The sequence below is a fragment of the Erythrolamprus reginae genome, chromosome 3 (genome assembly GCF_031021105.1).
Source record: "Erythrolamprus reginae isolate rEryReg1 chromosome 3, rEryReg1.hap1, whole genome shotgun sequence".
NCBI classification, from domain to species: domain Eukaryota; kingdom Metazoa; phylum Chordata; class Lepidosauria; order Squamata; family Dipsadidae; genus Erythrolamprus; species Erythrolamprus reginae.
In genome coordinates, this window is record NC_091952.1 from 144538071 (window position 1) to 144682249 (window position 144179).

Below are 144179 nucleotides of genomic sequence, written 5' to 3' on the forward strand. Positions count from 1 at the left end.
TTGGCCATTCTCCAAAAGAGGGGTTGAAAAGGGATTTGATATATGCATGTATCACGCCTTTTTCTCCAGTCTTTGCTTTAACCTTAATTACTTTCAGTTCTGATTTTTGACTCTGAGTTTTATTTCTCTTAAATACTGACTGTAGCAGCTCACAGGTAGATTGATTGATTGAGGGAGTGTAGATTACTACTATAGTCGGTTTTTTTACTCCTATTATAATTTGTATTATGAGTATTCATTCATTTTCATTGGCATAGATTAATTTTAGTTTAAGTATTAATTTGGCATAGATGACAATATCTCTTTTTTTAACTGGTGTGAGAGATGAAAAGGATTCACCCAGCCTGGGAAAATGTAAATTGGCAGTGTCTTCTTTTTTAAATATGTGTTTCCTTTGTTACATTGGATTTTTGTGTTACATTGGATTTTTGTTGTAATAGTTTATGAAAAATCTTTTTTCTTTTGAGGGGAGAGTTTAAACCCTTTATTATCTACACTCAGTGATTTGCATTTGATTCCTGTGGGACTCAGTGCTACAATATAACAACACCATTCTATACCACAATGATGAGGCCATATTTGGACTGCTTCCAGTTCTGCTCAGCACTATACAAAAAAAGATGCTGAAGCCCTGGAAGAAACAACAAAGACAATAAGATGTACGAAGGCTTTGAATTGTTTAGTTGACCTTTTTTTGTTTTCTTGCATATTGAAATACACTTTTAAAAATTATTTTTGGCATTTGTAGCAAGATTAAGTTCATTCTGAACTTTAGCTTTCCTAGCTTGCAGATTCAGGCTATTCACTGGTATTCTGTTTTTCTTATGTGCCCTCTTTCCATTTTTATATTTCTCAGTTTATCAGAAAGTTCTTTATGCAACCATGCTAGTTTCAATTTAGGTCTCTTGTTCATTTGTTTTTCCTCTGTAACCTAATGTTTTTATAATCTCATTTTTCAAAATTTCCCAAGTATCTTGGATTGTTTTTCCTTCTAAGATTTCTATCCATGAAATAAATTTCCATCCATTATTCCTTGTCTGGCCTTCAGGTACCTCGGAAAGCAAGTTGACATCCTGTTCCCTTTGGCAGCCCTGCAAATATTGAACATTAGCTATCATGTTTGTTGTGTTTTAAAAGTTTTAAAAGGGGCAGCACAGCCGCGAGCCGGCATTCCTGCTTTCTACTTGTATTTGTTCACTCCTGGTTACTTTGTTATTGTCCCTGCCTGATTCCTAATAAAACAAATCGGATCAGACTCAGTCCTGTGCATTCCTTACGATCTAACAACTGGTGACACGAGAAGTGAGATGATACCTGAATACAAGAAGAAATGGAAGCCTCAGCAGTCGCAAAAGTGCCCGAGTTCTTTGACCCAGAAAAAGGTACATGGCAACAATACCTGGCGAAATTTGATATATTTTTAGAAGCACTCAGCCTCCAAGATGCTGAAGGAAATAGAAAAAGAGCCATATTTCTAAATCACTGTGGCTCATACATGTACGATGTGGTGGAAACCTTCACCGACCCAGATCTCCGGATCTCAGTTTCATGGACCATACTAATTACAAAACTTTATGTCTTTCTTTATGTCTTCAATTCTTTCATCTAGATCATTTATAAATATGTTAAATAGCCCTGGGCCTAGGACAGACCCTTGTGGTACTCCACTTGAAACATTCTTCCAATTGGATGTGCAACCGTTTTTTACCACTCTTTGATACGATCACTAAACCAGTTTTCAATCTATCTACGTGACCATTTTTTCAATAAAGATGGAATGAGATACTTTGTCAAATGCTTTACTGAAGTCAAGATATACCACATCCACTGCATTTCCCTGAACAACCCATTTGGTAATTCTATCATAGAAAGAAATTAGATTAGTCTGGCATGACTTGTTTGCTACAAATCCATGTTGGTTCTGGTTAATTACTGCATTCCTATCCAAGGTCTGGCATACATGCTGCTTTATAACTTGTTCCAGGAGCTTTCTTGGTATTGAAGTCAGACTCATAGGCCTGTAGTTTCCTGGTTCCACCTTTTTACCCTTTTTGAAGATAGGGACAACATTTTCCCTTCTCCATTCTACAGGGACGTCTCCTGTTGTCCATGAATTTTATTTATTTATTGTTAGAGTTGAAAGGGGCCATGCAAGTCATCAAGTCCAATCCCCTGCTTGAGCAGGAAATCCTATAGCACCCCAGCCAAATGGCAGTCCAATCTTCTCTTGAAAGTATCCAGAGCTGGGGAGGTCACAACCTCCGCAGGCAGGCTGTTCCACTGGTTGATTGCTCTGACCATCAGGAAGTTCTTTCTTATTTCCAGGTTGAATCTCTCCTTGGCCAGCTTCCAGCCATTGTTCCTCATCCGGCCCTCTGGTGCCCTGGAGAATAGAGTGACCCCCTCCTCATTGTGGCAATCCCTTGTATACCTGTATACTGCTATCATGTCCCCTCTGGCCCTCCTTTTCTCTAGGCTATCCATGTCCAGTTCCCGCAATCTCTCTTCGTAAGTCTTGGTTTTAAGTCCCCTAATCATTTTGGTTGCTCTTTTCTGCACCTTCTCCAGAGTTTCAATGTCTCTTTTGAGGTGAGGTGACCAGAACTGGATGCAGTACTTCAGATGTGGGTGTAGTAGAGTGGCATTAATACTTCCATGGTCTTGGAGTGTATCCCCCTATTGATGCAGTTTAGGATTATGTTGGCTTCTTTGGCCACTGCTACACATTGCTGGCTCATGTTTAGTTGATTATCCACCAAGACTCCAAGATCTCTTTCACAGTCGCTACTGCTAAGAGGGGTTTCTCCCAGGCTGTATGTGTGTCTAGGGTCTTTTTTACCTAGGTGAAGGACTTTGCTTTTTTTGATGTTGAACATCATTTTGTTAGTATGGGCCCACAGTGTTAATCTGTCTAGGTCTTTCTGAATTTTGAGCCTGTCCTCTAGGGTGATGGCTACCTCCGCCAGCTTGGTGTCATCTGCAAATTTGATTAGTTCCCCTTCTATTCCCTCATCTAGGTCATTGATGAAAATGTTGAAGAGCACAGGGCCCAGGACAGAACCCTGTGGTACCCCACTGCCTACCTTCTTCCATGTGGATTTGGAGCCATTGAGGACAACTCGTTGGGTACGGTTGGTCAGCCAACTGTTTATCCATCTGCATGTGTTGAAATCTACCCCAATTTTTCTAGTTTGTGGATTAGGAGATTGTGGTCAACTTTATCGAAGGCTTTGCTGAAGTCCAAGTATATGAGGTCTACTACATTGCATTGGTCTACTGATTTGGTTATGGTCTTGAAAAATGATATGAGATTGGTTTGGCATGATTTGTTTCTGACAAACCCATGTTGACTGTTGGATATTATCTTGTTGGTTTCTAGGTAGTCGCAAAGTTGTTTTTTTAATTATTTTTCCAGTATTTTTCCAGGTCAGACTGATAGGTCTATAGTTGCCTGGGTCAGTCTTTTTACCTTTTTTGTGGATGGGGACTACGTCAGCTCGTTTCCAGTCTTCCGGTAGGTCTCCAGTGGTCCAGGATTTTTGGTAGATGAGGAGAAGTGGTTCCGCTATGTTGTCTGCCAGTTCTTTTAGGACTCTGGGATGAAGTCCGTCTGGTCCTGGTGATTTATACTCATTTAGCTCCCACAAGTAGTCCCTTATTGTGTCAATGACTATATTGAGTTCAGTTCCAGGGCTGTTTGTTGCAGTTAAGTTGCAGGTTTGTTGGTGGTTCCTTTTTGTGTGAAAACTGCTGCAAAGTAGGCATTGAGCAGCTGTGCTTTATCTCTGTTGTCTGTGATTTCATTACCATCTTCATTTTTCAGTGTAGCGACTGTTTCCTTGATTTTCTTCTTGTTGTTAATGTGCTGGAAGAAACTTTTTTTGTTGTCATTGACTTTCATTGCAAGGTATTGTTCGTGTTGGACCTTTGCTGTTTTTATTTTTTGTTTGCAGGTTCTTGTTAAAGTCCACTTTTCTAAAGTCTGGGACTATAGTGGTGTTGGGTACAGCAGTTGGTGATTGCATTATGTTGAATTTTAGGATGACATGGTCACTCTTACCCAATGTCCCTTCTTCTTCTATTCCCTCTATCATTTCTTCCCTGTTTGTTAACATTAGGTCTAGTATTGCAGCCCCTCTGGTTCCTGTTTCCACTTTTTGGGTTAGAAAGTTATCAGCGAGACTGGTGAGAAATTTATCAGACTTTCCACTTGGTGCTGAGTTTATTTTCCAGTTAATGTCAGGGTAGTTAAAGTCCCCCATTATTCTTGTTCTGTGCTTATTGCATATTTCTGTCAGTTGGCTTGTAAAGAGGTTGTCCATTGTATCTGTTAGGTTTGGTGGTCTGTAGTATACTCCAATTGTAGTGTTGCACTTCTTTTGTTTTATACTAACCCATATAATTTCAAGGGGGTTATCTTCTTTGGTTGGATGTACCTCTGTGGCAGTGTAGTGGTCTTTTATGTATAGTGCAACTCCACCTCCTTTCTTGTTTGACCTGCTTTTCTTTAACAGGTTGTAACCCTTCATCTGTGTGTTCCAGTCGTGTGATTCGTTCCACCAGGTTTCTGTAATTCCAATTAGATCGTATTGACCCTCGTGCATTAGTAATTCCAATTCATCCTGTTTGTTCCCCAGGCTTTGTGCATTTGTGTACAGGCATTTTAGGTGTTTGTGTCTGATTCTGGGTGGGCATTTTTTATCCTCTGATTTATTTGTAGGCTTGACTTGTTCCCCTTCCTTATTTTGTTCGTTGTTCAGTCTGTTAGTTTGGTCACCCTCCCCTCTCGGATCTAGTTTAAAGCCTTCCTGATAAGTTGGGCTAGTCGATTTCCTAGGAGGATCTTCCCAGCTCTAGTGAGGTGCAGCCTGTCTCTTGCTAGAAGCCCTTCTTGGAAATATTGTATGCCATGGTCAAGGAAACCAAAGTTCTTTTAGTGACACTATCTCCTTAGCCAATGGTGTATTTGTGGGATTTTGTGTTCTCTGGCCGGGTGTTGTCCTCTTGTGGGTAGAATGGAAGAAAAAACAACCTGTGCACCTATCCTATCGGCTGTGTTGCCCAAATGGTCATAGTCTTTCATTATTTGATTCATGTCTTTCCCTGTGCCGTTTGTTCCCACATGTATCACCAGTAGAGGGTAGTAGTCAGAGGGCTTTAATATTTTGGTAAGGTTTTGCATTATGTCAGAAATTTTGGCTCCAGGGAGGCCACACACCTCTCTGGATTGATTGTCTGGTCTGCAGATGACAGGTTTAGTTCCCCTGAGGATTGACTCTCCGATTACCAGGACTCTCCTTTTCTTTTTGGTTGGGTTGGGGGGGTGGTTAGCTTTTGTTGTGGAGGCATTTGGTGATGTTGTGTTGTGCTTTGTTCTTGGTGGCTCCTTGTCAGATGTTTTCTTGTGCCAGAAGTACTGAATATTTGTTGCTTGTAGGCAGTGGGGTTGGGAGGAAGTGGATTGGAATTGGTAGAGGTTTTGTATTTGGTTTGTTTTTTCTTCTTTGGGTTATGTGTGTCCAGCCATTTACTGTCTCGGGGAATTGATTCAGCTTTGCTCTTCTGAGGTGTTGGTTTTGTTGGGTGCATGTTGGTCTTTCTCATTTTGATGTTGGTGTTTTAGGGTTTTTAGCTTTTTCTCTAAGTTTTCAATTTTTTCTTCAAGTAATTGGATTAATTTGCACTTGTTGCAAGTAAACCTTTGGAGGTTTGAGGGGAGGAGTGTACATAGAGCAGTCTACAGCTCACCATGGAGTCAGTTCCATCTTCATCTTTGCTTATGGGGGTATGTCTTCCATGTGCATAGTTGGTACGTCTTCTCTCTCTGTGTGTGGATCATTCTTCATGTGTGTGGTAAGTTGCAGGGTGGGTGTGGGAGAGTGGAGTGATGGCAGTTCTGCTTTTAGTGTACTAGGCATGATTTCAGAGTGTGTGCAGGTATTTTGTGAGAGGTGTAGGAGAATGGGAGTGTGGTTGAGAGTTGTGTTTTGGTTAGCTGGGGTTCAGTGTCCAGTTGTGTCTGGTGGTGTTCAGATGGGTGCTGTTTATGGTCTTTTTGTTGTGCTTTTGTTGTGTTTGTTTTTGTTGACGTATTTGCTGTTAGTTATTTTTGAGTTAGTTGTTGTTTGTTGCTTGTTTCTTTCTTCTCACGCTTTCCTCTAGGGGGACGTGGTATATGTGTAGCTTGGTTGGGGGGGGGGTGCTGGTGAGTTCAGGACAAGTTTTGCAGGGGTTGGGGGTTTCTGGTTGGCTCTACTGGGTTCTGGTCATGAGATCTCTTTTGTCCTTGGTCAGCCGCATGGTCTGTTTGCCCCTAATGGCAACCAGCCAGCTCCCTGGAGTCCATAGAAGTCACATTGGGACTGGAGGGGAATCCCTTGGTGCTTTGAGGGGGGTAATTGGCTGGGCGTTGGGGCTCTGAGGAGGTAGCTGAAGGGCTCCAATGGGATCCAACTGGCCTCGCTACACTTGGGAGGGATCAGCTGGGCGTCGGGGACTCTGAAGGCCTCCGAATGGCTGCGGAGGTTATTGGAGGACTCTGAAGCTTCCGGGGGAATCCGTCTGGCCTCGCCACTCTTGGGAGGGATCAGCTGGGCGTCGGGGCTCTGGAGAGAAATATCACTACAAGTGGTTCCACTATTACTTCTGCTAGTTCTTTCAGTACCCTGTGATGTAGTTCATCTGGGCCTGGGGATTTGAATTCATTTAAATTAGCTAAGAGTTCCCTCACCTTTTCTCTGTCTATTAAGTGTTTTGGTTCTTTTGTTCCATCAATAGCAGAATGAAGGCCAGCTGTTGTTGTATGTCCTTTTTCAGAAAAAAACCAGATGCAAAATAAGAATTTAGAAGTTCAGCTTTCTCAGTATTATTTTTCATCAATTCACCATTTTCCCTTTGTAGAACTCCTATAGCATCTTTAGCTTTTCTTTTGATGTACCCCCAAAACCTTTTATTATTGCTTTTTACATTACTTGCGAGACTCAGTTCATATTTAGCTTTAGCTTTTCTGACACTTGCCCTACAGTTGCTGCAGTCTGCCTTATATTCTTCCTTAGAAATGTCCCCCTTCTTCCATTTCATAAACATTATTGTCTGAATCATATTTATAATTTTTTCAACAAAGTTCAAAAATTTTAATTGTTGTAGCATAAATTGACAATTTAAATTATCAAATGTTTCTTGTGCATCTAAAAAATCAACACTATTTGTTTTTCTGAGTGCACTTCACAGTATTCTAATGTATCTAAAATGATTCTCACATTATTTTTAATTTTTCAGTAAGAATCCATTTTGATCTGAATGTATAAATTCATTTAAATGCCTTTTAAGTTTTTCCGCTATTATTGAAGCAAATATAATCCAGATCTTCTTTTAGAATTAGCATATTTTATTTATTTATTTACTTATTTGACTTCTATGCCGCCCAATCCTGAAAGACTCAGAATTAGCATACTATTTGCTTCCCTTCAAGTCTTTGGTATCTTAGCTTCTAACAATGCTTCATTGTAAATCTCTAAGATTGATGTATTTAATACATCTTGTCTTTTAATCACCTTGGTCAATTCCATCATTGACCAGAGAAATGCAGTGGACATAATATACTTAGACTTTAGCAAAGCATTCGACAAGGTGGACCACAACCTTCTACTCTCCAAAGTAAAGAAGAGTGGAATCGACAGTAACAGAACAAGATGGATTGAAAACTGGCTGACCAATTGCACCCAACGAGTAGCCCTCAACGGGACTAAGTCCACATGGAAAGAGGTAGGCAGCGGGGTACCACAGGGATCAGTCCTAGGCCCAGTACTCTTCAACATATTTATCAACGACCTAGACAAGGGAATAGAGGGGGAAATAATTAAATTCGCAGATGACACCATGCTGGCAGGAGTGGCCAACACCCCAGAGGATAGACACAGAATTCAGAAAGATCTAGACAGACTTGTACAGTGGGCCGAAACGAACAAAATGAAGTTCAATGTAGAGAAGAGTAAAATCATGCACCTAGGTAAAAAAAAACCAAAACATGCATACAAATTAGGCGAAACCACACTCACCATGAGTGACTGTGAAAGGGATCTTGGAGTCTTAGTGGATAACCAGCTAAACATGGGCCAGCAATGTGCAGCAGCAGCTAAAAAAGCCAACACAATCCTAAGCTGCATGAACAGGGGGATACACTCCAAGACCAGAGAGGTAATAATACCACTCTATAAGGCCCTGGTCAGACCGCACCTGGAGTATTGCATCCAGTTCTGGTCACCACACTTCAAAAAAGATATAAAGACTCTAGAGAGGGTGCAGAAAAGAGCAACTAAAATGATAAGGGGACTAGAGACCAGGTCATACGAGGAAAGGTTGCTGGAACTGGGCATGGATAGTCTAGTAAAAAGAAGGGCTAGGGGGGACATGATAGCTGTATACAGGTACTTAAGGGGTTGCCACGGAGAGGAGGGGGACACACTGTTTCCAGGGCACCAGAGGGCCAGACAAGGAACAACGGTTGGAAACTGACCAAGGAAAGATTCAACCTGGAGATAAGAAAGAATTTCCTGACAGTGAGAGCGATCAACCAGTGGAACGGCCTCCCAGCGGACTCCCCAACTTTGGACATTTTCAAGAGGAGATTGGACTGCCATTTGGCTGGGGTGCTGTAGGATTTCCTGCTCAGGCAGGGGGTTGAACTTGATGACCTGTAAGGTCCCTTTCAACTCTAATAATAAATAAATAAAATAAATAAATTGTTATTTTTTAATTTAACATAGTTTTCACCATTTCAGGTACTTTTGGTAATTCTGCTTTTTCTAAATATTGCAATATTTTTTCCTCACACTTTTTTTGGGTCATATAATTTTCTGTAAAACTCCTGAATTGTTTTCATTTGCAATTTGCTCATGAGTTTCTTCTCTTTTTTCTTTTTTAACTTGTATGCTAACCACCTTCCCGTTTGATTTCCATTTTCAAAACAAATTCCTTTGATCTATTAATTTGTTGTGCCAAACTTTCCTTATCCATTAGATTTACATTTTATTGTTTCCATTTGTAGTTGTAAATTTCTTTTCTGCAGATCAGTTTCCAGTTTTATACTTTTCTAGAATTGTTGATGTTGTTTCTTATTCTTATTGTTTCTTAATGTATAGATTATAACTGACCCCCTTAACATATGCTTTGACTGTATCCCATACATTTTATAAAGAGGTCTCTTCTTTTTTATTCACTTTGAAGAAAAATTGTATTTCTTGTATTGTTTTCTTTATTTTTTAATATCTACTGATTCAGCATCCATTTCAACTTTTATCAAAGTTGTCTTTTTTTAAGAAACATAGAAACATAGAAGTCTGACGGCAGAAAAAGACCTCATGGTCCATCTAGTCTGCCCTTATACTATTTTCTGTATTTTATCTTAGGATGGATATATGTTTTTTATTCACTTTGAATAAAGTGAATAAGGTGCTTTAAGGTGCTATAATTTGAACTAATCCAAAGGCCTAAGTATTTAATTTTTTTCACTATTTTTAAACTAATGGTTTCTTCCAGCAGGGCATTTTGTTTTGGTGTCATGTTTTTAGTTAAGATTTGGGTTTTTTCATTGTTGATTTTCAATCCTGTTATTTCTCTGAATTTATAAATTTCTTTCAATAGAATCGGTGCTGTTTCTATAGGATCCTGTAATATGAAAACAATATCGTCTCCAAAGGCCTGTAACTTGAATTGTTCCCTTTTTATTTTCATTCCTTGAATTTGTGTATTATTTCTTATGTTATTCAATAATGTTTCAATAGCAAGAATGAAAATCAGGGGAGATAAGGGGCAGCCTTGACCAGGGCCACCATCAGGAATTTTGGGGCCCCATACAGCCTAAGTGTCTGCCCCCCCCCCCCCCGCCATTTTAAAACTATTTTAAGTCGCCAAGCCACTCCATCCCCCGAGGATCATTTCCCGCTTCACGCCAAGCGAGGCGGTTCCATAGGCCAGTGTTTCCCAACCTTGGCAACTTGAAGATATCTGGACTTCAACTCCCAGAATTCCCCAGCCAGCAAACACGAGGAGCTGGAAAGGACGAGGGGAGAGAAAAAGCAGGGTACCAGCAGTCAGGCGGGTGTCTTGAGGGGGCACTCCCATCTGGAAGGAAGGGAAGAAAGGCGAGGGCGAGCTATGAAGGAAGGAGGGAGGGAGGGAGGGAGAGAGGAAGGAAGGAATGGTAAAAGGGGCGATCAAGAGAGGAATGGGTGAATGAATGGACGGAGGGTGGGAAGGAAGGAAGGAAAGAGGGAAGGGACAGGAACAGAGGAAGGGTGCAAAGAAAGCAAGGAAAGGTGTGAAAGGGGAGAGTAAGAGAGGAAGGAGTGAAAGAAGGGAATGAGGGAGGAAAGAAGGGAGGAAGGAGAAGGAAAGCAAGAAATGGAGGGAGGGAGGGAAGGAAAGAAAGAAAGAAAGAAAGAAAGAAAGGGGGAAGGGACAGGAACAGAGGAAGGAAGCAAGGAAACTTATGAAAGGGGAGAGTAAGAGAGGAAGGACTGAAGGAAGGGAGGGAGGGAAGAAGGTAGGAAGGAGAAATAAAAGAAGAAATAGAGGAAGGGAAGGTAAAAGAGAGAAAGAAAAAGAGCAAGAAAGAAAGAAAGAAAGAGAGAAAGAAAGAAAGAAAGAAAGAATGAAAGAGAAATAAAAATAGAGAGGGGGAATGAAAGAAATGGAAGTAGGGAAGGAAGGAGAGAAAGCAAGAGAAAAAAGAAAGCAAGAGAAAGAAAAAAGAATGAAAAAGCAAGAGAGAAACAGAGAAAGAGAAAGAGAAAGAAAGAGAGAAAGAAAGAAAGGCAACTTCAAAGAAAGGCTCACTGAGCATCTCTCACTCTCTCTCTCTCTCTTTCTATCCCTCTTTCTTTCTCTCTCTTCCTTTCTATCTCTCCTCTTCCTTTCTCTCTCCTCTCTCTCTCCCTCTCTTTCTACCCTCCTTTCTCTTCCTTCCTTCTCTCCCTCCCTCCCTTCCCTCCTTCCCTCCTCTCCATTTCTCTTTCCCTCCCTCTCTTTCCCTTTTCTTTCTTTTGGTCCACTTCTCTCTCTCTCCGCTTCTCCACTTGCCTCCCCCTCGAAGATTTGTTCTCTTATACGGCTTATACAAAATTACGTTTCAGATTATTTTTAAAAAATCTTCCTTACTGGTGGTGGTATTAAAAAGGGACGTTTAAAGGCGCCCCGCGGAATGCACGGTGCCAAGATGACATCACAGGAATGAAGCTCAATTCTGTAGCCTCCCAACACCCCCCCCCCGCAGGACGGGACTTTTTTAGGGGGGGCGCCGCGCAGGCTCTCTATTCAGCGCCGCCTCCCCACCTCCGCACTTCGGACATACAACCACCTTTTGGAAGGGAACGAGCCCTCCCTCCCTCCCGTCTTTCCTGCAAAGATGGCAGAGATGTCTCCTGGTTAAAGCTGGCAAACAAACCGCGGAGATCTGGCCTGGCACCGGCAGCCGCCTCCGAGGGCTGACCTCGCACCACACCACACACACACACACGTGTCTCGGTTGCACCTTTGGAGGAGGAGCAGCTTTTTCAACCCAATGGTGATTCTTACTCAGCCTTCTCCTCGATCTACATGGACTCCTTCTTTCCATCCATCTCTGGTGCTTGCCTTTCCCGTCCTCCTTCCCGCGGTTTGATATTTTTCAACCCTGTTATTTGTTTTTTTAAATCCTAATTAAGATCAGGAGTAACAGCGGGGTGGGACCCAAGGTGACTGGCAGGCTCGGGAGCCAATGTCGGGAGAAGAACAAGGGGGCAAATCTGGGGTACTGTGTGGGCTCGCCGCTGCTACAGAGCGCCCCCCTCTCCTTCCTTCCCCCCCTTTTCCCACCCAGTGCCACATCGCTTTTGTCTCTTTCTGCTGCGACAGGCAGAAAAGAGAAGGAAGCTTTTTTGCCCCCCCTTCACCTCCTACATATCCTTTGCTGCGTCCTTCCTTATACTAAACGTACTATTATGGCCATTTCGTGAACAGAGAGTTTTTGGTGGGTGCCGCCCCCCCCCCCCCATTTTCCAATTTGGCCGGGCCCGTGACGGGACTCCCAGTAATACCGGTCTATCGGCGGCCCTGGCCTTGACAAACACTCTTTGTTATTCCTATTTTCTCAGTGCTATCATTGTTGAGAAGTATTTTAGCAGATTGTTGAGAGTATATGGCTTTAATTAGATTGACAAAGTTATCCCTAAATTTCTTATGAGTGATTTGACTTGTAAAATATTGCCAATGCAGGCTATCAAAGACTTTCCTTAAGTCTATAAATATTAAAGCTACTGGTTTATCGCTGTTTTTCTCATAATATTCAAGAGTGTTGAGTATTGTTCTTGTATTGTTACCAATATTTCTTAAAGGTAAAAATCCATTTTGATCCAGATGTATTATGACATTTATAATTTTTTAAAGACGTTCTGCGATTATTGAGGTAAAAATTTTATAGTCTGAATTTAGTAATGAGACGGGTCTGTAATTTTCAAGATATTTTCTATCCTTATTTTCTTTTGGGATTAATGTTATATAGGCCTCTCTCCACGATTTGGGAAGTTTTCCTAGCAACAGTGCTTTGTGATAGATGTCAAGCATTATAGGTTCTAATAATTCCTGGTGGTATTTATAAAATTCTGCAGGGATTCCGTCTGGTCCAGGGGTTTTAATACTTTTTTTGTTTTGCAATTGCTGGCTTTAATTCTGTTGTAGAAATTATATTATTTAACGTATGTCTATCTTCATCATTTATTGGTGTTTTTTCGTGTTGTTATAAGTATTTTGAAATCAGTTCCTCATTTATTATTTCTATATTGTATAGTTCCTGGTAGAATTGTTGAATTATTAGTTTCTTGTCATTGGGGTTTGATTTTAACTGTCCAGAATTGTCATATAAAGCCTCAATGTTTTTATCTGATTTTTGATGTGCTAGTTTAAAGGCCAACCATCGACCAGACTTATTTGCGGATTCAAAGTATTTGGATATCTGTTGTCTCATTTAAGATTTCTGAACTGGACCAAGCCATGTCTATACGTGACCAAGATTTGTGTGGAGGGGAAAAGAAAGTATACTGTTTACAGTCAGGATAATAAACTCTCCATATATTCTTTAGGGTGAATTCCTGTACTAATTGATCAAAGGAGATTGGAAGTAGCTTTCTGAAATTATGTTTAGAGCTGCCTTTGTAATCTTTTGTTTTATTTACGATGGCATTAAAGTCTCCCAGTATAATAAATTTTCTAGATTTAATTCTAGTATTTTTTCATGTAACTTCGTGAAAAATATGTGTTGCTTTATAGAGGGAGCATATATTCCTATTATTGTGATTTTTTTTGTGTTATATTTACTTGAACCATTAATGTTTGGCCATTTTGATCAGCATAGATAAGTTTCGGGGAAAATTTAGGTTTAACGTATTCCTTTTTAAACATATTCCTCTTTTCTTAACTGGTGCTGACGAAATAAAAAGTTCTCCAAGATTGGGAGAATGTAATATGTTAACATCGTCTTTCGAAATATGAGTCTCTTGCAAGCATATTATGCCATAAACGTATTTGGTTAATTTATGAAAGATTTTCTTCCTCTTATTGTTTGAATATAAGCCGTTGATATTAGTTGAAAATATTTTAGTTCCATATTGTTGATAGTTAAGATGTAAGTTCTCGTCTTCTCTTTCGCGCCTCAGTTTTTGCTCTGGTAATTGGACCTCCCTTTCCATAGTCATTGTTGGATTGTTTAATTTTGGTGTTTTTGTTTAAAAGATTGTCTTCAGAACTAAGTTCTTTGGTACTAAGCTTATCTTTACTGTCGTCTTCTATCTTCCACTGGCTTGAGTATTTGATCGTAGAAATCTTTTGCATCATCTGGTGAAATGAGTTTGTATTTTTTATTGATCAACGTCACCAACATGCCCTCAGGGATCAACCATCTGAAAGGAATTCTATTCTTATTTAGTTTATTGGCTAATTTTGGTATGGTTTTCTTTTATCTCTTACCCGTCTGTGGATTTGGTGGAGCACAACTCCCTCGCAAATGTAGGTTGCTACATTTTCCTTTGACATATACCTTGTCTCTGATTGTTCTTCTAATGAATCGAATGTGGACTTCTCTCGGGAGTCGGTGACATCTTATTTATTTATTTTATTTATTTATTTATTAGATTTATATGCCGCCCCTCTCCGTAGACTCGGGGCGGCTAACAACAGTAATAAAAACAGCATATAACAATCCAATATTAAAACAGTTAAAACCCTTATTATAAAACCAAACATACATACAGACATACCATGCATAAAATTGTAAAGACCTAGGGGGAAAGAGTATCTCAGTTCCCCCATGCCTGGCGGCAGAGGTGGGTTTTAAGAAGCTTATGAAAGGCAAGGAGGGTGGGAGCAATTCTAATCTCTGGGGGGAGTTGGTTCCAGAGGGCCAGGGCTGCCACAGAGAAGGCTCTTCCCCTGGGTCCCGCCAAGTGACATTGTTTAGTTGACGGGACCCGGAGAATACCCACTCTGTGGGACCTAACTGGTCGCTGGGATTCGTGCAGCAGAAGGCAGTCCCTGAGATAATCTGGTCCGGTGCCATGAAGGGCTTTATAGGTCATAACCAACACTTTGAATTGTGACTAGAAACCAATGCAGACTACGGAGTGTTGGTGTAATATGGGCATATTTGGGAAAGCCCATGATTGCTCTCGCAGCTGCATTCTGCACAACCTGATGTTTCCAAACACTTTTCAAAGGTAGCCCCATGTAGAGAGTGAAAGGAGAAGACAAGAGAACATACGTCTTGCATAGCTAGTCGAGATTCAGTATATTTCGTCAGTTGGTTGGATCATTTCTTAGGGTGATTTTCCCATTATATTAGCAAGTATTTCTGCCATTATATGTGGTAAGTCCTGTTCTTCTGATTCTGTTACGTTTTGAAATCAGAGGAAAAACACTGATTTTTCTAGTTTCAGATTGATTATTGCTTATTCCAGATTTTTATCAATATATTCAATCCTCCCCTCGTCAAATTGTAGGCGTGTTTCCATCCTTTTGTTTGTCTCTTCAATCTTTTTCATTTTTTGTTCCTTGTGTGTGAGAATTCCATGGACATTCTTTCATCTAATTTTCCCATCCGCTCATCCAAATGGCCTACATGGTCTTCTATTTTTTTTATATCTTCTTTCATCACTCCCATATTTCCCGTCAGGGCTTCATAATTCCGGTCAATCGATTCTTGCATTCTGGTCATCATATCAAATAATGAAGTTAATGTAATAGTCGATGATGGTTGGGAGGATTGTGAAGAAGATGTTTTCTCTGGAGAGGTCATTTCCGTTGTACGTTGCGAGGAAGGTGTTGATGGTTGTGTAGCTATCTTCTTCCAAGTCTTTGTTATTGTGGTTTGGTTTGAAGAAGAGATTTTCAATAGGTTCCAAATGGACTCTATTTTACTCATACACCTTTAGGTAGAAGATTTAAGATTGCACAATTATATAATTACGTTGGTATTCAGTTTTAGTAGAAAATACGGATTTTAAGAATTGATAAATTAAGAAAGGAAGGAAGTATGATGTTGTAAATAGGTGGAAGATGAGATTTAATAAGAATAAATATAGGTATCAACCAAAGTATCAGGATATAAAAAAAGAAGACAGTATGTCAAACATACCAATCAATTCCAAATTAATTCAATAATTTAAACCGATCACTATAATATTATACCTACGTTGTAGTAAGTAAATATATATAAACAATTAATAGTCAATCAATCAATCTGTCTAAATATCAAAATATTAGCAATTCATTCAATTTATTGTATTAGCCATTATAATGTATAAATAAATTAATCAGTAAATCAGTTCAGTTTTATATATTGGCTTGAAATTATAAGTATAAATAGATATATATTTATTAAATATAAAGTTAATTTATCCAGGGGTTAATCTACTATCTATGTACTTAATATTGACTATTTCTCTATATGAAATTTGTATTTATGAAATTTATAAAATTTAATATGGTTAAAGATGAGAGGTTAGAAAGACAATATAAGCAAAAGTAAAGATAAAAAAGACAGAAAAATTAGAATTGGAAAGATGAGAAATGGAAGTACAGAAAGGAGAAAATGGTAAATCTAAATACGACTAATAAAACAATTGCAACTAGTAATTTTCAAATTCTAAATTTAAATTCACGAATACAAGTATAGCAACAAATATATCAAAAGTTAAGTATGTAATATATAAAATGTATTATGTTCTAGTAATTATATTTTAGTGTTCGTATTTTAGTATAAGTATAATGAATAAATATCTAATGATAAATAGAATAGAAAAAAGTTCATTAAATTTCCTCTTGTATACTTATGGAGTTCAAGTAGTTCAAGTAGTATCCGTGTATCTTGTATTTTGAAATATTGAATTGTTTCAAAGTGTTTTAGCAGTCGTAATTTATAAAGTCAAATATATGGGAGGAAACATCAATTAAGTTCAGTCTATGTTCGGTCGGTCTCATGTTGTTGTTATTATTGGATACACCACATCCAGGAAACAATGGAGATAGTGAGTTCTAGTTATTCCAATTGTCCGAAGAGGTAAGTCCACAAAAGTCTGCAAAGGGAGTAAATCCTCAAAAACAGAGGGAGGGTAAACCCACCAGGTAAATCCACCAGCAAAAATAAAATCCACAGATTCCAGGAACGAAGAGAAAAAAAAAAGAAAAAGGAAAATGCAGGTTAGAAGTTTAGGGATTGAGGAGAAGAAGAGAAGGGAGGAACTATAAAGGAACTTCCGGTTTTATTAAATTCAGCAAAGTCCGACTCAATCCACTCACTTCAATTTGAGTTATAATCCAAACAACATAAGCACTCTTAATCTTCTCTTAAACCCTTCTCTTGCCTTCAACAAGTTCCAAATTTCTTTTCACCCTTTGTAGTTAATATTTTATTCCTTCTCTTCTGATGTTATCGGTTCTAAAGCCAGAATCTGGCGGAAATTGGTTTACACTGTTGTAATATAATACTTTTGCCTATCCCGGCTGATTAGTGCTTAGTCACTGCCGCCATTTTGCCAGTAAAAACATAGCAGTTGCTGTTTTTTTAAAAGTGCTGGCACAATCCAATCCCCCCCAAAAAGTCGTTAATCCACACTACAAAGGGAACACGTTCTATTACAGTCCAAAATATAGAAATCGCTCACAATCTTTCACATTCTCAGTCCCAAAATGCTTTCGTCAGCTTCCATGAATGAGTCAGGAAAATCGTGCTTCCGGATCTGTCAAAAGACCAATCTCTTTGAGTGTCGACCAAGAGGGTTTCCCCACTGCCTGGGGGCCTGCCGGCTACCCCTTGGTGCGCTAAAGATTCCTCTTCAAAACCACACTCTACGGGTCCGCGGTCGCTCACATCAGCAGTCGAAACACTCAAAAGGCCAAAGCAATACCGGAGTAACTGGGAATTGCCCGACACCAGCACAACGTCACAGCAGGAAGTCTCATTTTTCATCTCAGTGTGATTTTGTGTCATAGCATCATTTGTAATTGAGAAGTATTCATTTTCTCCTGCTGTAACATGGTATCTACAGATCTTTTATTTGATGGGCTGGAGATCCCATATGTCTAGAAGAGCATGTAGGGATTTAGGGTTCACTAAGGGAATAGTTGGTGGACAGATCTAGTTTTAGATCCGAAAACCAATGCACATTACTGTTACAATGGTTTTACATAATCACTGGATACTGTACTTTTTGGAGTATAAGATGCACTTCCCCCTAAAAGTGGGTGAAAATTGTAGTGCGTCTTGTACACCAAATGTTTCCAAAGCCCCTCCTCATCAGCTGGCCCCCACCGTTCATCTGTTTTCGGCCTCCACACATTACGTTTTGCAGTCTCCATACCAGCTGAAAATGCAATGTATGGAGACCAAAAATGAATTATGGGAGGCCAAAAATAAAACATGTGGAGGCCAAAAATGTAATGTGTGGAGGTGATGATGGGCTTTGGTGATCCTGGCAGCCTGGAATGGGACAAAATAGAGCATGCAGAGGCCTGAAATGCAATGCATGGAGGTAAAAAATGTAGCGCAGAGGCAGCAATGGATTATGGCGATCCCCAGAGCTTGCAATAGCTTATTGGTGGTATTGCAGAAGGCCCATGCAACCCCCAATCAGATGTTCATGCTCAATTAGGCTGCAATAATGCACTGAAGCTGACTAAGTTAGTTAGATGAATACTCATAGATGGTAGTAGGCAGAGGCAGATTTTTTGTTTTTGTTTTCCTCCCCAAAAACTCTGGAGCATCTTATACTCTGAAAAATACAGTATATCAGATTGGTTTCCTGAATGCTGCTGGGATACCGTATATACTCGAGTATAAGCCGACCCGAGTATAAGCCGAGGCACCAATTTTTGCCACAAAAACTGGGAAAACGTATTGACCCGAGTATAAGCCGAGGTTAGAAAATGCAGTGGCTACTGGTAACTTATAAAAATGGAAAACAATAAAATTACATTGAGACATGTTTTAGAATACTATTTATTTTAAAGAAAATCAGTAAACTAGCTCTGTAAATTTAAAAGAGGGTAAACAAATTAACAATATTAACAATAAATTAAAAAGTAAAAAAAGTAGCTCGATCAGCAACAAAGCTAAAACCTAAGAGTTAAAATCCTTCAAAACTGGATTCCTTCTCATCATTAATTGGATTTACATTATTGTTCTTTTTTTATATATGCTGTGAGCCACCCTGAGTCCTTGGAGAGGGATGGCATACAAATCCAATTAAATAAACAAACAAACAAACAAGTGTATCCAAAGAAGAGCTTCAGCATTAGCTGCTGTGAGGTTATCAGCTCACAGATAGATAGATAGATAGATAGATAGATAGATAGATAGATAGATAGATAGATACAGACAGATAGAGACAGACAGACAGACAGAAAAATAGACAGACAGACAGAAAAATAGATAGATAGATAGAAATAGATACAGACAGATAGATAGATAGATAGATAGAAAAATAGATAGATAGAAAAATAGATAGATAGAAAGATAGATAGAAAGAAAGATAGATAGAGATAGATAGATAGAAAGATAGACAGACAGACAGATAGAAAAATAGATAGATAGATAGACAGACAGACAGACAGAAAAATAGATAGACAGACAGACAGACAGACAGAAAGATAGATAGATAGAAATAGATACAGATAGAAAGAAAAATAGATAGATAGAAAAATAGATAGAAAGATAGATAGAAAAATAGATAGAAAGATAGATAGAAAGATAGATAGAAAGATAGATAGAAAGAAAGAAAGAAAGATAGATAGAGATAGATAGAAAGATAGATAGACAGACAGACAGACAGACAGACAGATAGAAAAATAGATAGATAGATAGATAGATAGATAGATAGATAGATAGATAGATAGATAGGGAGACAGACAGACTAGCGAGACAAGCAAAACTTGCTAAACACAGACAGTTCTTGTGGTTTTGTATCCTAAATATGCAGGTCCTATTTAGAATCAAACTCATTTTTAAAATATGTAAAATGCTTCCCCTCATACTTGTTAATTGAAACTTATTATTAATTATTATTTGGATTTGTATGCCGCCCCTCTCCGAAGACTCGCTCTCAAACCCACTTTATAAAAGGCAACTTTTAAAGATCCACAAACACACTTTAGGAATTCCTGTCTAGCTCTGCCTCATAAACACATTATTAGATCCTATCCAAGCAAGGACAGCAACTACCACAAAATACCATTTTTTAAACAGTTTAAATCCTTTCAAAGGATTTAATTCAACTAAGAGAGCAAGGAATAGTTAAACCTGTTGATACTCACACTGAGGGAGTAAAAAAAACCTCCTGGTTTCAACGAGGAGAAAAAGAGGCATTTTGGCTACACAACCATTCCTTCAAAGAGGTAGCTGGCATTTTTCACGGGGTGGGGGGGAGAGGGGGCATACACACACACACACACACACACACACTCGCCCTCTAAAATTCATCCTCCCCCTTTTTCTTTGTTGCCTTGGCTTCCCTTTCATTCACACGCCCCACCCCCACATCCTGCCGACACACACGGAGGGAGAGAGGAGTAAAAAAAAACACCTCCCGGTTTCAGCAAGGGAAAAAGGAGGCTACACACCCGCTCCTTCAAAGTAGCAGGCATTCTTCGCAGGATGGACGGGCGCACACACAAACACACACACACACACACACACACACAACCTCACCAGCTTTGCATTGTCTGTTCCTCTCTCGCACGCCGTCGGAGCAGTTGGCTGGCAACTTTGCTGGACCCGGAGAAGCGAAGGCAGCTGCAAGATGCCGACAGGAGCTCCAAGAGGGAAGTAAAAGAGGGCTCCGAGTGACGCGGCTGTGGGAAGGGTGGGGCAGTTGCCTTCCCTTCCCCGGGTCCAGGAAAGTTGCCAGCCAACTGCTCCGACGGCGTGCGAGAGGGGAAAAGACAATGGGAAGTCGGGGGGGATTCCTGCTTCATGAGTCCCCCCCCCTGACCTCACCAGCTTCGCATTGTCTGTTCCTCTCTCGCACGCCGTCGGAGCAGTTGGCTGGCAACTTTGCTGGACCCGGAGAAGGGAAGGCAGCTGCAAGACGCCGACAGGAGCTCCAAGAGGGAAGTAAAAGAGGGCTCCGACTGACGCGGCTGTGGGAAGGGTGGGGCAGTTGCCTTCCCTTCCCCCGGGTCCAGGAAAGTTGCCAGCCAACTGCTCCGACGGCGTGCGAGAGGGGAAAAGACGATGAGGTGGGGGGGGATTCCTGCTTCACGAGTCCCCCCGCCCCGACCTCACCAGCTTCCCATCGTCTTTTCCCCTCTTGCAGTTGGCTGGCATCTTTGCTAGAGCCGGGGAGAGGAGGCAACTTCCCCACTCTTGCCACAGCCGCTTCGGTTGGAGCGCCCTTTGCCGCCGCACTTTGCCCTTTCCCACACCCGCCCAAGCCAGCAATGTCTGCCGGGCTCCCGCGGTGCACCCTCTTGTGGTGATTCGGCGCCCTCTTGTGGTGACCCGAGTATAAGCCGAGGTCGGGTTTTTCAGCCCATTTTTGGGGCTGAAAAACTCGGCTTATACTCGAGTATATACGGTATTTATTATCTCAGCAATATTTTTGAATATGTTTCATTGGCAAAGACATCATTTGGTATTTTCAACTATACAAATTATAAATCAGAAAGATACTTTGAACACCCCTCATCTATTACAACAAAGAATCAATCATTTATTGCAGCTGAACGTACACACCCCCAGCAATGTTTTCCAACAGACTTTGAATCTGAGTTTTATGGAGGAAACTTGTTTCAAATCAATCCTGCCATTAGTTTGTTGAATTTAATGCTGTTATTTACCTTAATAGCTATTGTTTCAACATTCCTCCATCCATAGGTGGGCTGGTAAAGTGGAATGGTGAGGCAGATGCAGCTGTGTTTCAGTGCGGTTTTTTGCGTGCCGAAAAAAACGGAAGGAAAAAAACATGCCAGAACACAGTTGCACCTGTGTGCCCGCATGCCATTTTGCTACCTGCCCAGGTGCAGAAGCATAATTGTGCTGGACTCCACTAGCACTCAGAGCCATAGGGGTGAGCACACATCACCATTCCACCTTAGCAGCTCTCCTCTGCCTCTATCCCCACCCACCATGTTTTATTTATTTTCTGAATCAGTAAAACTAATGAATTTAGCCAATTATAGATTGATTGGAGAAGAGATTTATTCCTTGATTCTCATCAACATTGTTCAATATATTTCATTGGCAAAAACATCATTTGGTATTTTCAACTAGGTAAATTATAATTAATCAGAAAGATATTTTGAACACCCCCCTTCTACTACCACAAATAATTGATTGTTTATTGCAGCTGAACATGCACGTCTCTAGCAAAGTTTTCCAACCTCTTAGACTTTAAATCTGAGTTTTATGGAAGAAGCTTGTTCAAATCAATCCTGCCATTAGGTTTGTTGTATTCAGTGTTATTATTTACCTTAATAGCTACTGTTTCAACATTCCTTCACATGCACACCCTCGTCATTGTTTAATTTTCTTTCTGGATCAGTAAAACAAATGAATTTAGAAAATCATAGGTTGATTGGAGAAAATAATAATCACATGATACATATTTTCCAATACATGTTTAAAATGTCCTTTATCTGGTATCAATATTAATATTAATATTTAAGCCTCAGTACTGTGTGATCTCTCCACTGCTCTGTTCTGACTATATCAATGACTGCATCTCAAGGAAATCCTCTGTTAAAGTTCCGAAGTTTGCAGATGATACAATAGTAACTGGCCTCATTTGAGATGGTGAAGAAACTGCACAAGACAAAAAGAGGGCGGTGAAAATATTTACTGATCCATCAGATCCTGGACACAAATTGTTTCAACTCCTACCCTCAAGGCGTCGTTACAGAGCACTACACACCAAGACAACTAGATACAAGAACAGTTTTTCCCGAACACCATCACTCTGCTAAACAAATAATTCCTTCAACACTGTCAAACTTTTTACTAAATCTGCACTTCTATTTCTACTAGGTTTTTTTCTCATTATTCCTATCATCCTTTTCCTCCCACTTAGGACTATATGACTGTAACTTGTTGCTGGTATCCTAAGATTTTTATTACGGTAATATTGATTGCTTCTTCATTGCTTATTTTACCCCCATGACAATCATTAAGTGTTGTACCACATGATTATTTTTTTCTTGACAAATATATCTTTCTTGACAAATATATCTTTTTCTTTTATGTACACTGAGAGCATATGCACCAAGACAAATTCCTTGTGTGCCAAATCAAACTTGGCCAATAAAGAATTCTATTCTATTCTATTCTATTCTATTCTATTCTATTCTTATAAGCAGGGAGGTTGAACAACAGCCCCAGTGATGCAGCTGCAACAATCTGGAGCAGAAAATATAGAGATTAGAATGGAGGGGGAATTTAGGAGAGCTCTTCTATTCTACCAACTCTTGCAGTATTAGACAGCATTCTATCAACAATAGAATCCTTCAAATTTTGGGGTTCTATAATCTCCCAGAATATGAAATGGACACAATATTAAAACCATCATTAAAAAGGCAGAACAAAAAATGTTCTTCCTGCATCAACTCAAGAAGTTCAGCTTGCCCCAGAAGCTACTGATACAGTTTTGCAGATTAACAGATATTTGTACTTCTACTGTTTGGTTTGGTATAGTAACCAAAGAGGACAGGTATAGACTGCAAAAGTTAGACTGTAGAAAAAGCAACAGTAACCAGCCTGCCTTCCATAAAAGGCAGGCTGGTCCTGTTTGGTATATTGCACAGGCCAGAAGGAGGGCTGAGAAGATATCTGCAGACCTGTTGCATCCTGGAGATAAGCTGTTTCAACTCTTTGGGATAGCCTATAAGGCATTATAGGCCAAAATATTTAAACACAGGAATAGATTTTCCCCTCATGCCATCACTCTGCTGAAAACATAATTTCACAGTGTTTTCTAATGCCTATGTGTAGTAGTACCCATGTAGTACGACTGTAGTATTACTGTATATACTTGAGTATAAGTCGACCCGATTATAAACCAAGGCACCTACTTTTCCCACAATAACTCGGAAAACTTATTGACTCGAGTATAAGCAGTGGCTACTGGCCTGCAGTGGCTACTGGCAACGTATAAAAATGGAAACCAATAAAATTACATTAATTGAGGCATCAGTAGATTAAATGTTCTACAATATTTAGGAGAAGCAATGGATGGAAACTAAACAAGGAGAGAAGCAATTTATAACTAAGGAGAAAATTATTGACAGTTAGAAGAGTGAATCAGTGGAACAGCCTGCCACCAGAAGTTGTGAGTGCTCCAACATTGGAAGTTTTAAAGAAGATGTTGGATACCCATTTGTCTGAAGTAGTATAGGGTTTCCTGCCTAAGCAGGAGGTTGTACTAGAAGATCTCCAAGGTCCCTTCCAACTCTGTTGTTATTATTATTATGTAACTTTTCCTTCCAAAATGGTTTTTATTATTTGCACATTTCCATTTTTGGGCCTACTACTTCCTTCCCTTCCTAAATCTCTTTTTAAAAATTCCTTCTTTTATCATAACCAAAAAACTCTTAAAATATCTTTAGGAATGTAATCAAACCTGTTATCTTCATTACAATATCATTATAATTTTTTTAATAATCGGGATTTCATATATTATTTCAAAACATCAAACTTTCATATGATAAATATTCAGATTTTCCATTTAAAATGTATTTCATAAGTTAAAATCATTACTATCTCAATAGGTCAGTAAATAACAATTCAGGGTTACTCAATCATTAATTGTAAAATATTTATTCTACAAGATGATATTTATCTTGCATAAGGAGAAACCACACTCTCCAAAAAAGGTAAATCTATTCATATTAATTATGTAGAACAAATGATTAATGCCAAAATTCATGCTATTATAATATTATCCTAACCTTTTGTTTTAAACAAGGCAGCATTAACAATCCTCTTGGGTATGATGATAAGTATAGTTGGAAGAAAAAGTTTAATTGCAGAGTTATCCCCACTTGAAGTAACATTTTACAGTGTTCCCTCACTTTTCGCGGGGGATGCGTTCCAAGACCGCCCGCGAAAGTTGAATTTCCGCGAAGTAGAGATGCGGAAGTAAATACACTATTTTTGGCTATGAACAGTATCACAAGCCTCCCCTTAACACTTTAAACCCCTAAATTGCAATTTTCCATTCCCTTAGCAACCATTCAGATTATTACTGACCATGTTTATTTATTAAAGTTTATTAAAAAAATATTTATTAAAGGCAGACGAAAGTTTGGCGATGACATATGACATCATCAGGTGGGAAAAACCATGGTATAGGGAAAAAACCCGCAAAGTATTTTTTAATTAATATTTTTGAAAAACCGTGGTATAGACTTTCCGCGAAGTTCGAACCCGCGAAAATCGAGGGAACACTGTATTACAAAATTACCGCTTCTGTTACTAGAAATGAATCAAATTTAAATAGGTAAAATATGTTGCTGGCTTGCTGGAAGGGACTTCTATTTCTGAGCAGGAGAGAAAGCCATGGTCACCTGAAGCTGCTCCCCTTGGAGAAAGATCGTGTTTTCATCCACTTTTCCTGCCTTCTGAATGTCTCTTCAACACTCCCGCCCCTTCTCCCAGTATCTCCTTTCTGCGTAGAGGAGGAGCTGTGATTGGTTCAGCTTGCTGCCAATCAGGCAGCTGAGGGATGTTGCCGGCTGGGCTGTAGCAAGAGCAGAAGCAGCCATACAAGGAAAAGTCTCGTGTTGCCATCACCTTTCCTTTTGCATCCGGAATGTGCATCTTTGGAAAATGCTGCACGGGAGTTTCCTGGTGGGTGTGCGGCCGTCAGTGACTTGAGTATAAGCCAAGGTTGGATTTTCAGCACATTTTTTGTGCTGAAAAACTCAGCTTATACTCGAGTATATACAGTATTGTTTTTCTCATATTTCTTACTCACCACTTATTGGTGGTATGATTATGATCGTGATTGTGATTACGATTATGATTATTATTATATTCTTTGCATATACACTGAGAGCTTCTGCTTTCAACATTCCTTGTGTGTCTAATCACACTTGGCCCGTATTAAATTCAATTCAGCATAACTAAGAAGTTTTAAGATTATGATACGATTTCCATGAATTTTAAAAATATCAACAGAATCTTTGAACCCCAGGTGACAAGCTACTTTGACAATATACAATGAACCATTGCAAAGTATATATTTTTGTGAATTTCAGTCTTTTCCTAAACAATTCTACAGGATAGGAATAAAAAAATAACCATAATGTGAATGCACCAACTTTTCTGGGGGTAGTTAATACAAACTCCATGACTTCCATTATTGCTTCTCCTAGGTTGATATAAGAAGCTACAGTGTTGTCTATGGAGATTCCCAGTTCATTCATGCTATAGTTGACCCAAAGGTGCTTTTGCAAAAGGCAACTGGATGTTCTGTTTTTTTTCTCTTGAAAATTTTTCTCTTCTCATCCAGAACTGAAGATGCTTCTTGGATGAGAAGTGAGATGTCTTCAAGACAAAAACCACAGAAAGGCCTTTTGAAAAAGCACCTTTGGAACAAGATGGAGTATTATCCCTGGCTTGGTATCATGCTATACAGTTTATGTAACCTTTGCTTCCACCTAGAGTAATAACTTGCTTTATATAGTGTGTTAGGACATGGTTTTCTTTTCAAAGATACATTGAATCACATACAACTTGAAATAGGAGAGGGAGTGGGGAGGGAAAGTGTCTTTGATCAGTTTTTGGCTTCTGTCAACTGCCTATGCAAGTCCCTTCACTTTTCTTGTGAACTTTTTCATAAGTCTCCTGCCATTGCACCCTTCCTAGGTATCAAAGACAGACAGACAGACAGACAGACAGACAGACAGACAGACAGACAGACAGGGAGAGATTGGCCCAAGATCATCTTTCTACCTTACTGTGTCAGAAAAACAATAGTTTGTTACATTCAGTAAATATTCCAGTATATATGCATTATAGCCCCACATCTTTCCCTGTTGGAAAAAGATAATAAAAAATAATTAAAAAGAAAAGATAATTTAAAAAAACAGAAAGAGATTTTTAAACAATGCAAAAATTATAGAAGGAATCTCTACTTTAAACTATATATTTAAGCACGTTTGTGCTTCTTCAACAAATAACAAGAAAGTTGCTCAGGAATAACCAAAAGAGAAAAACCTCAAAAAATGCAAATAAATAGAAATATGCTAGATGAATTGCATGTTTTCCTCACCTCTTTCTTTGCACCATTAACTGCAACCTGCTCAGAAGAATCTTGGACGCCTGCAGAAATATTATTGTTCCCTGGGACATTAACATCTCCCACCGAAAAGACAGGAAAAAAGGGCCTGAGAAATCGGAATTCGCTACTTAAGGATCCACCAGTCAAACAAACATCATAGCGGTAAGTCCTGGAAAGCGACCCATTCTGTGAATCAGCACAGTTCTCTGGAGGATCAGCACTGGCAGGTGGGAAGTGAGGAACAGCTGCAGTAAAATGGCTTTGGGGGTCCTTCTTGAACACTTTGACCACAATAAACACAACAATACAGACCAGGAACACAAAGGAGACTGCAGCCAAGCAGATCACCAAATATTTGGTCAAGGTTTTATCTTCTTCCGGTTCTTGCACACTGACATCCACCCTCCTCAGGAAGGGATCTGAAAAGCCATCCACAAGAAGAACATTAAGCAACACTGTGCTGGTCTGTGGAGGAAGACCATTGTCTCTGACCAGGATCACCAGCCTCTGCTTGTTTGTGTCTCGCTCATTCAGGGCCCTCCTGGTTTTCACTTCCCCATTCTGCACTCCTATGCTGAAAAGGGCTGGGTCCGTGGCCTTCAGCAATTCATAGGAAAGCCAAGAGTTTTGGCCAGAATCTGCATCCACTGCCACCACCTTGGTGACCAGATAACCAGCCTCGGCTGACTTGGGAAGCAGCTCATTGCATGGGGATGTGTTGTTCTGGAGGGGATACAGGAAGAAGGGAGCATTGTCATTCTCATCTACGATGTGGATTCGGACAATTACTTCGGAACTCAAGGAAGGAGAACCTCCATCAGATGCCCTCACAGTGACTCTGAAGCCTCTTATCTGCTCATAGTCCAGGGATCGCAGGGTGTACATGTTTCCGGTTTCAGAGTTGACTGAGATGTAAGAGGTCACCAGGCCATCACCCTTCCCGGGCAGAACTAAGTAACTCACTTTAGCATTCAGCTTTGTGTCCAGATCCAGAGCGTGGATGAGCCGATGAGCAAGCCTGGAATATTATTCTCCCGGATCTGCATGTCGTATGAAGACTTTTCAAAAAGGGGAGAGTTATCATTGACATCGGAGATCTGAACATTAATCAGTCTTGTTGAAGTGAGCCTAGGAGATCCCCAGTCAATGGCAGTGATGGTGATGTTGTATTCAGTGACTGTCTCTCTGTCTAGGGGACTTTGGAGCACAAGCTGATAAAAGTTGTTGTTGGTGGCTTTCAGCACAAAAGGGAGATTCATCTCAACGGAGCAGACTGTTTTGCTGTTGTCTCCAGAGTCTGGGTCTCTCACACTGAAGAGGGCCACCATTGTGTCCAGGGGAGAGTCCTCCTTTAAAGTGCTGATCAGAGATATGATTGACACTTCGGGGGGGGTTGTCATTCTCATCTTCAACCTCTATCAGTATCTTGCACTGACCTGGAAGACCCCCTCCATCTGTGGCTCTGATGCTCATGCTATAACTCTTTTCTTTTTCATAATCAATCTGTCCCCAAACAGTTATTTCACCAGTAATTTCATTTAAATAAAATAAACTGTTTATTCTTTCAGGCACCTGATGGAATGAGTAGAGGATCTGTGCATTTGAACCCAAATCCAGATCTGTAGCTTCCACCTTAATCACAAGAGTTCCCTTAGGGAGGTTCTCCTTTATTCTTGCCTGATATTCAGACTTACTAAACAAAGGAAAGTTATCATTATGATCCAGAACATTAATATTAACTTGAACTGTGCCGGTTTTCTTTGGAACTCCTCCATCAATAGCCATTAGAATCAATTCAAAGTATGGCATCATTTCCCTATCTAACATTTTCTTCACAACAAGGTATATATTGTCATTTCCATCTTTGTTCTTTTGTACTTCAAGCTGGAAATGCTCATTGGGACTGAGATAGTAATTTTGGATACTATTATTTCCCAAGTCATCATCCTGAGCTAATTCTAAGGGAAATATCATATTTATTGGAATATTTTCAGGAATCTCCACCTTAACTTCATTTTTCCAAAATTTAGGCGCATTGTCATTCACATCTTCTATCTTGATTTCAATATTAAAGATATCTAAGGGGTTTTCCAAAACAAGCTGAGAAAGAAGTAGGCAAGGATCATTCTGGCCACATAAAGTTTCTCTGTCTATTTTATCATTAATCAACAGATTCCCAGTATGAATATCAAGGAGGAAGTATTCATGGGTGCCCTCAGCAACTAAATGTGCTTTGCGTGTGGAGAGCTCCCCTGTCTTCAGTTTCAATTCCTTGAGCACATTAGCCACCAGAAACCCCTTTTTCTTTTCTTCAGGGACAGAAAAGCGAATTGAAGCACACATTACTCTAAGGAATGAGAAAGAGAGAAGGACATACAGACCTTGTATTTTCCAAAAGCAGTTCTCCATGATTCCAGGCTCCTCCTTGTAGGCTCAAATTCTGCCCCAAAAATCAGTCTTTCTTTCCTTCCTTTATGATTTAATTGTTCAAATCATATTTAATTGTTCGGTCTTTTGCCATCTTGTAATCTGCACGTTTTCGCTGCTAAAGAGTCAGATTCCTTTTGTTCAATTTTGTAATAAGGTTTGTCCTAATTTTGAGTAAGCAGAAAAGAACTAAATTTCTTTGCTAATATCGCCACCATGTGGTGAACTAGGCAAACATTTTATTTGTACTGTTTAGACACTGAATCTGTTTTTATCTAACAACTAGGGGGAAAAAACAGATTACTGTATTTTATTAACTATTTGATTATATAGAAAAACAAAAAGAATGGCAATCTCCCGAAAAGAATTTCAAAATTATTGATAAATCAAGTCCTTTCACTTGAGTTCTGGATTACTGGGCATATCCAGTTACTTTTTAGGTGCATAGAATAGAATAGAATAGAATAGAATGGAATATAGACTAGAATAGACTAGAATAGAATAGAATAGCTGTTGGAATTTTTCTAGCCAGGAGATCCGTTATCATTCGAGACAAGGCCCAGCCCAGCACCTTTCCTCCTCCCCTACAGGTGGCACCAGAGCTGCTGCAATTTCTGCACCTGAGTGAGGCTGCCCTTCTGTCCTGCTAAGGCCATGAGGATGCACTCTATGTGGTAGGGGTGAGGCTCAGCAGCCTTGGGGTCCAGCACCTGGCCTGGGCACACAGCCCTCCATGACAGAGCCCTTTTCAAGGAGAAAAGCCTTTTGATGATCTGATCTGTCTCGAACACCTCGAGGGACTCCAGAGATTCCACGTGCCTCCACCAGCCTGAACATCCTACCCTTCAGATCCCAATGGGACCAGCACCCAGCAAGGGCCTTTTGGCAGGTGGGTGGGGCTGCACATCTGCATCTTGCCATGTAGCAATGGCTTCCATCCCAGCACAGCGCTCTCCCCATCAGGTCAGCTTCCTACCCACCTGCTCGCCTATCCACATGCTGGCCAGACTGGCCTGGAAGTGGCCCATTGCAGACCGGATGCGGGAGCCAAAGCAGAGGGAAGGGCAAGTGGGCATGAGTCACCTGGAGAACCTGTGGAAGCCAAATGCGTCAGGTGTTGTGGTCCACCAGTGGCCTGTGCATCTGGAAGCAGATTCGAACAGTCAGATGGCTCGTGTTGTGATTCGACAGTGGCCTGTGTAGCTGGTACCAGAGTCAGACAGTGAGGAGGCTGAAGAAAGCTCGGTGGCAGAGATAGAGATTCAGCCAGGGCCTTCAGAACTTCCAAAGGCTGTCATGAGAGAAGAAGAAGAAGAAGAAGAAGAAGAAGAAGAAGAAGAAGAAGAAGAAGAAGAAGAAGAAGAAGAAGAAGAAGAAGAAGAGGAGGAGGAGGCTGTTTTCAGTGTGCAGGAAAGGAATGGTTCCTGAGGAGAAGGACTAGTAGGGAGTAAGTCTTGGGGATAATTGACCACACTCATAGCCTATTTAAGTGATGAAAATGACTGAGGAATTTGCAGGAAGCAGCTTGGTTCATTTCAAATACTGGTCTTTGAATTCAAGCATCTGTTTCCACTCCCGTTTGACATCCTCAAGGTTGCATGCAAATTATTCCTGGGCATTTATCTGCTGTTATCTGCAAGACTCTTCATCAGACTTGTGTTATTTTGCTTGGACTATTGTTGACTGTTAAAGAGACTAATTAACAGCCATTTCACAGAAAAGATTAGTTTATACTTTACTGAATTTAGGATGGCTGTTAAGTAAGACAATTAGTAACCCTTACTATTAAAACAAGGTTTGGCGGATGCTGTTTGTGTTGTGTTCCTTTGCCAGGAAGCAGGGTCAGAACACTAGGCCCAAAAGGCAAGTGAGCATCGCTGTGTCCCCCTGAAGTGGCTCTTTGGCTGAGCACAGTGGGTCTCCCCCCCCCCCACTGTCAGTGTTAACTTCCAGAGCTTTCACGCACCTCCGGCGGCCTGAATGCCCTTCCCTTCAGATCCCAAAAGGACCAGTGTGTCCATGAAGGTAAGGCTGATGGTGGGGGGAAGATCCAAATTTAACACCCCTGCTCTGATTGGTCAAGATTATTCAGTAGAAGGAAGACTTCTTTCAAACTGCACTAAGAAAATGTGCCTGAAAGTCAAGTTTGCAATGGGAGGGAGAAAAACAAAGGCTAAAATATTCTGTTCCTGTTTTCCAAGAGTGACAAGGCAATTAGGTGGTGTAAATCAACCCTCTATGACCATCCCTTTGGGATGAGTTGCATAGACAAAATATACTGGCTACCCTTGGAAACTGATATTATCCAGTAAATATCCCAATCTGTTGGCATTTTTTTTTTTGCATTCATATTGCAAAAATAGCTGACATTTGTTGTATTGTTTTCCTCTTTTTGAGCATTTGTTTTTTATGTTTCTGGAAGTCTTCACCTCATAATTCCCCAAATCCTGACCAGATTAAGCATGACATTACTTGTATCACTCTCCACCAATCAAAGTTGAGCCTTGATTATAAGCTGCATTACAAAACCTTCTTTTTCTAATCAATGCATTGACATCTTATTTAAACAGTTTTTAATTCACTTCACAATCCTTCTTCCAAACTCCCATTCAACAATCTGCAACATTTTAAACACTGTCAAATTGCTTTCTTTCAGGGAAATTGTAGTTTTATTTTAAGGCAGCATCTATTTCAGAAACTTCTAACCCCATCACTACCAAATTTCATGGAGAATAAAACCAATACAAATCTGTCAATATATCCCTTAGTACCTTAGTGCACAGCTCTGATGGCATAGTGATTGGAAGTTGCAGGCCAAATTAATCAATAGGCAGGAGTTTGATCCTGACTGGCTCAAAGTTGACACAGCCTTCCATCCTTCCAAGGTCAGTAAAATGATGATCCAAATTGTTAGGGGCAATATCCTGACTGTAAACCTCTTAGAGAAACATGTAAAACACTTTAAGTAACCAAAGTAACCTACTCTCTTTTGTTTGGAAAGATCAGGGAAGAGCCTGCAACATCATACATCTCCATCAACTCTGAAACTGGGAGCTTGTATGCTATTCGATCTATAGACCATAACTGCTAATAGACAATACTTCATTTTACTTAATTCTTTCTGAGTCATTCAAACTATATAGATTTATAACTTAATTATATAAATAATTATTCTCACCTGTGATATATGCTCTCTTTCCTCCAATTGATTAGCAATCATTACAAATCTATGGATTCAACAGAGTTTTTTGATGCTCCATAGTAAACACAGGAAAGAAAGGCCTAAGGAATTTAAACTCACTGCTCAGAGACCCATCAGCTAAGCACACTTCATAGCTGTAGGCCTTGGAAGATATCCCAGTATTAGGGTCCACACACTTCTCTTTCAAAATTTGGTCCCTCAGGGAAATTCAGTGCAGAATGAAAACTTCCTATGAACTTTCTTCGCTTCTGAAACTTGGTTGCAATAAACACAGTGACTGAAAGGAGAAAAATGGATGATATGGCAAATCAAATCAAATACAATGTTAGAGTATGATCTTCTTCTGGCTGGAGTTCACCCTTAGGATCAGAGAAGCCGTCCACTAGAATAATTCTTAGGGTCGCAGAGGCAGACTGAGGGGGATGCCCATTATCCCTAACTGCCACAATAAGAGTGTGTTTGAAGCTCTCTCCGATGTTCACCGGCCTCATGGTTTTCACCTCCCCATTCTGAGTCCCAACAGCAAAGAGTCTTGGATCTGTGGCCTTCAGCAACTGATAAGAAAGCCAAGAATTCTGCCCTGAATTTCTGTCCACAACTTTGGTGACTAGGTAGCCTGTCTCTGCTCCTATGGGAACAAGACCATTTGATGGAAAAGGGCTGTTCTGAAGGGGGCAGAAGATGAAGGGGGCATTGTGTACAGCCCTCACCATCACTTGGAAATCCTGCATATCCTCATAATCTATAGATCGAATAGCATACAAGTTCCCAGTTTCAGAGTTGATGGAGATGTAAGATGATGCAGGCTCTTCCCTGATCTTTCCAAACAAAAGAGAGTAGGTTACTTTGGCATTCTGTTCTGTGTCCAAATCCACAGCATGGACCGATCCAATGAGCAGTCCTGGAATAGTTTTCTCGTAAGTGCAAATTGTAGAAACCTCTTTCAAATATTGGAGCATTATCATTGACATCTGAAAGTTGAATGCTAATAACTGTCATTGAAGTGAGTCTGGGAGAACCTTGGTCGCTGACTATGATGGTGATGTTATAATGTGACATCTGTTCTCTGTCCAATGGCTGTTGAGTCACATAGTCATTGTTGGTAGTAAGTGTGTTTCAGTTGAAAAGGTAGATTTCCATTGATGCTGCAAGTAGTTCTGGCATTATCTTCAGAATCTTCATCCTTCACACTGAATACAGGCAATGGTGTTTCAGGGGGAGAGTTTTCAGGTAAAGGATTAATGATGGATGATATAATTATTTCTGGAGCATTGTCATTCTCATCCTCAACATCAATAAGGACTTTGCAATATGCAGACAGTCCTCCTCCATCTGTAGCTTTGATGTTGAGTTCATAATATTTTTTTTTCATAATCAGTTTTCTCTACAAGCCTAATTTCCCTGGTTTGATTGTTTAACCTGAAGGATTGGAGTACATCTGCTGGTGCTTGGCTAAAAGTGTAAATGATGTGAGCGTTGGAACCAATGTCTCTGTCAGTGGCTTTAACTTTAGCAACCAATGAACCTGGATGGCTATTTTCCATTAGTTGCACTTTATACACAGTTTGTTCAAATTGGGGCACGTTATCATTGTTATCCAGAATATCAATAATTATCTGTGCTGTTCCTGTTCTCCTTGGGATCCCTCCATCCACAGCTTCTAGAATGAGGATAAATTGAAGGATCACCTCATGGTCTAATGGTTTTGTCAAAAGCAGTTCTGCATATTTGCTGCCATCGTTTTGATTTTGTACATTCGCTTGTGCTAAGTATGTAGTTCTAAATAGCATTTTCCCCTTTGTCTAAATCATGGGCTGCCTCCAAAGGAAAACGTACATTTATGGGAGTCTGTTCAGGTATTTCAAAAAGGAATTGATTCTTAGAGAACGTAGGGGAATTATCATTGACATCTTCTACCTGAACTTCAATTCTGAACACTTGCAAAGGATTTTCCAATACAATTTCAAAGAACAGAATGCAAGGATCATTCAGATCACACAAAGCTTCTCGGTCAATTTTATCCCTCAATATTATATTCCCAGAATAGGGATCCAGCTGGAAATCCTGGTTGGAACTCTTGGAAATCAACTATGATCGATGAGCAGAGAGTTCCTTCACATCTACTTTCAAATCTTTTAGCACATTTGCTACTATTGATCCAGCTTTCTTCTCCTCAGGCATTGAATAGCGGAATTGTTCACACAACGTACATGAGCTGCATAGAGAAATAAAGAACAAGACTACTTGCCTGCTATGAGAAGATGCTTCCAGCCTCTTTTTGCAAATACGATTCTTTGTAAAGCAGCTACAATTTTTAAAATACTTTTTTATCAGCTGGGAGGCAGGTACGTGAGAAATAAGCCCACCTGAACCCCTAAGTCCAACTTCATCAAGAGAGACTCGCAACCTGCAATTTCCGGAGCAATGAGTCTACGTAGGCAAAGGCTCTCCCTGGCTATAATAGCCACTCCTCCCCCCCTTCCCTGGGGTCGAGGTTGATGCTATATCTGAAACCCGGCTGGGCAAATTTCACAGAGAGGAACACCTCCCTCTGGGCCCAGCCAGGTTTCAGTAATACATGCCAGGTCGGCCTCCTCATCCAGGATCAAATCCCGGATGAGGAGAGCTTTATTTACCACCGACCTGGCATTGAGTATGTATGTATGTATGTATGTATGTATGTATGTATGTATGTATGTATGTATTTATTTATTTATTGAGTTGAAAGGGACCGTTAGGTCATCGAGTCCAACCCCCTGCCTGAGCAGGAAACCCTACAGCACCCGAGCCAAATGGAAGTCCAATCTCCTCTTGAAGGTGTCCAGAGTTGGGGAGTTCACCACCTCCCCTGGCAGGCAGTTCCATTGGTTGATCGCAGCAACCTGAGCCCAGGGCCAGAGTTACACTCATCACCAGTACCCAAGATTGGGCTCACGGAGCCAGAACAAGGGATCGTTATTAAGCAACGATCCCTTGTTCCCCTGGAACGGCTAACTCCATGGCCCCCGCCATATCTGCCTCTCCCCAGCAACACTGGAATATTCCGACCCTCTGCCACCCCAGAGATCGGTGCCCCTTCCTCTCCTGCCTCTCGAGCGTCAGGTGGGCCGGCATTCACACTATTCACATTGTTCATATACCTATCATCCCATCCACCCCACTCATTAATTTCATACATAGTAGCCATCCCACCCCAATCTTCCAACCTTGACCCTCCCCCCTCATTCCATTCATATATACCATTCCCACCATTCCACCCTTGCCATTCATCCATCCTTAAAATCCCCACAATAATTCAATTAAAAATTAATTAATTAATATAAAACTAGTATTAAAATATATATAATTATAAAAATATAGGTAAAAAATATTCCAACTGGTCAATTAATTAATCAATTCAGCCAAGTTCATATAGATAACATCTGATCTAAAAAGTGAGTTCAAAGGATGTAAAATAGGACAAAGTCTGAATCCTGGGTATAAGCTCTGTCCTCCCAGGCTTTTTGGTAATGGCCGTTATCATTGGCCAAATCTGTCTTTGCTGCTGTCATTGTTGTCATCTTCTCAGTGCTGGACATATCCACAGACCAGCACTTTAAAAGTTCTGTCTCTTTACCTCGGTTGGAATTGTCTCCTGTTCTTCTTTCTCTGTGGGAACTCCAATTCACACAGCAACCTTCAGTCCCGCCCGCCCTTCGTATCCCCGCACAGACTGTACAACTGCAAGTCGCCCCTAGATAGTCCTCACACGATCCCAGTAACTCTTCATCCTCCCCTTTTTTATGGCAGCAAAAGTCATTGGCTCGATTCCAACAGTGATTTAATGGTCCCTCCGAAACCAGTTACCCCCCACCATTTGGCATCCCGGTGTCCTAGGTCCGTGCAGATCAGCCTCAGTCCCCATCCAGCACGCCCCCCCTGGAAGCCTATCCAGCACAGCCCACTTCACAGCAGCTCTCACCTGCTGCTTGTTGGGGATCAATTAGGTCCCACAGAGTGGGCCTTCTCCGGGTCCCTTCAACTAAACAATGTCGGTTGGCGGGCCCCAGGGGAAGAGCCTTCTCTGTGGCGGCCCCGACTCTCTGGAACCAACTCCCCCCAGAGATTAGAACTGCCCCTACTCTCCCCGCCTTCCGTAAACTCCTTAAAACCCACCTTTGTCGTCAGGCATGGGGGAACTGAAACACCTCCCCTGGGCATGTCTAATTTATGCATGGTATGTTTGTGTGTGTGTATGTTAGTAAATGGGGTTCTTTTTAAATATTTTTAAATATTTTAAATTTATTTGGATTTGTCATGATTTGTTGTATTTTGCTGTGAGCCGCCCCAAGTCTGCGGAGAGGGGCGGCATACCAATCTAAATAATAAATAAAATAAATAAATAAATAAAATCAAACAGTTTTGATTACAATCAGCATGTTTGTGAGCACTTCTCCATCAAATTAGTAGATCAAGGAAATGTTGTGGATAGAGTATACTTAGTGGTCTTTACTTTGTTAAATTAGACCATAGCTTATCTCATTGTAAGTTAGAACAATGTGGGATAGATAGACAGTAGCACTCTACATGGATTTGCAGTTATCTGACCAACCACATTCAATATATGGTCCTCAATGGAAGTACTACATCTAAGGGGAGGAAAACATGCAGTGGGGACAATGGACAGCCATCTGTCTGAAATGGTATAGGGTCTTCTGCTCGAGCAGGGGGTTGGACTAGAAGACCTTGGAGACCCCTTCAAACTCTGTTATTTTATATTCTAAATTTGCAAATGACCAAAAACTGCCTTTTAAGTCTTTCTGTTATTATTGAAGCAAATATTTCGTAGTCTACATTTAATAGTGAAATTGGCCTATAAGCTAAATCCAAATCCTCTTTCAGAATTAGCGTAATATTAATTCCCCTCCAAGTCTTTGATATCTTAGCTTCTAACAGTGCTTCGTTGTAAACCTCTAACATTGATGTACTTAATACATCTTGTAAATATTTATAAAAATTCTTCCAGTAGTCCATCTGGCCCAGAGGTTTTATCATTTTTTTTGTCTTTTAATCTCATCTGTCAATTCCAGCATTGTTATTTTTAAATTTAACATAGTTTTCATCATTTCAGGTAATTTTGGTAATTATGCTTTTTCTAAATGTTGCAATGTTTTTTTCCTCTGGCACCTTTTTTCATATAATTTTCTGTAAAACTCCTGAATTCTTTTTTTTTAAATTCTCCTTTGGGTACTGTAGGTCTCCCTTCTCATTTACTATTTGCTTATCAATTTCTTCTCTTTTTCCTTTTTCAACTTGTATGCTAACCATCTTCCAGTTTATTCCCTTTTTTTAAAATCTTTTAATTTGTTGTGCCAAAATTTCCTTTTCCATTAGAGTCCTCCGAGAGGGGCGGCATACAAATCCAATTAAACTTTTAACTTTAAACATTTATGTTTTATTGTTTCCATTTGCGTTCTTTTCTGCAAATCAGTTTCCAGTCTTTTATACTCTTCTTCTAGTATCTACTGATGTTTCTTCCTATTTTTTCTCACTGTATAGGTTATAGCTAACCTTCTGACATATGCTTTGGCTGTATCCCATACATTTTGTAATGAGGTTTCTTTTTTATTAACTTTGAAGAAGAATTCTATTTCTTTTTCTATTGTTTCAATATATTTTTTATCTTTTAATTTTGACTGATTCAGCATCCATCTCACCTTTTTCTTACAACTTACAACTCACTTTTATTGGCCAATGGTCAGCCCATAAGTTCATTTCTATCTCTCTCTTGCAGATTTGTGCTCAATTCCTGGGACATCCATATTATATCAATTCTGGACCAAGATTGATGTCTAGTTGAGTAAAATGTATAGTGATTTTTCTCTAGGTTTATTTCTCTCCATGTATCCTGTCTACTTATTTCTTCTGCCATTTTGAAGAAAATCCCAGGAAGAATCCTCCTTAAATTTTTGTTTATTTTACTACTTTTATAGTCCAATTCTATATCTACAATTGCATTAAAGTCTCCTATCATACATATATTTCCATAGCCCATATCAATTATCTTCTTAGGCAATTTTATATAAACTTGTTTGTTATTTGGTGCATAAATTGTTACCAAAAGTATCTTTCTTTGATTTATTACTAACTCTACCATCAGAATTCCCCCTTCTTCATCTGTATAAATTTGTTTGGCATTTATTGTTTCCTCAATGTATAAAAACACCCCGGTTTGGTTTGGTTTTGCTAATAAAGAATAAACTTTCCTAATCTTGAGGTATTCCAATAGTTTACTATGTTGGGTTTTAGGTAACATATACTTAAAACTTCTTGGAGAAAAATTATATCTAATTTTAATTTTTGTTGGTGTGTAAAACATTTTCCACTTTTCATAGGATATTTCAAACCATTTATATTAACTGAGAACAGTTTTCCATCTCCATCACTTATATATAAGTCTTATTCTCCTAGTTGTTTTTATTTCTCTTTGGTTTTTTGCTCTCACTCCTTCTCATTCTACTCACTCTATTTCAGCAGTCTCACTTTCTTCTTGTTGTATGTTTATTTCTTCTCTTGTTAGTTCCTCTTGTTTTTCTATTCTATTTCTTCTCTTGTTTCCTGTTCCTCATTTGCAATGAAATGGTAGTCATAAAATTTTAATATCTTGTCTAATGTATACAATCTGCATCTTTTTTTCATTCCAAACTACTAATATCCCCTCAGGTACCAACTGTTGTACATACTCCTGGTCAGTTGGAGGATGATGAAGAGCTTGAGGACTCTGATACAGATAGTGTTTATGAATTAGTGATGGGCCCTGGGTTACAGGTATTAGAACAGGTGGGAGACCAGTCCCAGGATGTTGCTATGAGTCCAGAATCTAGTGAGGAAGAGACAGACATTCGCTGGGTTAATCCTCAATTCAGAAGGGTCCAAAAACGCAAGGAACAGGTGTTAGGAAAAAGATATAAAGGGGAGGAATGGGTTAAATACTGGAGTGATGTATTGATTACATCAGGAGGGCAGTGGGGAAGAAGGGTGGAGTTTCAATGTTGTAGTTCTAAGATGAAACGTGTTTCAGTTTGGCTCCGGAGCGAGTAAGTTTATTCTGTGTTATATTGTAGTCATTCCTGCTGTTTTTGAATCATGCTGTAAATACATGCATTTCAGGAGACGGGAGGAAGCATGAAAGAATGTATGTGGAATGTAATTAAGAGAGATAACGGAAGAAAGGAATGTACCAGTCTGTATTGCATTTTTGAATACGGAAGTGAAGAGAATAAAAATTGAGCTTCTTTGTTTATGAAATACTGCATTCAGTAAGCATTATTTTTAATAACTGAAGTTCTACCAGAAACCAGAACACCAACCATCTAAAATTTATATTGTATTTAATTTCCCAGTCCAAAATTGGTATTCTTTCCTAATTAAACCTCTAACACTTCGGAACCTGTTTCCGAACTACAATTTCTTTTCCTTTGTATTGCAAAGCTTCATACCTTGCCTTTTAAAGTACATCTTTACTTGTTCATTTTTTAATAAATCTCACATGAATCTCTCTTGGAAACTGATGTCTTTTTGCATATCTCATGTACATTCTGAATATTTCATCTACCTCATTATCTATTAGCTATTTATTTAAATTTAAAGCCTATGCTAATAGCTCTATCATCATATCTTGAAGATCTCATTTTCTTCAATATTTTAAAATTGCAAATAATAAGCTGCCTTCTCCATTTCAAGCCTTATTACTGAGTCTGTAAGCTGTTTATTTTCTTGTGTCAGTCTTTGATTTATATTTCATCTACCTTTTTTCCATCTTGTTCTGATTTCTACTCTATTTCTCATTATCCATCTCCTATTTATTTAATAGGATTTAAGGTTAAGTAAGGGAATAGATGGCGGACAGACCAAGGTCAGTTTTAGGTTGGAAAACCAATTTACATTACTGTTATAATGGATTGACAGAATCACTGATACCATACTTTTTGGAGTATAAGCCACACTGTCCCCTAAAAGTGCGTCAAAATTGTGGTGCTCCTTATACACTGAAAGCTTCTGAAACCATGCCACCTGCCAACACCCACCCTTCATCTATTTTCGGCCTTCATACATTGTATTTTCAGCCTCAACACCAGCCGAAAATGTGATGCATGGAGGCCAAAAATAGGATGTGAGGAGCCTGAAAATAAAACATGTGGAGGCCAAAAATGAGATGTGCGAAAGTGGCGATAGGTTCTAGCAATCCTGGCAGCCTGGAAAGTGTAAAATGGAGCATGCAGAGGTCAAAAATGCATTGCATGAAGGCCAAAAATGTAGCGCACAGAGGCAGTAATGGAGTCTGGTTATCCCCATAGCTTATAATAGGTAATTAGTGGTATTAGGTCCATCCAACTGTCAATCAGCTGTTTATGCTAAATAAGACTGCAATAATGTGCTGAAGTTGACCAGGCTGTTTGCTGTAAAGATGTTAACCAGATGAATACTGATAAATCTTGTTTTCCTCCCCAAAAACTCTGCAGAATCTTATACTCTGAAAATTACAGTATATTATATTGGTTTCCTGAATGCTGCTGGGAGATTTATTCCTTGAATCTCAGTAACATTGTTGAATATATTTCATGGGCAATGACATCATTTGGTATTTTCAAGTATGCAAATTATAATTAATCAGAAAGATACCTTGAACACCCCCCTTCTACTACAACAAAAAATTGATCCTGCACAGCCCCAGAAAATTTTCCAACTTCTTACACTTTGGATCTGAGAGTTTTATGGAGGAAGTTTGTTTCAAATCAATCCTGCTGTTAGTTTTTTTGTATTCAATGCCATTATTTACCTCAATAGCCATTGCTTCAAAATTTCTCCCCCCCATCCTTCCCCATTGTTTAATTTTATTTCTGGATCAGGAAAAAAAAAGTGAATTTAGCCAATCATAGATTAATTGATTGATTGATTGATTGATTGACTGGAGAGGATAATAATATCATTATCACATGATACATATTTTTGAATACATGTTTCAAATGTTCCTTATGATGTGCTATCAATATTAATATTTAAGCCTCAGGACTGATTACTCTCTCCGTTGCTCTGTAGGTATTTAATGCAAACTCCCAGTCCATGATCCATTCCTATAGAATTTATGTAACTTTTGCTTGAAACTCTGTAGAGTGATAGCTTGCTTTATACAGTATGTTTAGACGTGGTCTTCTTTTCAAAAATACATTGAAACACATACAACTTGAAATAGGGGAGGGAGGGAGGGAGGGAGAGAGTCTTTGATCAGTTTTTGGCTTCTGTCAGCTGCCTATGCAAGTCCCTGCATTTTTCTTCTGAACTTTTTCAAGTTATTTGCCACTGTATTCTTCCTAGATATCACACACACACACACAAATACACATACACACAAAGAGAGAGAGAGAGAGACTGGGCCAAAGTCACCTTTCTACCTTACTGTCTCATAAAATCAATTGTTTGTTATATTCAGTAAATATCCCTGTATATTTACATTCTGTCCCCACATGTTTCCATGTTGCAAAAAGATAATAAAAGATGACAAAAAAAGAAAATATAATTAAAAAAAACAGAGATTATGAAAGCAATGCAAAAATTATAAAAGGAATAGTGATCTCTAAACTGAATCTTTAAGCGCATCTGCGGTTCTTCAACAAATAACAACATTGCTCAGGAATAACCAAAACAGCAAAAAAAAAAAAGTGGCAATAAATAGAAATATGCTAGATGAATTACATGGTTTCCTCACCTCTTTCTTTGCGCCATTAACTGCAACCTGCTCAGAAGTGTCTTGGATGCCTGCAGAAATACTATTGTTCCCTGGGGCATTAACATCTCCCATGGAAAAGACAGGAAAAAAGGGCCTGAGAAATCGGAATTCGCTACTTAAAACCCTGCTGTTCTGTTCGGGTCGTATGCGACCCGAAGCCAAGTTTGAGTCCCTGTAAAAAATTTTCCCTGCATATCTGAAACTTGAAATTTCATGACTTTTCATCATTTCAGGGGTTCTCTCTATGAGAATTTTTTTGGGGGGGTGGGGGGCTTAGTTTTTGCTGAGCAAAAAAAGTTCCTAATGTTATGTTCGGGTCACATACGACCCGGACCGAAAACACTTCATTTGAAGTGCTTATGTTTGGTCAATTTGAAAACTTTTTTCACTTGGAAAGTAGTCTGAACATTTCTGCACACAATGATATGAAAATTGAAATGAAAAAATTAATCCTTATTGGTTTATTTTGCACATAAATGTGCCGCCCCCCCCGTTTTTGTGATTTTTTTTCAATTTATGGATAGTTTTGCTTGCAAAATCCATTCTATTTTACTGGAGTTGGTGTGGGATTGGTAGCTTGAACATTTCTGAATATAAGAAAAATATAAAGGAACTGAAAAAAATGATTCTTACTGGTTTTTTAACATCAGAAATAAGGCCTCCCCCCCCCCTCGGCTGCTTGCAATCATTTTCACTTTTTATTTTTTTATGCTCCAAATCCGAAATATTCTTTAAAATCTTAGGCATTCATTTACTCAATTTAACAATGCTGGTCATCAAAAAATATTTTTGGGGTGGTGGCTAATTGTTTTCTGGGCAAAAAAAAATCATAACTTCAAATCTGTTTCTGTTCGTATATGACAGGACCAAAAATATTTTTTTTAGGTACTTGAATTTAATCTTTTTGAAAACTTTTTCAACTGGAAAACTAGTTTGAACATTTATGAACATAATGATATGAAAATTGAACTGGAAAAATTGAGACTTATATTTTTATTTTGATCAAAAAGCCCCTCCCCCCATCCTTTCTGAATTTCGTGTCAATTTATATTTTTTAAGGCTACAAATCCCTAAGGAATTTTCCCCCAAAAGGTTTGATATACTAAATTGAACATTTCTGAACATGAGAAAAATATAAATGAACTGAAAAAAATGGTTCTTATTGGTTTATTTTTGCCACAAAAGGGCCACCCCCCCCCGGCCTTGCTGTGTGCCATTATTGTCACTGTTTATACATATTTGTCTATAAATATTTGGAATATCCTTTTGAAAATCAACCACATTGTAGCCAGATAACTAATTTTATGAAAGAAATCCATTTTACTAAAAAAAAGTATGTAAGTTTGAAATTAACAGCATAATTTTTATATAAATTGAAATAAATTTATATGCAAAATAAACCAATATGCATCAATTTTTCCAGTTCAATTTTCATATCATTATGTTCAGAAATGTTCAAGCTACAAATCCCACACCAACTTTAGCAAAATAGAATGCATTCTGCTAGCAAAACTATCCATAAAGTAAAGACTATTTCACAAAAACGGGGGGAGGCACATTTATGTGCAAAATAAACCAATAAGGATTAATTTTTTCAGTTCAATTTTCATATCATTGTGTGCAGTAATGTTCAAGCTACCAATCCCACACCAACTTTAGTAAAATAGAATGCATTTTGCAAGCAAAACTATCCATAAATTGAAAAAAAATCACAAAAACGGGGGGGGCAGCACATTTATGTGCAAAATAAACCAATAAGGATTAATTTTTTCATTTCAATTTTCATATCATTGTGTGCAGAAATGTTCAGACTACTTTCCAAGTGAAAAAAGTTTTCAAATTGACCAAACATAAGCACTTCAAATGAAGTGTTTTCTGTCCGGGTCGTATGTGACCCGAACATATCACTAGGAACTTTTTTCGAACAGCATACAAGGGTTAAGGATCCACCAGTCAAACAAACATCATAACGGTAAGTCCTGGAAAGCGACCCATTCTGTGAATCAGCACAGTTCTCTGGAGGATCAGCACTGGCAGGTGGGAAGTGAGGATGAGTAACAGGAAATTGGCTTTGGGGGTCTTTCTTGAATACTTTGACCACAATAAAAACAACAATACAGACCAGGAACACAAAGGAGATTGCAGCCAAGCAGATCACCAAATATTTGGTCAAGGTTTTATCTTCTTCTGGTTCTTGCACACTGACATCCACCCTCCTCAGGAAGGGATCTGAAAAGCCATCCACAAGAAGAACATTAAGCAACACTGTGCTGGTCTGTGGAGGAAGACCCTTGTCTTTGACCAGAATCACCAGCCTCTGCTTGTTTGTGTCTCGCTCATTCAGGGCTCTCCTGGTTTTCACTTCCCCATTTTGCACTCCTATGCTAAAAAGAGCTGGATCCGTGGCTTTCAGCAATTCATAGGAAAGCCAAGAGTTTTGGCCAGAATCTGCATCAACTGCCACAACCTTGGTGACCAGATAACCAGCGTCAGATGACTTGGGAAGCAGCTCATTGCATGGGGATGTGTTGTTCTGGAGGGGATACAGGAAGAAAGGAGCATTGTCGTTCTCATCTATGATGTGGATTTGGACAATCACTTCTGAGCTCAAGGAAGGAGAACCTCCATCAGATGCCCTCACAGTAACTTTGAAGCTTCTTATCTGCTCATAGTCCAGGGATCGGAGGGCGTACATGTTTCCGGTTTCAGAGTTTACTGAGATGTAAGAGGTCACCAGGCCATCACCCTTCCCGGGCAGAACTAAGTAACTCACTTTAGCATTCAGCTTTGTGTCCAGATCCAGAGCGTGGACTGAGCCGATGAGCAAGCCTGGAATATTATTCTCCCGGATCTGCATGTCGTATGAAGACTTTTCAAAATGGGGAGAGTTATCATTGACATCGGAAATCTGAACATTAATCAGTCTTGTTGAAGTGAGCCTAGGAGATCCCCAGTCAATGGCAGTGATGGTGATGTTGTATTCAGTGACTGTCTCTCTGTCTAGGGGACTTTGGAGCACAAGTTGATAAAAGTTGTTGTTGGTGGCTTTCAGCATGAAAGGGAGATTCATCTCAATGGAGCAGACTGTTTTGCTGTTGTCTCCAGAGTCTGGGTCTCTAACACTGAAGAGGGCCACCATTGTGTCCAGGGGAGAGTCCTCCTTTAAAGTGCTGATCAGAGATATGATTGACACTTCGGGGGGGTTGTCATTCTCATCTTCAACCTCTATCAGTACATTGCAGAGCCCTGAAAGACCCCCTCCATCTGTGGCTCTGATGCTCATGCTATAACGCCTTTCTTTTTCATAATCAATCTGTCCCCAAACAGTTATTTCACCAGTAATTTCATTTAAATAAAATAAATTGTTTATTCTTTCAGGCACCTGATGGAATGAGTAGAGGATCTGTGCATTTGAACCCAAATCCAGATCTGTAGCTTCCACCTTAATCACAAGAGTTCCCTTAGGGAGGTTCTCCTTTATTCTTGCCTGATATTCAGACTTACGAAACAAAGGAAAGTTATCATTAATATCCAGAACGTTAATATTAATCTGAACTGTGCCAGTTTTCTTTGGAACTCCTCCATCAATAGCCATTAGAATCAATTCAAGGAATGGCACCCTCTCCCTATCTAACATTTTATTCACAACAAGGTATATATTGTCATTTCCGTCTTCATTCTTTTGTACTTCAAGCTGAAAATGCTCATTGGGACTAAGAATATAATTTTGGATGCTATTATTTTCCAAGTCATCATCCTGAGCTGATTCTAAGGGAAATATCATATTTATTGGAATATTTTCAGGAACGTCCACCTTAATTTCTTTTTTCCAAAATTTGGGCACATGGTCATTCACATCTTCTATCTTGATTTCAATATTAAAGATATCTAAAGGATTTTCCAAAACAAGCTGAGAAAGAAGTAGACAAGGATCATTCTGGCCACATAAAGTTTCTCTGTCTATTTTATCATTAATCAACAGATTCCCAGTATGAATATCAAGGAGGAAGTATTCATGGGTGCCCTCAGCAACTAAATGTGCTTTGCGTGTGGAGAGCTCCCCTGTCTTCAGTTTCAATTCCTTGAGCACATTAGCCACCAGAAACCCCTTTTTCTTTTCTTCAGGGACAGAAAAGCGAATTGAAGCACACATTACTCTAAGGAATGAGAAAGAGAGAAGGACATACAGACCTTGTCTTTTCCAAAAGCAGTTCTCCATTATTCCAGGCTCCTCCTTGTAGGCTCAAATTCTGCCCCAAAATTCAGTCTTTCTTTTCTTCTATGATTTTATTGTTCAAATTATATTTAAATGTTCAGTCTTTTGCCATCTTATAATCTGCAAACGTTTTGCTGCCAAAGAGTCAGATTTCTTTTGTTCAATTTCGCAATAAGGTTTGTCCTAATTCTGAGCAAGCAGAAGAGAACTAAATTTCTTTGCTAATATCGCCACCATGTGGTGAACTAGGCAAACATTTTATTTGTACTGTTTAGACACATTGAATCTATTTTTATTTAAGAACCAGGGTGAAACAGATTATTTTATTAACTATTTAGTTATGTGGAAAAACATAAAGTGTGACAATCTCCCAAAAAAGAATTTCAAAATTATTGATAAATCAAATGCTTTCACTTGAGTTCTAAATGACTGGGCATATCCAGTTACTCTTTAGGTGCCTAGAATAGAATAGAATAGAATAGAATAGAACAGAATAGAACAGAATAGAACAGAATAGGTTGGAAGGGCTGTTGGAAATTTTCTAGTCAGGAGACCCTCCATCATTCGAGACAAACCTCTGTCTAATAATTTTTTATATACCTTTAGTGATTGAGCACCGACAATTTCTGAAGGCAAGCTGTTCTACTGATTGATTGTCAGGAAATTTGTGCTTATTTCTAAGAAAATTTCTTCTTGTCCTGCATTAAAATACTTTGGATAATAGATTATCCGCTTTTCCTTATGGCAGCTCCAGAGGTTGGATTCAGTGGGTTTGGCCTAGTTCGACCGAACCAGTCTTGGCAAACTGATTGATTCCACTAGTGGCTGGCCCTGCCCCTTCCCTCCCAGGCACTCCTCGCCTGGGTCAGCTTCTCCTGATGCCATTTTGGAATTTTGGCACTCCTCTAACCTACCCCCACCCCCTCCAACCAAGTGATGTCCACTGAGGCAAAACCCCAAGGCAGCTCTGAGAAGGCACTTGGAGCGAGGGTTAAGCTAAGTGCCTGAGGGACCCCATCTTGTTACCAGAAGTCCAAGCGCCTCAGTGGGCAGTAGGCAAGGCCTTGGCTGGGCTCCTCAGCAGACAACGATCTTTGCAGAGGGTCAATCTAGCACCTGGAGATGGCTCTGCTCTAAGGAGGCTGGGGGCATTGTTTGGGCTCCTGCGAAGACGGGCTCAGGCCCAGTCCCCAAAATGCCATGATCCACAAGCTGCAGCTACTGCTGCATGGCTACCTGGGCAGCCTATTCATGGGTGGTGGCCTGCAGGTAGGTGCGGAAGCAGGGCAGTCCTCCATCCCTCCCTCTGTAAGCCCAGCCCAGTGCCTTTCCTCCTCCCCCACAGGTGGCCCTAGAGCTGCTGACATTCCTGCACTTGAGTGAGGCTGTGTTGTGGCCTGCCAGCAGCCTATGTAGCCAGAGCCTTTGGAACCTCCAGCACCTCTTGGCAGTGATGAGAAAGGAGGGGCTACTCCTTGCCTGAGTGCAAGAGCATGTAGGACTGCCAAGAAGCAAGTAGGTTTATTCCAGATGAGAACTTCTCAAGAGTATAGCTGCAGGCTAATTGGCCACTCCCTTGGACTACTTAAGTCCTAACCATGCTGAGCATTGTTTCAGGGAACAATGTCACTTCTGAATCTTGACTTCTGTGTTTCCAGTTTTGGAATCTGGTAATCCAAACCCCCCATTGTTTTTAGATTCTTGCAGCATTTTCAATCTTATTCTTGCTCTTAATTTTAAAATGTATTTTAAAATTAATATGTTCAATTTGCTGAATTTTTTGGTCTAATTTTATAGGAATTGTTTGAAACAAAAAGTAATTTTGGCAATATATTCATTTTTATAGTAGCTATTCTTTGTACCATTGATAATTGCAAGTTCTTTCATTCTCCCAGATCTCATTTAATTTGTTGTATTAATTTTATATAATAATCTCCTTTAATTGTTGTACATCTTGCTGTTAAGAAGATTCCTAAATATTTCACTTTCTTCACTACCTGAATATTAATTTTTAGCCAATTCATTCAATGCCTTTTAAGTCTTTCCATTATTATTGAAGCAAATATTTAGTAGTCTAGATTTAATAGTGAAATTGGCCTATAATTTTTTATTTGAGCTAAATCCAGATCTTCTTTTGGAATTAGCATAATATTTGCTTTCCTCCAAGTCCTTAGTATCTTAGCTTCTAACAATGCTTCATTGCAAACCTCTAACATTGATATAATATATCTTGGAAATATTTATAAAAAATTTCCGACAGTCCATCTTGCCCTTATTTTTAAATTTAACGTAGTTCCTCTAGCACTTATAATTTTCCTGAATTGTTTTCTTTTAACTCTCATTTGGGTACTGTAGGTCTCCCTTCTCATTTGCAATTTGCTTATTGATTTCTTCTCTTTTGCAGCTGTAAATTTCTTTTCTGCAGATCAGTTTCTAGTCTTTTATACTCTTCTTCTAGTATCTACCGATGTTATTTCTTCTTATTTTTTCTTACGGTATAGGTTATGTCTAAACTCCTGACATATGCTTTGGCTGTATCCCATTCATTTTGTAATGAGTTTTCTTTTTATTCACTTTGAAGAAGAATTCTATTTCTTTTTCTATTGTTTTAATATATTCTTTATCTTTTAATTTTGACTGATTCAGCATCCATCTCACCTTTTTCTTTCTTCCCATTCAAACTAACTTTTATTGGATTATGGTCAGCCTACAAGTTCATTTCTATCTGTATCTCTTGCAGATTTATACTCAATTCTGGAGGCATCCATATTATATCAATTTCTGGACCATGATTGATGGCTATTTGAATAAAATGTATACTGATTTTTTCCTAGGTTTATTTCTCTCCATGTGTCCTGTATATTTATTTCTTCTGCCATTTTGAAGAAAGTCCCAGGAAGAATCCTCCCTATCTTTTAACCTATTCTACTACATTTATGGTCCAATTTTATATCTACAATTGCATTAGTTTTCCCAGTCAGGAATTCATAATGTTTCCTTAAATTTCTAACTCTTCTCAGAACCTGTTTCAGAACTTCAATTTTTTTACTTTGTATTGCAAATGGTTCATCTCTTGCCTTTTAAAGTACTCCTTCATATTGGTTTTTTTAAATAAATCTCATATGGACCTCTCTTGGAAGCGTATATCTTTTTGCATAGCTTGTTTGTATTCTGAATATTTCCTCTACCTCTATTACCTCCCAGAGACTTATAACATCTCACAGGGTTGCCTTCTCTGGGTCCTGTCAACTAAGGAATGCAGGTTGGCAGGGGTTGATGGGGAGGGCCTTCTCTGTGGCTGCCCTGGTTCTATGGAACCAACTCCCCCCGATGTCCATACTGCTCCCACCCTACTGGCCTTTCGAAAGGCAGTGAAGACCTGGCTTTGCTGGCAGACCTGAGGGCCGTGAATACTAGCAGCTATCACGGGCTGAATTGTGTTGATAGGTTAGGTATGTATGTTGATTGATTGGATTGTTATGGGTTTTTAATAGGATTTTATTGTTTTATTATTTTAATGTTTACTTTTAATATTAATATTGACTTCTTCTATTATTGTATCACATAGTGTTTTATATTGTTGTACATGTGATTGGGTGGCATTGAAGTCAAATTAATTAGTAAATAAATGATAAATAAATAAATAATAATACTGTAAATAAATTTAAAGCCTACGCTAATAGCTCTATCATCATACCTAGAAGATATTATCATTTTTCTTCTTCAATATTTTGGAATTGTAAATAATAAGCCGCCTTCTCCATTTCAAGCATTATTACTGAGTCTGTAAGCTGCTTATTTTCTTGTGGCAGTCTTTGATTTAGATTTCATCTACCTTTTTTCCTTCTTGTTCTGATTTCTCCTTTATTTTCTGAATCCTTTGTTCAGTCTTTGTTATCATTTGCTGAAAATTCCCTATTCTTTTGTCCAAATTGTGCATTTTTTCTTCATCTCTCCCATACCCATTTTTCATTTCTCCCAGCTCATTTTTCATCTCAGTGTGATTTTGTGTCATAGCATCATTTGCAATTGAGAGGTATTCATTTTCTCTTGTTGCAGCATGGTATCTATAGATCTTTGACTTGATGGGCTGGAGAGCCCATGCATCCTGAAGAGCATTACTGTTACAATGGATTGACAGAATCACTGGATACCATACTTTTTGGAGTATAGGACGCACTCCCTCCTAAAAGTGGGTGAAAGTTTAAAATTGTGGAGTGTCTTATAAACCAAATGTTTCCTAAGCCCCTCCCACATGCCGCTCTCCCTTCATCTGTTTTCGTCCTCCGCGCATCACATTTTCAGTCTTCACACCAGCTGAAATGTGCTGCACAGAGGTAAAAAATGGGGTGTGCAAAGGTTGAAAATAAGACATGTGAAAGACAAAAAACACAATGTGCAGATGTGGGTGATGGGCTCTGGGTGATCCTGGCAGCTTGGAATGGGTCTAAAATGGAGTGTGTGGATGCCGAAAATGCAATGTACAGGGGTAAAAATGCAACATGCACAGGCAGCAATGGACTCTGGCAAACCCCACAGCTTGGAATAGCTGATTGGCGGCATTCTGGCAGGCCCATCCAACTGCCAATCAGCTGTCCATATTAAATCAGGCTGCAATAACATGCTGGAGCTGACCTAGCTGTTTGCTGCAAGGACATCTGATGAAGTGGACAAGGCCATGGGACTTATGACCTCCTCCACCTGTTTATTCGATCAGTGTCCCTCCTGGCTGGTTTCGAGGCTGGATCCAGGCAGTGATTAATGCTTTGTTGATGGAGGGGTCCCTTCTCGTCTCTGTTGAAAGAGGCAGTGGTGTGTCCCCTGCTCAAGAAGCCTTCCCTTTAGCTATTCTTAACAACTATCACTTTGCCTCCAACCTTCCCTTTTTGGGGAAGGTTGTTAAGAAGGTGGCAGTGCTGCAGCTCCTATGGTCCTTGGATGTAGCCTGATTATCCTGATCCTACCAGTTCGGTTTCAGGTCCGGTTCTATCACTGAAACTTCTGGGTGATCTCTGACAGGCCTGGGATAGGGGTCACTCCTCTATCCTGGTGCTTCTTTACCTCTCAGTGGCTTTTCGATACTATCGACCATGGTATCCTTCTGTACCAGCTGGAGAGGTTGGGAGTGGGAGGCACCGTCTTACAGTGGTTCTCCTCCTACCTCTTCAGTTGGTCTCAGTCAGTGTTAGTGGGGGGTCAGAGATTGGCTCCTAGGCCCTTCCTTTCTGCAGTGCCTCAGGGGACAGTTCTCCCCCCCCCCTACTTTTTAACATATAAATGAAACTGCTAGGAGAGATCATCCAACAACACAGGGTGAGTTTCCATCAGTATGCTGATGAAACTCAACTGTACATCTCCACCCAGTGTCAGTTCAGTGAACCAGTGGAGGTGATGTGCCAGCACCTGGAGGCTGAGGGTCTGGATGGGTGTCAAGAGGCTCAAACTCAATCCTGACAAGACAGAGTGACTGTGGGGTTTGCTTCTCAAGGACAACACCATCTGTCCTTCCATCACTCTGGGGAGGGAATTTCTGACTTCCTCAGAGGAGGCCAGCAACTTGGGAGTCCTGCTTGATGCACAGCTGAGGTTAGAACAATATCTCTCAGCTGTGGCGAGGGGGACATTTTCACAGGTTCGCCTGGTGCACCTGTTGTGGGCCTATTTGGACAGGAGTCTCTCTTCGCAGTCACTCATGCCCGCATCACCTCAAGGCTCTATTACTGCAATGCACTCTACATAGGGCTAACCTTAAAGAACGTTTGGAGACTGCAAGTAGTCCAAAAAGCAGCCGTATGGGCTGTCATGGGTTTACCAAAGTATACCCATGTATCACCATCACTCTGCAAGCTGCATTGGCTGCTGGTTGGTCTCTAGATGCAATTTAAAATGTTGGTAATTACCCTACATGGATTAGAACCAGAGTACTTACAGGACCATCTCCTGCCTCATACATCCCAACAGCCAGTGAGATCCCACAGAGTTGGCCTTCTCCAGGTCCCGTCAGCCAAGCAATACTGACTGGCAGGGCCAGGGAAGGACCTTCTCTGTGGTGGCTCTGGTCCTCTGGAACCAGCTTCCCCTGGATATCTGCACTGCCCCCACCCTCCTGGCCTTCCGAAAAGCCTTAAAACCATGTCTTTGCTGGGATCGTTGAGTATTCTGGCCAATGGTATGTTTGAGGTATGATTTCTGATTGAATGATTATTTAAAAATTTGGGGTTTTTAAATTATATATGTTTTAATACTTCTTTTTTACATTTGGGTTTTTAAACTGTATCGTTTGTATCTTGTACACTGTCCTGAATCCACTGGAGAAGGGCGAGTTATAAATCTAAATAATAAAATAAATAAATAAATTAGCCAGATGAATGCCAATGGATGCTAGTAGGCAGAAGCAGATTTTTTTTCTTGTTTTTGTTAGTACTGTGTGTATAACTAGTTGGATTGTACAATATATAATTTAAGTCAGCAATGTATGGTTAAAGGAATTAGGGCTAGTGTTGCAATTAGCTATAAGAGGAAGCCAGATACATCTCTCTCTCCTCCCCCTGACCTCACTCTCTGTTAGTTTTTGTCTGTGTGACTATACTGTACACTTGCTTTGTGCTAAACGTTGGTCTATGTATTGTTTGTGTAGTAATACTTATGATATTATATATGTATGGGGGAAATTATTATAGAATTGCAATGTGTATAGAATTGTGTGTTCTGATCTCGGTTTGTATATGATTGATTGATGTATATATGTATGACCTGGACTGTTTACTGACTACTCTATTGAATATATGTAAATAATTAATGTTTATACTCAAATTGTATTGGTTATTGACTGGATATCTGCCACTACCACATCTCCTCTGTATAGGTTTGTTTTAGGAATATTACAAATAATTCCTTACATTCTAATAGTTTGCCTCCCAAAAAAACTCTGGAGCATTTTATACTCTGAAAAATATAGTATATCAAATTGGTTTCCTGAATGTTGCTGGGAGATTTATTCCTTGATTCTCATCAACATTGTTGAATATGTTTCATTGGCAAAAACATTGTTTGGTATTTTCAACTAGGTAAATTATAATTAATCAGAAAGATACTTTGAATACTCCCCTTCTACTACAACAAATAACTGAATGTTTATTACAGCTAAACATGCATATCCCCAGCAAAGTTTTCCAACCTCTTAGACTTTAAATCTGAGAGTCTTATGGGGAAACTTGTTTCAAATCAATTCTGCCATTAGGTTTGTTGCATTCAGTGTCATTATTTACCTTAATAGCTACTGCTTCAACATTCCTTAACCATCACCACCCATTGTTTAATTTTCTTTCTGGATCAGTAAAACAAATAAATTTAGCCAATCATAGTTTGATCGGAGAAAATTATAATCACATGATACATATTTTCCAATGCATGTTTTAAATGTCACTTATCTGGTATGAATACCGGTATTAATATTTAAGCCGCAGGACTGTGTGATCTCTCCACTGCTCTGTTCTGACTATATCAATGACTGCATCTCAAGGAAATCCTCTGTTAAAGTTCTGAAGTTTGCAGATGATACAATAGTAACTGGCCTCATTTGAGATGGTGAAGAAACTACATATAAGGAGGGAGGTTGAACAACTGGCCCAGTGATACAGCTATAACAATCTGGAGCAGAACATGTTTCAAACTATGGAAATTAGAATGGAGAAGGAATTTAGGAGGAGCTCTTCTATTCTACCAACTTTTTCAGTATTAGACAGCATGGTATCAACAATACAATCCTTCAAATTTTTGGGTTCTATAATCTCTCAGAATATGAAATGGATACAACATTAAAACTATCATTAAAAAGGCAAAACAAGAATATTCTTCCTGCATCAACTCAAGAAGTTCAGCCTGCCCCAGGAGCTGCTGATAACAGTTTTGCAGATTAACAGACATTTATACTTTTACTGTCTAATTTCACAGTGTTTTCTAATACCTATGTGATACAGCTGTAGCATTATTAATTATTCTTCTTATATTTCTTTCTCCCCACTTATTGTTGTTGTTGTTGTTGTTATTATTATTATTATTATTATTATTATTATTATTATTATTATTATTATTATTATTATCATCATCTTTATTCTGTTCTTTGCATGTGCAATGAGAGCAATCCTTATGTGTCTAATATACTTGGCCACTATTAAATTCAATTCAGCATAATTTAAAAGGTTTAGAGATTATAATAGAGTTTCCATGAATTTAAAAAATATCAACAAAATCTTTAAACCCCAGTTGACAAATTATTTTGACAATATATAATAAATACAGTAGTTGCAAACTATGTATTTTTGTGAAATTCAGTCTGTTCCTAAACAATTCTAAGAATAGGAATAAAAAATAGCCATAATTTTACTGAACCTATTCTTCTGGGGTTATTTAATACAAACTCCATGTCAGGCCAAAGTCTTCATGTGGAGTTAGAGAGTTCAGCCTGACACAACACAAGGGGGGATGGGAGGGGTAGTGAGTAGTCAGAGGGGAAAGTTACTAGACACAACCAAAGATTCCTTTCTCAAAGCCAAGGTCACCATTTGTTCTGCCTCAACTGAAGAGAAGAAGAAGTTGATAAGCCCCTGAACACAGACTGGCTCTCGTGATGAACTTGTGGGGTGTGGGGGATGTAAGATGAACCTTAACCTAGGTGGGATTCTGGGAATTATTCAGAATCGGAATGACAATGGCGTAGCCAACATGGTTCTGTTAATAAATTGAGCTCTGATTGAGAGAATTGGATTGGGACTTGGTTTATTTCTCATGTACTATTTGGAACGCTGACACTCCAGTCCATGACTTCCATGATTGCTTCTCCTAGACTGATATGAAGCTGCGGTATATGGAATTTCCAGTTCATCCAGGCCATAGTTGTCCCAAAGCTGCAAAAGGCAATTGTTCTGTGTTTTTTTCTCTTGAAAATGGTTTGCTTCTCATCCAGAACTGAAGATCTTCTTGGATGAGAACTGAAATGTCTTTAAAAGAAAAAATACACGAAGTCTGTTTGCCTTTTGAAAAAGTACATTTGGAATAAGTTGCATTATTATCCCTGGCTTGGTATCATGCTATAGAGTTTATGTAACTTTTGCTTGTGCCTCTGTAAAGTGATAGATTGCTTTATACAGTGTGTTAGGACATGGTCTTCTTTTCAAAAATACACTGAATCACATACAACTTGAAATAGGAGAGGAGAGGGGGAAGAGAGAGACAGAGAGTCTTTGATCAGTATTTGGCTTCTGTCAACTAGCTATCCGGGACCGCCTTCTGCCGCACGAATCCCAGTGACCGGTTAGGTCCCAGAGAGTTGGCCTTCTCCGGATCCCGTCGACTAAGCAATGCTGTTTGGCAGGACCCAGGGGAAGAGCCTTCTCTGTGGCTGCCCCGACCCTCTGGAATCAGCTCCCCCCAGATATCAGAGTTGCCCCCACCTTCCTTGCCTTTCACAAGCTCCTTAAAACCCACCTCTGTCATCAGGCATGGGGAAATTGAAATTTCCCTTCCCCCTAGGCTCATAGAATTTATACATGGTATGCTTGTATGTATGAGTGGTTCTTTAAATTGGGGTTTTTTAGATTGTTTTTAATATTAGATTTGTTTACATTGTCTTTTTATATTGTTGTTAGCCGCCCCGAGTCTTCGGAGAGGGGCAGCATACAAATCTAATAAATACAAATACAAATATGCAAGTCCCTGCATTTTTCTTGTGAACTTTTTCATAAATTACTTGCCATTGCATCCTTCCTAGGAATCAGAGACACACAAAAAGAGAGACTGGCCCAAGATCACCTTACTGTCTCAGAAAAGCAATTGTTTGTTACATTCCTTTCTGGGTGTGCAATCACATCTTCTCTGTCTTTCCGTCTTTCTAAGTGGTCTATGCATTATCTGTCCAAAGAAGGATAATTTAAGACTGGTAATTTGTGCCTTCAATGAAAACTGTGCATTAGTTTTTTGAAGCATGAAAAAGCATCTATATTCAGAACTTGCAAACTGATTTAAAACAAAAATACCGATTCTTATTAGTCCATTGTCAAAACCGTATAAACCATCCTTTACTATCATGTTTAAAATACTTTGGAGATTTGCCTTGTATGATACAAGTTTGTACCTAAGAAAATTGGGATGGGGGGAAGGAGGAGGGGGAGGAAAAAGACTACTTTTCCTAATACAAAAGGAAAATGAACCTGGAAGTCAAGTTTGCAAACATCCAGTAAATATTCCAGTAAGCTGGCATACTGTCCCCAAATCTTTCCATGTTACAAAAAGTGATACTGGACAAGATAATAAAAAACAAGAAGCAGATTTTTAAAACAATGCAAAAATTATAGAAGGAATTGTGATGTCTACTCTAAACTAAATATTAAAGGCCCTCTGTGGTTCTTCAACAAATAACAACAAAGTTACTCAAGAAAAACCAAAAGAGCAAAACCACAAAAAGTGGGAATAAATAGAAATACACAATATTTTCCTCACCTCTTTCTTTCCGCCATTAACTGCAACCTGCTCAGAAGTATCTTGGATGCCTGCAGAAATACTATTGTTCCCTGGAATGCTAGCATCTCCCACCGAAAAGACAGGAAAGAAGGGCCTGAGAAATCGGAACTCGCTACTTAAGGATCCACCAGTCAAACAAACATCATAACGGTAATTTCTGGAAAGCGACCCATTCTGTGAATCTGCACAGTTCTCTGGAGGATCAGCACTGGCAGGTGGGAAGTGAGGAACAGCTGCAGTAAAATGGCTTTGGGTGTCCTTCTTGAACACTTTGACCACAATAAACACAACAATGCACACCAGGAACACAAAGGAGACTGCAGCCAAGCAGATAACCAAATATTTGGTCAAGGTTTTATCTTCTTCTGGTTCTTGCACACTGACATCCACCCTCCTCAGGAAGGGATCTGAAAAGCCATCCACAAGAAGAACATTAAGTAACACTGTGCTGGTCTGTGGAGGAAGACCATTGTCTCTGACCAGGATCACCAGCCTCTGCTTGTTTGTGTCTCGCTCATTCAGGGCCCTCCTGGTTTTCACTTCCCCATTCTGCGCTCCTATGCTGAAAAGGGCTGGGTCCGTGGCCTTCAGCAATTCGTAGGAAAGCCAAGAATTTTGGCCAGAATCTACATCCACTGCCACCACCTTGGTGACCAGATAACCAGCGTCGGCTGACTTGGGAAGCAGCTCATTGCATGGGGATGTGTTGTTCTGGAGGGGATACAGGAAGAAGGGAGCATTGTCATTCTCATCTACGATGTGTATTCGGATAATCACTTCTGAGCTCAAGGAAGGAGAACCTCCATCAGATGCCCTCACAGTGACTCTGAAGTCTCTTATCTGCTCATAGTCCAGGGATCGGAGGGCGTACATATTTCCGGTTTCGGAGTTGACTGAGATGTAAGAGGTCACCAGGCCATCACCCTTCCCAGGCAGAACTAAGTAACTCACTTTAGCATTCAGCTTTGTGTCCATATCCAGAGCATGGACTGAGCCGATGAGGAAGCCTGGAATATTATTCTCCCGAATCTGCATGTCGTATGAAGACTTTTCAAAATGGGGAGAGTTATCATTAACATCGGAGATCTGAACATTAATCAGTCTTGTTGAAGTGAGCCTAGGAGATCCCCAGTCAATGGCAGTGATGGTGATGTTGTATTCAGTGACTGTCTCTCTGTCTAGGGGACTTTGGAGCACAAGCTGATAAAAGTTGTTGTTGGTGGCTTTCAGCACAAAAGGGAGATTCATCTCAACGGAGCAGACCGTTTTGCTGTTGTCTCCGGAGTCTGGGTCTCTCACACTGAAGAGGGCCACCATTGTGTCCAGGGGAGAGTCCTCCTTTAAAGTGCTGATCAGAGATATGATTGACACTTCTGGGGGGTTGTCATTCTCATCTTCAACCTCTATCAGTACATTGCAGTGCCCTGAAAGACCCCCTCCATCTGTGGCTCTGATGCTCATGCTATAACTCTTTTCTTTTTCATAATCAATCTGTCCCCAAACAGTTATTTCACCAGTAATTTCATTTAAATAAAATAAATTGTTTATTCTTTCAGGCACCTGATGGAAGGAGTAGAGGATCTGTGCATTTGAACCCAAATCCAGATCTGTAGCTTCCACCTTAATCACAAGAGTTCCCTTAGGGAGGTTCTCCTTTATTCTTGCCTGATATTCAGACTTACTAAACAGAGGAAAATTATCATTACTATCTAGAACATTAATATTAATTTGAACTGTGCCAGTTTTCTTTGGAACTCCTCCATCAATAGCCATTATAATTAATCCAAGGTGTGGCATTTTCTCCCGATCTAATGTTTTCTTCAAAACAAGGTATATATTATCTTTTCTATTTTCATTCTTTTGTACTTCAAGCTGGAAATGCTCATTGGGACTAAGAGTATAGTTTTGGATGCTATTATTTCCCAAGTCATCATCTTGGGCAGGTTCCAAGGGGAATGTCGTACTTTTAGGAACAGTCTCAAGAATCTCCATCTCCACATTGTTCTTCCAAAATTTGGGTGCATTGTCATTCACATCTTCTATCTTGATTTCAATATTAAAGATATCTAAGGGATTTTCCAAAACAAGCTGAGAAAGAAGTAGACAAGGACCATTCTGGCCACATAAAGTTTCTCTGTCTATTTTATCATTAATCAACAGATTCCCAGTATGAATATCAAGGAGGAAGTATTCATGGGTGCCCTCAGCAACTAAATGTGCTTTGCGTGTGGAGAGCTCCCCTGTCTTCAGTTTCAATTCCTTGAGCACATTAGCCACCAGAAACCCCTTTTTCTTTTCTTCAGGGACAGAAAAGCGAATTGAAGCACACATTACTCTAAGGAATGAGAAAGAGAGAAGGACATACAGACCTTGTCTTTTCCAAAAGCAGTTCTCCATGATTCCAGGCTCCTCCTTGTAGGCTCAAATTCTGCCCCAAAAATCAGTCTTTCTTTCCTTCCTTTATGATTTAATTGTTCAAATCGTATTTAATCATTCAGTCTTTTCCCATCTTGTAATCTGCACATGTTTCCGCTGCTGAAGAGTCAGATTCCTTTTGTTCAATTTTGTATTACTGTTTGTCCTAATTCTGAGCAAGCAGAACAGAAGTAGATTTCTTTGCTAATATCGCCACCATGTGGAGAACAAGGAAACATTCTATTGCCAATTTTATGGTGTGTGAACTTCAGTTCCCAGAGTTCTTTAGCCAGCATGTCTGTCTGAAGAATTATGGTAGTTTAAGTTCACAATTTGTAGAGTTGCCAAGGTTGGAGACCTCTGGTTTAGACTAAGTGATCAGACTGTTACATTCCTTTCTTGGTGTGCTTTAAATCTTTTTGTTGCACTTTAAAACAAAAATGTCCATTTTTCTTATCCTTTTACAGTATAATAACTTACATTTTCCTCTACTATCATGGTTAAAATACCTTAGAGATTTGCATTGTATGACACACATTTATATCTATGGAAATGAGGGTGGCTGGAAGATGGAAGAAGAGGAGGGGAGAGAGGTTTTACTCTTTCATAATTTCTCTAGGAAAGAGAAGTAGCCCATTGCCTACTGAGGTTAGCCTGCAGGGAAATCAAATAATGCAGCCAAAATGATCAAGATTATGCAGTAGGAGGAAGATTACTGTCAGAGCTGACATCCTTCGCTCACACCTATGCTTCCCTAAATGTCAATTGGTCAATGGACATAGTGGGATGGAGCTGTGGGGAGATGGAGGAAACTGAAAGAAGTCTTCATGCCATCCTGACATATCCCAAGGCTGCGGACCTGGGAATGGAATGCAACACCTAGCCAGCTACCTAACCGTTGCAAGGAAAGTTACCAAAGAATCTTCTCAGAATATGACTGGACAATGGAGAGATAACAGGTGTGGATGAGAGAAGGGAAAATTAACTAGGGAATCTTCACTTGAAAACTCTTAGTTCTGCCTTTGCTTACTATAACCACTTGGCTTTTAGCCCAAGTAACCTTTTCACTACCAACAGAGTCAAGAGTGTTTCTTTCCCCAAGGGAAAAGGAAGCAGGACCAGGTCTGACAATTACTTTCAACCTACACTAGGAAAATGTGCCTGGTAGTCATGTTTATGACCATCTCTTTGAAATTAATTGCTTATACTAAATATATGTTAGCAGCAAGAAGCCTGGCCAGCTGAAGGCCAAGAAGGAACCGAGGAAGGGAAAGGAGAAGAAGTGGGTGACATAGCAGGTTGTGGAGGTGTCTTTCCCCTCTAGCCAGGAGGTGGGAACTCCAAAACCAGAAACCCAAACCTGGTCTTCTACAAAAGTGACAGTGAGGGGGAGGACAATCTGATGGCAAGTGCAACCATCACCCATTTGACTGCCCAGGTGGAGGTCCTAGTGCCTCACTCAGGAGCAAGTGGGCTCTGGTAGACTCAGGTTGAAACTGCTGCTTGGTCAGCCTGAGAACTGTGGAAAAAATGGGACCAAGATTTTAAAAAATTGACACAACTATGAATGGTTCCCTTACTGCCACCCACTTGCTTAACCAAACCAGTAATCCTGAGATCAGGAAGCCACATGGAAACTATATATTTCATAGACACCCCCAAAATGGCAGAGAATGATATTGGGGTGGGCATGGCTAAAAAAAAATGGAATGTTGAATGGAAACAGAACTGGTGCTGGAGGAGTAGAGCAGGTGGACTATAACATGTAGGAGTAAAACTCAGAAGCAGCGAAGACCCATTGATGGGGTGGGGAAAGATAGAGTCCATCAACTCATTAACTGAGAATGGTCAATGGGGGGGGGGGGGAGGGCAACCATGTCTAAGGAAAACCAAGACCTAGCAGAAGCATTCAGAGAGTGGGAATTAGACATACTCTCTCCGCATCACCTCACTTCCTGTGCCATTGAGATACTATAGGAGGCAAAATTACTCAAGCCAAAGATGTACTCAATGACCCCAAGAGAGATGGAGGAGCTTAGGAATTTCATGGATAAATATCTAGCCTGGGGTTTCATCCAACATGCAAAAGCTAGGATGGCAGTCCCAGTGCTCTTCCAAGAGAGGTAATATGGGTCTTTGAGTTTGTTTGTTTGTTTTATATACCACCCCTCTCTGAGGATAATGTGTGGGTTTGGGGGGAATCAATGCTGTTTGTGCAAAAAACATATACCCCCTCCCCCTCATGAAGGACATTCTGGGATAGCTGGACAAGGGGAAGATATTCACCCAGCTGGGCTTGAAAGAAGAGTATTATTGAGTAAGAATCATGCAGCTAATCAGCATTTGTCAAGGCTGAATTTGATTCGGATGTGGGATTGTTTGTATCCTTGGGCATTCTGACATGCATTCAGATTGATACACTTTGGAGCTGAAGGGGATATGTAGATTTCAGTCAAAACAGCATTCCTAAGGAATGAGTTCTGTAGGGACCAGCCTCTCCCCCTTAATCAAGGAAGTGAAAGTTTGCATTTCAAAAGGAAGCTTTTATTGAGAAAGAGCTGAAAGCCAGGCAAAAGCAAAGTATAGTCTGGGGTCCCTACAGCAATACAATAGGAATAAAAGAGGTTGGAATCCCACCCCAACCATCCAATGTAGATTTTGCTCCTCTTGCCATCTTATCTGATTTCCAGCTCTGTCTCCCTAACCCTAACCAGAAGAAATGGGGGGGGGGGGGGTAAACCAGCTGTGCATGCATTTAATTAGTTTTGTTGGACTTATTTTTGGGAAGGGGACTTCTTTTGTGGGGGACTTATTTTGGGGGATGCTCTCAAAAGCATGATTTGGCTTATTATCAGGGGATGTCTTATTTTTGGGAAAACACGGTATATGGTGTATGATAGATAGGAAAGAAAAGGGAAAAGTCTAAAGGCAGTATGGGGGGGCTCTTCCCTTGAAGAATGAAAGATTCACAGATCTGACATATCACCCTCCTTAGAAAAAAGGATAGTCCACCTGGAAAATAAAAAAAAAATATAATGAGTAATTAAGAGGGTTTAGTTGGGTATTTCAGGTAGAATTGCCTTAACAGCAATAGGGGTCTTAATCTATAAATCCAAATAAAAAAATAAAAAAATGTCTTTTGGCCACCCATTCATTTTTGGAGGTTGGGAGATGTTTCCATGCCATTAGGTACTGGGTGGATCCATGGTGTGTGTGTGAATCAAGAATTTCTTTGATTTCAAAGGTTTGTTCACCTTCAATCAAAATGGGGATTGGGGATATGGGTACAGGTGGGCTGAGGGTGGAGATCACCTCCGGTTTCAATAGGCTGAAAAACAGGGTGAACTTGTCTAAGGGTTTTGGGTAAGATTAGTTCCACAATGACTAGATTTATAATCCTTGTGATGGGGAAAGGGGCTATGAACTTTGGCCCCAGTTTCTTTAAGGATTCCAGTGACTGCAAAATTATTGTAGAGAGATGGACTTAAACGGTTTTGATTCAATCCTCTTTTTTGTCTACTTAGGCCTTGAAGCTGCCATAGCCTCTTTAGGGCCAATCTGACAACTGGCCATGCCTCTTATAGATTGTCAATCCATTCCTTAAGATAATTTTTGAGTCCTCTGAGGGCAATTCTGGCATGGGGTTGAATTGCTGGCACGCAGCCACTTGAAAAAGGATAAATCCTGTGCTGGTATATACTGAGTTGTTGTATGTTACTTCAGTGAATGACAGATCTGTCCAGTTGTACTGTTGATAATTAATTAAGCATCTGAAATTATTATTATTATTATCTTCGGAGAGGGGCGGCATACAAATCGAATAAATAATAATAATAATAATTTCCCCCACTTTGGGGGAGTTACACAATAAAACCCATAGAGATCTCTGTCCATGGTGCTGAAGGCTCTGCTATGGTTTGTACTAGACTGGGGCATTTCCCCTATTGACCTTTGGCTACAATGCATGAAGGGCAGCTGGCCCTGTAGCCTTCAATGTCCTTTTTTGAGTGATGGCCACCAACACTGTCCCTTGATAAGGTGCAGGGTTTTTACAAAACCAAAATGCCCTGCATTGGGATGCAGGTACATATAGTTTTCTTCCCACTGAAACCAGATTGTCCTTAATCAAGTAGTTTGTTTTATTTGACTGGAACCATTTGTCACTTGCTAGCACTTTTTTGAAAGCTTGGGGGGGGGGCATTTTCTGCATTTAGGTCTTGCTTGGCTTGTGCCTTGGTGTTCACTTTAGCTGCCAGTTGTGGGGTTTGGAGGAGAGGTTTTATTACTTCTGACCTTGCGCTGTTGCATTGTGGCTTTCTAGAGAGTGCATCTGCTCAAAAGACTTTTCACCCTAGGAGATATTTCAGTGTGAAGTCAAAGTGTTTAAAGTACTGTACTTGTTTGGGGGAAACTTGGCATTCGATAGTCCAATTTAGTGACTGACATGGTTTTATTTTTGTTTCACCCTTTGTTTCCAGCAAGTTAGTAATTGAAAGGACAATCTTTGCAAAACTTGAGATGAATAGTTGACAAAATCTGGCAAAACCTTAAAAAAAGAGCAGTTGTTTGTGGGTGCAGGGCATTTCCCAGTCAATGATCCCCTACACTATTTGTGGGTCCATTTCTATGACCTCATGAAAGAAGCAGTACCCTAGAAAGTCAATTTTTTCCTGGTGAAATTCACATTTGTATACAGTTTTGCAAAGCGGAATTTGTTTAGGACTGCTAGGACCAGTTTTACATGCTCCACTTTTGTTTCTCTGTATATCAAAATCTTATCCAGGTTGACAAGGATTCCATTTATTAATTGCATGAAACCTGTTGGGCCTCTTGTAGTCCGAATGGCAGTACTTTAAATTGGAAACAGCCTAATGGGGTGAGTTTTTAACTCATCTCCTTCCCTTATTCTGATGTATACCTCTCATAAGTCCAGTTTAGAAAAGGTCCTTTGAATAGGTGATTTAGCATATCCTTAAAGGGAGGGGGTACATGTTTTCTACGCTCACAATGTGGATGTGTCTAAAATCCACATAGAGGCACAAAGAACCATCTTTTTTCTTGCAAAATAAGAACCGGGGCTGCAATCTTTGATTGGGCTGATTTAATAAAACCCCATGGTACCCAGTCTGTAGCATGGTGTGGGTCTAGATATTTCATCTCTGTGCTCTTCACTGAAAACCTTTGCTAAGTCCCAATATTCTTTTGGGATGCCTGGAGTTACCACCACTCCACCAGGCATTGCCATTTTGTTCCTCTCTCCCTTTTTCCCCCCTGCCTTTGAGATTTCTGAGAACGATATGTGCTTTTGGAAGTTGATGGATCCCTGTCTCCAATTCACTTTAGGGTTCCATTTCTTCAGCACGTGAATCCTAACACTAGTTGGCCATTCCATTCTGGGGCTACTATGAAGGTTAAAGTTTCATCGTGGTATCCTAGGTTTATTTGTAAGGGTTCGGTGATCGAGTCGGCAGAATACAACAGGGATTTTTAGTTTCCTCAGGTGGAGTGGTTGCTTACCAATTGTTGTGGTTGGCTCTGGGCCAGCTCCTGCCCCAAGGACTGTGGGGGTGGATGTGGGTGAATCCTCCCAGTGTCAGAGGCCAGTTTTACTGCCGACTGCTTCTGACAGCGAAGCATGTGTAGCAGATAGTGAAATTGAAGTGGGATCCTCAGAGGAGGTAATGGCAGACAGCCCATTAGATAGATAGGGGAGCATCATCGTTATCATCACTAGATTCAGAAGGAGAGACATTTATTGATGTGCGCAGACGCTGGGCAATGTCTAGGAAAGAGCAACTGTGTAAATACTACAGGAAATAAGGGAGATCACCTGTGGCTGGGTGTAATTAGACTAATTGGGGCTGCTGTTAAATTGTCAGCATTCTGGCCTCTGGGCATGGAAGTTTATCCATTCGGTAAAGGAGGATGTGTATTTTGAATCAGGATTCTACAAGGACTCTCTTTGAACTGTTTCCAGGACTTTTGGACTAAATCATAGTCAAGTTTGTGACTTTGAGAACTCTTGAAGTGTATATTTGTAAATAAAATATTTTAAATTTTTTAAAAAAGAGAACTCTTGAAGGAGAGTGGCTGTGATGTCTTCACAGCTGCTTGTTATCTGCTTTGTGTTTGTTTGTTTATTGTTCTTCACAGCATTCAAGGCTGTTGCTTTGAAGGTGAGCACTTTGCCTGACTAAAAGTGTGTTTGGCTCCTATTTTATTTTTGATAAAAACAGTGTTACTGACTTTACAACTGTGTGTGTCTGAATTCCTACCTTTGAACTTAATTGAGGGCTCATGCCGAGAAGCCTGGCAGAACAGAATCAACTTCCACCCGTTCCAGTTTGGTGGTTTGTTACTGTGTACTTTTGTTTTTTCTGCAATTGGTTTACCATGGCTGCTAGGGTGGCTGAGATGCAGGCTGTGTTTGAGGCTCTGCGTCTGGAAATAAAAGCCTTGACGCAGCCAGCCCCTCTTCCAGTGCAGCCAGCGGCTCCTGCTCCACAGCCCCCACCATGGAGGAAATGTTTTGTGCCCATGCCTGAAAAGTTTTGGGGCAACTGTCGCATGTTTTCTGCCTTCCTCAGCCAGGTGCAGCTGTTTATTAATGCACAAATGATACATTTTCCAAGGGATGCAGAGAACGTGGCATTCCTCTGCAGCTTATTGGCCGGCCCTGCTGCCTCATGGGTGTCTCCATTGCTGGACCAAGATGATCCGATACGGCAGGATTATACTGCTTTTTGCACCCAGTTGCAACGGCAGTTTTCGGATCCAGTGCAGGAGCAGACGGCCACAAGGGCATTGAAGCAGTTGAAACAAGGCTCACGCCCATTAGCGGAATATATGAGTGTCTTTCGCAGTCTCATGGTGCAGGTGCAGTGGAATGAGGCCGCATTGATGGAGGCATTCCAGGACAGCTTACAATGTTGGATGAGCTGATGCATGAGGCCTTGCCGGGCACCCTGGATGGGCTGGAGCAGCACTGCTTGGCCATTGAGGCCTGGCTGCTGGCTCGAAAGGTCTGTCGGGCTGGGTGGTCCTCCCCTGAGTTTCTGGCATCATGCCTGTGCCTGCTCCACATCGGGGGGTGTCCACTGCGCCAGTTCAGATTCCAGTTCCTGAGCCCTGTCGCTTCATGCCAGCCCTGCCTCCTTGCATGGCGGATCATGCCCCTGCGGGGAAGCATATGGATGTGAACTTTGTTTGATCCTGCATGACCCCAGAGGAGAGGGCTCATTGATGTGCGTCAGGTCTGTGCTATTATTGTGGGGGGGGGCAGGTCATTTTGCAAATGCCTGCCCTTGCAAATGGTGGAGCACGGCTGCTGCCGCAGTCTCGATTCCTCCCGGCCCGACTGATGCCACCCCGACTCCTCCAGGACAGCTTCCAGAATCTGCACCCCGTGTTTCCACCACAGTACCTGATTCCCCGATGTCGTTTCCCATGCCCCTGGTTTCTAGGTCATCATCGGGATCACTTTTGAATGTGACTGGATTGTCCTGGAGGGGAGGGACAGAATGGATTTTCTACTCTCAGGATTGAGGGAGGAGGAGCTTCCACAGTTTCTTGGCTTCTCATTGCCATCTCCCCTCTTCGAGGGTTCAATTTTGTAGTTTTCCTCCAGATTGGCATTCTGTAGTTTTCCTTCAGATTGGGGTCTCTTGAGTGACATTCAACAGCACTGTGCCCCACTCTCCTGCATTTGAAGCATAGGCAAAGACTGTTATCATGGTTTAAATGGCTTCCTTTTCCCTTGGGTGGGGGGAGTGATATTCTCCACATCCTTCTGACCAGGTATTGGTTTCTGGACATATCTATTTCAGATTTCTTGGCCACGAGGTACCACTTGTGAAAGCGGTGTGGAGTCCCTCAGAAAAGGCAGGCAGTGTACAAGTTTAATTCAGCCCATCTTTGAATCAGCTCAGCAAGATGTCCTATGGCCAAGCCACTTGACATGTGAAATCTCAGAATTCCTCAGTGTATTCAGCTACGAGCTTATGACATTGGTTCACCACTCTGGTGCGATCCTGGGCTCTGTGGTCAGCCAAATGGTCTTCAAAACTATGGCGCAGGGCCATCGTGAAACAATCAAAATTTTGCAGCTTGAGAGTGTTGGCATTGTGGACGGTTACCATCCACTGAGCAGCTGCACCTTCTAATGCTAGGGTCACTACATGAAAGTGTGTCTCTGGTTGGGAACTGTTGTCCATACTCCTGCATGTACGTGAGGACTTGAGCTAGGAAAATGCCCAACTTCTGGGGCCTTCATCCTATTTGACACCCGGGAGGGGGAGAATCTCACTTTCTAGCCTGGGCTGGCCAGGGACAATTTCCTGGGATGTACAATGAATGGCAGGTTCACTGGTCTAGTATCTGGTCCCATTGCCACATTGGCTCAGTTGGTGCCTCCGGTGTCTGGGGTGATGACTCCCCCCCTTCTCTGGCTGGCGCATCTTCCACCTCCCCATTTTGTTGGCAATTTCACTCACCTCAGATATTTAGGTTCTCCAACACTTCCATTATGAGCTGATTAATGTGTCTTTTAAGTTTACTCTCCACCAGTGGTTCCTTGATTGCAATCTCTTGATTGGATAGGGCCTCCAGCTCCAGTTTCCAACCTGACTTTCAGTTGCCGCAAGTAGGGTGACCCCTTGGTTCTATCATCCCAGCTGTCCTTTCCCACGGTCCGATTGACCACAGCAGTTTGGTGGAGTTTTCCAGGACTGCTTCAGTGTTTTCAATGTGGCAAGCAGCTCTGGTTTCCAGTTGGGTGGTAGTTGATGCATCCCCCAACACTCAGTTTCTCCCTGCTCGCTGCTTGGTTCAGTCATGTCTGAACCAAAGAGATGTCTAAGGAGATTTGCAAGATCTCCTCAGTAGAAAAGTAAATTCATCTCTCCAGGTTGATCACTTTTTCAGATCCTGCTTTATGTAAGGACCAGACTCTCCCCCTTAATCAAGGAAGTGAAGACTTTTGAAACTTTGCATTTCAAAAGGAAACTTTAGAAAGAGGTGAAAGCTGGGCAAAAGCAAAGCATGGTTTGGAGTCTTTAGGGCAATACAATAGGAGTAAAAGAAGTTGGAATCCCACCCCAACTATCCAATGTGGATTCTGTCAATCCACAGGTGTGATAGAGACAAGCAAACTTTCTCAGGCTCCCTTCTTAAACAAGGTTTTCTCTCTCTATCCATTCCCCGAAAGGTAAAAAAGTCCCTGTCTACTAGTTATAAAACATGTGAAAAATGTGCATAATTATGCAAAAAATGGGGCGCACAGAGGGCTTTGGAGGCCTGCAAAGTGCTCCTGGGGGTCAGCTAGGAGAAATCTTTTTCTTACTTACTTCATTGAAATCTTGGTGTGTCTTATACATTGGTGTGCCTTATAGTCTGGAAAATATGGATCAAGTTTTTAAAAAATGGTAAATCAAGATACAGACCTAAAATCAGAAATATTTTTGTTGGGGATTTAACTAGAAAAGTACAATAAAGGGAATACATATTTAATTATACATGTGTTAACAGCAGCGAGAATTGTATTTGCAGAAAATTGGAAAAATAAAGAGATTCCTACAGAAGAAAGTGTAATAAAACACTAGAAAGTGCAGAAATGGATAGATTACTACTTAAAGTTAAGGAGAAGGAAGAAAGAATATTTTTTAACATGGGATTCGTTCTATCAATGGCTAACTGACAGAAACGTAAGTTAGAATTTTAAAAGCTAAAAGAATGATTAATTAATCATAAGGAAGGTTTACTGAAATGGTTGAGCAAATATCATCATGTGATTATTATCAATAATAATAATAATAATAATAATAATAATAATAATAAGCCTTTCCAATGCTCCAAGTTAAGGCTAATCGAGGACAAGCCACCGACTTCTATAATGGGATGGAGGGGAGCACTATAAGATAAAGAGGATATTGGACTCAAAGATGCTTTAAGTAGAAATTATAATATTTAGTGCAGTGGAAAGGATATCCCCCAGCCAATACAGAGTGACCAAAACATTAGTGTAGACAAGTTAGTAGAACAGTTCCATGCAAAATATATCCAATGACCAACAAGATTAGTGAAAGTTAGGATCACCTAAGCAACAATCTGTGTTTAATATTTTCCAGGTGCCCTTTTTCTCCAGGGGGTCTGCAAGAACCACTTTGCTTCTTTCAAAACTAAGCATGGAGCCAGCAAGGTCACCACTGCAGGTGCTTAAGAAAGAGATGGATCATTCTCATAACAAAACACCTTCTCATAATTGGACAATGTCATCAACCAGGGATGGGAAGACAAAGAAAATATTGTTTAACAGGGCGAATATTTGCAGGGGGATCTGGAGCTGCTTTTGTTTCTTTCATATCAAAATAGTATCCAATAAAGCTTTACCTTTGGGAATTCAATTATACCAAGAGTGTTTCTTTGTTTGGGATTCACTAATTGGACAGCTGACAATTGTGATGGGTAGAAAGGATGATAATGAGGAAGACGACTACTTTTCCTACTGCACTAGGAAAATGTGCCTGGAAATCATAATTGCAATTGGAGGGAGATAAATAAAGGCTGACATTTTCTGTTTCTACTCTCTATGAGTGGCTGCCTATACTAAGTGTACTGGTCATCCTTGGAAACTGGTAATATTGAGGAAATACCACAGTATACTGGCATCCTGTCCCCACATCTTTCCATGTTGCGAAAAGTGATATTGGAAAAAATAATCAAAAAACAGATCTGCGGACATCTAAAAACAAAAAGTTAAACTAGAACCCAGCATGGGTTTGTTAATAACAGACCACACCAAACTAATCCTACTTCATTCTTTGACAAAGTGACTAAGTTAGCAGCGAAATGCTATGGACATAGATTTCAGTAAGGTATTTGGCAAAGCAGATGACAACCTACTTCTTTGTAAGCTAGAAAAATGTGAGAGGTGCTTCATCAATGGAAGTTGTTAAGAAGAAACTGGATAGACACTTGTCTGAAACGGTGTTCTCACCAGGAGACAAGGTGTTCCAGAGGACAAATTCAAGAGCAGAAAAGATCCTTCACTTGAAGCCAACTAGCTTGAACAATCAGGCCCGCGGCACAACCCGTCTGTCTCTGCTGGTACGGGTGGGAGGGCCCAATCCTTGTGGGATGAGACAGTTCCTCAAATAGCCTGGACCCATGCCATGAAGGGCTTTAAAAGTGATTACCAATACCTTGAACTGGACCTGGAAGCAGACAGGCAGCCAATGCAGATTGCGGAGCAGTAGTATTACATTGGCCTTATATCAGGCATGAATCCCAGCGACCGGTGAGGTCCCACAGAGTTGGTCTCCTTAGGGTCCCGTTGACCAAACAATGTTGGTTGGCCTTCTCTGTGGAGGTCCTGGCTCTCTGGAATCAGCTCCCCCTGGAGATTCACACTGTCCCCACCCTCCTTGCCTTTTGAAAGAGTTTAAAAACTCATCTCTGTCACCAGGCCTGAGGTTACCAGATTTTCTCCTGACCAATGTATGTTTTAGTATGATTTATTGAATGAATGTTAATGAAAGTTTTTAAAGTTAGAATTTTTAAAGATTAATTTTATGTATATTAATTGGATTAATTGTACTATTTAAGATTTAATTGGATTTAAGATATAATTGGATTTGTATGCCGCCCCTCTCCAGGGACTCAAGGTGGCTCACAGCATACACACAAAAAAGAAAACAATAATAAACAATCCAATTAATAATACATTTAAAACAATTATTTAAAAAATTCTAATTAAAAAAACTATCATTACAATTCATTCAACAATCATATTAAAAATATTCATTGGTCAGGGGGGAAGATCTAAAGACCTGGTGGCAAAGATGAGTTTTTAAACTCTATCAGAAGGCAAGGGGGGTGGGGGCAGTGCAAATGTCTGGGGGGAGCTGATTCCAGAGGGCCGGGCCCCCACAGAGAAGGCTCTTCCCCTAGGTCCCGCCATCTGGCATTGCTTGGTCAACAGGACCCTAAGGAGACCAACTCTGTGGGACCTCACCGGTCGCTGGGATTCGTGTGGCAGAGAGTGGTCTTGGAGATAGTCTGGTCCTATGCCATGTAGGGCTTTATAGGTCATAACCAACACTTTGAATTGTGTCCGGAAACAGATTGGCAGCCAGTGCAGTCCATGGAGTGATGATGAGATATGGGCATGTCTTGGCAGGCTCAAAACCGCTTGCGCGGCTGCATTTTGGACAATCTGAAGTTTCCGAACACTCTTCTATTGTGTCTTTGTATATGCTGTGAGCCGCTCTGAGGCCTTGGAGAGGGGCGGCATACAAATCTAATTAAACTAAATATGCTGCAGCAGCTGCAGCTTCCAAATTTGAAAAACCTTGTGAATTGTTTCCTTCGGTGAGAATTGTATGATTTTCCTTTAAGGCAGTGTCCATTTCATAGCTTCTCATACCAAATTACATTTGCTGCAATTACAAAACAGGATAAATACCCACATAAAAACTAAAATACATATAGAACAAATACAAATTTCTCAGTTTTCTGGAAATTCAGAGCAACGTACATTAATGGACAAATGTTTATTTTTAGAAATTAATAATTACTTTGTTGCTCAAAACATGTAGATTTATAATTAATAATCATTCTCACCTGGGATATATGGTCTCTTTCCTCCAATTGATTAGGAAGATCATGGCAATCATTATGAATCTGTGGATTCCTAAGAGTTTTTTGATGCTCCATAGTAAACACAGGAAAGAAAGGCCTAAGGAATTTAAACTCACTGCTCAGAGACCCATTAGCTAAGCACACTTCATAGTTGTAGGCCTGAGAAGATGTCCCAGTATTAGGGTCCACACACTTCTCTTGCAAATTTGGTCCCCCAGGGAAATTCAATGCAGAATTAGAACTTCCTATGAGTTTCCTTCGCTTCTGAAACTTGGTTGCAATAAACACAGTGACCGAAAGGAGAAAAATGGATGAGATGGCAACCAAGCAGATAATCAAATACAATGTTAGGGAATGATCTCCTTCTTGCGGGACTTCATCCTTAGGATTATCCATAATTTTCATGAAAGGATCAGAGAAGCCGTCCACTAGAAGAATTCTTAGGGTCGCAGAGGCAGACTGAGGAGGATGCCCATTATCCCTAACTGCCACAATAAGAGTGTGTTTGAAACTGTCTCGGATGTTCACCGGCCTCATGGTTTTCACCTCCCCATTCTGAGTCCCAACAGCGAAGAGACTCGGATCTGTGGCCTTCAGCAACTGATAGGAAAGCCAAGAATTCTGCCCTGAATCTCTGTCCACTGCCACCACTTTGGTGACTAGGTAGCCTGTCTCTGCTCCCCTGGGAACAAGATCATTTGATGGAGAAGTGCTGTTCTGAAGGGGGCAGAGGACGAAGGGGGCATTGTCATTTTCATCAGTGATAAAAACTCGGACCATCGTTTCTGAGCTCAGGGGAGGTGAGCCCTTGTCGACAGCCCTCACCATCACCTGGAAATCCTGCATATCCTCATAATCTATAGATCGAATAGCATACAAGTTCCCAGTTTCAGAGTTGATGGAGATGTAAGATGATGCAGGTTCTTCCCTGATCTTTCCAAACAAAAGAGAGTAGGTTACTTTGGCATTCTGTTCTGTGTCCACATCCACAGCATGGACCGATCCAATGAGCAGTCCTGGAATGTTGTTTTCTCGTAAGTGCAAATTGTAGAAACCTCTTTCAAACATTGGAGGATTATCATTGACATCTGAAAGTTGAATGCTAATAACTGTCACTGAAGTGAGTCTGGGAGAACCTTGGTCGGTGGCTGTGATGGTGATGTTATAATGTGACATCTGTTCTCTGTCCAATGGCTGTTGAGTCACAAGCTGGTAGTAATTGTTCTCAGTCAGTTTTAGTATAAAAGGCAGGTTTTTCTCAGTGTTGCAGGTAGTTCTGCCATTGTCTCCGGAGTCTTGATCTCTGATGCCAAAAAGTGCCACCAGTGTTTCCGGGGGAGAATTTTCTGGTAATGGATTAGTGATGGATGATACAATTATTTCTGGAGCATTGTCATTCTCATCCTCAACGTCAATAAGGACTTTGCAATACGTAGACAGTCCTCCTCCATCTGTGGCTTTGATGCTGAGTTGATATTTACTGTTTATTTCATAATCAATTTTCCCTACAAGTCTAATTTCCCCAGTTTGATTGCTTAACCTGAATGATCGGAGTACATCTGCTGGTGCTTGGCTAAAAGTGTAAATGATGTGAGCGTTGGATCCAATATCTCTGTCAGTGGCTTTAACTTTAGCGACCAATGAACCTGGATGGCTATTTTCCAAAAGCTGCACGTTATACACTGTTTGTTCAAATTGGGGCACGTTATCATTGATATCCAAAATATCAATAATTATCTGTGCTGTTCCAGTTCTCCTTGGGATCCCTCCATCCACAGCTTCCAGAGTGAGGATAAATTGAGGGATCACCTCACGGTCTAATGGTTTTGCCAAAAGCAGTTCTGCATATTTGCTGCCATCATTTTGACTTTGTATGTCCAGCTTAAAATATTCATTTGGGCTAAGTATATAGTTCTGGATAGCATTTTTTCCTTTGTCTAAATCGTGGGCTGTCTCTAAGGGGAAAAGTGCATTTATGGGAGTCTGTTCAGGTATCTCAAAAAGGAATTGATCCTGAGAGAATATAGGGGAATTATCGTTGACATCTTCTACCTGAACTTCAATTTTGAAGAACTGAAGGGGATTTTCCAGCAAAATTTCAGAGAATAGAGTGCAAGGATCACTCAGACCACACAAAGCTTCTCGGTCAATTTTATCCCTCAATATTATATTCCCAGAATGAGGATCCAGCTGGAAATCCTGTCTGGAACTCTTAGAAATCAACTGTGCTCTGCGAGCAGAGAGCTCCTTCACATCTACTTTCAAATCTTTTAGCACGTTTGCTACTATTGATCCAGCTTTCTTCTCCTCAGGCACTGAATAGTGGAATGGTTCACACAACAGACCAGAACAACATAGAGACAGAAAAAACAAGACCACTTGCCTGCTAGGATGAGATACTTCCATTTTGCCAGCCTCTCTCAGGGAAGGTCATACATTCAGTAAGATTCTTTGTAAAGCAACTCCTATAATTTCCTTTATAGTTGTGTTTGTAATCCAACGGGATTTATTTTTTAGTATCCATATTCATACTCTTCAGAAATTTCTCAAGATGAAAGCTGTTGCCTTTTGTTCTGAGATTCCTTTGTCTAAAGACTAGATCAACCTTGAAGAAAATGACGCTGTCTTTTTACTGTTTGGTGCAATAGCACCATCTTGTGTGTAAAGTAAAATATAGCACCGAATTTTTGAAATTCCTTTGAAACGGGCATTTATTTAAACTACATAAAAGTTTGTGCATCTTTTCAAAAGAAGAAAATGTTATACAATCTTGTTGTCTTTTTTCATATCAAAATAAAATAGCTTTCAATCTAGAGAAAAAAGATTCCTCCCAAAATGTAAGAGCTATAATTTTTGTTATGGTTGTGAAATGAATGTGTATATACGGTAATAATGTGTATAAAGTACCATAAGAACAAAGATCTAAAGCAATATAACTTGTGTGTTTTGTTTTTACTTGCACCTTTTCATGTCATAAGTTTATAATGACCATATAGCTTATATTTCAAAACAATCATGATTTTCACTTCCACTCATATCCATACATTTCATATTTCCTTTCAGAAGGAAATTAAGCAGCCAAGAATTAAAATTAAAAAGTCTCAAGCTGTAGAAGTTGCTACTCATTTGTTTGTCTCTTTTTTTCTTATATTTTCTATATTTTCTATTCTATTTTCTATTATTTTCTTTATTTTCTAGAGGTTTTTACCTCTCTTGTCTGCCCAATGTTTTCTTTTAGATTTTTTTCATATTTTGTAACAAGTAAATAAGAGGAAAAGAACAGGAATGGACAATTGACTATTGTGTTAGATCATCTTGGAAGTGGGATGGAGACTGTATTCTAATATTTCATATCTAAAAATTCAGAAATTTTCTATCTATCTTTGAAAATGAGGTGTAGACAGACCACAACCTGTTTCACATTCAAATTACCAGAGGTGTAGCCTTAATCAATTATCTAGTAAAGGTTTTAAGGCTACCACCTTAATATGTAATGTTTTGTATACCTTTCATGGCTTAGAGCTGACTTAATCAGCCAGATGGAAGGTAGAGGTTTTTATATATATAATAATAATAAGCTGGCTTTGTGATGAGCAGTAATTATAACAATTGCAAGGGGAAACTTTCCTGGGAACACCTTTCATTGTGCAATTAAATTGTTAACACCATCAAACAACATCTGCCTAGCCCAGCTCCTTGGAAGAGACACAATAGTTGAATAAAAATGCCAAATCCAGTCTGATCATCTAGCTGATTGTGCAATCAGCCATGATAATGGTATCTAGTGAGAATAGTGCTTGCACAATATTGGAAAAATGGACCTATGCCTATTGAGGAAGACATAATCAAAAAAATACAATGTGTGCAGAAATAGATAGTTTAACTAAAGAAATAAAAACATATAGATGAGCAAGAGTATACTAATGGTTGGGGTAGGTTTTATCATTGGATGGAAAAAAGAAAAAAGTAAAATTAGAGAATTAATAAATGCTAGATAATTTGGAGAGTAAATGTCACAAAAGGAAAACAAAGAAAAAGATATACCAGAATAAGAGCTTTGCTAAGACTTCATATAAATACATTCCGTGTAATAGTAAATAAGCACTGTTAGAATTGTATTACACGCATGTCACAAATTGTCCAACTTTTATTTTAATGTTTTTTTCATGTGTGTTTTTTTGTTTGTATTTTGTATTAAAATAAAATTCATTTTAATAATTAAAAAAAAGATAATGGTATCTAGGAAGGAATCTTTCAAGGACATGAATTACCATGTTTGTTATTGCACTGATTCTCCTGTCAACTCTAGTGAAAAGGTAAGGCCATAGTTATCAAACATCCAAAATATCTGCCAGACTAGGCCATCTCCTTACATGAATTATATGAAGTTGTATGGAAAATTTCTGAAATAGAAGCATTGCTCAATTCTGTCCATTTACAAGGTCAAGAAATTGTAATGGGCTCAGCCAATGTTCCACCCTCACCACCAATGGGAGAGATGGTGAAAATCATTTTAATTTCCTAGGGAATTAAGATGCCCTATGGAAACTGCATCAAGACTCTGGAAGAAGATAATCCCTACAAATATCTGGGCATCCTTCAAGCTGAGCATTTTTCAAATACACTGAAGTTACGAAGATCAGAAATGAATATATCAAAAAAGTGAAGATTTTAAAGTCCAAATTCAGTGACAATGATGACAATGAATTAAACCAGAATTAAGAAGACAGAAACTGACTCCTAATACCATTTCTGCAAAGAAGCTGACAAAAAAGTGGAGCACCTAGTTAGCTGCTGCAAGAATATTACACAGATTGATTAAAAATAATGACATGACAAAGTAGCAACAACAGTGCATTGGAAGAGCTGCAAGAATACCATTTGCCTGCTAGCAAGAACTGGTGGGATCATAAAATGGAGAAAATAATAGAAATGAAGAAGCTAAAGTGCCCTGAGACTTTAGAATTGAACAGACAAGTACCTGCCACATTACATCCGAGACTTAATAATTGTTAAGAATGACAAAAAACAACACCAACACTAGGATAGTGGATATGACAGTACCTGAAGACAGCAGAATACAAGAGAAGACAACAAAGGCCTGCAAATAGAAATAGAACAACTTTGGAAAAAGAAAGCAAAGGTTGTAATAGGTGCCTTTTTTTGCAATCCTAAAATAGTTGGCGCATCACTTGAAAACATGGGCATTGAAGAAAAAAAATAATCACCGGTCAATTGCCAAAGGCAGTTTTACATAATGCAATGATACTTTTAACATCATCAACATCTACCTACCCAAGATATTTTGGAAGGACTTGATAGGTAGATGTAATGCCAACTTAATCTAAGCACCTGGCGGATTGTGCAACCAATCAATATTAATATGAACCTTCAATTTTAGGCAATGTTATTAGGTGATTCCAGTTTTTACTGACACTTCTGATAACCATGAACTATAAAAATTTTATTCAGTCTGTTACACCATGATAGATTTTACATAGGCAAACCTGCCTTGGACTTTCAGATAAACTTAGGGCTGATACAAGAGTGATGAAAAGTTGTGCCTTCCAAGATGGCACGCACTGTTCCAAAGGACTAAGGTTAACTTGTAACAGGTTTTACACTAGGACTGGTTTGCAACTCAGAGAAATTTAAAGGAATGTAGAGAACAACCTTGTCTTGACAAAATGATAGTACTATCAACATTTACTCTGGGTCTAATACCTTGCTCTGACTTGCAATGGTCACTGAAACACTGCAAGGAGAACTCCTGTGATATAGTGATTAAAGTTTGGAAATTAGTAGACCAAACCATGGTCAATTTTAAACTGACAGCCATTGCAAATCACTGTTTAAAATATCTGGATATTTTGTTAAAATGTTCAGACATGGTTGCCTGATATATCATAGATTCATACAGCTGGAAGGAACTTTGAAAGTCTTCTAGTCCAACTCTCTGCCCAGGGCAGGAAATGTTATTGAATCCTGGACAAAAGGCAATTCAATCTTCTCTATAAAATTCCAGTGATGGAGCATCCACAATCCTGAGAAGCATGCTGATCCATTAATTGATCACACTGTCAGGACATTTCTCTCAGGTTGGATCTCTCTTTAACAAATTTCCATTCATTGTGCTGCGCTTAGGTGCTTTAGAGAAATAAGTTGAATAATATTGTCCAAGATTTTCAACTTTCTAAATTATAATAAATTATTCAAAACATTAACAATTTACTTGTACTGCTCCAAAATACAGTGGTACCTCTACTTACAAACTTAATTTGTTCCGTGACCAGGTTCTTAAGTAGAAAAGTTCATAAGAAGAAGTAATTTTTCCCATAGGAATCAATGTAAAAGCAAATAATGTATGCAAACCCATTAGGAAAGAAATAAAAGCTCGGAATTTGGGTGGGAGGAGGAGGAAGAAGAAGAGGAGGAGGAGAGTCGCTGCCGAAGGAAGAAGGTGAGATGAGGGGAATCAAAAAACTCCAAAACTTTAAGGCTTAAAAAAAAAGAGGGACTTTGAGGTGGCGAGGAGGAGCATGCGCCTCCCATAAACCCAGCACGAGACTGCCTTCACTACACTGCGCCAGAGAGAGAAACCCAGGCGGGCGAGAGTGGGAAACCGCTCCCTTGACTGAAAGGCGGCTTCTGCTGTTGCTGCTACCTGCTGCCTCTTCCTTCCCATGCTAAAGGGCTCTCCCCTCCTCTCACTCACTTGCTTTGTAGCCAGCACCTTTCCTTCGCTATAGTGACACCTCGGTTTGGCTGAAGCAGAGTTGATCCGGCTGGGGTGAAGGATCCCCTTTTGCCTTTCCATGCCCAGATGCTCAGGGAGGCAACCTCGCACTGGGTGTATGGGAGGCAGCATGAGGGAGTCACCATAGCAAAGTGGTTTATTCCCTCTCCAAGCGTCCAGAGAAAGGAAAACTCTCTGTTCGCTCTGGGCTGCCCAAAGCGAAGGGAGCATTTCTTTTCTCTGGGCGCTGGCAGAGGCTTATTCCCTCTCCAAGTGCTCAGAAAAAGGAAAATGGTTTGTTCGCTCTGGACTTCCAAAGCCTCCTTAAGCGCCACCGAAAGGCTCCTCTGGCAGCCCAGAAAAGCTGGAGATGGCTGGGATTAAAGGGGTAATGGCAAGAAACTGGCCGGGCCTTCGTGCTGCTTTCAAATTTATTATTATTATTTATTAGATTTGTATGCCGTTCTTTCCTGGGAAATTTAGATTTGTATGTTGCCCTTTCCCGGTTCATATCTAGAAAAGTTTGTAAGTATAGGTGTTCGTAAGTAGAAGTTCCACTATAATGATATTCTTTCTCATATCATAGCTGTATCTTTTCTTTGGGGCTTGTTAAAATGTTGGCTATATAATACATATACATATACATGTATAAATTTCCATCTTTCTCCCCCCTACCATCTTTCTTCTTCCTCAGTATTAAAAGTGAATCTACCTAAACATGAATTGATCAGAGAAAAAGATGATAACATATTTGATCAATTGATATTACAGTAGTTCAGATACTCCTTGTGAGAGAAAAAATATGATGGTGTTTGGCACTGGAATCTCTGCCACTAAGCAATGAATTCATAAATCATGTGATCATATAATTTAGCAATAGCAAATGAAAATCACAGGACACCTCTTGCAACTTCCTGCCAGCTTCCAACAACCAAAATCCATGGGGAGAGTGAGAGGGATCTAGGCCGTTCAACACCTGGCCAATATGCAGGTAAACGGCTACTGCTTGGTGGAAGAGGGAGGGAAGAGGTGAACAGGTGGACAGAAAGGCATGACAAGGCTTGGAGTACCTAGTGCTATGAGAAGGAGGGTGCACCTCTGGCTGGGGAAACTTAGTATGAATGAAGCAAAGTTCAAAGAGGCTGTGTAATTGGCAAGGAAAGCCCAATGTCAGTATAACAGGGCTTGGAATGGATTTTGCTGGGTAGAGGATGCTGCACAAGAGTACAAAGTCCAGGACGCAGAGCATGAGCACTGTATGACCTGGGGAGAGGGAGCAAAGGTGTATGAGTGATTGGAAAGGTGCAACATGACTGCAGAGATGTTGAGGGAATGCAGGCAGCTAGGTAAGATTTACCTGAACAGTTTGCAACCCTGCCTGCCAGGTTACACATTGAAACTGAACATGGGAAACTTGTACCGAAGGTTGCAAATTGTATCCTCATGATCATGGGATGCAGGGCCATCCTAATTGTGAGTTGGATGTTGAGTGCTTAGATTGCAATCAAGGGATCATGGAGGTCCTGGGACAGCTGGAACCTCTAGGATTCGTCATAACTGCCACTCAGTGTATTATAATATCAAATGTTTGCAAATGAATTAATTGTTAGGACTAACTATAAAATAATTGTGATCTATGTTCTTAACTAAAATTAAAGTAAAAATATCTGATTCATTAATAAATAACCAGCATGTAGTTCAGGAATGACTGATAAGGCAAAAAGAATAGAGGGAGAATGAAGAAGAAGAGGCTGAATTAATTGCATGTTTTCCTCACCTCTTTCTTTGCGCCATTAACTGCAACCTGCTCAGAAGAATCTTGGACGCCTGCAAAAATATTATTGTTCCCTGGGACATTAACATCTCCCACCGAAAAGACAGGAAAAAAGGGCCTGAGAAATCGGAATTCGCTACTTAAGGATCCACCAGTCAAACAAACATCATAACGGTAAGTCCTGGAAAGCGACCCATTCTGTGAATCAGCACAGTTCTCTGGAGGATCAGAATTGGCAGGTGGGAAGTGAGGAACAGCTGCAGTAAAATGGCTTTGGGTATCCTTCTTGAACACTTTGACCACAATAAACACAACAATGCAGACCAGGAACACAAAGGAGACTGCAGCCAAGCAGATCACCAAATATTTGGTCAAGGTTTTATCTTCTTCCGGTTCTTGCACACTGACATCCACCCTCCTCAGGAAGGGATCCGAAAAGCCATCCACAAGAAGAACATTAAGCAACACTGTGCTGGTCTGTGGAGGAAGACCATTGTCTTTGACCAGGATCACCAGCCTATGCTTGTTTGTGTCTCGCTCATTCAGGGCTCTCCTGGTTTTCACTTCCCCATTCTGCACTCCTATGCTGAAAAGGGCTGGGTCCGTGGCCTTCAGCAATTCATAGGAAAGCCAAGAGTTTTGGCCAGAATCTGCATCCACTGCCACCACCTTGGTGACCAGATAACCAGCCTCGGCTGACTTGGGAAGCAGCTCATTGCATGGGGATGTGTTGTTCTGGAGGGGATACAGGAAGAAGGGAGCATTGTCATTCTCATCTACGATGTGTATTCGGACAATTACTTCTGAGCTCAAGGAAGGAGAACCTCCATCAGATGCCCTCACAGTAACTCTGAAGCCTCTTATCTGCTCATAGTCCAGGGATCGGAGGGCGTACATGTTTCCGGTTTCAGAGTTGACTGAGATGTAAGAGGTCACCAGGCCATCACCCTTCCCGGGCAGAACTAAGTAACTCACTTTAGCATTCAGCTTTGTGTCCAGATCCAGAGCGTGGACTGAGCCGATGAGCAAGCCTGGAATATTATTCTCCCGGATCTGCATGTCGTATGAAGACTTTTCAAAAAGGGGAGAGTTATCATTAACATCGGAGATCTGAACATTAATCAGTCTTGTTGAAGTGAGCCTAGGAGATCCCCAGTCAATGGCCGTGATGGTGATGTTGTATTCAGTGACTGTCTCTCTGTCTAGGGGACTTTGGAGCACAAGCTGATAAAAGTTGTTGTTGGTGGCTTTCAGCACAAAAGGGAGATTCATCTCAATGGAGCAGACCGTTTTGCTGTTGTCTCCGGAGTCTGGGTCTCTCACACTGAAGAGGGCCACCATTGTGTCCGGGGGAGAGTCCTCCTTTAAAGTGCTAATCAGAGATATGATTGACACTTCGGGGGGGTTGTCATTCTCATCTTCAACCTCTATCAGTATCTTGCAGTGACCTGGAAGACCCCCTCCATCTGTGGCTCTGATGCTCATGCTATAACTCTTTTCTTTTTCATAATCAATCTGTCCCCAAACAGTTATTTCACCAGTAATTTCATTTAAATAAAACAAACTGTTTATTCTTTCAGGCACCTGATGGAATGAGTAGAGGATCTGTGCATTTGAACCCAAATCCAGATCTGTAGCTTCCACCTTAATCACAAGAGTCCCCTTAGGGAGGTTCTCCTTTATTCTTGCCTGATATTCAGACTTACTAAACAGAGGAAAATTATCATTACTATCTAGAACATTAATATTAATCTGAACTGTGCCGGTTTTCTTTGGAATTCCTCCATCAATAGCCATTAGAATCAATTCAAGATGTGGCATCATTTCCCTATCTAACATTTTCTTCACAACAAGGTATATATTGTCATTTCCGTCTTCATTCTTTTGTACTTCAAGCTGGAAATGCTCATTGGGACTAAGAGTATAATTTTGGATGCTATTATTTCCCAAGTCATCATCCCGAGCTAATTCTAAGGGAAATATCATATTCATTGGGATATTTTCAGGAATCTCCATCTCTACATTGTTCTTCCAAAATTTGGGCGCATTGTCATTCACATCTTCTATCTTGATTTCAATATTAAAGATATCTAAGGGGTTTTCCAAAACAAGCTGAGAAAGAAGTAGACAAGGATCATTCTGGCCACATAAAGCTTCTCTGTCTATTTTATCATTAATCAACAGATTCCCAGTATGAATATCAAGGAGGAAGTATTCATGAGTGCCCTCAGCAACTAAATGTGCTTTGCGTGTGGAGAGCTCCCCTGTCTTCAGTTTCAATTCCTTGAGCACATTAGCCACCAGAAACCCCTTTTTCTTTTCTTCAGGGACAGAAAAGCGAATTGAAGCACACATTACTCTAAGGAATGAGAAAGAGAGAAGGACATACAGACCTTGTCTTTTCCAAAAGCAGTTCTCCATGATTCCAGGCTCCTCCTTGTAGGCTCAAATTCTGCCCCAAAATTCAGTCTTTCCTTCCTTTATGATTTAATTATTCAAATCGTATTTAATCATTCAGTCTTTTCCCATCTTGTAATCTGCACATGTTTCCGCTGCTGAAGAGTCAGATTCCTTTTGTTCAATTTTGTATTACTGTTTGTCCTAATTCTGAGCAAGCAGAACAGAAGTAGATTTCTTTGCTAATATCGCCACCATGTGGAGAACAAGGAAACATTCTATTGCCAATTTTATGGTGTGTGAACTTCAGTTCCCAGAGTTCTTTAGCCAGCATGTCTGTCTGAAGAATTATGGTAGTTTAAGTTCACAATTTGTAGAGTTGCCAAGGTTGGAGACCCCTAGTTTAGACTCAGTGATCAGACTGTTACATTCCTTTCTTGGTGTGCTTTAAATCTTTTTGTAGCACTTTAAAACAAAAATGTCCATTTTAGTTAGTCCTTTTACAGTATAATAACTTACATTTTCCTCTACTATCATGGTTAAAATACCTTAGAGATTTGCATTGTATGACACACATTTATATCTATGGAAATGAGGGTGGCTGGAAGGTGGAAGAAGAGGAGGGGAGAGAGGTTCTACTCTTTCATAATTTCTCTAGGAAAGAGAAGTAGCCCATTGCCTACTGAGGTTAGCCTGCAGGGAAGTAAAATAATGCAGCCAAAATGATCAAGATTATGCAGTAGGAGGAAGATTACTGTCAGAGCTGACATCCTTCGCTCACACCTATGCTTCCCTAAATGCCAATCGGTCAATGGACATAGTGGGATGGAGCTGTGGGGAGATGGAGGAAACTGAAAGAAGTCTTCATGCCATCCTGACATATCCCAAGGCTGCCGACCTGCGAATGGAATGCAACACCTAGCCAGCTACCTAACCGTTGCAAGGAAAGTTACCAAAGAATCTTCTCAGAATATGACTGGACAATTGAGAGATAACAGGTGTGGATGAGAGAAGGGAAAATTAACTAGGGAATCTTCACTTGAAAACTCTTAGTTCTGCCTTTGCTTACTATAACCACTTGGCTTTTAGCCCAAGTAACCTTTTCACTACCAACAGAGTCAAGAGTGTTTCTTTCCCCAAGGGAAAAGGAAGCAGGGCCAGGTCTGACAATTACTTTCAACCTACACTAGGAAAATGTGCCTGGTAGTCATGTTTATGACCATCTCTTTGAAATTAATTGCTTATACTAAATATATGTTAGCAGCAAGAAGCCTGGCCAGCTGAAGGCCAAGAAGGAACCGAGGAAGGGAAAGGAGAAGAAGTGGGTGACATAGCAGGTTGTGGAGGTGTCTTTCCCCTCTAGCCAGGAGGTGGGAACTCCAAAACCAGAAACCCAAACCTGGTCTTCTAACAAAAGTGACAGTGATGGGGAGGATAATCTGATGGCAAGTGCAACCATGCCCAGGTGGAGGTCCTAGTGCCTCACGCAAGAGCAAGTGGGCTCTGGTAGACTCAGGTTGCAACTGTTGCTTGGTCAGCCCGAGAACTTGATAAGGTGCAGTGTTTTTACAAAACCAAAATACCCTGCATTGGGATGCAGGTACATATAGTTTTCCTCCCACCCAAGTCAGATCGTCCTTAATCGAGTAGTTGTTTTTGTGTGACTGGAGCCATTCATCACTTACTAGCACTTTTTTGAAGGCTTGGGTGGAGGCATTTCTGTGTTTAGGTCTTGCTTGGCTTGTGCCTCGCTGATCACTTTAGCTGCCAGTTATGGGGTTTGGAGGAGAAGTTTTATTACTTCTGATCTCATGTTGCCCCAAAGATTTCCCCCCCCAGGAGATTAATGTATTCATTATTTGAGTTGGAAGGGTCATCTAGTCCAACCCCCTGCACAGGCAGCAGACTCTGCACTACTACTACTACTAATAACAATAACAATAACAACAACAACAATAATAACTATTATTATTATTATTATTACACTGTATTATTATTATTATTATTATTATTATTATTATTATTATTATTAATTAGATTTGTATGCCGCCCATCTCCGGAGACTCGGAGCGGCTCACAACAATAACAACAATGTGACAAATCCAATATATTTATTTAAAAATCTATAAACCTGTCATTAAAACCATGCAACACAATCATACCATACATGAACAATATAAGCCCAGGGGTATCTCAATTTCCCCATGCCTGACGACATAGTGGGTCTTCAGTATCTTACGAAAGGCAAGGAGGGTTGTAGCGGTTCTAATCTCCGCGGGGAGTTGATTCCAGAGGGTCAGGACCACCACAGAGAAGGCTCTTCCCCTGGGGCCCGCCAGATGGCATTTTTTAGTTGACGGGATCTGGAGAAGGCCAACTCTGTGGGACCTTATCGATCACTGGGATTCATGTGACAGAAGACGGTTCTGAAGGTATTCTGGTCCAATGCCATGTAGGGCTTTATAGGTCATTACCAACACTATGAATTGGGACCAGAAACTAATGGGCAGCCAATGCAGGCCACTGAGTGTTGACGAGATGTGGGCAAATCTAGGGAGCCCCACGATAGCTCTCGCGGCTGCATTTTCCATGATCTGGAGTTTCCAAACACTCTTCAAAGGTAGCCCCATGTAGAGATCATTGCAGTAGTCGAACCTCGAGGTGATGAGGGCATGAGCGACTGTGAGCAATGACTCCCTGTCCAAATAAGGTCACAACTGGTGCACCAGGTGAACCTGTGCAAACAACCTCCTTGCCACAGCAGAAAGATGGTGCTCTAATGTTAGCTGTGAATTGAGGAGGAGGCCCAAGTTGCGAATCCTCTCTGAGGGGGTCAAAAATCCCCCTCCCCAGAGTAATTGATGGACAGATGTGATTGTCCTTGGGAGGCAAAACCCACAGCCACTCCATCTTGTCAAGTTTGAGTTTGAGCCTGTTGACACCCATCCAGATACCGGCACAACACTTCCACTCCAGGTACCGGCACAACACTTCCACTGCTTCACCGACTGGACATGGGGTGGAGATGTATAACTGGATATCATCAGCATATTGATGATACCTCACCCCATGCCCTTGGATTATCTCACCCAGCGGTTTCATGTAGATGTTAAAAAGTAAGGGGGAGAGGATTGACCCCTGAGGCACCCCACAAGGGAGGACCTAGAGGTCGACTTCTGACCCCCCCCCACACTAACACAGACTGCAACCGACTGGAGAGGTAAGAGGAGAACCACTGCAGAACAGTGCCTCCCACTCCCAACCCCTCCAGCTGGCACAGAATGATACTATGGACAATGGTATTGAAAGCCGCTGAGAGGTCAAGAAGCACCAGGACAGAAGATAAACCCCTGTCCCAGGCCCACCAGAGATCATCCATCAGCGCGACCAAAGCAGTTTCCATGCTGTAGCCGGACCTGAATCCTGACTGTTGAGGGCCTAGATAATCAACTTCTTCCAAGGACTGTTGGAGCTGGAGAGACACCACAGGGAAGGTTGGAGACTGGACAATAGTTGTTAAGTATGGCTGGGTCCAGGGAAGGCTTCTTGAGGAGCGGGCACACAAGTGCCTCCTTGTAGGGAGCTGGAAAGGACCGCTCCTCAAAGAAGCGTTGACAATCTCCTGGACCCACCTCTGTGTCACCTCTCTGCTGGCCGAAACCAGCCAAGAAGGACACGGATCCAGTAAAAAGGTGGTGGAACTCACGGCTCCAATGGTCTTGTCCACTTCATCAGGTGTCACCAGGTCAAACTCCTCCCAAACAGATGGACAACAATGAGTTCCAGTCACCTCGACTGACTCATTGTCAGCTGACTCTGCTATCCAATTGGAGTCAAGGTCCGTCTGAATCCAAGCGATTTTATCAGCGAAAAATATGTTAAAATGCTCAGCATTGCTCTGCAATGGCTCCCCAACTCCCCCCTGATTAAGAACGGAGCGAGTAACCCTAAACAAAGCGTCCGGGCATGATTCCACTGATGCAATCAAGGCAGCATGGTACGTGCATCTTGCCACCTTGAGCGCCACTTTGTAAGTCTTAATATGAGCTTAATAGACAATTTTTTATTTTTAGAAATTAATAATTTCTGTTTTACTCAAACCATATATATTTATAAGGTAATTACATTAATAATATTCTCACCTGGGATATATGGTCTCTTTCCTCCAATTGATTAGGAAGATCATGGCAATCATTATGAATCTGTGGGTTCAGCAGAGTTTTTTGATGCTCCATAGTAAACACAGGAAAGAAAGGCCTAAGGAATTTAAACTCACTGCTCAGAGACCCATCAGCTAAGCACACTTCATAGCTGTAGGCCTGAGAAGATGTCCCAGTATTAGGGTCCACACACTTCTCTTGCAAATTTGGTCCCCCAGGGAAATTTGTTACAGAATGAGAACTTCCTATGAACTTTCTTCGCTTCTGAAACTTGGTTGCAATAAACACAGTGACCGAAAGAAGAAAAATGGATGAGATGGCAACCAAGCAAATAATCAAATACAGTGTTAGAGTATGATGTCCCTCTTGTGGAACTTCACCCTTAGGGTTATCCATAATTTTCATGTAGGGATCAGAGAAGCCATCCACTAGAAGAATTCTTAGGGTCACAGAAGTAGACTGAGGAGGATGCCCATTATCCCTAACTGCCACAATAAGAGTGTGTTTGAAACTGTCTCGGATGTTCACAGGTCTCATGGTTTTCACCTCCCCATTCTGAGTCCCAACAGTGAAGAGACTCAGATCTGTGGCCTTCAGCAACTGATAGGAAAGCCAAGAATTCTGCCCTGAATCTCTGTCCACCGCCACCACTTTGGTGACTAGGTAGCCTGTCTCTGCTCCTCTGGGAACAAGATCATTTGATGGAGAAGTGTTGTTCTGAAGGGGGCAGAGGATGAAGGGGGCATTGTCATTTTCATCTGTGATAAAAACTCGGACCATCGTTTCTGAGCTCAGGGGAGGCGAGCCCTTGTCAACAGCCCTCACCATCACCTGGAAATCCTGAATATCCTCATAATCTATAGATCGAATAGCATACAAGTTCCCAGTTTCAGTGTTGATGGAGATGTAAGATGATGCAGGCTCTTCCCTGATCTTTCCAAACAAAAGAGAGTAGGTTACTTTGGCATTCTGTTCTGTGTCCACATCCACAGCATGGACCGATCCAATGAGCAGTCCTGGAATGTTGTTTTCTCGTAAGTGCAAATTGTAGAAACCTCTTTCAAACATTGGAGGGTTATCATTGACATCTGAAACTTGAATGCTAATAATTGTCAGTGAAGTGAGTCTGGGAAAACCTTGGTCGATGGCTGTGATGGTGATGTTATAATGTGACATTTGTTCTCTGTCCAATGGCTGTTGAGTCACAAGCTGGTAGTAATTGTTCTCAGTCAGCTTTAGTATAAAAGGCAGGTTTTTCTCAGTGTTGCAGGTAGTTCTGCCATTGTCTCCAGAGTCTTGATCTCTGATGCCAAAAAGTGCGACCAGTGTTTCCGGGGGAGAATTTTCTGGTAATGGATTAGTGATGGATGATACAATTATTCCTGGGGCATTGTCATTCTCATCCTCAACGTCAACAAGAAGTTTACAATAAGCAGACAATCCCCCTCCATCTGTGGCTTTGATGCTGAGTTGATATTTACTTTTTATTTCATAATCAATTTTCCCTACAAGCCTAATTTCCCCGGTTTGATTGTTTAACCTGAACGATTGGAGTACATCTGCTGGTGCTTGGCTAAAAGTGTAAATGATGTGAGCGTTGTATCCAATATCTCTGTCAGTGGCTTTAACTTTAGCAACCAATGAACCTGGATGGCTATTTTCCATAAGCTGCACGTTATACACTGTTTGTTCAAATTGGGGCACGTTATCATTGTTATCCAGAATATCAATAATTATCTGTGCTGTTCCAGTTCTCCTTGGGATCCCTCCATCCACAGCTTCCAGAGTGAGGATAAACTGAGGGATCACCTCGCGGTCTAATGGTTTTGCCAAAAGCAGTTCTGCATATTTGCTGCCATCATTTTGACTTTGTACGTCCAGCTTAAAATATTCATTTGGGCTAAGTATATAGTTCTGGATAGCATTTTTTCCTTTGTCTAAATCGTGGGCTGTCTCTAAGGGGAAACGTGCATTTATGGGAGTCTGTTCAGGTATCTCAAAAAGGAATTGATCCTGAGAGAATATAGGGGAATTATCGTTGACATCTTCTACCTGAACTTCAATTTTGAAGAACTGAAGAGGATTTTCCAGCAAAATTTCAGAGAATAGAGTGCAAGGATCACTCAGACCACACAAAGCTTCTCGGTCAATTTTATCCCTCAATATTATATTCCCAGAATGAGGATCCAGCTGGAAATCCTGTCTGGAACTCTTAGAAATCAATTGTGCTCTGCGAGCAGAGAGATCCTTCACATCTACTTTCAAATCTTTTAGCACATTTGCTACTATTGATCCAGATTTCTTCTCCTCAGGCACTGAATAGTGGAATGGTTCACACAACAGACCAGAACAACATAGAGACAGAAAAAACAAGACCACTTGCCTGCTAGGATGAGATACTTCCATTTTGCCAGCCTCTCTCAGGGAAGGTCATACATTCAGTAAGATTCTTTGTAAAGCAACTCCTATAATTTCCTTTATAGTTGTGTTTGTAATCCAACGGGATTTATTTTTTAGTATTCATACTGGAGTATTTTCTTCAGAAATTTCTCAAGATTTAACTGAAAGCTGTTGCCTTTTGTTCTGAGATTCCTTTGTCTAAAGACTAAATCAACTTTGAAGAAAACGACACTGTCTTTTTACTGTTTGGTGCAATAGCACCACCTTGTGTATAAAGTAAAATGTAACACTGAATTTATGGACCTGCTTTAAGCGTTTATTTAAAGTACACAAAAGTATATGCATCTTTTCAAAAGAACAAAATGTTATACAATGTTGGTGTCTTTTGTTATATCAAAATAATATATTAATAGCTTTCAGTCTAGAGAAAAGGAATTCCTCCCAAATATACAGGCTATAATTTTTAGTATGCTTGTGATATGAATGTATGTATAAGGATGTGTAAATGATCCAGAAGAATATAACTTGTATTTTTAATTTTTACTTGCACCTTTTCATGTCATAAGTTATAGTTCAAAACAATTATTATTTTCACTTCCATTCATATCTAGACATTTCATATTTCTTTTCAGAGTAAATTAAGCAGCCAGAAATTTAAATTATAAAGTCTCAGTTTGCAGAAGTTTATTTATTTATTTATTCATTAGATTTGTATGTTGCCCCTCTCCGTAGACTCGGGGCGGCTACTGCATCTATTTGTTTCTTTTTTTTCTTATTACTTTCACAAGGTTTTTACCTCTTTTGCCTGTCCAATGTTTTGTTTTAGATTTTTTTTTCATATTTTTGTAACAAATATAATCCGGAAGAACAGGAACAAACAATTGGCTATCATATTAGATCATCTTGGAAGAGAGATGGAGACTGTATTCTTATAGTTTGTATGTAAAAATTCAGAAATTTTCAATGTGTAGACAGACAACAGCCTATATCACATTCCCATTATCAGACGTGTAGCCTTAATAAATTATCTAGCAAAGGTTTAAGGGCTACCACCTTAATAAGTAATGTTGTATACTTTTCATGGCTTAGAGATGGCTTAATCAGCTTCATGAAGTGTAGGGGATTTTTATATATATAATAACCTGGCTGTGTGATGAACCATAATAATAACAATTGCACAGGGCAATTTTCCTTGGAACCACTTACATTGTGCAGTGAAATTGTTAATACCATCAGATAACATCTGCCTATCCCAAACTCCTTGGGAGGGACACATTAGGTGAATAAAACTGCACTGATTCTCCTGTCAACTACATTGTATAGTGAAAAGGTCAGGCCATAGTTACCAAACATCAAAAATAGCTGCCAGACATTCCCATCATCCATTTACATGGATGATATGAAGCTGAATGGAAGAGTGCAATCTGAAATAGATTCATTGTTCAATTCTATCTCTGTGTAAGGTCAGGGAATTGTAATGGAATTTGGGCTCAACCAATATTCCATCCTTACCACCACCAGGCTAAAAATGCTAAAAATCATTTTAATTCCACAGGGAATTAAGATGCCCTATGGAACTGCATCAAGAGTCTGGAGGAAGAATATCACTACAAATACCTGGTCAGTTTCCAAGCTGAGCATTTTTCAAGCACACTGAAGTTAAGAAGATCAGAAATGAATATATCAAGAAAGTGAAGAAGATTTTAAAGTCCAAATTCAGTGACAAAGATGACAATGAATTAAGCCAGAATTAAGAAGACAGAAGCATACAGCCAATATCTTTTCTGCAAAGAAGTTGAAGAAACTGTTAGCTGCTGCAAGATTGATTACAAATAACAGCATGACAAAGTAGCAACAACAATAGCATGACAAAATGGCATCAACAGTGCATTGGAAGAGCTGCAAAAATACCATTTGCCTGCAAGCAAGAACTGGTGGGATCATAAAATGGAGAAAATAATAGAAAACGAAGAAGCTAAAATGCCCTGAGACTTTTAAGTACCTGCCACATAATATCCAAGGCTTAATAATTGTTTAAAAAGACAGACAACAACACCAATACCTGGACAGTGGATGTTCTGGTGGCGTGTCCCAACCGCCCGTAATTACAGGGTAATTAGTCCAGAAAGACACACACGACACGATAGAAGGAAAACCAAAAGTCTTTATCAACATAAAAGCAGAAAAAACTCCCTTTTAAAATGTCAAAGGGATTTTCTGGTACACACAAGGCACAGGTAACATGCAATCCAATTTCTCACCCAGTAACTGGGAAATTGAGTCCAAATTCCAAAGTCCAGAAAGTCCACACACAGTCTTGAACAGGGAAACAGCAAAACCACAATCTTGATGAACTATGAATCAGATAAACTTCCACAAGGCTAAATCAGCATGCTGCTCTTTTTATCTGTAGCACTAATTACAGCAGCCCCACCCAACCACACGTGGACTCACTTATCTCCTGTAATAATCATAGAAACATAGAAACATAGAAGACTGATGGCAGAAAAAGACCTCATGGTCCATCTAGTCTGCCCTTATACTATTTTCTGTATTTTATCTTAGGATGGATATATGTTTATCCCAGGCATGTTTAAATTCGGTTACTGTGGATTTATCTACCACGTCTGCTGGAAGTTTGTTCCAAGGATCTACTACTCTTTCAGTAAAATAATATTTTCTCATGTTGCTTTTGATCTTTCCCCCAACTAACTTCAGATTGTGTCCCCTTGTTCTTGTGTTCACTTTCCTATTAAAAACACTTCCCTCCTGGACCTTATTTAACCCGTTCAATTTTGTCAATATCTTTTTGTAGGTGAGGTCTCCAGAATTGAACACAGTATTCCAAATGTGGTCTCACCAGCACTCTATGTAGCGGGATCATAATCTCCCTTTTCCTGCTTGTTATACCTCTAGCTATGCAGCCAAGCATCCTACTTGCTTTCCCTACCACCTGACTGCACTGTTCACCCATTTTGAGACTGTCAGAAATCACTACCCCTAAATCCTTTTCTTCTGAAGTTTTTGCTAACACGGAACTGCCAATACAATACTCAGATTGAGGATTCCTTTTCCCCAAGTGCATTATTTTACATTTGGAAATGTTAAACTGCAGTTTCCATTGCTTTGACCATTTATCTAGTAAAGCTAAATCATTTACCATATTACAGACGCCTCCAGGAATATCAACCCTATTGCACACTTTAGAGTCATCGGCAAATATGCAAACCTTCCCTACCAAACCTTCCCCTATGTCACTCACAAACATATTAAAAAGAATAGGACCCAGAACAGACCCTTGTGGCACACCGCTTGTAACCTGACTCTGCTCAGAATACTCGCCATTAACAATAAATCTCTCATGTCTACGCTTCAGCCAGCTGCAAATCCATTGAACTATCCAGGGATTAAGTCCAATCTTCACTAATTTATCTATCAGCTCTTTATGTGGAACCATATCAAAGGCTTTGCTGAAGTCCAGATAGGCAATATCCACGGCACCACCTTGATCCAACACCTTTGTGATATAGTCAAAGAAATCAATGAGATTAGTCTGACACGATTTGCCTTCAGTAAAGCCATGCTGATTTGGGTCCAATAAGTTATTGTTTTTTAGGTGCTGATTTATCCTCTTTTTGAGTAGAGTCTCCATCATTTTAACTATAACTGATGTCAAGCTAACTGGCTTGTAGTTACCAGCTTCTTCTCTACTGCCCTTCTTGTGGATAGGCACAACACTGGCCATTCTCCAATCCTCAGGAACATCTCCTGTTAATAGGGATTGGTTAAACAAATCAGTCACGGGGGTAGCAATGACAGATCTGTGTTCTTTAAGAACTCTGGGGTGGATGCCATCTGGACACATTGCCTTATTTATCTTTAATCGTTCAAGTTCTTCTAAGACATCGGCTTCTAAGATCACTGGAGATGAATCCATACAGCTGGAAGCAATGCTATATCCCTCTATAGTATTATTTTGTAAGGTGTCTTTTGAGAAAACCGAACAGAAGTAGCTATTGAAATGGTCAGCGATCTCCTTATTCCCATTAATGCATGTATTATTCCTGGTACTAAGCTTCGTGATCCTTCAGTTGTTCTCTCCTATGCATCACTCTCCGCATGCGTGGGTCTGTCATAAGTTCTTGTTCAGAATCCAGGGATGATAAGGAAGATTGATCTTCTCCTGGGCTGTCTGCCAAATTCCCCTCTTCCCTGTCACTCACACTTCCTTGGTCAGAGGAAACTTCGTCAGCAGATTCTATCGGGAGTAAAACAGGCCTGTGGCATGTGGATGTTTTCCCCACATCCACCTCCACATTCCTTGGGGCAGGAGCTGGGTCAGAGCTAACCACAACAGTGGATATGGCAATATCTGAAACATCATAATACAAGAGTAAGAACTGGAGAAAATAACAAAATACAAATGCCTGCAAATAGAAATAGAACAACTGTGGCAAAGGAAAGCAAAGGTAGTACCAATAGTAATAGGTGCCTTCGTTGCAATCCCAAAACAGTTGGAGCCTCATCTGAAAACCATGGGCATTGAAAAAAAATCACTATCAATCAATTACAAAAGGCAGCTTTACATCCCGCAATGATACTTTTAAAATCATTAAACAACAAAACCTACCTATCCTAGATCTTTTGGAAGGACTTGATAGGTGAATATAAATGCCAAACTCAATCTAAACATCTGGATTATTGTGCAACCAATCAATATTAATATGATTCTTCAATTTTAGGCAATGATATTAGGTGGTTCCAGTTTTTGCTGATGCTTCTGATATCCCGAACCTATAAAAACCTTACTCAGTCTGTTAAACCATTATAGTTTTTACATAGGCAAATCTGTCTTGGACTTTCAGATAAACTTAGGCCTGTAATATCAATCAGGTACTAAATAAATGCAACTTTCCCCAAAACAAGATATAGATGTTTCTGAAAAATGTATGGCAAATGTAATTTAGCAATTCATTGTTTGCCTATATTCTATCCCTACTTCCAAATACAGCCACTATTGTGTTTTGTGTGAGCAAATATGAAACAAATCAAAAAATTATCCTCAATTAGGTCAGGAATTAAATCTGTGTCCCCTATTTATTTATAAAAACACACAAATAAATACTCTCTGACACTGAACTGCTCTGATCCTTCTCAAACTTCCTATTGACTATGTATACCTACAAACTGCATGCTATTTTCCCCAAATCTAGACTGGCAGTGTGGAAATTGGATTAAACGTCCTTGAGAGTAAAGTGTAGAGACACAAGAGTGATGAAAGGTTGTGCCTTACAAGATGGCATGCAGTGTTTCAAAGGACTAAGATGGACTTGTAACAGGTTTCACACTACGGTTTCATAGAAATTTAAAGGAATGTAGAAAACAATTTTGTCTTGACAAAATGATAGTACTATGAACATTTACTCTGGGTCTAATCCCTTGCTCTGACTTGTAGAATCCACAATGGTCATTGCAACACTGCAAAGAGAACTCCTGTGATATAGTGATTAAAGTTTGGAAATTAGTAGAATAGACCAAACCATGGTCAATTTTAAACTGACAGTCATTGCAAATCACTGTTTAAAATATTTGGATATTTTGTTAAAAATGTTTGGACACAGTTGACTGATACATCATAAGATTCATACAGTTGGAAGGAACTTTGAAGGTTTTCTAGTCCAACTCTCTGCCCAGGGCAGGAAACGTTATTGCATCCTGGAGAAAAGGCTATCCAGTCTTCTTTATAAAATTCCAGTGATGGAGCACTGGAATACTGGGAGGCATGCTAATCCATTAATTGGTCTCACTATCAGGACAATTCTCTCAGGTTAGATCTCTATTTAACAAGCTTCCACTCGTTGTGCTGCACTCGGGTGCTTTAGAAAAATACATTCAATAATATTAAATATCAGACAGGTTTTTTGAGTGCTTGGATGGATGGATAGGTGTGTCTATCTTGTCTATCAGAAACACTCTTGAATACATTTTTAGTAAAAATATTATCCAGTATTTTCAACTTTCTAAATTATAATGAATTGTTCAGAACATTAACAATTTACATGTACTGCTCCAAAATACTGATATTCTTTATCATATCATTCCTGAATCTTGTCTTTGGGATTTCTTAAGATGTTGGCTACTTTTTTGCCAGTGCCCAGAAGCCAAACAACAGCAGCATCTCCAACTGCTGTAACTCCCTCTGACACCTACACAAAGCAAACTAACACATGCCATAAACACATAACCGGACCACAAACTCGGAGTCAAACCAAAACCCAGGATGTTACACCACAGACATACATTACTGTACAAAACAGCAGGAATCAACTGCAACAACTACTCAAGGTGTTACCCCTTCAACTAATCAGGATGTTACAACACAGCCAACCAACCCACTTGCAGCAGTTGAGCCAGCACTCCACCCACCCTCAACTGTATTATAGAGGGATGGCAGTTCTGACCACACTTTGTTCACCCTAGCATGAAGCCAAAAGCACCAGCTTTTTATATATGCTTGTTTTATATATATGCTTGTTTTATATATATGCTTGTTTTCTGTCGAATCTGTACTAGGCTTGCTTCCTTTTCACTTACCAGCAAAAATATGTAACTATCTATATATTCTATGTATATTCTGCCAAAACATGGATTGATCAGAGAATAAGATGCTAACATATTTGATCAGATCAGGGACTGAAGCACGATGGCACAGTTATGAAAAATAGCAAATAGACAAGAGAAATTTAGATAGTATAGCACTTTAAATACAAATGAAAGCAAAGAACATTATCTAAAATCCAGATGATAGCATTTGGAAATGAGGTAGCACAGGATGAATGATATATACCAAAATAAATTGGATAAATAATTAGAAAAATTTGATTAATTTGACTAAGAATTTGACATTTGATATTGTATTGTATTGTATTTTAATTTCAGGTATGTAAATTGGAATCCCTGTAAGGTGTGAAAAACAATAAAAAAATTATACCCCGATATTTGATCAGTTCATATTTCAGACACTCCTTGTGACAGGAAAATATGAAGAATATATTTGCAGCACTTTGTCTATGCTGTAATTTATAACATTTCCGTGACTCAGATTAAATTCATATTGGTTACTTTGCAAGTAAAATATTCCTAGACTGACATAAGAAGATGAAACATTGTGTATGTCTGCCAGTCAAGCTTGGTACAAATCTTTAAGATTCATATAATTTATGGTTCCCAGACAAATGTTGTGGATTACGTGATGGTCTGTTCTACTAGGCTACACTAGGACAGTGACTTGTTTCTTGAAATACATGAATCAGAAACCATCTTAGGTATAATTATGGCTAGCTAATACATAAGGTGTAAATCAACGTATAGGGAATCCTCAAGATATGATGACAGTTGGGACTGGAATCTCTGCCACTAAGCAATGAATTCATAAATCATGTGTTCATATCACTTAACAATAGCAAATGAAAATCACAGAACACCTCTTGCAACTTCCTGCCAACTTCCAACAACCAAAATCAGTGGGGAGGTTGAGAGAGGTCTAGGTGCTCAGCACCTGGCCAACACGCAGGTAAATGGCTACTGCTGGGTGGAAGAGGGAGTGAAGAGATGAACAGGTGGACACAAAGGCATGACAAGGCTTGGAGTACCTAGTACTGAGAAGGAGGGTGCACCTCTGGCTGGGGAAACTTAGTATGAATGAAGCAAAGTTCAAAGAGGCTGTGTAATTGGCAAGGAAAGCCCAATGTCAGTACAACAGGGCTTGGAATGGATTTTGCTGGGTAGAGGATGCTGCACAAGAGTACAAAGTCCAGGACGCAGAGCATGAGCACAGTGTGGCCTAGGGAGAGGGTGCAAAGGTGTATGAGTGATTGGAAAGGTGCAACATGACTGCAGAGATGTTGGGGGAATGCAGGCAGCTAGGTAGGATTTACCTGAACAGTTTGCAACCTTGCCTGCCAGGTTCCCCATTGAAACTGGTCATGGGAAACATGTACTGAAGGTTGCAAATCGAGTCCTCGTGATCATGGGATGCAGGGCCATCCTAATTGTGAGCTGGCTGTCCAGTGCTTAGATTGCAATCAAGGGATCATGGAGGTCCTGGGACAGCTGAAACCTCTAAGATTCGTCATAACTGCCACTCAGTGTATTATAATATCAAATGTTTGCAAAAAGATTAATTGTTAGGACTAACTATAAAATAATTGTGATCTATGTTCTTAACTAAAATTAAAGTAAAAATATCTGATTCATTAATAAATAACCAGCATGTAGTTCAGGAATGACTGATAAGGCAAAAAGAATAGAGGGAGAATGAAGAAGAAGAGGCTGAATTAATTGCATGTTTTCCTCACCTCTTTCTTTTCGCCATTAACTGCAACCTGCTCAGAAGTATCTTGGATGCCTGCAGAAATATTATTGTCCCCTGGGATGTTAACATCTCCCACCGAAAAGACAGGAAAAAAGGGCCTGAGAAATCGGAATTCGCTACTTAAGGATCCACCAGTCAAACAAACATCATAACGGTAAGTCCTGGAAAGCGACCCATTCTGTGAATCAGCACAGTTCTCTGGAGGATCAGAATTGGCAGGTGGGAAGTGAGGAACAGCTGCAGTAAAATGGCTTTGGGTGTCCTTCTTGAACACTTTGACCACAATAAACACAACAATGCAGACCAGGAACACAAAGGAGACTGCAGCCAAGCAGATCACCAAATATTTGGTCAAGGTTTTATCTTCTTCCGGTTCTTGCACACTGACATCCACCCTCCTCAGGAAGGGATCCGAAAAGCCATCCACAAGAAGAACATTAAGCAACGCTGTGCTGGTCTGTGGAGGAAGACCATTGTCTCTGACCAGGATCACCAGCCTCTGCTTGTTTGTGTCTCGCTCATTCAGGGCTCTCCTGGTTTTCACTTCCCCATTCTGCGCTCCTATGCTGAAAAGGGCTGGGTCCGTGGCCTTCAGCAATTCGTAGGAAAGCCAAGAGTTTTGGCCAGAATCTGCATCCACTGCCACCACCTTGGTGATCAGATAACCAGTCTCGGCTGACTTTGGAAGCAGCTCATTGCATGGGGATGTGTTGTTCTGGAGGGGATACAGGAAGAAGGGAGCATTGTCATTCTCATCTACGATGTGGATTTGGACAATCACGTCTGAGCTCAAGGAAGGAGAACCTCCATCAGATGCCCTCACAGTAACTCTGAAGCCTCTTATCTGCTCATAGTCCAGGGATCGCAGGGCATACATGTTTCCGGTTTCTGAGTTGACTGAGATGTAAGAGGTCACCAGGCCATCACCCTTCCCGGGCAGAACTAAGTAACTCACTTTAGCATTCAGCTTTGTGTCCAGATCCAGAGCGCGGACTGAGCCGATGAGCAAGCCTGGAATATTATTCTCCCGGATCTGCATGTCGTATGAAGGCTTTTCAAAATGGGGAGAGTTATCATTGACATCGGAGATCTGAACATTAATCAGTCTTGTTGAAGTGAGCCTAGGAGATCCCCAGTCAATGGCAGTGATGGTGATGTTGTATTCAGTGACTGTCTCTCTGTCTAGGGGACTTTGGAGCACAAGCTGATAAAAGTTGTTGTTGGTGGCTTTCAGCACAAAAGGGAGATTCATCTCAACGGAGCAGACCGTTTTGCTGTTGTCTCCAGAGTCTGGGTCTCTCACACTGAAGAGGGCCACCATTGTGTCCGGGGGAGAGTCCTCCTTTAAAGTGCTAATCAGAGATATGATTGACACTTCGGGGGGGTTGTCATTCTCATCTTCAACCTCTATCAGTATCTTGCACTGACCTGGAAGACCCCCTCCATCTGTGGCTCTGATGCTCATGCTATAACTCTTTTCTTTTTCATAATCAATCTGTCCCCAAACACTTATTTCACCAGTAATTTCATTTAAATAAAATAAATTGTTTATCCTTTCAGGCACCTGATGGAAGGAGTAGAGGATCTGTGCATTTGAACCCAAATCCAGATCTGTAGCTTCCACCTTAATCACAAGAGTTCCCTTAGGGAGGTTCTCCTTTATTCTTGCCTGATATTCAGACTTACTAAACAGAGGAAAATTATCATTATGATCCAGAACATTAATATTAATTTGAACTGTGCCAGTTTTCTTTGGAACTCCTCCATCAATAGCCATTAGAATCAATTCAAGGAATGGCACCCTCTCCCTATCTAACATTTTCTTCACAACAAGGTATATATTGTCATTTCCGTCTTCATTCTTTTGTTCTTCAAGATGAAAATGCTCATTGGGACTAAGAATATAATTTTGGATGCTATTATTTCCCAAGTCATCATCCTGAGCTAATTCTAAGGGAAATATCATATTTATTAGAATATTTTCAAGAATGTCCACCTTAATTTCTTTTTTCCAAAATTTAGGCGCATTGTCATTCACATCTTCTATCTTGATTTCAATATTAAAAATATCTAAGGGATTTTCCAAAACAAGCTGAGAAAGAAGTAGACAAGGATCATTCTGGCCACATAAAGTTTCTCTGTCTATTTTATCATTAATCAACAGATTCCCAGTATGAATATCAAGGAGGAAGTATTCATGGGTGCCCTCAGCAACTAAATGTGCTTTGCGTGTGGAGAGCTCCCCTGTCTTCAGTTTCAATTCCTTGAGCACATTAGCCACCAGAAACCCCTTTTTCTTTTCTTCAGGGACAGAAAAGCGAATTGAAGCACACATTACTCTAAGGAATGAGAAAGAGAGAAGGACATACAGACCTTGTCTTTTCCAAAAGCAGTTCTCCATGATTCCAGGCTTCTCCTGCCCCAAAATCCAGTCTTTCTTTCTTTCCTTTATGATTTAATTGTTCAAATCATATTTAATTGTTCAGTCTTTTGCCATCTTGTAATCTGCACATGTTTTCGCTGCTAAAGAGTCAGATTCCTTTTGTTCAATTTTGTATTACTGTTTCTCCTAATTCTGAGCAAGCAGAACAGAAGTAGATTTCTTTGCTAATATCGCCACCATGTGGAGAACAAGGAAACATTCTATTGGCAACTTTATGGTGTGTAAACTTCAATTCCCAGAATTCCTCAGCCAGCATGACAGTCTGATGATTTACAGTAGCTGAAGTTCATAAGTTGTAGAGTTGCCAAGGGTGGGGACCTCTGATTTAGACTCAGTAATCATACTGAATCCATTTTTATCCATCCACTAGCTAGCCTGCCAAGCAAATTATCTCATTAACTGTTTAATTATAGAGAAAATGAAGCCTAATGACAAACTACACCAAAAAAATAACTGAATGACTGTGGGCATATCCAGTGACTCTTTAGGTGGCTTCTGTTGTATGGCCATGGATATCAAACTTGTGTAAGGAAATCATTTCTGCTTTGAGGTGCTTTGGCAGTATCTTTCAAGGCATTCAATTTGGATTACAGGTGACAACATCCACAATTTTTTTTGCTGCTGCCTCTTGTCCCATTTGGGGGGAGGGTGCTTTGAATCAGTTTTTTGGCTCCTGTCAACTTCTCAGGCTAGTACTTACAGTTTTCTTCAAAATGTTTTTGGAATAGGTTTGCCTTTGCCTCCTTCCTAGGCAACAGAGAGAGAAAGAGAGAGTCTGGCCCAAGATAACCTTTTCATGTTACTGACTAAGAGGGAAAAAAATGTTTGTTACATTCTTTTCTTGGTGTGCTTTAAATCTTTTTGTAGCACAAGCAAACAGAAAATTCAAATTTTGTTAATCCTTTTGCATTATAATAGCTTATATTCTCCTTTACTGTCATGGTTATAATACCTTAGAGATTTGCATTATATGATACAGGTTTGTATCTATAGGTGGAAGGCAAAAGAGGAGGATAGGAGAGAGGTTATACTCTTTCATCATTTCTGTAGGGAACAGAAGTAACTCATTGCCTACTGAGGTTAGCCTGCAGGGAAGTAAAATACTGCAGGTAAAATGATCAAGATTACGCAGGAGGAGGACAATTACTGTGAGTGCTGCCATCCTTTGCTCACACCTAAGCTTCCCTAGATGTCAATCTGTCATTAGCCATGGAGGGATGGTGCTGTGGGGAGATGGGCAAAACTGAAAGAAGTCTTCATGCCATCCCGACACATCTCAAGGCTGCAGACTTAGGAATGGAATGCAACACCTAGCCATCTACCCAAACTTTGCAAAGAAAGTAATCAAAGCATCTTCTCTGAATATGATTTGGCAATGGGGAGATAACAGGTGTGGACCAGAGAAGGGAAAATTAACTAGAGAATCTTCATTTGCAAACTCTTAGTTCTGGGTTTGCTTACTATAACCACTTGGCTTTTAGCCCAAGTAACCTTTTCACCACCAACAGAGTCAAGAGTGTTTCTTTCCCCAAGGGAAAAGAAAGCAGGGTCAGGTCTGACAATTACTTTCAAACTACACTAGGAAAATGTGCCTGGTAGTCATGTTTTGACCATCTCTTTGAAATTAATTGCGTATACCAAATATACCAGTCATACTTGAAAACTAACTGAAAAGCAGATTGGAAGGGACCTTGGAGGTCTTCTAGTTCAACCCACTACTCAAGCAGGTAACCATATATCATTTCAGATAGATTGTTGTCTAATCTCTTCTTAAAAACCTGCAGTGATGGAGCAGCCACAACTTCTGGTGGCAATTAACAATGGTTAATTGTTCTTGCAGTTGGGAAGTTTCTCCTTAGTTCCAGGTTGCTTCTCTTCTTGATTAGTTTCCATCCATCATTTCTTGTCTTGCCTTCTGGTGCTTTGAAAAATGGATTGACACCCCTCTCCCCTCCTTGTGGCAACTTTGAAATACTGGAGTACTAGACTGGATATACCCAATTCCTGAAACCATTGTTCATATGTTTTAGCCTTCAGGCCCTTTATCATATTTGTTGATCTTCTCTGCACTCTTTTCAGAGTCTCAACATCTTTTTTTATATTGTGACAACAAAACCTGGATGCAGAATTCCAACTGAGGCTTTACCAAGGCATTACCAAGTGGTAGACTGATGTTATAATCCATCTGGTCCTGGTGAATTGAACTTTCTAGCATGATCAGGTGTTCTCTTACCATTGTCTTGCCTATTTTAATTTGTATTACTTGTCTGTCCTTTATGTTTCTGTTTTTGGTAGGTTGGGCTATTTTTTCCTTTTGTGTGGAGATAGATGCAGCGAAAAGATCAAGCAGCTCTACTTTTTCCCTGCTGCCAATCACTCCTTTGCCATCTTCTTCCATTAGTGGACCAATTATTTCCTTGACATTTTTCTTTTTTTTACATGTTGAAAGAAACATTTTTTTTGTATTATATTTTACATTTGTTTCAAGTCTTTCTTCATTCTCAGCTTTAACTTTCCCGACCTCAGCTTTGTAGCTGAGGACAATCAGCTAGTGAACAATCAGGTATACACTGGTATTCTGCCTTAGTTTCTATTTCTCTTTCCATTTTTATACTGATAATAAGCAGTAAATATCCCTATATGTTTGCAATGCATCCTATCCCCATATCTGTCCATGTTGCAGAAAGTATGATTTTTCACCTCTGTATTATTCAAACCTTTAGCTATTACATAACCCTTTTTAGCAATTTAGGGAGTGTTCCTTTGTACTATTGTTTTCCTCTTCAATTTATTTTTCATGTTTCACCACATAGTTCCCCAAATCTTGACTGACTTAACCGTTTAATCACTTGTACCACTCTCCATTGATCAGAGTTGACCCTTGATTATGATCTCCATTACAAATAATCTGTTTCTGACTAATGTACTCAAATTCCATTTAAATATGGATTTATCAAAAACTGATCATGACAAAGAAATTTTATTTCATTCTTTGGCAAACTGATTAAATTAATGGACTGGTAAAATGCACTTAATAAAGTAGATCATAACCTATTTTTGGAGAAGCTAGAATGTGAGATAAAAAATGTGAGATAGAAAAAACAAATGTACAAATAAACAATAGGTGAAACCTGGCTCAATACCAATATCTCAGGGACCGCCTTCTGCTGCACGAATCCCAGCGATCAGTTAGGTGCCACAGAGTGGGCCTTCTCCTGGTCCCGTCAACTAAACAATGTCGGGGCCCAGGGGAAGAGCCTTCTCTGTGGCGGCCCTGGCCCTCTGGAACCAACTCCCCCCGGAGATTAGAATTGCCCCCACCCTCCTCGCCTTTTGTAAGCTCCTTAAAACCCACCTCTGCCGTCAGGCATGGGGGAACTGAGATACTCTTTCCCCCTAGGCCTTTACAATTTATGCATGGTATGTTTGTTTGTATGTATGATTAGTTTTAAAATAAGGGTTTTTTAGTTGTTGTATTGGATTTACATGCTGTTTTATTATTGTTGTTCTGTATGTAATAATAGCTGTCCTGAGTCTACAGAGAAGTGCAGCATAGAAATCCAAATAGATAGATAGATAGATAGATAGATAGATAGATAGATAGATAGATAGATAGATAGATAGATAGATAGATAGATAGATAGGCAGGCAGGCAGGCAGGCAGGCAGGCAGGCAGGCAGGCAGGCAGGCAGGCAGGCAGGCAGGCAGGCAGGCAGGCAGGCAGGCAGGCAGGCAGGCAGACAGACTGCAAGAAGGATCATGGAATCCTCATGGATAATGATTTAAATATGAACCAGCAATATGCTGCAGCCATCAAAATAGCCAATGCAATCCTAGGCTGCATTAAGAGAGGGGTAAAATGAAGATCATATGAAGTTTAGTACTGCTTTATAATGCCTTCTATCTAATAAAATGAAATTCAATGTAGAGAAAAGTAAACCTTTAGACATAGGCAAGAAAAACCAAAAGTACACATATAGATTTGGTGAAATCAGGCTTAATAACAGTAAACGTAAAAGAGATTTGGAGTCTTAGAGGACAATTAATGAAATACCAGGGAAGTGGTTTAACCCTTCCTCAAGACGCCTTCCATGGATCCAGCAGATTTAAAGAACTTTTGTCCAGTCTCCAACCTTCCCTTTGTGGGAAAGGTTATAGAGAAAGTGGTGGCACTTCAACTCCTATGGTCATTGGATGAAACAGATTATCTGGACCCTTGTCAATCTGGTTTCAGACCCGGCTATAGCATGGAAACTGCTTTGGTTACACTGATGGATGATCTCTGGCAAGCCTGAGATAGGGGTCATTCTTCTATCTTGGTGCTACTTGACCTCTCAGCAGTTTTTGATACTATTGACCATGATATCCTTCTGGGACAACTAAGGAAGCTAGGGTTTGGAGGCACCGTGCTGCAATGGTTTTCCTCCTATCTCTCTGCTTGTTCACAGTCAGTGTTGGCAGGAGGTCGACCCACAGACCCCTTGTTTGTGGGGTGCCTCAGCTTGGTCCTTTCTCCTCTTCTATTTAATATCTACATGAAACCACTGGGTGAGGTCATCCGACATTTTGGGGTGAGGTATCAGCAATATGCTGATGATACCTAATTTTATATCTCCACCCCATGTCAGTTCAGTGAAGCAGTGGACATGATGTGCTGATGCCTGGAAGCTGTGAGGGTCTGGATGGGTGTCAACAAGCCCAGACTCCACCCAGACAAGATTTGAGTGGCTGTGGGTACTGCCTCCTAAAGATTGTATCAACTGGCTATCCTTGGCTCGGGGAGGGATGAGGGAGAAATTGTCCCACTCAGGACGGGCTGTCCCATTTGGGTGTCCTCCTAGACACACAGCTAAGATTAGACCAACAACTAACAGCTGTGGCTAGGGGGACCTTCGCACTGGTTCACCTGGTGCAACAATTGTGACCCTACTTGGATCAGAAGGCCCTCCTCACAGTCACTGATGCCCTTATCAACTCATGGTTGGATTATTGCAACACACTTTACATGGGGTTACCTCTGAAGAGTGCTTGGAGATTACAAATGGTCCAGAATGCAGCCATGCGTTCACATTACCCCAATCCTCCATGAGCTGCACTGGCTCCCTATTGGTCACCAGGCTCAATTAAAGGTGTTGGTTATTTCCTTTAAAGCCCTACATGGCTGAGGGCCAGGTTATCTTCGGGACCGCCTTCTACCTCATAGTTCCCAATAACCAGTAATATCACACAGAGTTGGTCTTCTCCAGTACCCATCAGCTAAACAGTGTCGGCTAAAGCACTGAGATCTGGACTGCCCCCACTCTATTGGCTTTCGAGAAAATATTGAAGACTTGGCTTTTCTGGCAGTCGTTGATCTCGCAATTTGTGCGGTCCGGCCTGAATGATATGCATGTATGTGACTTTTTAACTGCTTTTTAATCTTTTATAATATTTTTAATATATATTCTATATCCTGTTGTAAGCCGCCCAGAGTCCTTCAGGAATTGGGCAGCATAGAAATACAATAAATTAAATTAAATAGACAATCTTTTATTTTTATAAATTATTAATTTCTGAGTTACTCAAAACATTAATTAATAATCATTCTCACCTGGGATATATGGTCTCTTTCCTCCAATTGATTAGGAAGATCATGGCAATCATTATGAATCTGTGGATTCCGAAGAGTTTTTTGATGCTCCATAGTAAAAACAGGAAAGAAAGGCCTAAGAAATTTAAAATCACTGCTCAGAGACCCATCAGCTAAGCACACTTCATAGCTGTAGGCCTGAGAAGATGTCCCAGTATTAGGGTCCACACACTTCTCTTGCAAATTTGGTCCCCCAGGGAAATTCGATGCAGAATGAGAACTTCCTATGAACTTCCTTCGCTTCTGAAACTTGGTTGCAATAAACACAGTGACCGAAAGGAGAAAAATGGATGAGATGGCAACCAAGCAGATAATCAAATACAATGTTAGAGTATGATCTTCTTTTTGCAGGACTTCATCCTTAGGATTATCCATAATTTTCATGTAAGGATCAGAGAAGCCATCCACTAGAAGAATTCTTAGGGTCGCAGAGGCAGACTGAGGAGGATGCCCATTATCCCTAACTGCCACAATAAGAGTGTGTTTGAAACTGTCTCGGATGTTCACCGGCCTCATGGTTTTCAACTCCCCATTCTGAGTCCCAACAGCGAAGAGACTCGGATCTGTGGCCTTCAGCAACTGATAGGAAAGCCAAGAATTCTGCCCTGAATCTCTGTCCACTGCCACCACTTTGGTGACTAGGTAGCCTGTCTCTGCTCCCCTGGGAACAAGATCATTTGATGGAGAAGTGCTGTTCTGAAGGGGGCAGAGGACGAAGGGGGCATTGTCATTTTCATCTGTGATAAGAACTCGGACCATCGTTTCTGAGCTCAGGGGAGGCGAGCCCTTGTCTACAGCCCTCACCATCACCTGGAAATCCTGAATATCCTCATAATCTATAGATCGAATAGCATACAAGTTCCCAGTTTCAGAGTTGATGGAGATGTAAGATGATGCAGGCTCTTCCCTGATCTTTCCAAACAAAAGAGAGTAGGTTACTTTGGCATTCTGTTCTGTGTCCACATCCACAGCATGGACCGATCCAATGAGCAGTCCTGGAATGTTGTTTTCTCGTAAGTGCAAATTGTAGAAACCTCTTTCAAACATTGGAGCATTATCATTGACATCTGAAAGTTGAATGCTAATAATTGTCATTGAAGTGAGTCTGGGAAAACCTTGGTCGGTGGCTGTGATGGTGATGTTATAATGTGACATTTGTTCTCTGTCCAATGGCTGTTGAGTCACAAGCTGGTAGTAATTGTTCTCAGTCAGTTTTAGTATAAAAGGCAGGTTTTTCTCAGTGTTGCAGGTAGTTCTGCCATTGTCTCCGGAGTCTTGATCTCTGATGCCAAAAAGTGCCACCAGTGTTTCCGGGGGAGAATTTTCTGGTAATGGATTAGTGATGGATGATACAATTATTTCTGGAGCATTGTCATTCTCATCTTCAACGTCAATAAGGACTTTGCAATACGTAGACAGTCCTCCTCCATCTGTGGCTTTGATGCTGAGTTCATAATTATGATTTTCTTCATAATCAATTTTCCCTACAAGCCTAATTTCCCCGGTTTGATTGTTTAATCTGAACGATTGAAGTACATCTGCTGGTGCTTGGCTAAAAGTGTAAATGATGTGAGCGTTGTATCCAATATCTCTGTCAGTGGCTTTAACTTTAGCAACCAATGAACCTGGATGGCTATTTTCCATAAGCTGCACTTCATACACTGTTTGTTCAAATTGGGGCACGTTATCATTGTTATCCAGAATATCAATAATTATCTGTGCTGTTCCAGTTCTCCTTGGGATCCCTCCATCCACAGCTTCCAGAGTGAGGATAAACTGAGGGATCACCTCGCGGTCTAATGGTTTAGCCAAAAGCAGTTCTGCATATTTCCTGCCATTATTTTGACTTTGTACGTCCAGCTTAAAATATTCATTTGGGCTAAGTATATAGTTCTGGATAGCATTTTTTCCTTTGTCTAAATCGTGGGCTGTCTCTAAGGGGAAACGTGCATTTATGGGAGTCTGTTCAGGTATCTCAAAAAGGAATTGATCCTGAGAGAATATAGGGGAATTATCATTGACATCTTCTACCTGAATTTCAATTTTGAAGAACTGAAGAGGATTTTCCAGCAAAATTTCAGAGAATAGAGTGCAAGGATCACTCAGACCACACAAAGCTTCTCGGTCAATTTTATACCTCAATATTATATTCCCAGACTGAGGATCCAGCTGGAAATCCTGTCTGGAACTCTTAGAAATCAATTGTGCTCTGCGAGCAGAGAGATCCTTCACATCTACTTTCAAATCTTTTAGCACGTTTGCTACTATTGATCCAGATTTCTTCTCCTCAGGCACTGAATAGTGGAATGGTTCACACAACAGACCAGAACAACATAGAGACAGAAAAAACAAGACCACTTGCCTGCTAGGATGAGATACTTCCATTTTGCCAGCCTCTCTCAGGGAAGGTCATACATTCAGTAAGATTCTTTGTAAAGCAACCCCTATAATTTCCTGTGCAGTTGTGTTTGTAATCCAACAGGATTTATTTTTTAGTATTCATACTGGAGTATTTTCTTCAGAAATGTCTCAAGATTTAATAGAAAGCTGTTGCGTTTTGTTCTGAGATTCCTTTGTCTAAGGATTAGATTATCCTGAAGTAATTGACTCTCTCTTTTTACTTTTTGATGCAATAGCACCACCTTGTGTATAAAGTAAAATAAAACACTGAATTTATGAAACTCCTTTAAAAAGGGCATTTATTTAAAATACAGAAAAGCATGTGCATCTTTTCAAAAGAACAAAATGTTCTTGGTGTCTTTTGTTATATCAAAATAATATATTTATAGCTTTTAATCTAGAGAAAAAGAATTTCTCCCAAAATGTAAGAGTTATAATATTTTGATATGCTTGTGATATGATAAGTACAAGAATCAGAGGAATATCACTTGTGTTTTATTTTTACTTGCACCTTTTCATGTCATACGTTTATAATGATCATATAGGTTATATTTCAAAACAATCAATATTTTCACTTACATTCATATCTAGACATTTCATATTTCTTTTCAAAGTAAATTAAGCAGCCAGGAATTTAAATTAAAAAGTTTCTATTTGCAGAATTTGCCACTGCATTTGTTTGTTTCTTTTTTCTTATTATTTTCTAGAGGTTTTTTCTTTCTTCTCTGTCTAATGGTTTTTTTAAAGATATTTCATATTTTTGTAGCAAATATGATGTAAACAGAAGGGAAGAACAGGAGCAATCATGTGAAATCATCTTGGAAGTGGGATGGAGAGTGTATTCTAATATTTCATATCTAAAAATTCAGAAATGTTCTATGTATCTGTAAAGCTGAGGCGTAGACAGATAACAACCTGTTTCACATTCCAATTACCAGAGGTGCAGCTTTAATAAAGCTGCCACCTTAATATGTAATGTTTTGAATACTTTTCCTGGCTTAGAGCTGACTTAATCAGCAGGATGGTGTGTAGGTTTTTTAAAATAATATTATGCTGGCTTTGTGATAAACAATAATAATAATTGCAAAGGGCAACTTTCCTTGGAACAGCTTACATTGTGTAATTAAATTGTTAACACCATCAAACAACATCTGCCTAGCCCAGCTCCTTGGAAGGGACACAATAGGTGAATAAAAATGCCAAATCCAGTCTGATCATCTAGCTGATTGTGCAATCAGCCATGATAATGGTATCTAGGAAGGAATCTTTCAAGGACATGCACTACCATGTTTGTTATTGCACTGATTCTCCTATCAATTATAGTGAAAAGGTGAGGCCATAGTTATCAAACAAGCAAAATATCTACCAGACTATGCCCTCTTCTTACATGAATGATGTGGAGCTGTATAGAAAAGCACTTTCTAAAATAGAAGCATTGTTCAATTCTGTCCATTTAAAAGGTCAAGAAATTGTAATGGAATTTGGGCTCAAACAATGTTCCACCCTCACCACCAACAGACTAAAAATGCTAAAAAACATTTTAATTCCATAGGAAATTAAGATGCCCTATGGAAACTGCATCAAGAGTCTGGAGGAAGACAATCATTACAAATACCTAATCATCTTCCAAGCTGAGCATTTTTCAAGCACACCAAAGTTAAGAAGAAGATCCATCAAGAAAGTGAAGTCCAAATTCAGTAACAATGATGACAATGAATTAAGTCAGAATTAAGAAGACAGAAACAGAAGCCTATAGCATAGAAGCTGCAGAAACAGTGGACCACTTTTGTTTGTTTGTTTGTTTGTTTGTTTGTTTGTTTGTTTATTATTTTGTCAAGTACGTACTGGTAGTATACAAAGATATAACAATGTTTATATACATGATACTAGGACAGGGGACAGAAGGCACTTTGGTGCACCTATTCATCACCCTTAAAAGGAGACTAGTATAAATTTATTTCTAGCTCTCATCAGCTAGCCAGGCACCATAGTTCCCTCTAAGCTGAGCAGTGAGCAATCACTCACTTAAAAATCATCATCAACTCAGAGTTTTCCAAACCTGCCCAGAAGCCGAGAGGGAAAGAGTGAGAGGGAAGGAGAGAGAGAGGAAGAGAGGAAGAGAGAGAAACAGAAAAAAGAGAGGAGGGAAAAGAGAAAGAAAAAGAATGGGAGTAAGGAAGAGAGAAAGAAAATCAAAATCTAGTTTGAAACTAGCTCAACTATTTAAGTGGCATTTTGATATTGATAGAGTTGCCCTATTATGAGCTCACTGTTATAGACACATAGTACAGTATTTTATTTTGAAATTCTCTGAGGCAAAACAGGGTGGTTTGTTTGTTTGTTTGTTTGTTTGTTTGTTTGTTTGTTTGTTTGTTTGTTTGTTCGTTCGTTCGTTCGTTCGTTCGTTCGTTCGTTCGTTCGTTCGTTTGTTTGTTTGTTTGTTTATTTATTTATTTATTTATTTATTTATTTATTATTTCTGTGCCGCCCAGTCCCAAAGGGACTGCCGCTCAGACACTATACTTTTCCGCCCACCCCAAAAAAAAATTAGAGGGAACACTACCAGGCACTACTAAGATTCGAACTTGGGCTGTGTTTGGTTTGAGAAATTAAGGAAGACCACATTGTAGCCTGAATCCATTTATTTGAGATTGGCTGGAATGGGTTACAAAGTAGCAACAGTAACAACAAGTGAAACTATATACTGTATATAACAACAATGGTGCGGCTGCGCACACCTTTTAAAAAGTTTTTCTTTGGAGGTGCGGCTTGACAGCCACTTGAATTTCCCGGCCGCGCTTTAGCCAATCCATGGCCAGTATGTAGATCGGGTCAATTTACATACATAACACCCCTCCCCTCATAGTCCTTTGCATAATGTCAATCCGTCAACCATGTGATATAGTCCTCTAATCGGACTGGTCACCACATTTCTCTTTCTGACCTGCATAGTTCAGTTGAGTTGACAGCAGCAAGATGGGAGGTTGGCTCTCACGCAGCTCCGTGGATCTCCATAGGCCTGGCCTGTGAGAGTCTCCTGGTGTTGAATCTACGGTACCTATGCCGGCCTCCAGGAATCCTTGGCTCCTCCCGCTGGATCCCTGGGGAAGGTCAGATAGGTACGCCATTATGTCCTCAGGTACTTGCATGTCTAAGGGGTGACATTGCCTTTGGTTGCTCCCTGTGGGGAGTGAAGACCCAGTGTCCTCGTTTAGTGTCCGGTTATCCCCTGACCAGAGGCTGGCCAACTCTACTCATCACCTGAGTTGGTCTCTGTGCCTCCTCCACTCTCGACCATCATTTAAGAGAATCTTATACTACTTGGGACCCACTTTTTTCTATTATATTGCCCTTTTGCCAGGTTACCCACCCCCCATTGAAGTTCTTTGCAAAAATTGTTTCTCCCACCTCAAAACTCCGTTCTGGTAGGGTGCCTTCTTTCTGGTTGTATGTAATATATAAGGGGTGTAGCCTGTCTAATTGTTACCTTAGTTTTTGCCCCATTGGAAGTTCTGTGGGGCTTTTATTAGTTATTATGCTTGGCATTATGTGTTGAATTAATAGGAACTGGTAAATTCTTTCTTGCCAGTTCCCAGGTGCTGAGTGGTTTAAGGCCTCTTTTGCCACTCTCACCATTCGTTCTACTTGTCCATTACTAGCAGGAGAAAAAAGTAAGACCAGTGCATGTCTTATTCCCAATTCTGCCAGGAATACCTCCATTTGTCTTGCAGTGAATTGGGACCCATTATCAGAAACAATCACATCAGGGAGTCCATGTGTGGCAAACAGTTTTCTCAATGCTTTTACACAAATGGTTGTGGACCCCATCATTATTTCCAACCATTTTGAGTAAGTATCCACTACTATTAAGAATGACTGGAAGTTTATGGGCCCTGCAAAGTCTACGTGGAGTCTTGGCCATGGTTCTCTGGGTGTCTCCGCTTCTGTTGGTGTCATCTTTGGAGGATTTGCTGTTGACTATTGGCTTGGGCTGTAAGTGGCTAGCCATTGTTCAATGTCTGTCTAAGCATAGCCACCACAAGTGGCTCCTAGCTAGTCCTTTCATACGAACTATTCCTGGGTAGCCTTTGTGTAATGTGTCCATCACTCTTTTTCTGAGGGTTGAGGGAATAATCACCCTATCCCCCCAAAATATGCGCCCCTTTGACATTGACAATTCTAGTTGTTTACTCTTGTATGGTTTAGGATCCTCTGGGAGTGTTCCTCTGATCACCCCCTGAGTATGTAATATGGTAAGGCGTGAAGTGTCTTGTCCCTTTGTGTTTCTTTAGTTACTTCCTCTGCTGTTATATTTGGGCAATCACCTAATTCTATTAACAATACATCTGCCACTGGTGCAGGGTCATTAAGTACTTTAGCTTCTGAACAACATCTCAAGGCATCAACATGGCTGATCTCCCCCCCCTGCACCTGTTATTTTAAAGTGTAGCCAGATAGGAAAATTGCCCACCTGGTCATTCTTGGGGTTGTGTGCTTTGTTTTATGAAAAGAGTCCTAATAGGGGTTTGTATGACTGTCCATAGAGATAATCATAAAAATTTTTGACCCCTGCTACAGCTGCTAATGCCCCTTTGTCAATCTGGCTATAGTTCCTCTCTGCAGGGGATAATGTTCTTGAAAAGAAGGCTATAGGAGCCTCTGTCCCATCCAGAAATATGTGGCCAAGGACTGCACCTACTCCATAGGGGGTTGTGTCACAGGTTAGTCTTAAGGGCAAGGTTGCATTATACTGAATAACAACGCTATTAGAAGACAAAGGTTTTTGTATGGCCTTGAATGCACTCTGTTCTTTGTCTCCCTATGTCCAGCTGGCTCCACTGCTGTGGTTTTCTGTTTTAAAAAAACGGAGTAGAAATTTAATAGTTCTAAGAATGCTTGTAATTCTGTTTTGTTTTGGGGTTCTGACTTTGGCTTTGACTTTGTCTTCCATGGGGTGAATTCCTTTCCCATCTATTTTGAAGCTGAGGAATTCAACACTAGGGACTCCCCACATTCATTTATCTGCTCTTAGTCTTAGCCCTTTTTCCTGAAATCTTTTTAAAACCTCTCTGATTCTGTGGTTGAGCTGAGTTTGTGGTTCCCCCAATATTAACACATCATTGAAGTATGGGACCATGCCTGAAATTCCATTTAATAGTTTTTCCATGAGATTTTGAAAGATTCCGGGGGCTACGCTTACTCCAAATTGGAGTCTGGTACATGATAATGGTTTGGGCTTGGACTGTATTGTTGTCTACTGGGAGTTGCTGGTATGCCTGAGCTAAGTCAAGTTTTGCAAATATCATCCCGTTTCCCAGTTAATGTAACAGGTGTTGGACTACTGGGATGGGGTAGGCATTATGCTGGAGCTCTCTGTTTAGTGTTGATTTATAATCAGCATACACTCGGGCTTAAGTGGTGTTATGATGGGGGTTTCCCAGGGTGCATAATCTACAGGAACTAGAATTCCCTGGGCTTATCCAGCTGAGCATCTAGCTTTGGGAGGAGTGGTAATGGTACCCTGCAAGGCTTTAGTTTTAATGAGGGTATTGCTGGGTCTAAGTTAAATGAGATTGGTGGTCCTTTGTAAGTACTCAATCCTGCAGCAAAAACCTCCAGGAATTCTTTAACAAAGTTAATATTGTTGGCTTCTTGGATTTTGTGAAGCCCAATTACCTCAATATCCAGCGGTTCCATCCATTCCACCTCCAGCAAGGTATGCTTAGCCTCATCTATCACAATCAACGTTAATACATAATTTTTGAAAGATACCAGTACCCCCACTCAAAACAACATTGGAATCTCGTTCCCTTGGAAATCTCTTATGGTTGTTGAAACAGGGTCTAATTTTTCCCTTTGTAAATTTGGCATATACAATTTAAGCTTGTGCCAGGGCATAATGCTGTATTTTGACCCCATGTCCAGTTCCATTTTACAAGGCTGGCTATTTAAAAGTAGGGAAACGGACAGTTCATTTTTTCCAGCTGGAAAGGTGTTGTTTCCTGCGGAGTACTGGTTACCTTGGGTTGGCTCTCGATTGACTCCATCTGCTTTCTGGGAGTATCCTCTTGTATAGCTGTGTGTGTCTCTGCTCTGCCAGCTGTTTCCGTATGGACGTTGACTCCTGCTTGGTGGGGGCTAGTTGTCAAGAAGGGTTGAGCGGCATTCCTCTGCAATGTGCCCGTTTCCCACAGCGGCAGCAGTTCCTGTCCCAGAATCGACACTTTGCCCTTGGATGCTTGCTTTTGTATCCTGGGCATTTCATCTGGGTAGTGGGGCCTCTCTGGAACTGGTCATGTGCTATTCAGATCTGTAGGCATCTGTCATCCTCATGGCTGGAGTCTTCCTCGTCCATGTCGGGGACCTCCAATGCCCAGTCAACTTCTGCTTTCAACATGTTGACCAAAGTAGATATCTTTTTAATTTCCATTGCTGCTGCTTTCGATAGCTCAGCTGATTTCACTGCTTTTAGGACATCCTGCAGTGTGGCTTCTTCATCTATCAGGGGTTTATTTCTTAGTGCTATGTTTCGCATCCTAAAAAATAGTCTATCGGTTAGCATTTGTTCAGGATCTTTAAATTTGCACTTAGAGAGTATACCTCAGAAGTGTGTGGTGAAGTCGTTTATGGACTTGCCTTCATTTTGTTTTGTATGAAAGAATTGGTTGCGGCTTACTCTCACTGGGGGGGGGGGGGGGTTGGCTTGAAGTGTGCCACTAATTTTGATTGTAGCATAGCCCAGAACATTGTGTCTACGGGTCTGTATCTGCCAGTGTTTGGGCTAGGTCATACATATCAGACCCACAGTGATTCAGGAATATGGCTCACTTCCTATTGTCTTCAGCATTCTGAAGATTGCATGCCTGCAGGAAGATCCTGAATTTTGCTATGTAGGTGGTCCAGGTGCCTTTCTACAGGCTGAAATACTCAGGAGCTTGTGCTACAGATGATTCCATTTTCGTGGTTTAGGTTCGCGTTGGTTCTAGATCTTCGTTGCCAGTTTGGTTGGAGAAATTAAGGAAGACCGCATTGTGGCCTGAATCCGTTAATTGAGATCAGCTGTAACAGAATTCAAACAGGAAAATACTGGCCACATAAAATCCAAGACTTAATAATTGTTAAAAAAGACAAACACCAACATCTGGACAGTGGATGTGGCAGTATCTGAAAGTAGAATACAAGAGTAAGAACTGGAGAAGATAACAAAATATGAAGGCCTGCAAAAAGAAATAGAACAACTGTGGCAAAGGAAAGCAAAAGTAGTATCAATAGTAATAGATGCCTTGGTTGCAATCCCAAAATAGTTGGGGCATCATTTGAAAACCATGGACATTGAAAAAATCATCATCAATCAATTGCAAAAGGCAGCTTTACATCCCGCAATGATACTTTTAACACCATTAAACAACAACACCTACCTATCCAAGATCTTTCGGAAGGACTTGATAGATAGATATAATTCCAAACTCAACCTAAACATCTGGCTGATTGTGCAACCAATCCATATTAATATGATTCTTCAATTTTAGGCAATGTTATTAGGTAGTTCCAGTTTTTACTGATGCCAGGATCTATACAAACTTTATTCAGTCTGTTGCACCATTATAACTTTTACATAGACAAAATTGCCTTGGACTTTCAGAAGATCTAGGGCTGTGATATCAAGCAGGTGCTAAATAAATGTTCCCCAAAACAAGATATAGATGTTTCTGAAAAATGTCTGGCTAATGCAACTTAGAAATTCATTATTTGACCATCCTCTATTCCTACTTCCAAATACAGCTACTATTGTGTTTTGTGTGGGCAAATATTAAACAAATCAAAAATTTATCCTCATTCAGGGGCAAGAATTGAATCTGGGCACTTTATTTATTGAAAAATAAATAAATATTCTCTGACACTGAACTGCTCTGGTCCTTCTTAAACTTGAAGCTGACCATGTACAGTTACAAACTGCATGCCATTTTCCCCAAATCTAGAGTGACAGTGTGGAAGTTGGATTAAATGTCCTTGGAAGTACCTGATGACCAAAGGCCAAAACCTATGGCCTGTAACAAGCTTGTAGTTGGGTGAGGACAGGGCCTTTACAGATTCCACTGACCATGCAAACAGCAATCAAAAGTAGCAGAAAAGAGCTCCTGGATACACAGGATTCATATGCTGGATCACAACTCAGAACCTATTATAACATGAAAGATGCCACTCCTGTGACCCAGAAAGGACCCAGAGACAGACTAGTGCTCTTAAAGACTCCCTTTGAAACCAAAGGAAATGGGGGAAGGGGCAGCAAGGGGGAATAAGGCAATATCTGTTAAAATGTATTGTAAACTATGTTGTAAGTTTATGTTCATAATCTATGCCATCAGATTCTTAGAACCGAGCCTTTTTCCAGATAAAGGGTATGTTTTATCAGACCTATCCTGTTTTTCCAAAATAAGACATCCCCTGATAATAAGCCCAATCAGGCTTTTGAGTGCATGGCAATAAGGCCAAGTACTTATTTCAGAGTTCAAAAAAAATATAAGACAGGTCTTATTTTCAGGGAAACGCGGTAGCACAAGAGGTACTTAATCCAACTCCAGTAGGATGAAGGTATGTAAAAGACATCCTGACCATATGCCTATTGGTATAGCATCAGAGCAACAGGCCATACAGCCAGGGGTGGGCTGCTGCCCAGACGGGGGGACGACGACACAGTGGAGTAGCAAAATGGAGCTCCACCCTAGAGCACCCAATTTGCACTGAAAGATGTTGAAAGAGGGGGCGGAGCCAACTGTGGAACTGAACGGACGGTGTGGAGCTGTGCTCCGCCAAACACCACCATTTTTACAGGTTCTCTTCGGTCCTACGGGATCACAGACCCTGCGAAAAAGGGTCTGGCGGAAAGGGGGTGCTGTTAGTTCGATTTGTCGGCGGCAGCCCGATCAACGGAATGGACAATCCCCTACATGACTGAGTGCCTGTAAGCTAGGAGCAACATGGCGGCCTAGAGCGTTCCCGGCTGGAGGTGGCTAAGCGGAGATTAGTAACGGCGACCGAGGCGGCGGAGCTGACCATTAACATACTGGAGCTGGATTGAACGTGAGATTTATGAATTCTTCTTTCTTCTTTTTTTCACGGGGGCAACATCACTTAAGTTTAAAATTCAACTAGCTACGACCCAAGAAGGTGGTGGGAGGAGTCGCCATCTTCCTCCTTCCGGCTGGCGGCGAGCTTTCGTTAGAGTCATAATAATTATTGGGAAAAGCTAACAACATCACCCAAAGCCTATAATACGCATTAAGAAGACCTGACATCCCCCGAGGAAACGTAAACCTCAAAAAGAGCTCCCTCTCTCTTCTTTTTTCTTTTTCAACTTTGAAGCCTGTACAGAGGACCCGACGGGACAGCGTGACTCATTTACTTCCTGTTTCTTCTCTGGCTTTCTGATTTGTTGCTGCATCACACTCGGGTGAGCCTGGGTGGATACTCCGATACTCCGATCCTTCTGAACTTTGTTCACCCTACTTTGTCTTCGGGGGAATAAGTGACTGGAGGTGGCGTTTAGGACCTTTACCGGGGGGTGAGCCGCCGGAGGAACTATTAGCTACAAGCGGCTGAAGACCATCTTAGAGACCCTACCTATATGACCATAAGTCTGTCACCTCCGAGCTGACTAGGCTCCATCTACTGCCTTGACAGAACTGCGGGAAGGAGAGGAATCGATTCATGGGATCCTTGCACCACCCGGACAGACACCGTGAAGCCACGCGAACTGAATAACCTTACACAACCCCCGGAGATAGATGATATTCGGAGCTGCTTCAAACGAACATAACTTCCAAGCTATTCATTACTCTAACTAATAGCTTGCTACAACACCGAAGCCTAACCGGAACTTTTTGATCTTGATTCGAAGAAACTAAGGAAGGGTCTGACACACTGACCTATATATATAATCTCATTGACTACGGAACTCACTTCATTTACATTTACAATAGAAAATCCTTGTATGTACCTCTAGTGATCATTAATTATACTATTTGACATCTACATAATTTCAATAATCTATATAATATACTAATTAATTATAAGACTACTAGAATAATTTATTATAATAAGATATTAATTGATATTTATACACTATTTAATTATATATATTAACAAATACCTATTATATACTTACATATATTAACTTATGAGTAAATTATTAATTATTCAGTAGAATAACAGGAAATTACGTATGTATCTCTACTGACTATTAATTATATCAACTGACATCTGTATAATTCATATAATGTATATAATATTCTAGTTATTTAAAGGACTACCAATTGATATTTATACATCATCTAATTAAATATATTAACAGACATTTATTATTTACTTGCATATATTAACTTACTAGTAAACTATCAATTTATCAGTAGACTACTAGGATACTTTATTACATTGTTATTTATTACATTGTTACTATACTAAGTGATTTTCCCCTTTAATTATTTGTTATTAGGACTTTTTAGCTTATCGATACTACCTTTCAAAATATTAGTCATTAGATTTACTATTGATTGTTAGAAATGAATTGTACCAATCTCGCTTAGCTTGTATATATAATTTTGCCTTTACTATTTATCTAATTTAGCATGTTTAAAAGCTCTTAAGATTTTAAGGAATTTTGATTGAAGTACAAATCCCTCTCTTTGACGGTTCACTATTTCTTAGAATATATAAAGAAATATCCCCATTGATATATATATATATATATATATATATATATATATATATATATATATATACTGTTATTACTATAAAAATTTGAATGAATTTCTTAGCTGGGGAAAACTAACCACAAATCCCATAATTATTGAATGCAACCGAAGCTAAGTTATTGTACTCCCTTCTAATAACTTTACATATCTGTGTATAGTGCTATCTATATCTATTTGCTCTGCTTGATAAAAACTACACTCTCACCTTTCTTTCATCACTTACCCTTCTATTTCTAAAGGCCAATTGATTTGAGGATCTTCAATACTAATTATCTGAATTGCTATTTCTTCATTTGAGTATTTAACACACTAATTAAGCATTCTTTCTCTATCTAACTCTGGAACGGACTATTAGAGATTTATATAAGTGGGCTAGTGGGTGGAATATTGTTAAAATGACAAGCCTATCTAACCTGACTAGATTGGGATCGGGGAAGAGGTCAATTAATCAATCCACCTCAGCTATACCCAGTCCCTCTTCCCAGAGATCACTGGACGATATGCTGCCCAGAGAAAGGTCAAATTCATATAAAGATCTTCAATCTATGTTGCTCCAAATGCAGGAGTTAATGCTTAAGAACCATGAGGATATTAAAAAAGAAATAGGTGAAGTGAGAAGCGATACATCTGAGTTAAAAGAAAGGATGCAAAATATGGATAAAAGGCATGAGGCTTTTCAACAACAGATGTTAAAACAAGAACAAAAAATTCAGGATTTGGAAGATAGGATTGACCAGGATCATAAACAAATGGAAGACCTAACTGAAAAATTAGTCCATGCCAATAAAGAACTAGAAAATACCGTAATCCAACTAGAGAGTGAAAAAGCTAACCACTTCCTCAGATTCCAAAACCTTAGGGAGGAGAAAAGTGAGGATTTACCAGACATTATGGCCGACATCCTTTCAAAGGCGTTGGGCATTGAAAAGGACACAATGCTAAACGAAATTGACGAAGTCTATAGAATCAACACTAATTATGCCAGACGCCATAACCTCCCCAAGGAAGTCCACATCAAACTAGTCAAAAAATCAGTCACAGACGAAATTCTTCATAGAGCACGGGAAGACCCCATAGATTACAAAGGGAGACAATTGGTTATTCTAAAACAAGTCCCAAAGCACGTCAGAGACCTACGTAGGCCATACACTTTCTTATCAGCTAAACTGACCAGGCGCAATATTAACTTTAGATGGCTTGTCCCAGAGGGAATGCTTGTGTCCTGGCAAGATAAAAGGATAAAAATAGATTCGGTCAATAAAGCCGAAGAATTTTTTGAAAAACATTTTACTAATGATCGGACGACCAAAACAATAAACAATAAAGAATCCAGGAATCCTACCCCAATTAGTGAACAACTAGCGGACCAGATCTCAAATAGATCGGAAGGAACACTGGCTACTGATAATTTAACTACTGGAAATAATGGCTACGCAGGCTTACCAAAAGAGACTAGAAGTACTAGGGCAACTAGACCAAAGTACAGATAACCTAAATTTGGCACAAAAAACGTCTAACAGGGGAATTGAGCTATATTCAATTAACATAAATGGATTGAACGCGCCAAAAAAAATAAATCAAATTCTAAACAAAATTGCTAAATTAAACTTAGATATCATTGCAACGCAAGAAGTACATATTAAAAATAAATTTGAACATCTTCTTAAAAGAAATAAACTTGGAAACCTGTTTTCATCTCTAGCCCCGGAAAAAAAGAGAGGTGTGATTTGTTATATTAATCCCAATATTCAAGCTAAATTGAAATATAAAGATAGAGAAGGTAAGAGTCCTGATATTAGAATTACAAAAAGAATTGGAAACAATAACCTTAATTAATATCTACGCCCCGAATGAAGGCCAAGAAAGATTTTATAAAAAATTACTTAATATCATAAAAGAATATGCCACGGACAATATTTGCTTATTAGGGGATTTTAACGGAATAATCAACAAGGAACTGGACTATAATAACGATAGAAGGAATAATCATAAGAAAATAATATTACCCAAAGCCTTTTTGACTTAATTAAGGAATTAAAACTTAAAGACAGTTGGAGAGACAGAAATCCTAACCTTAAAAAATTCACTTTCTATTCAGATAGGCACCAATCTTGGTCAAGACTGGATATGGTCTGGACTACAATAGAACTTAATACCAAAATTCAATCGGTAGAGATAGAACCCAATTTTATCTCAGACCACAATGAGCTTAAAATAATATGGAAAGGAATCAAACAATGTCCTAGATGGACGCTTCAAAATTCTATACTTAACCAGGAAAGTTTTAAACAGAAACTCCAAGTGGAAATGAAATTTTTCTTTCAAGAAAACATTAAAGAACACACCAGTCTTCAAAATGTATGGGACACAGCCAAAGCCGTAACTAGAGGAATAGCTATTTCATACATGGCTAAAGAACATAAACTAAAAAAGCAGAAATCGATTAAACTAGAAGAAGAGTACAGATTGCTAGAAGAAAACTTACAAAAATATCCCCCCAAAAAAGAATTTAAACAAAAAATGTCACAAATAAAACATGACTTAAACTTAATGGATCAACAAAACCTAGCACAACAAATTAAAAGTAGCAATCAATACAATTTTGAAAATGCCAACAAACCTAGCAAATGGTTAGCCAATAAACTCAAAAAACAAAAAGAAAAGAAACTCATAAACTGTCTTAAGACAACAAACGGGGAAATATGCCATGACTTGGAAAGGAAAAAACAGATTGCTAGTGACTTTTATAGTAAGCTTTATGACAATCCTGAAAATACACCTAATATCGAACATGACCAAAAAATACAAGAAATTTTAGAACAGGCTAATCTTCCTAAAGTACCTCAAGAAATGAAAGATATAATAAATAAGCCAATCACTGACATAGAATTAAAAGAAGCAATCAAAGGGCAAAAAAAACCCAAAGCCCCGGGCCCTGATGGTATTCCATCTGAATTCTACAAAGATCTCCCCAAAGAAATGGAAAAGGCCCTGCTCGAAACCTTAAACGAGGCCCTAGATAGAGGCATAATTCCAACATCCTGGACAGAAGCAAACCTAGCGCTAATATCGAAAAAAGATACGGACCCTACAGATATAGCTAACTACTTCCCTATTTCTCTTTTAAATGCCGACTACAAAATCTTTAGCTCCATTCTAGCTAGTAGAATTAAAGGATTTCTAAACCAATTCATACATTCGGATCAAAATGGCTTCCTCCCTGGGAGACAGCTAAAGAATAATATTAGAATAGTATTTGACACCCTGGAGTACTACGAAGCCCACAGTGAAAAACAAGTGGCATTAATATTTCTCGACACCCAGAAGGCTTTTGACAACGTGTCCTGGAAATTTATATTAAAACAACTTGAATATATGGAATTTGGCCCTAAATTCATAAACGCAATAAAAGCCATATATACCGATCAATCAGCATATATCATCCTTAATGGAGATATATCAACAAAAATTTCCCTTCACAAAGGAACGAGACAAGGGTGTCCACTGTCCCCACTACTGTTTATCCTAACATTAGAAGTACTAACTAGAATTATTAGAAAAAAGGAAGATATAAAAGGGCTAAAGTGCAAAAACGAAATTTACAAGCTACAAGCTTTCGCGGACGACCTGGTATTTATTATAGAAGACCCTTTAGAATCAGGACCCAAACTACTGACCATCCTAGAGGAATATGGCACAGTGGCAGGCCTTAAAATAAATAAAACTAAAACTCAAATCTTAACCAAAAATATGAGAGAACCGCAGAAAGCTATCTTAACAGCCAAACTTGATATCCAAATAGTTAAAAAAATCAAATACCTTGGCATTAATTTGACAAATAAAGTGTCTAGCCTAAAAGAAAACAATTACAATAAATTAATAGATAAAATACAATCTGACTTGTTGAAATGGAAAAATCTACAACTCTCCTTACTAGGGAGGATTGCGGCTATAAAACTTAACATCTTGCCCAAAATACTGTTCCTATTCCAAACAATCCCAATTCAATTGAAACAGGAATTCTTTATAAAATTGAACAAAATTACCAGTAACTTCATCTGGCAGAACAAGCGCCCTCGAATTCGCTTAAAATATCTACAAGATAGAAAAGAAGAAGGAGGTCTGGCACTCCCAATTTGGAAAGACTATTACATTGCCGCATCCCTAACTTGGGTGAGAGAATGGATGAGCTTATCCAACATCAGATTACTTAGCTTAGAAGGTCACGACCTCCACTTAGGATGGCACTACTATCTTTGGGATGAGAAGTCGAGGACCCATAAATATTTTACTAACCATCTGATTAGGAAATCATTAATAAATACCTGGAAAAAAATTAAATCTAAACTTTACAAAGGAATCCCCACATGGTATGCCCCATTAGAAGCATATGTGCATCCTAATTTCCATAAAAAAACAATATAATAAGGTACAAGGATATATTAAATTCCAATGGTGAAATTAGATCAAGAATAGAATTAGAAAATTTTGGCAAAAAACGGAATGGTGGGAATACTTACAGATACAAACTAAATTCAACAAGGATAAAAGTAATCCTGGAATAATTAAAAATGCCCCGCTAGACAAACTTTGTACAGATTCCCAGGAACAATTAATTTAAAAATTCTACTGTTACTTAAACTATAACGAATTGGACAATATTAACACAAAAATTAATGTAAAACAATGGAATCTGGACCTCAAAAAAGAGATCAAAGAAGAGGAATGGCAAATACTTTGGAGCAGAAATTATAAATTGACTATTGCCACATCCTACAAAGAGAATTTAGTTAAAATGTTTTACAGGTGGCATATTACCCCGATTAAATTAACAAAACTAAATAATAAACTCTCACCTTATTGTTGGAAGTGTCACCAAGAAATAGGCACCTATTTCCATTTATGGTGGCAATGCACAAAAGCTAAAATCTATTGGAATAAAATCGGAACCTGGATTGACGAAATACTTAATCTGACAATAGAAAAAAACCCTGAATGTTTTCTTCTGGGCATTATTAGACAAAAGCTACCTAAATCCCAAATTCATCTAATTGTCCTTTTAACAACAGCAGCCAGATTAACCTTTGCGCAGTGGTGGAAGAATGAGGAGATACCGCTGAATGACGCAATAATAAAAAAAATTACATACTGCGCAGAGATGACGAAATTAACTATATTAGTAAGAAACGAAACTATGGCTACATTCAATAACTGTTGGGATCCTTTCTAAAACTAGTTAGGAAAAAAGAGTGAGAATAACCCATCATAAGATTGATACGTTGGATATAAACACGACCAGTTACAAATCTGGTATATAGCTATTTTATATTTTATATAGTATTAAGAGACTTTATATATATATTGATAGTATCTTCACTACTACTCCCTAAAATCTCTATAACTTGATTAACTCAACACTTGCACCTACCAATCTAGATAAACAAACCGAACCATGGTAACGAGCTAATGAAATAGGAATCAGTTCTCGTTTTCAGTACAGCTCCCCCGGACATTCGCCAATCTTTTATCTTTTCTATCTTTTCTCTCTGTTCTTTCTATCTTTTTTCCTCCTCCTCTCTACCCTTTCCCTACCTACCTCTTTCCCTCCCTCTTTCTAGTTTTTAAGTTTGTATTTTGTTAATTGATATGTTATTTGATTACTCTCTATTGTTACGACCACTATTTTCATGTTTTGTATACTATGTTGTATTTTGTATTATTTGTATAATTAAAAAAAAAGATGTTGAAAGAAAATGCAGGGGGGTCCTGCATAAGCCATACTCACAGTGTGGTAGCAAAATTTTTGGTAGCCCTTCACTGCATAGCCATATGTTTCAGGTTAACAGGGTACCAAGCCCCAAGGTTCCTAGATGTAAGAGTCTTAACAATACTCAATTGGCCTGCAATCTCACTGAGACCATTCTCTTAAGGCTCTCTACGGGAAGTTTCTTGCTGTGTGGGCTAAAAGCTTACTCTTACCTACCAACAGACTCAATTGGTGGTCCATGTATCTTAGGATGACTAACCATGCTAATGCCCTTACTGCAAATATGATAAAGGAGGGACCTTCAATCATTTATCCCTAATTGCAATTCAAAGGTCACCCTACCATCAAAACCCTGAATATGTAGCATTGGCTGTTTTGCTACTGCAAGTACCAGGTTTTGCAGTATATAACGCTATAGGTCTGAAAAAGGGGTGGGTTCTAACTCACTGTCAGTTCACTTCCTCCTGTGCTGCGTGGCTGCACTGTGTCACATGCACATGCTTTGTATGCACGTACTGTACATGCGCAGTAGCAAAAAATCCCCATAATTCCAAAAAAGCAAAAAACAAGATGGTGATACTGTATATGCGTAGTGCCAGAAATTCAGCTTCTGAGCATGCACAGAAGAAGAAAATTGGGGGGAAATTTTCCCCAAACTCCCCCCAATCCCTCCCAAAAAAATTCCCAAAAGAGATAGTGGCCTCCATGGATTGGCACCAACTGAACTGGTTCCATGAAATCATTGTGACTTCACCAGCAGGTTGCTACCAGTTTGGGTGAACCAGTCCAAACCAGGAGAAACTCATCTCTAGTCTGAACAGCCTGGCACACACCCTAGCCTTATCCACTCTAATAGAGAACTGAGGCAGGTCAGAGAAGCCACCCTTAAAATTGAGCAGCCATTGATTATTACGACACAATTATGGCTGTGAAGAATTTTGTAGACTTTGTTGTTTTAATTTGACAAAAGACTCAGAATAAATAGAGCTTCCAGTTGACATTGTTGTGGATACAGGTGCAGTGAATGGGTCTCTTCATCCCCTGCACTGACTTCTCCTGTTTGTGAGCTCCAAGAGGAGCCTAAGCCACCCTGAAGGGGCAGAGAGGCACACTGAGAGGTCGAAGAGAGTCACAGCTCTCCTGTCAGCCACCTCCCTCTCAGCCATGGCAAGAAGAAGAGACAGCCTAAAGATGGCCACCACAAAGCTGGAAAAGCTGATTACTATCTAAGACTGGTGCTGGAACAAAGTAGGTGAGAGGGTGATAAACGGGCCTACCGGGCCCCCTAGAAGTCAGGAAATGTGCCAATTGGGGGACGTCATTTTCCAAGAAAGCCCCTGGAGCTTGGGGAGAGCAAAAAACGCCCCTACAAGGCACACTGGAAGGCAGGAAATGGCCATTTCTGGCCTCTGGAGGGCTTCCAGCAGCGGCAGGGGAGGCCATTTTCACCCTCCCCAGGAAAGCCCCTAGAGCCTGGAGAGGGTGAAAAGCTAGCCTACCCGGCCTATGGGAAGTCTGGAAATGCACCATTTCCAGCCTCCAGAGGCTTCAGGGAGGTCTTCCAGGCCCAAAACGGGAGTGGGAGTCTCATGTATACATTTGCGGGGGTAGGGCAGTGCGTGAGGGTGGTACACATGCATGCACAGAGGGAAGGGCACATGGGGGCATTGAAATTATGGGTGTGGGCACTCATGCATACACAATAATGCATGTACAAGCACTTTCAGCACCCAAGGAAAAAACGATTTGCCATGGTCTAGGGAAAGTCCCAGGCAGACTGCCAAGAACCACTTAGCAATAGGATTCATTGTTGTGATAATGGAAACCACAGGAATGCAGCCAGAGACAGCCCCTTTGCTTTGACTGGATTAAGACAGTAGCCACATCCAAATTCACTGGTTTTACATCTCCACCCCCTTCCAGTGGCTAGGATTAACCTCTTCTTCCCTGAATGACCACACCTGAAGAAATTTTCCCATCCAAAGTTACACCATCAGACTCCACTGAAATATCTGAATCTCAAAAACTAGAAAGAGTGTGAACTCAATGAGCCTAGGGAGAGGGTGCAGGGGTCTGTGAGTGATTGGCAAGGTGCAATGTAACTGCAGAGATGCTGGGGGAATGCATGCAGCTGGGTAAGATTTACCAAAGCAGTTTGCAACTCTGCCTGCCAGGTTGCCCATTAATACAGCTCATGGAAACCCATATAGAAAGTTGAAAATTGTGTCCACATGATCATGGGATGCAGGGGCATTCTATGTCTGATACTGAGTGCGCAGATTGCAATCAAGTCCTGGGACAGCTGGATTGGTCATAACTACCATTCAGCACATTATAATGCCAAATATTGTTAAAGAAGTAGTTGTTAGCCAAGGGTTACCTATAAAAGAATTGTGATTTATGTTCTCAATTAAAATTAAATAAAAAATACCCGTTTCATTAATAAATAACCACCATGTTATTTAGTTCAAGAATAACTGATAGAGCAAAAAAAAAAATAGAAGGAGAATGAATAGGAAAAGGCTGAATTAATTGCATGTTTTCCTCACCTCTTTCTTTACGCCATTAACAGCAACCTGCTCAGAAGTATCTTGGATGTCTGCAGAAATATTATTGTTCCCTGGGACATTAACATCTCCCACCGAAAAGACAGGAAAAAAGGGCCTGAGAAATCGGAATTCGCTACTTAAGGATCCACCAGTCAAACAAACATCATAGCGGTAAGTCCTGGAAAGCGACCCATTCTGTGAATCAGCACAGTTCTCTGGAGGATCAGCACTGGCAGGTGGGAAGTGAGGAACAGCTGCAGTAAAATGGCTTTGGGTGTCCTTCTTGAACACTTTGACCACAATAAACACAACAATGCAGACCAGGAACACAAAGGAGACTGCAGCCAAGCAGATCACCAAATATTTGGTCAAGGTTTTATCTTCTTCCGGTTCTTGCACACTGACATCCACCCTCCTCAGGAAGGGATCTGAAAAGCCATCCACAAGAAGAACATTAAGCAACACTGTGCTGGTCTGTGGAGGATCACCAGCCTCTGCTTGTTTGTGTCTTTCTCATTCAGGGCTCTCCTGGTTTTCACTTCCCCATTCTGCGCTCCTATGCTGAAAAGGGTTGGGTCCGTGGCCTTCAGCAATTCGTAGGAAAGCCAAGAGTTTTGGCCAGAATCTGCATCCACTGCCACCACCTTGGTGACCAGATAACCAGCGTCGGCTGACTTGGGAAGCAGCTCATTGCATGGGGATGTGTTGTTCTGGAGAGGATACAGGAAGAAGGGAGCATTGTCGTTCTCATCTATGATGTGGATTTGGACAATCACATCTGAGCTCAAGGAAGGAGAACCTCCATCAGATGCCCTCACAGTGACTCTGAAGCCTCTTATCTGCTCATAGTCCAGGGATCGCAGGGCATACATGTTTCCGGTTTCAGAGTTGACTGAGATGTAAGAGGTCACCAGGCCATCACCCTTCCCGGGCAGAACTAAGTAACTCACTTTAGCATTCAGCTTTGTGTCCAGATCCAGAGCACGGACTGAGCCGATGAGGAAGCCTGGAATATTATTCTCCCGGATCTGCATGTCGTATGAAGGCTTTTCAAAATGGGGAGAGTTATCATTGACATCGGAGATCTGAACATTAATCAGTCTTGTTGAAGTGAGCCTAGGAGATCCCCAGTCAATGGCAGTGATGGTGATGTTGTATTCAGTGACTGTCTCTCTGTCTAGGGGACTTTGGAGCACAAGCTGATAAAAGTTGTTTGTGGTGGCTTTCAGCACAAGAGGGAGATTCATCTCAACGGAGCAGACCGTTTTGCTGTTGTCTCCAGAGTCTGGGTCTCTCACACTGAAGAGGGCCACCATTGTGTCCGGGGGAGAGTCCTCCTTTAAAGTGCTAATCAGAGATATGATTGACACTTCAGGGGGGTTGTCATTCTCATCTTCAACCTCTATCAGTATATTGCAGTGACCTTGAAGACCCCCTCCATCTGTGGCTCTGATGCTCATGCTATAACTCTTTTCTTTTTCATAATCAATCTGTCCCCAAACACTTATTTCACCAGTAATTTCATTTAAATAAAATAAATTGTTTATCCTTTCAGGCACCTGATGGAATGAGTAGAGGATCTGTGCATTTGAACCCAAATCCAGATCTGTAGCTTCCACCTTAATCACAAGAGTTCCCTTAGGGAGGTTCTCCTTTATTCTTGCCTGATATTCAGACTTACTAAACAGAGGAAAGTTATCATTAATATCCAGAACATTAATATTAATTTGAACTGTGCCAGTTTTCTTTGGAACTCCTCCATCAATAGCCATTAGAATCAATTCAAGAAATTGTACCCTCTCCCTATCTAACATTTTCTTCACAACAAGGTATATATTGTCATTTCTATTTTCATTTTTTTGTATTTCAAGCTGAAAATGTTCATTGGGACTGAGATTGTAATTTTGGATGCTATTATTTCCCAAGTCATCATCCTGAGCTAATTCTAAGGGAAATATCATATTCATTGGAATATTTTCAGGAATGTCCACCTTAACTTGGTTTTTCCAAAATTTAGGCGTATTGTCATTCACATCTTCTATCTTGATTTCAATATTAAAGATATCTAAGGGATTTTCCAAAACAAGCTGAGAAAGAAGTAGACAAGGATCATTCTGGCCACATAAAGCTTCTCTGTCTATTTTATCATTAATCAACAGATTCCCAGTATGAATATCAAGGAGGAAGTATTCATGGGTGCCCTCAGCAACTAAATGTGCTTTGCGTGTGGAGAGCTCCCCTGTCTTCAGTTTCAATTCCTTGAGCACATTAGCCACCAGAAACCCCTTTTTCTTTTCTTCAGGGACAGAAAAGCGAATTGAAGCACACATTACTCTAAGGAATGAGAAAGAGAGAAGGACATACAGACCTTGTCTTTTCCAAAAGCAATTCTCCATGATTCCAGGCTCCTCCTTGTAGGCTCAAATTCTGCCCCAAAAATCAGTCTTTCTTTCCTTCCTTTATGATTTAATTGTTCAAATCGTATTTAATCGTTCAGTCTTTTGCCATCTTGTAATCTGCGTGTGTTTCATGACAAGACAATTACATCCCTTTCTTTTTCTTTTTTCTTTTTTGTACTAGGTTTTTTCTCCCAATATTGATCAAGATGCGGAGCCAACTAATTTTCTTTGTTAATACCGCCATCGTGTGGTCAATCAGGCAAAAATGTGTTTTAACTTGGTCAATTGTTTTGATGTTGTGATTTCCCAACTTCCCATCCCAGAAAAACAATAGTTTTGTTATTTTCCTTACTGCAATTGGGCCACCTTGGACATAAATACACTGTAAACTGTATAAGTACGTATATTAATAGTGAAGTAATATACTGTATTAAATCTCAAAATGCACCTAAATGCAGGCACTTGCAACAGCTTTAAAATTAAGAATCCCTGTTTATTCTGCTCTTTTGCAGTACAAAAGACATTCTTAACTTTAACTACTATCATGACTAAAATAGCTGAGAAATTTATTTATTTATTTATTTTGTCAAGCATGTACACGATAGTAGGTATTGGCATAAATATAAACATTAGTAGAGTTTGCTGGTCCAAACATCAGCAGAAATGATAATGGTGGGAATTTTCTTAGAAAAATATTTATCTAACTTATATTTATATAGTTAATTGCTACATTATTCTGAAGTAACCCATTAATTGTTGAGGTTAACCTCTAAGGATATAAAATATTAGTTTATTTGAGAATCACCCAGCACATATCCAAAGAATTAAGCAGGATTCATAATATAGAAAAAACTTCTTTATTTGTTGTTGTTAGTTGTGCAGTCGTGTCTGATACATCACGACCCCATGGACAATGTTCCTCTAGGGCTTCGTGTCCTCTACCATCCCGTGCAATCCATTTAAGCTCACACCGACTGCTTCAGTGACTCCACCAAGTCACATTCTCTGTTGTACCCTCAGTTTCTTTCAATCTTTTCCAGCATTAGTGAGTCCTTTCTTCTCATTAGGTCACCAAAATGTTTGAGTTTCATCTTCAGGATCTGCCCTTCTAAAGAGCAGTCACGGTTGGTCTCCTCTAGGACTGATTTGTTTGTTTGCTTTGCAATCCTAGGGACTCGCAGAGGTCTTCTCCAGCACCATTGTTCAAAAGCCTCAATTCTTTGGCGCTCAGCCTTCCTTATGGTCCAATTTTTACAGCCATACATTTATTTATTTATTTTTATTTATTTTTATTTATTTATTTATTAATAGAGTTGAAAGGGACCGTTAGGTCATCGAGTCCAACCCCCTGCCTGAGCAGGAAACCCTACAGCACCCCAGCCAAATGGAAGTCCAATCTCCTCTTGAAGGTGTCCAGAGTTGGGGAGTTCACCACCTCCCCTGGCAGGCAGTTCCATTGGTTGATCGCTCTGACCGTCAGGAAGTTCTTCCTTATTTCCAGGTTGAATCTCTCCTTGGTCAGCTTCCAACCATTGTTCCTCGTCCGGCCCTCTGGTGCCCTGGGGAATAAAGAGACCCCCTCCTCACCGTGGCAACCCCTCAAGTATCTGTAAACAGCTATCATGTCCCCTCTAGACCTTCTTTTTTCTAGGCTGTCCATGCCCAGTTCTCTCAATCTCTCTTCGTAAGTCTTGGTTTCGAGTCCCCTAATCATTTTGGTTGCTCTTTTTTGCACCTTCTCCAGAGTTTCAATGTCTTTTTTGTAGTGAGGTGACCAGAATTGGATGCAGTACTCCAGGTGGGGTCTGACCAGGGCATAGTAGAGTGGTATTAGTACTTCCCTGGTCTTGGAGCGTATTCCTCTGTTGATGCAGCTTAGGATTGAGTTGGCTTTTTTGGCTGCTGCTGCACATTGCTGACTCATGTTTAGTTGATTGTCCACCAAGACTCCAAGATCTCTTTCGCAGTCACTACTGCTGAGTGGGGTATCTCCCAGGCTGTATGTATGTCTAAGGTTCTTTTTGCCGAGGTGGAGGACTCTGCATTTGTCGGTGTTGAACCTCATTTTGTTGGTATGGGCCCACTGTGATAGTCTGTCTAGGTCTTCTTGTACTCTGAGCCTGTCCTCAAGGGTGTTGGCTACCCCCGCCAGCTTGGTGTCATCTGCAAATTTTATTAGTTCCCCTTTTATTCCCTCGTCCAGGTCGTTGATGAAGATGTTAAAGAGTACAGGACCCAGGACAGAGCCCTGTGGTACTCCACTGTCTACTTTTTTCCATGTGGATTTGGTGCCGTTGAGGACAACTTGTTGGGTGCGGTTGGTCAGCCAACTGTTTATCCATCTACATGTGTAGTAATCTACTCCATTTTTTTCTAGTTTGTGGATTAGGAGATTGCGGTCGACTTTATCGAAAGCCTTACTGAAGTCCAAGTATATGAGGTCCACTGAGTTGCGTTGGTCAACTGACTTGGTTATGGTGTTGAAAAATGATATTAGATTGGTTTGGCATGATTTGTTTCTGATGAATCCGTGCTGGCTATTGGATATGATCTTGTTTGTTTCTAGGAAGTGGGTAAGTTGTTTTTTGATTATTTTCTCCAGTATCTTTCCAGGTATAGAGGTCAGACTGATTGGTCTGTAGTTACCTGGGTCGGTCTTTTTGCCTTTTTTGTGGATGGGGACTACGTCAGCTCGCTTCCAGTCTTCCGGTAGGTCTCCAGTGATCCAGGATATTTGGTAGATGAGGAGGAGTGGTTCCGCTATGGTGTCTGCCAATTCTTTTAGGACTTTGGGGTGAAGTCCGTCTGGCCCTGGTGATTTGTATTCGTTGAGTTCCCTCAGGTAGTCCCTCACTGTGCTTTTGTCTATGTTGAGTTCGGTTCTGGGGCAGTTTGTTGCAGTTAAATTGCAGATTGGTTGGAGGGAGGTTCCCTTTTGTGTGAAGACTGTTGCAAAGTAGGCGTTGAGTAGCTGTGCTTGGTTATTGCTGTCTGTGATTTCTCTATCCTCTTCGTTTTTTAGTGTGACGATTGTTTCTTTGATTTTCTTCTTATTGTTGATGTGTTGGAATAATCTTTTTTGTTGTCTTTGCCTTCCGCTGCAAGGTGTTGTTCATATTGTGCCTTTGCTGTTTTTATTTTTTGTTTGCAGGAACTGGCTGTTTGCTGATATTCCGCTTTGGTTATGAGTCCTTCTTTCCATTGTTTGTACTTAGCTTTTTTTCCTTTTATGTCATCTGCGAGGGCTTTGTTTAGCCATGCAGGTTTAGTTTTGGTTTTCCTGTTTTTCCTTTTCATGGGGATTGCGTTTTTTTGGGCGTCTATGATGCTGTTTTTTAGGATCACCCAGGCTTCCTGAGTGGTTTTTCCTTCTAAGAGTTCGTTCCAGGGGCATTGTTCAAGGTTCGCTCTGAGCTTGTTAAAGTCCGCTTTTCTGAAGTCTGGGATTGTAGTGGTGTTGGGTATAGTAGCTAGTGATTGCACTATGTTGAATTTGAGGATGACGTGGTCGCTCTTTCCCAGTTTCCCTTCTTCTTCTGTTCCCTCTATTGTTTCTTCCCTGTTTGTTAGTATTAGGTCTAATATAGCATTCCCTCTGGTTCCTGTTTCAACTTTTTGGGTTAGAAAGTTGTCAGCTAGACTGGAAAGAAATTTGGCAGACTTTCCGCTTGGTGCTGAGTTAGTTTTCCAGTTGATGTCTGGGTAGTTGAAGTCCCCCATTATTGTCGTGCTGTGTTTGTTGCATATGTCTGTTAGTTGGCATGTGAAGAGGTCGTCCATTGTGTCTGTTTGATTGGGTGGTCTGTAGTATACTCCAATTGTGGTGTTGCTCTTTTTTTCTTTTATGTTGACCCGTATGATTTCTAGGGGGTTATCATCTGTGGTTGGATGTAGTTCTGTGGCAGTGTAGTGGTCTTTGATGTATAGTGCAACACCTCCTCCTTTTTTGTTTGACCTGTTCTTCTTGAAGAGGTTGTAACCCATTATCTGTGTGTTCCAGGCGTGTGTTTCGTCCCACCAGGTTTCTGTGATTCCAATTAGATCGTATTGGCCCTCGTGTATTAATAATTCCAGTTCGTCCTGTTTGTTTCCCAAGCTTTGTGCGTTCGTGTACAGGCATTTTAGATGTTTGTGTTTGTTTGCAGGTAGAAATTTTTTAATCTCAGGTTTGTTTGTAGGCTTGTCCCGTTCCCCTTCCTTGTTTTGTTCAGTGTTTTGTCGTATAGTTTGGTCACCCTCCTCTCTCAGAGCTAGTTTAAAGCCCTCCTGATGAGTTGGGCTAGTCGGTTGCCTAGGAGGTTCTTCCCCGCTCTAGTGAGGTGTAGCCCGTCGCTTGCTAGAAGCCCTTCTTGGAGATAGTGCAGGCCATGGTCGAGGAAGCCGAAGTTCTTATGGCGACACCATCCTTTAAGCCAGTGATTTATCTGTCGGGGTGTCGTCCTCTAGTGGGGAGGATGGAGGAAAAAACAACCTGAGCACCTGTTTTTCTGATTGTGTTGCCCAAGTGGTCATAGTCTTTCATAATTTGGTTCATGTCTTTCCCTGTGTCGTTGATTCCCGCATGAATCACCAATAGTGGGTAGTAGTCCGTGGGTTTGAGTATTTTGGTGAGGTTTTCAGTTATGTCAGAGATTTTAGCTCCAAGGAGGCAGCACACCTCTCTAGATTGGTTGTCTGGTCTGCAGATGGGAGGCTCAGTTCCCCTGAGGATTGAGTCTCCAATTACCAGTACTCTCCTTTTCTTTTTGGCTGGCTTGGGGTGAGGGAGGTTAGCTTCTGTTGTTGAGACTTTTGGTGGAGTTGTGTTGTGCTTGGTTCTTGGTGGTTCTTTGTCAGATGTTTGCAGGTTTTCTTGTTCCGAGAGTACTGAATATTTGTTGCTTGTAGGCAGTGGGGTTGGGAGGAGGAGGGTTGGAGTTGGAGGAGGCTTGTTTTTTCATCTTAGGGTGATGTGTGTCCAGCTATTTACTGCTTTTGGGGCGTGGATTCGGCTTAGCTCCTCTGGGGTGTTGGTATTGTTGGGAGTCTGATGGATTTTCTCGTTGTGATGTTGGTGCTTCAGGGTTGTTAGGTTTTTCTCTAGGTTTTCGATTTTTTCCTCAAGTAGCTGGATGAGTTTGCATTTGTTGCAGGTAAAGTTTTGGAGGTTCGAGGGGAGGAGTGAGTACATGGAGCACAAACTGCAGCACACCATGGATTCAGTTCCGTCTTCATCTATGCTTGTTCGGGGAGTGACTTCTGTGTGCATGGTTGGTGTATCTTCTCTCTCTGTGTTGTTCTTTATGTGTGTGGTAGGTTGCAGGGTGGGTGCGGGAGAGTGCAGAGGTGACATGTCTGCTCTTGTTGCTGGGTTGGTGATTTCCTCTGCTTCCCTGGTCAGCAAACCCGGTGTTCTTTTGCCTCGCGGTCAGCTTTTAGCTTCTTCCAAGCATGCACCAGGAGTATGCAAATTATCCCCTGAAGCTCAGATTCACATTGCAACTGGGAAAACCATAGCCTTGGCTATATGCACTTTTGTTAACAGGGTGACGTGTTTGCTTTTTAATATGCTGTCTAGTTTTCTCATAGCTTTCCTCCCCAGGAGCAAGCACTTAAAAAAAAAATCTTAGTTGTAGTCCCCATCTGTGATCCTGGAGCCCAGGAAAATAAAATCTGTCACTACCTCCATTTCTTCTCCATCTATTTGCCATGAATTGAGATGGCTGAGTGCCATGATTTAGGGTTTTTTTAATTATTATTGAACAGTTTTTTTCCATTTTATATCACATTTCCCTCTTTGCAAGATTTCTGTATCATTATATATCCATTATATATCAATTTTTCCATGTATACAGTATATACATATACACACACACATACATACATATCCCTTATCTATGTCAATATACAATACTAATTTATATGCAATTCCAGATTGTTCATATATATTTATACATTTTTTTTACTATTTTATATCTCCTTAATATGCTTTTCTTAACAATTTTTAAATCTTTGTACCTATCTTCTTACCAGTTATACCATGCATTCCATACTAATTAACATTCATTTTCTCCTTTATCTTTTATTTATTTTGTCAGTCTCTCCATTTTGGCACACTCTAACACTTTATATATCACACTTTCCTCCGATGGTATATTAATATTCTCCCAATGATTTTCCAATCATATGGTATTCTGGCTGCAGTTATGATGTATAACATAATTATGCTTAACAAGTATAATTCCTGTTTTACGTCTATTGGTTGTTTGGTTATCTCCTCTAGCTAATTTGTTATTTTTGTCCTATATTTTTTTGCTACTGCACATGTCCACCACATATGATAGTATGTTCGCTGGACCTTTCTACATTTCCAAGAATCCAGTGATCTATTGGAAAACGTCTTTGCTAATCTTGCTAGTCATTGCCATCTATAGAATATGTTGTATACATTTTCTTTCTAAGCTGCTAACAGTGTCCATTTACAATTTCCCCCCACTTCTCTAATTCAATATTGTAGCCAAACTTTTTTGCCCAGGTTATCGTTGTATCCTGAACTGTTTCCTCTTCCAATATAAATTGCAAAAGGTTATTGTATATTTTACTGATTGGTTTTTCTTTTGTCCCTTGTGGTTCTTTGTAGAACCCATATACCTGTAGTTCTAAATCGCTTCTTGCATTTGGTCTGAATCTGCATATATGGCCACCAATCAATATCTATTCCTTGGTTTTTTAATTCTTGTTTTGATTTTAATTTCTCCTGATCTTTCTCATATCTTACTATTTTGTGTCAAATATATTTGAATAAATTAATGTTTCCATAGTTGATAGCAAAATTGGTACCTTATTATAATGATTCCTTTTAATTTTGATCTCAGTTTTCTTAATGTTGAGTTTCAAGCCAGCTTTTGCACTCTCCTCCTTCATCTGAATCAAAAGGATCTAGTCCTATTCTCTTTAAGAGCTTGCACAATTTGTTGTGATCCACACATTCAAAGGCTTTAGCATAATCAATGAGGCAGAAGTATATGTTTTTCTGGAACTCCTTAGCTTTCTCCATGATCCAGCATATGTTGGCAATTAGATCTCTAGTTCCTCTGTCTCTTCAAAAGCCTGTACTTCTTAGTCCACATACTGATGGAACCTAGCTTTTAGGATTTAAGCATAACTTTACTAGCATGTGAAATAAGTGCAATGGTGTGGTAGTTTGAAAATTCTTTGGCATTACTCTTTTTTGAAATTGGAATGTAAACTGACCTTTTCCAATCCTGTGGCCACTATTCAGTTTTCCAAATTTGCTGGCATATTGAGTGTAGCACTTTTACTGCATCATCTTTTAAAATGTTGAATAGCTCTACTAGAATACTGTCACCTCCATTAGCTTTGTTGTTGCTCAGACATCTTAAAGCCCATTTGACTTCATATTCTAGGATGTCTGGCTCAAGGTCAGTGCCACCCCATTGTGGTTTTCAGGGACATTAAGTTCGTTCTTGTATAGTTCTTCTGTGAAATTTTGCAACCTCTTCTTAATCTCTTCTGCCTCTGTTTGGTCCCTGCCATTTTTGTCCTTTATCATGCCCATCTTTGCATGAAACATTCCCTTCATCTCTCCAATTTTCTTGAAGAGGTCTCTGGTCTTCTCTATTCTATAGTTTTCTTCTATTTCTTTGCACTGTTCATTTAAGAATAAGTTCTTATCTCTTCTAGCTATTCTCTGGAATACTGTATTCAAATAGGTGTATCTTTTTCTTTCTCCCTTGCCTTTTGTGTCCCTTCTTTCCTCAGCTATTTGCAAAGCTTCCTCAGGCAGCCATTTTGCTTTTTTGCATTTCTTTTTTTGGGGATGGTTTTAGTTGCTACGTCTTGTACAATGTTGAAAACTTCCATCCATGTTCTTCAAGCACTCTGTCTATCAGATCTAATTCCTTAAATCTATTTGTCACCTCTGTTGTATATTCATCAGAGATGTGATTTAGTTCATACCTGAGTCACTGATTGGCCTAGTGCTTTTTCCTACTTTCTTCAATTTAAGCCTACATTTTGCAACAAGAACCTCATGATCTGAGCCACAGCCATATCCTGGTCTTTTTTTAACTGACTGCATAGAGCTGCTCCATATATGGCTTGCAGAGCACATAGTCAAACTGATTTCTTTGTTGACCATCTGGTGATGTCCATGTGTAGAGTCATCTCTTGAGTTGTGGGAAAACAGTGTTTGCTATGACCATCATATTCTCTTGACAAAATTCTATCAGCCTGTGCCCTGATTCATTTTGTACTCCAGTGGAGTGGGTCTCCAGGTTCCCTGTCCTGAGCTCTTACTGATTCTTAGGCTCTGAGAGGAGCCAGAGCCACCCTGTAGGGGCAATGAAGCACAGAGGGGAACCCCATGAGGTCAAGGACATTCACAGCTCTCCTGTCTGACCTGGGGCTCCCCCCCCCCCCTCTCAGCCACAGCAAGAAGAGGCAGTCTAAAGATGGCTGCCACAAAGCTGGGACAACTGAAGAACAACTAAGATTAGTGCTAGAGTAGAGTAGGTGAGAGGATTTATTTTTGCCTTAAACTTAACCCTAAGGAATAATTTAGAACTATTGGCTCAGAATTATTTGTTAAATAATGCATTTAACAAATAGTTAACATTTAATGCATCTATGCATTTTGAGAAACTACCAAACTGGAAGGGGAAGGCGCAAGAGAGAAAGTAATAAATGTTGAAATATACAGAAAATTGGGCTCTTAAATTGGGAAGATGTTATACTGGGAAGGCATTTTAAAATACTGGAACTACTTAATTATAAAACGTATTCTTTTATAATTGATTTATAACTAAAATTGACAATACTGAAATCTAAATTGAGAGAGCCACCTGCTGACAAAATGGAAAATTACAAATCTGGGAATATCTATACAATGGTGGAAATATTTACTGGATTATTCCCATCTCCCCTATGAGTATTGGAGATCTAATTACATAAATAAGGAGGCTATTTAATTAAAGGGACCCCTGAATGTTATGCTAGAAGATTGAACCTGTAAAGAGGATGCAAAGAGGCTTTTGATAACATCTGGGACAATTTAAATAGAACTGACTGTTTACCTATGGGATATAATAAATATTGATTAGTGCACCTTCTGAAGGGCAACTTAAGGACTGAATAAATAGTTCATCGACTGCTGGACAAAAGTTGAATTTTTAAAAAAACAAAATAAGATGTTTTATAAGGAAGAAATGGGTGGAACTTCGAAGGTGATGGCATTACTTTTTCAAAACACAAAAGACACTTTGGAGAATGGATTTAAGAAGGCTACAGAAAAAAAATGGGAAATACTATATGAGGGGTGATGAATAAAGACCAAGATACCCAGGAAAGGGAGCAGCTAACAGAAGAAATGGAGGAAAATATTGAACCAGAGAATAAAATAAAATGACAAGGAGGAGATAACAATGTAAATAATAATGACTGATGAATTAAATCAGGGGGAAAATATATTAAGAGAGTTGGGCAGAAATTAAGCAGTGGAAGAGGATAGAGAAATATCTAAATTGAATAGTCAAAAAGCAGATACAGACAGAGATAAAGATTGAAGAGAGGAATATTCAAGGTGTTGGTTATTACCTATAAAGCCCTATATGGCTCAGGGCCAGGCTATTTAATAATAATAATATGGGAGGGACGTCAAAAAAAGCATAATAATTAAAGTATTGAAGTGGATGAGAGGCAATAGATAAATGATCTTTCTTTTTTGTTGTTCTGAGTTGCTTTTCTTTTTCTCTCTTTTTCTTTTCCTTTTTAGGTAGGTGATATGACTAGTGTTTGAGTGGCTACTACAATGATAAGCGGGTCAAACTATTTTTCAAAACAACAAAAGGCAATATAAGAAATGATGGATGGAAATTAACCAAGCAACTAATGCAGACTGTGGAGTACTGGGATTACATGGGCCATCCATTAGGCTCCTACAATTGTCCATGCCACAGCACACTGCACCAGCTGCAGCTTCAAAATTTGAAAAACCCTTTAAATAATTTTCTTCTACGAAAATTGCATGATTTTTCTTCACGGCAGTCTGTATTTTATAGCTTCTCACTTGCCAAATTACATTTGTTACAATTACAGCACAAGACAATTACAATACAATTACTACAATCCATATAGAAACTAAAATACATTTAAAACCAATACAAATTTCTCAGTACATTCCCCTAAATGAACTAGTTTTCTGGAAATTCACAGCAACGTACAGTAATAGACAATCTTTTATTTTTAGAAATTAATAATTTCTGACTTACTCAAACTATATAAAATTATAACATAATTAATTACATTAATGTTATGCCGGGTTACCCGTTAGGAGCCCCCAATTAAGTCCAAAGCAGAAATTCAATCACACACAGTTGTAAAGTAAATAAAGTTGGTTTATCAAAAGTAAAATATTGTCCAAACGCACATTAATCAGCCAAAGTGCTCTCCCACAAACCACAAGCCTTGAATGCTGTGAAAAACATAAAACAAAAGCAAAGCAGATAAAAGGCAGCTGTGAAGCCACCCCCCCCCCTCAAGAGTCCTCACACTGAACTTGACTGTGAATTGTTCCACAAAGTCGTTGAAAATCCCGAAACAGTTCACAAAAGTCTTTGTAAATCCTGAAGCAAACCACAAGTCTCTCTCACACAAAACAGATAATTTCCCACACCGAGAGGCAACAACGCTGGCAATTTATCAGCAGCCCCATTATCCTAATTGCCCCAGCCACAGGTGTTCTCCCTTGTTTCCTAAAATACTTCCGCAGTTGTTCCTTCCTTGTCATAAACCTGCATCTGTGCGCATCTATAAATCCCTCCTCTGCTGAATCTAACAATAATGATGATGGCTCACTAATGGGGTAATTAGCTAATAGGCTGCCTGTAATTACCTCATCATCGGATCCTGCTTCACTCCCAGAATCTTCCCCTGACACAGAAGCTTCACTGTCTGAAGCTGTTGGCAGTAAAATTGGCCTCTGATAATGTGAAGATTCTCCCACACCAACCCCCACCATCCTTGGAGCAGGAGCTGGCCCAGAACCAACCACAACAATTAATAATCATTCTCACCTGGGATATATGGTCTCTTTCCTCCAATTGATTAGGAAGATCATGGCAATCATTATGAATCTGTGGATTCCGAAGAGTTTTTTGATGCTCCATAGTAAACACAGGAAAGAAAGGTCTAAGGAATTTAAACTCACTGCTCAGAGACCCCTCAGCTAAGCACACTTCATAGCTGTAGGCCTGGGAAGATGTCCCAGTATTAGGATCCACACACTTCTCTTGCAAATTTGGTCCCCCAGGGAAATTCGATGCAGAATGAGAACTTCCTATGATCTTCCTTCGCTTCTGAAACTTGGTTGCAATAAACACAGTGACCGAAAGGAGAAAAATGGATGAGATGGCAACCAAGCAGATAATCAAATACAGTGTTAGAGTATGATCTCCCTCTTGTGGGACTTCACCCTTAGGGTTATCCATAATTTTCATGTAAGGATCAGAGAAGCCATCCACTAGAAGAATTCTTAGGGTCGCAGAGGCAGACTGAGGAGGATGCCCATTATCCCTAACTGCCACAATAAGAGTGTGTTTGAAACTGTCTCGGATGTTCACCAGCCTCATGGTTTTCACCTCCCCATTCTGAGTCCCAACAGCGAAGAGACTCGGATCTGTGGCCTTCAGCAACTGATAGGAAAGCCAAGAATTCTGCCCTGAATCTCTGTCCACTGCCACCACTTTGGTGACTAGGTAGCCTGTCTCTGCTCCCCTGGGAACAAGATCATTTGATGGAGAAGTGCTGTTCTGAAGGGGGCAGAGGATGAAGGGGGCATTGTCATTTTCATCTGTGATAAGAACTCGGACCATCGTTTCTGAGCTCAGGGGAGGTGAGCCCTTGTCTACAGCCCTCACCATCACCTGGAAATCCTGCATATCCTCATAATCTATAGATCGAATAGCATACAAGTTCCCAGTTTCAGAGTTGATGGAGATGTAAGATGATGCAGGCTCTTCCCTGATCTTTCCAAACAAAAGAGAGTAGGTTACTTTGGCATTCTGTTCTGTGTCCACATCCACAGCATGGACCGATCCAATGAGCAGTCCTGGAATGTTGTTTTCTCGTAAGTGCAAATTGTAGAAACCTCTTTCAAACATTGGAGCATTATCATTGACATCTGAAAGTTGAATGCTAATAATTGTCATTGAAGTGAGTCTGGGAAAACCTTGGTCGGTGGCTGTGATGGTGATGTTATAATGTGACAACTGTTCTCTGTCCAATGGCTGTTGAGTCACAAGCTGGTAGTAATTGTTCTCAGTCAGTTTTAGTATAAAAGGCAGGTTTTTCTCAGTGTTGCAGGTAGTTCTGCCATTGTCTCCGGAGTCTTGATCTCTGATGCCAAAAAGTGCCACCAGTGTTTCCGGGGGAGAATTTTCTGGTAATGGATTAGTGATGGATGATACAATTATTTCTGGAGCATTGTCATTCTCATCCTCAACGTCAATAAGGACTTTGCAATACGTAGACAATCCCCCTCCATCTGTGGCTTTGATGCTGAGTTCATAATTATGATTTTCTTCATAATCAATTTTCCCTAAAAGCCTAATTTCCCCGGTTTGATTGCTTAACCTGAATGATCGGAGTACATCTGCTGGTGCTTGGCTAAAAGTGTAAATGATATGAGCGTTGGATCCAATGTCTCTGTCAGTGGCTTTAACTTTAGCAACCAATGAACCTGGATGGCTATTTTCCATAAGCTGCACTTCATACACTGTTTGTTCAAATTGGGGCACGTTATCATTGATATCCAAAATATCAATAATTATCTGTGCTGTTCCAGTTCTCCTTGGGATCCCTCCATCCACAGCTTCCAGAGTGAGGATAAACTGAGGGATCACCTCGCGGTCTAATGGTTTTGCCAAAAGCAGTTCTGCATATTTCCTGCCATTATTTTGACTTTGTACGTCCAGCTTAAAATATTCATTTGGGCTAAGTATATAGTTCTGGATAGCATTTTTTCCTTTGTCTAAATCGTGGGCTGTCTCTAAGGGGAAACGTGCATTTATGGGAGTCTGTTCAGGTATCTCAAAAAGGAATTGATCCTGAGAGAATATAGGGGAATTATCATTGACATCTTCTACCTGAATTTCAATTTTGAAGAACTGAAGAGGATTTTCCAACAAAATTTCAGAGAATAGAGTGCAAGGATCACTCAGACCACACAAAGCTTCTCGGTCAATTTTATACCTCAATATTATATTCCCAGACTGAGGATCCAGCTGGAAATCCTGTCTGGAACTCTTAGAAATCAATTGTGCTCTGCGAGCAGAGAGATCCTTCACATCTACTTTCAAATCTTTTAGCACGTTTGCTACTATTGATCCAGCTTTCTTCTCCTCAGGCACTGAATAGTGGAATGGTTCACACAACAGACCAGAACAACATAGAGACAGAAAAAACAAGACCACTTGCCTGCTAGGATGAGATACTTCCATTTTGCCAGCCTCTCTCAGGGAAGGTCATACATTCAGTAAGATTCTTTGTAAAGCAACCCCTATAATTTCCTGTGTAGTTGTGATCAGAATCCAATGGGAGTTATTTTTTTATATTCTTACTGGAGTATTTCCTTCAGAAATTTCTCAAGATTTAATAGAGAGCTGTTGCCTTTTGTTCTGAGATTCCTTTGTCTAAAGACTAGATTATTCTGAAGAAAATAAATCTCTCTTTTTACTGTTTGATGCAATAGCGCCACCTTGTGTGTAAAGTAAAATGTAGCACTGAATTTATGAAACTCCTTTGAAAAGGGCATTTATTCTACAGTATAGAATAGTGTGGGCATCGTTTCAAAAGAACAAAATGTTATACATTTTTATCAAAATAAAATAGTTTACAATCTAGAGAAAAGGGATTCTTCCTGATTTGCACTACAACTTTTGTTATTATGGTTGTGTTATAAAAGTATATATAGAAACATCTGTGGAGATTCTGAGTAATTTATTTATTTATTTATTAGTTGGACTTGTATGCCGCCCCTCTCCGAAGACTCGGGGCGGCTCACAACAAGTAAAAACAGTCACAACAATCCAATTAATTAAAATATTTAACGATTTAAGAAAAACCCCATGTAATAGCAAACACACACACAAACATACCATGTATAAATTAACATGCCCAGGGGAGATGTTTAGTTTCCCCATGCCTGACGGCAAAGGTGAGTCTTAAGGAGTTTTCGGAAGGCAGGAAGAGTAGGGGCAGTTCTAATCTCTGGGGGGAGTTGGTTCCAGAGAGCCGGCGCCGCCACAGAGAAGGCTCTTCCCCTGGGACCCGCCAACCGGCATTGTTTAGTTGACGGGACCCGGAGAAGGCCCACTCCGTGGGACCTAATCGGTCGCTGGGATTCGTGCGGCAGGAGGCGGTCTCG

The 144179-nt window shown here is 40.1% G+C and overlaps 6 protein-coding genes and 3 pseudogenes across 6 annotated transcripts; all 9 read right to left on the reverse strand.

Moving 5' to 3' along the window:
* Positions 1 to 17511: 17511 nt before the first annotated feature.
* On the reverse strand, positions 17512 to 29141 carry LOC139165405 (protocadherin beta-16-like; annotated as a pseudogene).
* Positions 29142 to 32588: 3447 nt separating this feature from the next.
* Positions 32589 to 34217, reverse strand: LOC139165406 (protocadherin beta-7-like; annotated as a pseudogene).
* A 298-nt stretch (positions 34218 to 34515) lies between these two features.
* Positions 34516 to 80180, reverse strand: LOC139165407 (uncharacterized). Its single transcript, XM_070748589.1, has 9 exons — positions 80072 to 80180; positions 79785 to 79977; positions 71961 to 74397; positions 66766 to 66844; positions 60765 to 60861; positions 56907 to 59262; positions 50372 to 50595; positions 44095 to 46350; positions 34516 to 34642 (listed from the first exon to the last, which is right to left on the reverse strand). The coding sequence occupies exons 1-9, from the start codon at positions 80178 to 80180 to the stop codon at positions 34516 to 34518; spliced, it is 7878 nt and encodes a 2625-aa protein (XP_070604690.1).
* Positions 80181 to 80470: 290 nt separating this feature from the next.
* On the reverse strand, positions 80471 to 82843 carry LOC139165408 (protocadherin beta-16-like). The gene has a single exon (XM_070748591.1). It carries the CDS (start codon positions 82841 to 82843, stop codon positions 80471 to 80473), a length of 2373 nt encoding a protein of 790 aa, XP_070604692.1.
* A 223-nt stretch (positions 82844 to 83066) lies between these two features.
* LOC139165409 (protocadherin beta-16-like) lies at positions 83067 to 89451 on the reverse strand. The gene is made up of 3 exons (XM_070748592.1): positions 87028 to 89451; positions 86592 to 86729; positions 83067 to 83225 (listed from the first exon to the last, which is right to left on the reverse strand). Exons 1-3 carry the CDS (start codon positions 89449 to 89451, stop codon positions 83067 to 83069), a joined length of 2721 nt encoding a protein of 906 aa, XP_070604693.1.
* A 6089-nt stretch (positions 89452 to 95540) lies between these two features.
* Positions 95541 to 100154, reverse strand: LOC139165410 (protocadherin beta-16-like). The gene is made up of 2 exons (XM_070748593.1): positions 97803 to 100154; positions 95541 to 95651 (listed from the first exon to the last, which is right to left on the reverse strand). Exons 1-2 carry the CDS (start codon positions 100152 to 100154, stop codon positions 95541 to 95543), a joined length of 2463 nt encoding a protein of 820 aa, XP_070604694.1.
* Positions 100155 to 102345: 2191 nt separating this feature from the next.
* On the reverse strand, positions 102346 to 115247 carry LOC139165411 (protocadherin beta-16-like; annotated as a pseudogene).
* A 12527-nt stretch (positions 115248 to 127774) lies between these two features.
* LOC139165412 (protocadherin beta-16-like) lies at positions 127775 to 129688 on the reverse strand. The gene has a single exon (XM_070748594.1). It carries the CDS (start codon positions 129686 to 129688, stop codon positions 127775 to 127777), a length of 1914 nt encoding a protein of 637 aa, XP_070604695.1.
* Positions 129689 to 137159: 7471 nt separating this feature from the next.
* Positions 137160 to 143253, reverse strand: LOC139165413 (protocadherin beta-16-like). Its single transcript, XM_070748595.1, has 2 exons — positions 140830 to 143253; positions 137160 to 137405 (listed from the first exon to the last, which is right to left on the reverse strand). Exons 1-2 carry the CDS (start codon positions 143251 to 143253, stop codon positions 137160 to 137162), a joined length of 2670 nt encoding a protein of 889 aa, XP_070604696.1.
* Positions 143254 to 144179: the final 926 nt, after the last annotated feature.

Coding starts and splice junctions, on each gene's coding strand:
- LOC139165413 (XM_070748595.1), bottom strand. CDS start 143,253: ATGGAAGTATCTCATCCTAGCAGGCAAGTGGTCTTGTTTTTTCTGTCT. Junction 137,406..140,829: donor AAAGAGACCATATATCCCAG/GTGAGAATGATT, acceptor TTAAATGAACAG/TGCAAAGAAATAGAAGAAAA.
- LOC139165408 (XM_070748591.1), bottom strand. CDS start 82,843: ATGTGTGCTTCAATTCGCTTTTCTGTCCCTGAAGAAAAGAAAAAGGGG.
- LOC139165407 (XM_070748589.1), bottom strand. CDS start 80,180: ATGGCCCTGCATCCCATGATCATGAGGATACAATTTGCAACCTTCGGT. Junction 79,978..80,071: donor CAGGGTTGCAAACTGTTCAG/GTAAATCTTACC, acceptor CCCTCTCCCCAG/GTCATACAGTGCTCATGCTC. Junction 59,263..60,764: donor CCACCTGGGCAGTCAAATGG/GTGATGGTTGCA, acceptor CTCATTCCTTAG/AGTAATGTGTGCTTCAATTC.
- LOC139165410 (XM_070748593.1), bottom strand. CDS start 100,154: ATGTGTGCTTCAATTCGCTTTTCTGTCCCTGAAGAAAAGAAAAAGGGG. Junction 95,652..97,802: donor TTAATGGCGAAAAGAAAGAG/GTGAGGAAAACA, acceptor TGCTTTGTGTAG/GTGTCAGAGGGAGTTACAGC.
- LOC139165412 (XM_070748594.1), bottom strand. CDS start 129,688: ATGTGTGCTTCAATTCGCTTTTCTGTCCCTGAAGAAAAGAAAAAGGGG.
- LOC139165409 (XM_070748592.1), bottom strand. CDS start 89,451: ATGGAAGTATCTCATCCTAGCAGGCAAGTGGTCTTGTTTTTTCTGTCT. Junction 86,730..87,027: donor AAAGAGACCATATATCCCAG/GTGAGAATATTA, acceptor GCTTGGATTCAG/ACGGACCTTGACTCCAATTG. Junction 83,226..86,591: donor TGGACAAGACCATTGGAGCC/GTGAGTTCCACC, acceptor ATAATTCTTCAG/ACAGACATGCTGGCTAAAGA.